This window comes from Parasteatoda tepidariorum, chromosome 6, assembly GCF_982258835.1.
Source record: "Parasteatoda tepidariorum strain Cologne lab strain chromosome 6, Ptep-v5.0, whole genome shotgun sequence".
Classification (NCBI taxonomy): domain Eukaryota; kingdom Metazoa; phylum Arthropoda; class Arachnida; order Araneae; family Theridiidae; genus Parasteatoda; species Parasteatoda tepidariorum.
In genome coordinates, this window is record NC_141760.1 from 25,499,347 (window position 1) to 25,643,525 (window position 144,179).

Sequence of the window (144,179 nt, forward strand, 5' to 3'; positions counted from 1 at the left end):
AGTATCGAATAATATATATGCTATTGCTCGAAAAAGGCAAGCTCCATCACCAAATAATTGATATAAAAGTATGCGGCGCCATAGCACCATTTATTGTTTAAAATTTCTACAGCCTTTTTAGAAAGCATACTAAAAAATTTTTTAATAATTACATGGCACAGTGATGAGATTAGCCAAAAGGCAAAAAAGCTGAATTTCAATGATAGTAAATTTTACGCAAGCGTAACCCTTTAATAATAAATTCCAGACAGTTTAAGGTAATAAATAATGTGTTGACATACAACTGTGCACTAATCTATTATTATATAAATGATTACATTGCTACTTAACATTTAGTGAAAATAAAAATTACCAATTGAAAAAATAAAGCTGGAAATTATATTTTTCCTCAGTTCACATAAGAGACAATTATTACTAGAAAAACTACCTGGTTTAGCAAATTAAAACTACTGAGAATATACATTAATATTTCAATTCTTTTAATAAATACTGTTATGTAATTTATAGCAAATATATCAGTAATATTACTTTTTAAATTATATTGGGGAAAAAAAACTTTAACAATGGACCGAATCATTATGTTCATATTATAGTCTAATCTAACTAGAGCCCTTTGAAACATATCAATAACAGTGAAGTAGAAATATGTAGTAACTCCTTAACATACAAAAATTGCTATTTTAGTTTGAAAAATTACATGACAATCAGCAACTGCTTAGATAATTGTTTTTTATTTGATAAGAATTTTGCCTTTTATAGCATAAATAACAGCAATTATAAATAAAATTTTGATGATGAGTTAATTAACTCTTTTTCCAAAAAAAAAAAATTAAAATTAAATCCCTTTTTAAGTGATTGCTTTTGTTTGCTATATTTAGTCGTTAGTCCATTTTCAAACATCTTGTGACAAATCCTATTTTTTCTTCTTTGCAAGCACAGAATGTTAGTTTTGAATATATTCCCTTCCAGTTTCTCTGACGTTGTAACACTTACATATACTAATAATCGTCGTTAGAAAAACAGTCACCTTTATAGTAACTAATTTTAAAAAAATTTAATTCTCACAAGAATCGCGATAGATGATCTTAAAATTGTGTGAATATGTATAATAATTATGGATTTTCATGAATATGAAACTAGATATACGATTTTGAAAATGAGGAAATACAAACTGGGATATAGAATTTTTAAAACGCGTAAATACAAATCACGATTCATAATTTTTAGATCGCGTAAATACGAATCATGATGCGTAATTTTTAGATTGCATAATTTTTAGAATGCGCAATGCCTTATTTTAAAATTACATATAAATACGAAAATCAATGTTTGATATTATAAACCGCATGAGCAAATCAAGACATTAATTTTAAACTTGCGTGAATACGAATAGCTACATAGGTCTTTAAAAAGGCGTAAATACGAATCACAATATCGGATTTTAAAATCTCGTAAATAAGAATCACAACGTACAATATTCAAATCGCGTGAATAAGAATCGCAACATGCAAATATTAAAAGCTATGTTTGATATTAAAATCGTGTGAATAAGAATCGAGATTTTAGCAGATTCCAGGCTTGGGACCTCTAAAAGGCTTCTCAGAAGCAGCGTCGTTTGAACTACAAAAATCGAATCTATCTGGGTAAAAAATTCGGAAAATCTTATCTGCTGCGAGTAAAAGGGGAGAAAATAGCTATAATAAGTAAAAATGAGAAAGGTAGCTATGTAGTTTGAATTTTCTGAAAAAACGGAATACTTATAAAAAAAAGTGAAATTTTTAAAAAAATCTGAATTTTTGATTAAAAAAACTGAAATTCAAGAGATAAAAGTGAAAAAAACGGAAATCCGCTAAAAAGCGGAAAAATCTCATCCCTGCATCTGCTACATTTTGGATTTCCAAATCCATGACTTTTCATGAATAATTCCAAGAATTTTTCATGACTTACCGAAGTTACTATTTTCTCCACAAAAACAGAACAATAAATTAAAAAAAATTTATTGAAATCATAGGTATAAACAAAAGTGTTATACTCTGCATCTTCATATTTATTGATTTTAAACTTAAAAAACAGAGTAAAGTAAGATTTGAAGCAATAAAATAGCTGAGAAAAATACGAAAGTAAATAACTAAATACTGTCAGATATATGTAGTTAATTAAAGCTGTTTTATTTCTTCCTTAAAGCAAATGTAATATAAAAAGCCTAAACTAGAATTTTAAATTGATACAACAAAAAAATAAATCAAAAAAACTCTGAAATCACATCACAGAAGTTTAAAAGATAATTCCCGCTAGAAATTATGTTCTTTTTTTTATTTTTGGAAAAAACACCATAATCTTTAAGGGACAGGATTAAAACACTTTATATTTTAATAAAATATGACTATGAGTGGGAATTTTGCTACAAATTTAGATATTTGGAACATCCAAACAATATAAAATTGGGTGGGAGGGTAAATTCCATTTTAAAAATTAGACTTTTCGGCGACCTAAATCCATGACTTTCCATGATTTTTTTTTTTAAAATAGTTAAAATCATGACAAATTTTGTTCAATACGGAAATCAATGACTTTCCATGATTTTTCGACTTTCAAGGTGCGCAGATACCCTGTAATTACTGTGTAACTAAGAAATTATTTCTATAAAATTACAAATTTATTATAAATACTGAACAATTAACTATTCTACACAACTTAGATTATTACTTAAGATAACCAAATAAAATTAATCTAAATAAACATTTACATAGAACTAATTTTCGAAACTAATTACATTAGCACTTGAGACAACATAACAAAATGAATAATAACAATAGTGTAGCCAATAGATAAAGAAATACCCAAGTTTCGGGTGCCATATAAGAAAATTATATATAGAAATTACCAAGGCCCTCGTTCTTAGCTTTAATCGATTTAAAATGAGTAGGCGAGAAAGAAAGTGTACAAAATAATAATTACTTTTTCTATTTAAAAAAAAAATTTTAAAAGCATGAAACAAGTCTTAAATTTTATGCATATGTATTTAGCAAATGCAGAATAAATTGATTCAATCTAAAAACAAATCCATTCTGAAATCATGTTGTGGTTTATAAGAAAATGGAATAAATTTTTAAAAAAATTTATTTAACTTTCAAATGGTAGAAAATATGTTATACTAATATTCAAATTGGAATAATCATTTGAAATGTTCATTAATTCTGACATTGGGGTTACTATCTTAATAACTTCAAAGCCTTTAGCAAATTTTATTGTTTCAGAGATGAATCATTCAACATATTCCTCGGACATGTTTCCCAGAAACTCTTTCATTCTGAAACTGAAAAATTTGCTAACTTATAAGAATTTAAAATAAAAAATTTGTTAAAAATGAGAATAAGGAATTGATTTTGATAATTTTAATCCAGGCGGAAAAATTAAACCAAATAATCAATTTTTAAAAGAATTTAATAATATTTAAAATATTTCAGTTATTCATCTGTTCTAAAGCCCAGATCCTTTCCCGACAAAATGGCAGATATAGTATTAAAATTACAACTTTGTTTCAAATGTGTGACTTAAACTGTGACTTTTTATTTTCCTTTGTGAAAGAGCTTTGAATCAAGTTAACTTAGTTTAGAGCTACGCTTTTTAAATGTGTTTCTTAAACCTAAAAAATGGTAAATAGAATTTTTTTGTGCTAATATTGTGCTAATTTATCAAGAAAATTGCTTCATTGGGGTAAAATTTAACTATTATGTGTTAGCTAGAATAAACAGCATAATTTCAGTGCTAAATTAATGATGTAGAGTCACAGGAAAGGGTAACAGCTAATAAAAAAAGTTAAACTACATCATATTTTTTAATTATTATCATATATACCAGTCAGGTTTATGCATAACTGCCTAGCGTAAATCAAAGCTGATGAACTGATAGTTATTTTTTATAACTCTGTACAAAAAGTGAATATCTAGCTAAAATGAAAATAGGAACAGACAATGTAAACTTTGAATGTGAATCAACAGCCCTGGATTAAAATAAAGGAATGTTTAAAAACATTTAAAACAACACATAACAAAATAACTAGATCTGTATCATTGCATTGCTTTTGTTTTATTTAGTAGTAAACAAATTTACAGCTATTGAGACGCCATAAACAGTTCATAGTAAATAAATCTTTAAAAAAAATGCAAAAAGAATGAGCACTATTAGATGGAACGTCGCAGATTAAGCAACTTGTGAATCAAGAATATTATTCCCAGTAGAGTTAATTGTTGTATAACAACAATGTTTCTTCAACTTTAGATTATGAAGAAGTAAATTTCAAAAGGAATAGTTGTAACATTTTAGAATTTTATGCGGATGAAAAGTCATATCACAATCAGTGACTTTCTCCTTTTTTGCCAGCTACCTAAAATTAAAATTGCAAAAATTAGCATACATTTCAAAATACATCATAAGCATAAAAATGCTATTCAGAACATTTTAACAATTCAGAACAAAAAAAGCCTAGATGCACAACAAAACAGATTGCAGAGTCTCAACATCTCTTTATGACCTTAAACTGCTTAAAAGTTGATTTTATGCAGAAAAAATCTTGATATGTAATGAATATTTGGTCACTATTCGGTATTCGGCCCTTCTGCCGAATATTCGGCAAAGTATTATCTGGATCTACATTATTAGAAATAATTTTAACACACACTTGTCTTTTTGTAATAGCTGTTCATTTTTTTTTATCTTAAATATTTTTAATTATCTTAATATCAAATAATTTTTATTATCTTAAATATTTATATTAAAGTTTTTTTTCTTCCTTCAATAACACAGCTACGTTCTGATTATTTTTCAATAATGACTGAACTTATTTCTACATAAAAACAATATTTATAAATGTTTTTCCTTCTTAAGAAAAAAAAACTGTTGCCATTTGGCTACCGCATATTCAGTGTTGGGCCGATTGATATGGTCGAATATTTGATATTCCGCTATTCGGCCAAATAACTATTCGTAACATCCTTAAAAAAAAACGGTTATATTAAATTTGAAAGAAGAAAAAAAAACTCCTATTAGATTGAATATATGCTAAAAGAAATCTTCTATAATCAGTAAGTAAAATACATAGGGAAAAAATCACATTTTAATCTACCAAAAGTGTAAAGGGAAGTCTCATAGAACTGAGTAATGTTGTCCAGTTCTATGAGCCCACGCACAATGGGGCCAACCTCACTTTAATGAGTAAATTTCGTTTTCAAGTGGGCAACAAAGAACTAAAAAATGAAATATCAAGCGAGACATATGTGTTATCAAATTTCTCAATGAAAATTCTTTTCTCACGTGGGCAACGGAAATCTGAACTAAACTGAGCTATAAGTTTGGCAGAAATGAAAGGAACAGATCAAAGAACTTGCATGCTGATGCACTTAAACAGGGATTCTGCTTAAGCACCACAACATGTCAAACAGGGTAAAATTCCTAAAGGGGACATTAAAGACTCTCTTGGGATGCTTAATTCTCCAGAGCAAAAAAAGAAGAGATAACATGCTAAATTTATGCCAGGAAAATTTCAACCAAACTTAAACTAAAAATTCATTTATAAGTAACTGAAGGAAAAAAAATAGATTTACAATTAATTTAGAACGACAATTCGTTTAAAAAGTTCTCAAGATATGGTGAAATATGCAGAAAGTAAAATTAAGATGAAGGGGTCCAAACTTTCGATCGTTCATTTAACCTAACTCTTGGAACCATATTTCCCATATTGCAGATACCTGCATTTTGAGAATCAAAAATCCTGATCCATTGAAAAAAAGGTATGTTTAGTCAGACAAAGCACACTTTTTGCGAACTTATTGAAAGTCAACCCTTTGAACATTGGATTTGAAAATCCGATCGCTAGATCAAAAGTTATTCAGGGTGTTTTGTTATTTTTTCTATACTGTACATGCTGAAAATTTTCGGAAAATCATTTTTTAACAAAGTATCATCATGGACTATCACAAGTCAAATAGAGTAAAAATCATAAAAGAGGAAGTGAAAAAGTTCCTTGAGATGATTAATTCTCTAGCGAAAAAAAAGATGAGATACCACATCAGAGTTATGTGCACTGCACAAAGCTAAATAAAAACAAACAATTCTGCAGAAGTCTCAAGGGCCTACATTCTGAGAAGTTTCCCCTAATTATATTAATTGCAATTGGCTTGAAAATCTACTTTGAGTTATATACATAATTAATGGAACAAATGCTCCATTTTTAAATATAAAAAAAGCAATTTGAAACTTCAGAAAAACAAAAATAACTAAAATGCAAAAGTCAATACAGTAAGACTTACTCTTTTGAAATCGCTCATGTTGGTCATTGAAATGGTACTACCTATTATAGCTAAATGATCTATTCTTGTTGTATCTGCACCACTTTGATTATCTTTAACAAATATCTAAAACAAAAATCAGAATATAATTTTTACCAATTTCTTAAATTACAGATTGATACTACTGTGGGTAACTAAAACATGAAATGAATATCACAACCTTTAACTTCAGTTAAATGACGTCCTTTTTTTTAGTCTTTAGCAAAACACAAAATAAAAAGGGTTCACTTTTATCTGGAAATTTCTGTCTGAATATATAATATCAATAAATCATTCAAGGCTTTTTTAATACAAAATTTAAAAGTAATCACAGCTAACAAAATCTTTTTTTCCCCCTTTTTTTTGGAAAAAAAAAACCTTTTTTTCTTACTTTTATCATTTTTAAAAACAGTTTGGGATTTTTGAAAAAATTCCAGGTTTTTTTTTTGTTTTTGCTTTCGTTTCTTTTTTAGAGAGAAATACACTGTAATAGTTTTTATTTTTATTTTTTGGTTTTAATTAAACTTAGAAGATATGTGACTATTTATAATTTACTATTAATGTTATGATATATATATAAATTTTAGGCCTTTTTTTCTTAAGGAAATAGACATTTTCCCCACTTTCTCATTCAAAATTAGTTATCCACTTAAGAATCATTCAAAATTCTGAATTATTTCAAAATAGAAATCATGATAAATTTTCTTAAAAAAACTAGCACAACTTTATTTTTGCACACCTTTATTTGAAAACAGCATATATTATAAAGAAACAATGAAATTTAATACCAAAATGAAATTAAGACTTTCTAATGAAAACAATCTATGTATGTTCTTAATTACTAAATGTTCTGATGTAAACCCTTTTCTCTAAAGTAACATTTCTGTGAAATCATTAATTCAATCTTTAACTGCTAATACAGTGATATAAGCATTCAAAAAGGTTGACAGCTCAAGATAAATAGTTAACAGCAATGGTTTGGATACAAAGTCTACTTAACAATGAAATAATAGACCTCAATTCAGCAAAATAATTCAACATCAGAAAAAAAAAAATTCTACTCTTTTTTAATGAATAGTAACTTTTATTTGAAAAAATTTCTCTTTGGGCAATTTAATATCTCATGATAAGTTACAAAAATACAAAAAAGGGAAAAAAAAAAAATTTTTTTTTTTGTGGTTTGTTTTATTTTTAACACCTCACTCATCCTCTAATTTGCCTGCATGCTTCACTCACTAGATATCATTCCTTCGGTAAAAATTAGTAACAGAGATGAAAATTATATGAAAAAAATACATAAATATTCAATGTTATATGAGAAAAATTATAGCATCATTGAATAAATATGAGGAGAAAAGATACAAAACCAACCTTTTGGACGCTCTATATTTGGTGAGACTATCTTGGAACCATGTTTATGATTCAATTGAAAAATGCTTTCAAAAGATTGCAAATGGAATTGCAAGCAAAAAGTTTCAAGTGCAATTATCTAGTGCTTTCAAAATTCTTTATATTTATAGTAGCTGAACAATTAGTGTACAATTTTTAGTTATGAATGTTTATTTAAGTAGCATGTTAGGGCTTATTTACAATGTGAAATGTTCACAACTAAGATGAAATAAGCCATTTTGGATTAAACACAGACCATTCCTTTACATAGGTTGCTGGTCCAAGGGACCACAGATGATTCTATAGTGGTCCCAAGCTAACAAATCATCTGTAATATCCATACCTGCCATGCTAATTCAGCCAAAAGTAACTATTAATTGGCATTTGAAAGTTGAATTGTATTATGAACATTGGAAACCAGTTTGAACTAGCTTCATTTGAAGAAGCAATTTTGTATACATATTTTACCATCAGTTATGGTTAATTTAGCTGAATTCTCGATACAGAAAAAATATTTTAAAACAAATAGAATCGAAAACTTCCTGCCACTTTTTATGGCATACTAAATTTCTCCAGTAAAATTTGGAAAAAGATTAATTTCTGATATTAATAAGGGTATAAAGGAGACTTTCAGGAACATCTAAGTGATAAAAAGGACTAGAAATGATCAGTGAACACAGTGATAGAAGGAAATAGAACCAACCAAAAAAATAGAGACCGTTTAGGAAATTAGGAACCTACTAGCAAACCTGATATTTGATTTTTAGTTGGCAGTCATAAGGTATCGATAAAAATTTTAAAAAAATAACCAATATTTCAAATTTAAATTTTTTTAAACAAAATTTATAAAATGTCTATTTAATTTAAATAAATATAAAGAAAAGTATGGTTTCTCTTACAAAATAAATAAATTAGGATAAATATTAAAAAAGAATATTAAATAAAATATGCTTTTCCAGCTATTTAGTATATTATCTGTTGTGTATTAATAAATTTTTATTAAATACAAATTTAATAAAAATTGTATTAAAAAAAGTATGGATAATATTCTCATGGTTTTATATTTAGTTTTTACATTGGTTTAAACTGTTAAATTTTAATACAGTAGAACCCAGCAAAACAGGATTTAAAGAAATAGGAGCTTAGTTTTAAAATATGAAACATTCATTTAAATTCTACGTTGTAGACAAAATATAACATAAATTACAATCACATATACTGTAGACTAAAGCTCTTTAGATGTCCTATTGCACAATTCGTGTGAATTGGACAATTACCTTTCTCAATTTATAACACTGGTATCCACATCAAAATGTAAAATAGCATAGCATACTGTTAGAGTAACTCACCTGAAAGTTTTGAACATTTTGAAATTTCACATATCTCAAAAGCACTGGCTGTTCTCCTTTTAAATCTTCTGGTTTTAACCTAGAATTAAAATTATCACTTATTTAAATCAAAATTTTTGGTTTTGTTATATACAGAAAAATCACAATTTTTATTGCTTTAGCTAATTATTCAAAACGAAAGGGAAAAAAAAAACATAAAGCATTCAAAATATTTTCCTCCTTTAACTTTAGAAGTACAGTTAATTCACAATAAGTCAAATGAGAGGGTAATGAAAAAGAACTTTGACTTACCTTTAGTTTAATTTTTGTTTTGTTTTTCGATGTTTAAAAATTTAGGTATTATAATTACGTAGATCATTATGCATAGTACATTTATCTACAAAAATTATCACTTTTCATTTTTACAATGAAATGTTCTATCATGATTCTATGTTCTATATTAACATAAATGTTTTATAGTAACATGAAATTCCTCATAAAATCTTTAAAAACAAAATTGCTGTTATCAAAGTCTTTTTTTAAAAAAAAATCTGTACCCCAAAGGAAAAGTTTACACATTTTTGAAACAAGATTTTTTTTTTTCAATCACAAGCAAAGGCAACTTTTCAGTACAAGAAGTATTGCCTCTAATTAACACAGTCAGGCGTTTTTTGCTCATTTTGCCTCCTATTCAATTTTCGTCTCCGAACACACTGTTTTATTAGGAAGACATTTCAAAAACAAACTTAGTTCATCAATATTGAAAAAATCTTTTTCACAGTATCTTTGAAGCAAATTGGGTAGGGTTTCCTTAATCCACTGTTCACATACTGACATTTATTACATTTATTATTTTTATTATTACAGACATTTATTATTACAGACATTTTTAGCTTCATCATGGAAAGTCCGAGATACACTGTTTTGTATAGCATTAAAATTTTCGAGCCAAACCAAAGCTGGCGTTAAAATTTCCAATCTTCAACAAAGCTGCTAAATCCTTCATTATATTATGTAGCAAAGTTACACAAATAGAAACTGCATTATTCGAATTCCTTTTGCTCTTTGAAAACATTTAAGAACAGCTGGCTTCAACAATAGCTTCAAAGTTTTGTGACCATTTAAAGTTTTATTGAAAAGGATGCAAAAGATGTTGATTAAATAATAGATAGTTAAGTAATAGCAATAAATTTAATCTTACTCTAATATTTGAACAGGTTCTGAGGAGTCAGCTTGATCAAAATCTAGAGTTCTTGGTTGATTAATAAACAACTTTAAAGTTTTAGGTCCATTATCTAGAATATAAATAGATAAAAGTTTTAATTAATGCTTAAATTCTGAACAATAAAAATTTATTTTAGCATAATAGGTTAAGTGCATACAGGCACTATTAAGCTAAGCTAAATGAAATTAATAAAGTCTCACACAATAATATATCTTAAACTATACTTAAATTGAACATTTTTTTGTGTTATGGAGAAATTAAAAAAATGGATATTCAAATTGACACAGCTTTGAAGTGTTAAAAAAAACAAAGACTTAACAAAAAAGAATAGAGAAAATTGATGGAGCTCATAGTCCATCCATAGTCAATGCTATAAAAATATAACTTTCATCGATCACCAAATGTAAAGCATTAAAACAAATTTTTAATTTTTCAATAGAAAAGTCTTACATGCATTTGTTAAATTCATACAACCTATATATAAAGAAAGAATATCCTGATTGACAGATACATCTTTGAAGAACCTAACTGAATCTAAAGAACTGAAGCAAGAAGCATGAAATTTGGACAATGGGTTCCATTTATGATCTAGATATTCTCTTATGAAGGATTTTTTTGATCATAATAGGTATTAAACAAGCTTTTAAAAAAAAGCTTTGTACTAAAAACCGCAATAATGGAGAAATGGTAACAGTTCATTTAGGAGAAACGTAAGAAATTGCCATACTATTATTTACTCCAATGATGCTTAATTAATTTTGGTAACTACTGATGCTATGGTAATTGAGATAGCAAATAACATAGGTAATGTACAAAAATATCCATGTTAATATACCTATTAAAACCACATCAATACTGAGCAGTTTTACACTAGATATTGTGGAAAGAGATTATTTATGGCCCCTTGAAAGTGATAAGTATCAGATAAAATCTCTTGATTGAGGGAAATTTTGACTACCATAAGTTGGTCTTAAGCAACAGCATCATGACAAATTATACAAAATACAGTTAATCGTTATTGTGATGAAATGAACTACAAAAAAAGTGTTCTACTCAACTTAATTGCATAAAGCCACAAGAAATGGCAAATATCATAATAAATTTTAAAAAATGAAATTATTTTAACCAATGGCAAAATTTTTTTGGGCTTTCTGCGACAAACTTCCCTGGCACTAATATTTTGCTTTAAGATATTTTTAATTATAACAGTTAATAATTTAAAGTAACAGAAACGTGTATACAGAAGAAAGTATAGAATAAAATGTATAAGTAATATTTTTTTAATTCTAATATTATAGGCGATATTCTGGCATTTTGTAGACGGAAAAATGCAATTTCAAATTTTGTAAATTATTACACAAATTAAAATTCGTAAAAAGGTCAAGTGATACATAAATTAAAAATCGAAAAGTCCGTTGAACCCCCAAAATAAAGATCACAAATCACTGGAATAGGACTTTAAAAAAGAGGTAATCAAGCGAATGTAAAATATGGTATTCTTTAACGAAAAAAAAATGAAAGAAAGAACATTTCTAGACCCAACTATCTTTTAAACTTTTGCAATTTCTGAATTTTTTATTTTATATTATTAATTTGAAATTTTTACTGAAGCCAGTTATTACCGATTTTTTTAAAGATCTCAAATGAGAATAGAAAAATCATGATTATTTCTTTCCTCTCTGATGCACAGGGAAGACATCCTTGAAAGAAAAAAAACATGCAGAAAAGAAGAAAAAAAAAAAAAAACATTTTTCAAAAAATTATGTATAAAGGAAAACAAAAATTTTCCTTTTCCAAATTCAAAATCTTTCTGCAAAAACCTTGTAACATTCTGCGACAATGTCGCCGCAATTCTGCCACAGGGATTTTAAGTTTTATTAATTGTGCAGGTATGTCCTTCATTTTTGTGCATGATTTAAGTGTAATTAGTACTAATTTATTGATAATGTACTTTCTATTTTTCCCCATATGAATGGGATTTTAGCTAGTAACAATATAAGCAACTAAGTATAAATCTGTCTGCAAATACACAGTGAAGACTAAATTTTATCTAACTTCTCTCATTTGGAAGTCAACATTATTGAGTTAGATTAAATTTCTTGATTTTTCTTCATAGTTGTAAGCAACAGGTTTATCTGAGAAAAAATTCTCTTCAAACACTATAGAATTACTGTGTAAAAATGTTTTTAAGGAAAGCGACTAACCTTCTGGGGCTGTGATTTTCAGAGAATGAAGTTTTACTGCTTGATTGAAACCATAAGACATAATCAACTGAAAACAAAGAAAAATACAGATACTGTAAGATAATATATTAACATTTTTAAGACTTCTGATAGTGTAAATTTGTTGGAAGTTTTCATCTTACCTTTGCTAAAAAAAATTTTAAACTAAGGAATTTACTTTTTATATAATTAAGACATTGAAAATCAGGAGTTCCAAATTCTATGCCACAACAGCATGTGTAGCCAGGGGTCCATGACTTCAAGTTTAGTATTTATCCTTTAATTGTGATTTGTTGCTATTCAAATGAAAATCCAAGTATCAAGTCAGATTTCATAAACTTTGCTAATGCCAATTAATATCAGTGTAAAGCTGGGTTTTCAATAGTTGTTGTTCAAAAGAACAAATATTGAAATACAATGTAGACAAAGAAAGATGAGATTTAAGTTTTCCCAACAAAAAAAATTAGGTAATGAGCAAAAGCTCAACTATTGTAATATATTCAAATACTGATAATAAATTATTCTGATAAATTTATGAATTTCTCCTCGATATTAATGCTTATAATATTAATAGTAATACCTTCTTATGAATTACAATTACGGTACTTGTCTTCACATAGGTATGATTTATCCTAAGTTTATATTCTCACAATTGGTTCTGTTTCATTATATTCCACATAACAAACTTACTATATCTCTCTGTATAAGTAGTAGATGTCAATAAAAAGTAGCTAAATAAAAAAGAGGAAATCTGCATGTTGTCAGATATTAGACTTAACATTTGTAGTGAAGTTAAAAAATTAAATTTTAATAAATAGCGTTATCTATTTGAATTGTTATTAATCACTTCAATGGGTACAATTACTTCTCATTCATTTATTCTTATTGAGTTTCACAAACTATATTCCTTAGGTTTAATTTTTTTTTCCAGAACAGATAACTATTTTTCAAATCTAGGTAATAGTCTGTTTCATTACAATTAACATATTCACAAATTATTTTAAAGTTACAATAATTGTAAATTCTGGAAACAAAATGTTCTGTGCTTTTGCAGAACATTTTGATGTTTAAGGGGATGACAAAAAAACAATAAGAATAAGAAGCATTTACAAAGGCTGTTGAGCAAAGTGTGCAAGGGTAGTCTCCTAGAGTATGTAAAAATATTAAACAAAATATGTATATATATATATATATATATATATATATATATATATATATATATATAATGTAAATGAGGTACCATGATATAATTTCAAAAATCGAAAAGATGTCAAAATTTGGAAAAGTTCGGGAATTCCTGTTTTCATTTTTTACACCAATTAAAGACCTTCAAATATTCAAGTATTCGGGACTCGACCTTCAATATACTATTAAAAATTTTCTGGCAATAAAGGCTTATTATACAGGTAGTAAGGTTTTACTATAATCAACACAGCATTATAGGGGATTGATTAAAAACTTTATATGGTTTGAAAACTTTTTAATTTCGAAAGAAACTAAATTTGATTCTAATTTATACATAATATAACAGTTTCAAGAATTAGATATTTAAGTACAGTAATTTCAGGTAGATAGGCCGCGACCTATATGTGTTTAAAAGTATTGCTGTCACGATGTGCGGCTTGTGTGCCGATGTGGCCTATATGCTAATTTTTCGATCTCCGTGGATTAATTCAAAAACATATGTTTTTTTAGAGTCCCCTTGCCGTCAGGCTAATCGTGGGAGGTTCTTGTGGTCTTCCTCTCCATGTAACGCAAATGCGGGTTAGCTCCATCAAAAAGTCCTCCACGAAGGCTAATTTCTCTCAATACTCGATCCAGGAGTTCCCTTGTCTTCTGGATTGGGTTCAAAATTACAAGACTACGGAGTTGAACATTAGCGGTTGTAAATCCATAAGATTGGGTCGGCTGTTCAACGACGGTTATAAAAAAATAAATAAAAAACATATGTTTACCGAAAATTTTCCGAAATTGCGAACCTATATCGTAATGTTTGCTCTGAAAACGCTTTTCTTTCTTATCCCCCCCCCATTAAAATATAGTTTGATTAAAGAAGTTTTCGTTTGAGGAAAAACCGCATGACGTCATCGACAAATGGTGTAACAAATTCCCATTTGTAACTTAATAATTAAACTTAGTACGCTTTATTTTTAACTATCTTCTACTCATCTATATTTTCTTTATAAATATTTTATTTTGAAATTGTCACAAAACTAGTACACATTCTTAACTTACGATATTGATTGGTTATACTTGTTTCTTCTGTAAGTAAGTATCATTTTCAATTCTTTATTTTTATAATATGAGTATATATATATATATATATATATATATATTTTTTTATCAATAACTGTTTTCTAAGTACAGAGTTTACGTTTTAAAGATTATTATTTTGTATAACATTTTGTATAACGCTTTAGTTCACGTTTTAAAGATTATTGGTTAGTGTATCCACCGGAAATTACTGTATTAAATACTAATTTTAAAAGTAAATGAAATAAGGAAATTCATACTTGTTCATCACAATCTGATTCTAAGTATCCACCAGTAGATGCCATACTGTTGGCAAAAGGATGATCATCTGAGTCATTCAAACATTCACAGGCAGATTTTTGAATTAAACTTACAAGATCAATCTAAAAATAAGAAGAAAAAAAACATTCATGAAATAATAATGATAATTTTATAATAAAATATGTTTTTAAAATAAGTCATTCCAAATATGAAAATATTATAAATTTCAAAATTCATAGTGACAATGTTAAAGAATATAAGAATTAAAACAAGGTGAATTTGAGAAGACATTTTAAATGAATGACATTGAAAAATTTGGCATCCTCTTTCACAAAATTATCTATTGTTTTGGGGGAATTTCTTTCACAGGCAATTGCAATGGTTTAGCGAAATAAAAAATAATATAACTTTTAAAATCAATCAGCCAAGAAAGATAGCATCGAAAAACAGGAGTAAATTAACCTTTTTTAGAATAAACTTTACATTTCCTGTCTTAAAAATAAAAATGTTAATCAAAAATCACGAAATTTCCTAGGACTTTCTAAGATGACTCATTAGTACTTTTTAAGATTTAAGATCTTCAAAACAATATAAAAAATGCGAAAAAACGAAGAATTTTCAAAGACAAATGAACCTTGACAAAGAAGGTAAAATAATAATTTAAGAATTTAAATTTTAGAAATTTATACAACTTGAATAATTATGATTAGTTCAAAACATTTAATTTATTACATGATAACAAGCTAACCACATCTTACAAACTTTGATTTTCTATTTTTTAGAGTATTTAGCATGGTTTTGGATTAGAATATTCTGAAATTATATAAGTAATTATGAAAATGGTCAAAAATACAGAAATATTTATGAGGTAATCTTCTGAGTTCCATTTGCAAGGTGAATTACTACTTTCTTTTTTTGAAATTTTTATTATGATATTAATACTGGAAATAATAACAATATAATTTTTTTATAAAAAAAAAATCGAAGATTTATGTTTACTTTCTTGCTATTCAAATTCAATTAAAAAATATGGGCACTTATGATATATGCTTAACCATTATATAGAGAATCTAGAAAAAATGTAAAAAGAATAAATACATGTCCCTGGACAGTTGATTCTGATCCTTCTTCTCCATCTCCACTACTCAATTCTTTAATCTTTGCTTCTAATGCTGAAACATCAGCACCTTTAACTTGACTTAGTTTCATTTTATTTCTGTAAAAAATAAAAGTAGGCATTGCAGTAACACCTTGAGAAGAAGCTGTTTCAGGACACTGATCAACATCAACTTTAAGAAATACAATATTAGGATAGCGCCGACTCATATCTTCAAAAGCAGGAGCAATCCGATGACAAGGTCCGCACCTGAAAGAAATACACCATAGGATAATATGTTATATGAATATTGATGTAATATACCATATAAGCTATTGATTTTAGAACAATTCATTATCTAAAATCAAATTTACTTACTAACAGATTTTCTATACAGTGGCTATATTTATATCAATAATTCTATGCTTATAGTGCTGTAAATACAATTGTGGATAATTGCATATTGGCACCTGTTTGCACAAACTACAGTTACCAAGATGCTAAAAAGTTTCATATCATAGAAAAATTTTTAAAAAAAAGTGGTTGCAAGTTGGTCCCCTTGAAAAATGTCTTTTTTTTTTCTTTCTTTTTTTAGCCTCTCACATGTTACTGGGCAGTCATCATATCACTGAAATTTTTAGCAAAGTTACTTCTAAAAAAAAAATTTTTGAGGATTTTTTCGCACTATGATCAGTGGCACTAAACGCAAGATTGATTCTGAAATTGAATTTTCTTTAAAATATTAATATGTTGAAGCTATCTTGGAGAAAATGTTTAGTCTAATTGCAAAAAAATAGCTTAAAAATTTTTTGTCACCTTACAAAATTTTTCTCTATAAAAAAATACAGTGTACAACAAATAAGATATAAAAAATATAGAAAAGTAAATTGTCATATAAATATTAAAATATACATTTTTGAAGTTTAAAAATTTTTTTTTTTCATTTTTAATTTTACTTCTTTGCACTTTTGCTGCCAAGACTTGGTAATCATTTTGGCAAAAACCACAATACGGAAATTTTCCTGCTTTTCAGTTGGCAATAAAGACACTGATATGAAAATAACACTTAGCATTATAACGTTGTTTTCCACAAAGACTGTAATAAAGTTTTAGAATTCAGTTCTATTGAAATTCAAAGGGATGTTTCCATATCATGATCTGTGGGGCCAACTATAATCGCCAAGGTGTCAAATAGATTTTAAACTTGCAAATTGCTTTAAAAAACAAAAAGATGCAGATATTTGCCCAGGGCTGACTACGAGTTATACCTTTAGAGTTGGTCCCTTTCTGAGATGTTTTTCTTTGTTTCTCATGGCTCCTGCCTGGAAGTGGCCAAGACTTGGCGATTATTCTGCCACAGAACACATTACGAAAATCTCCCCTCTGTTCTTGCTAATTATCTAAGTCTTACATATTGATTTGAATGGCACATGATCAAAAGGAGGATCTGATTTTTACATATGTGTGTTTACAAACAAATACTGAAAAAACTAAGCCATTTCTAAAAATTGTACTTTGACAGGTTAAAATGTACTCATATTTGATAATGAAAAAATGAAAGAAGATAAATTAATTACAGTTTGGACACAAATTAAAGCTTTAAATAATTTAAGCTTGATGTTTTCGTCAGGAACAGATATCTCAGTGTAACATATAAAATATATATATATATATACAAAAGAAATTCAAATGATTAAGTTTCAAACTGTTTATATAAGGATTAATTTATCAGCTAGCCATGAAATCAACGACAACTAGTTTAGTACCTGCATTAGTATGTTCGAATTATAAGTAAACCAAAATAATCAATTAGTAAGTAAACCAAAAAGAACATAAATTAATAACAGTCTGGATATAAACAAAAGATTTATTTAGTTAAAGCTTGATGTTTTCGTTAGGAATAGATATCTCAGTATTACATATAAAATATCATGGCATTGATGTCAATATACAAAGAAGAAATTCAAGTGATTAAGTGAAAAACTGTTTAGATTATGATTAATTTACCAGCTAGCCATGAAATCGACGACAACTAGTTTAGTACCAGCATTAGTAAGTTCGACTTGGAACCGTGAATCATCAGGAACTACAGTAGGCATTATGATCACAAAGCTTGATCCAGGTGAATTACAAGATTGCCGATAAGTAATAAGGCGCAATTAATATTTTAATAACAAAACTTTTGTTTGTTGTGTCTGCAATTCATCAGAAATCAAATTTTGCAGTGTAATAGTTGCAGTTACGAGTACGAAAAAAAAATAACCGCATACTCTTTTTTTAACAGTTAACAAAAATTTCAATAATATTAGTAATTTCAAACTAATTTAATTTACTTTATTGATTTAAATTGATCATAAGAATTATTTGGAAGGAAACATGTTTCATTTAACAAAAATACCGAACAAATGTAAAAATAAAGAAAGCGTTAAATACAGTGGTTATTTTAAAGATTAATTTTATTCATTGGCTAATAATATATTCTGCTACGGAAACCAACCAATAAGAAGTTGGCAATTGCATAATTATATAGCTCATTTTAAAGAGAAAATGCTAAAATCAAAACAAACAACTGAATTTTTTTATTCTTTTTATGTTTTATGAAAGAAAATTCTTTCGGGAAAATTATTGCATTATTTAGCTTGAGAGCACTTAAATATTGTATGGGCGTACACTTGCAGTGAATATACACGTGAAGACTTTAAAGTGTTTTATTTCTGAACATTATTTTCTAGTTGTCTCACCGAAAATTATCTTTTAATATAACAATGTGGAATTGTCATAAATGTGGAAAACCTGTGTTTTTCGGTATATATAAATTTGTATAACATTGTAATACATCTGTACAACTTTGCTTTAATTGTAATAAAACTAATTAGATTTATAAATATTACATAAATTTGGATTTTTAATTACATCTGTATGATATCAGGACGTCCGGTAATATTTAGGTTTTCTAGTCATTAATTGATTCCTTGTAGTTTTTATTCAGTGAAAATGAATGTTAATTGGAATGTGCGACTATTTATTTGTTCCCGTTAATTTTCTAATTATGTTCTTACGTTTGTTAAATCAAATAATCTTCTATTGTATTTTTTTAAAGTTATTTAATATAAAAATAAATCAAAGCAGTCGTTAACGACGATATTTCTATATCGTAATCTATTCGTGTGAACAGCAATTGTTAAAGCGTTTTAAGGAATTTTAAATTTCACAAATATTTTTAAGAAAATGTTTAGCCGTAATAATTTACCTTGAGGTGGCTAACTTTATCCATACCTTTTCAGTTAGTGATGTTTTTGGGAAGATTTCCATATTGTGATCTGTGGTAGAATAAACGCCCAAGTCTTGTCAATTTCTAAACAGAGACCTGCACGAAACGTAATTGACAGGACCAACTCATACCCACCGTCAGGCAGACCCCTATATTTAAAAAAAAAGCAATTGCAAGTTTGAAATCAATTCTGGTGACAGCTCACGATCAGGGTTGATGCCGTATTTACCATGTGAGGTTGTAACCTATATTTACCATGGTTTTTTTCTAACCTCCAAAAATTTTCTTATTGTTTCTGTTATTTCTGTGAACATCATAAAGGTATACAGTAAGGCAGTTATAAAAGAAGGAATTTGGAACATTGTTAAAATTGTCTTGTACTAAACATTGATTAACTTTTACTAATATTCAGCCAAATCACTATTCGTTACATCATATCACATGTCTAAAGGCATGTTACTTGCTAATAAATATGTATATAAATATATATTATCAAATAATTCTTAATATTAGCTTTATTATGGAAATAATATGTATATATTCCTATCAGTTTTAAATAACAAGCCACTATATCTGTAAAGAAATAGACGTAGGTTTATAGTTGTTGCCCGGTTTTTTCCATAGTTTTAACCAGTAAAAACCTAGTTTTTACTTTGTCCTTGTAAAAACTGGTTTTTTTCTGAAAAGAGGGCATATTTAAATGTGATGATCAACGTTGTTATCGGGAAAAAATCAGTTTTTACCAGGAAAGAGTAAAAACTAGGTTTTTTCCTGATAAAAACCTCAATCATCGCATGTAAATATGCCCTGTTTTTCATTTGTCACTTCCCAGAAATTGTCAACTTGACTATTATTTTAAGGCAGGTATCACTGTGGAAAAGTTACCAATAACACACAATTTGTAGCCACTCCCTCACAAAATAGTATAACTTGTAGCTACCTCAAGTGTGAAATTTTATTTATTTTTAAACTGTTCATTAATATAGTTATTTTTATAAATAGCTGAAAGGAAAACATCATTGGGATATGAGTGGCACCCTGAGTGTTTACGTTGCGAAGAATGTGGTAAGAGATTAAATCCTGGACAGCATGCAGAGGTAAGATTAAAAACTTTTTACTTTAGACTATTCTTATTGTTCTTCCTAAGCATTTTTAGGAGGATGGTTCGTCTTGCCTGCCCTTTGATCCCTCTAAATGTGCCTTCGTTGCCCTTTTAGTGAAAATAGCAACCATCCCTTAAAAACACTCCCTTTTTATTTTATTTTTTCAGGACTTTGTGATTATAGGGATTATATCCGATTAACAATTCAATAATTAATGAAAATTTAACAGGGAGCATTCACTAAATGACCTGTGTAATATGATTTTATTTAAGCACTTATTATCTGTCTAATCTGAAACACAGCTTTATCAATTTGGCAATCAATTATATTAATTTAGTGAAACAGAAAGCTCTTTATTGTGTAATCTTTGAAGAAGCAAAAATTGTGCAATAAAAGATAGAAATTGAAAACATAAAATTGTGGATACTTTTGAAAAATTGCTTTAAAAATTTTTTTTCTAATAAAAACTTTTTTCTTTTTTTAATAATTATAAAATTATATAAATTCTTTTGCAAGTCTTAAATGCAGCTAATTTTAAATAAGTTTTGAAAACTTATACAAGTATTAGATACATTTGATTTTTATTTAATAAATCTTTTAATTTTATGAAGTGCTAACCAAAAAAGCAGTTTAAAAAATTAGTACCCTTTGGAAATAAATGGTTTTCTGAAGTCCTCTTTTTAAACTTCAAATGGGTCCCCTTTTTAAGGTCCTCTTTTCCCCTTTTCTTTGGCTGAAATATGTTAGGATGTCTGTAATTTACTTGTAATGGTCATTAGCCACTAGATAATTTTCTCAGTTTTTTTTTATGCTATACATCAATTCAATTATAATTTAAATATTGTATTTTAGTTTTTCTTTTTTTTTAACTCAAAAATGTAATTATATTGTAACATATGCATTTGTTTTGCAGCACAAAGGTGTTCCATACTGCCACATTCCTTGCTATAGTGTGCTGTTCGGTCCTACTTTATTTGGCCATGGATCCCAAGTTGAAGCTCATACAAGTTTTGGTAAAATTGAAAATCGTCAAGGAACTCAAGTTCCCAGGTATTATTATCTCCTTAGATATCTGTACAATCATTTTTACTGGGCTTCATAACTATGTTTCTAAATCTTCCGTGATATCTTAAATAAATTTTCTAATCCTGAGTTTAAAAAAAAAGCCTTATGTTCCAGCTTGTGATTAAGTTCTCGAGAATAATTACATACGGCACTCATTAATTTAATAATTATTATTTCATTGGTTTCATTGCAACTAATAATTTCAAATTGCAGAAAAAAATATTGAAAAATCTTATCATAAATACCAGGGCTGTGCAATCAGAGTTAGGCATATTTTTGGATAAAAGGAGTTGGAGCTGGATTCCTAAAGGTGTTGACTCCAACTCTAGTTTTTGTTGGACAGCTTGAATTTAAATTGAGATTAAAGTGAAATGAAAAAAAATTAATGACAAACTGAGTTGTTATCCTTATTTATGGGCTTTATACATTAATAAATCTTTACTTAGTTTAATAATCAATCTTTAGTTTAGTTATTTTTCTATTTTATTGACAGATTAATTAATAAATATAAAGAAGAAAGAGGGAAGTGATATTTGTGATACCATTGAAGAAATATAATATTGCTACACGTACAAGACTCTTCTTTAAGAAATTATGCAAATTTATCCTGAAAAATTAAAAGAAGTAGCTCTAACAGTTACAGCTTTTCCTCCTACTTAAGTTAGTGTAGAGGGACTATTCTCATCTTTGAAGTTTATCATGTTGAATATATGATCCTCTGTCAAAGAAGATCTTGCCTGTTTCTTTGAAATTACTAATGCCAGATAATAATTTTGATTTCATAAATGTAGATTAATATAAATAATCTACTTATAGCATCATTTTTTAGTTCAGTGGCATCTATTATTTTATTTTAAAAAAAAATTAAAAAAACTGTGACACATGTGTATAGGTTTTCATATATATGAGGGAGTCAGTCTTTAAGTTTAAAATTTCAGAAGTCTGTCATCTTCCCTATTGACTCCACGGCCTTATAATACCCCACCTCTTACTTGCTTATAGTAACACGTGGGATTTTAACCATATTTCTTATCAGTTTAATGTTCCATAAATGATGCAAATTAAATCCTATAGAATAGACTCTAAGCTCTTCTTTTTTCTATTTCTAGAAAAAAACTTTTTTTTAAATGCAAAATAAGGCAAATTTCAGCAAAATTTTTCTCAGGAACATATGGCTTGGAGAGTTAAAAGAACACGAAAGACATGTTTCAATTCAAGTAATAAAAATTATGCCAATAAAGCATTGCTTATAAGCAAAATTTTAAAATTAGTACTTTTTATTCAAAAAATTCAATTTTTCCAATATATTTTTAATTTTATTGTAGATCTCATTTGGAAGCAAAGCTACGCTTATACAATAGCTATTTTGAAGGAAAGAGTGGAACAATTCAAAGCAGAGAGGTATTACTTATCTTTTTTTTTTTTTTAATTGCTTTTAATAACCCCTTGAGTAGAAATGCTTTCTTTCATAGAATCAATATTTTCTCACAAATCTGCAGTTATACTGTTCTTAAGAATGTCACATTTTAAAGTTGACAATTTAAAGTTTTATATAGATAATTATAATTGTTTTTCTGTTATTAGTTTTGATTTTACAAGTTATATTTAGGCTAGTTTAGATCAATTAAGAAACACTGTTGATTTTTGATAATATTAATATTATAAAATTTTAAAATAATTCTATCAAACAATCTTTTTTTCTTTTAACATGTTTCATGTATTCATTATGGTAAAGATTTTAATTTTAGCAATTAAAATTTCAATAATTTGCTTAGTATGCTTAAAAATGCTTATAAATTTTCTTGTTCCTTTAATATGTATGTGATTTGTACCATAATTTTGCAGAAATACGCCACACCCATGAAATTTGACTAAAAGGGTAAGGTTTTTCATCAGAAAGGTCGCATGATCAATACGCCACACAAAATTTTATTGTGTGTAATTTTACTCTGTGGGTTTATCGCATCTGTTTTGAAAAACAAGTTATATGCAACATAAATGATTAAATATTTAAAGTTCTTAAAAATAATTATTGAATATGTGATAAATTAATCTATGCAATCTTATTTAAAATCAGTAATTATGTATTTTGATAATTTTCTTCATAACTTTTCAAATGTACGCAAAATTATATTATGTACATTTATGCACAATTCAAATGCAAAAAAATCGATAATGCATTTCATTAATAAATATCAATTTAAAATACTAAATCATGTGGAAACTAAGTGATCAAGAACCTAAATATAATAAAAAAATAAGTGAGTAAGCAATTAGTAACAGAAGTATTGATTTGTCAGTAACTGAGAATAAAAGTTCCTGGTATGCTTATATTAATTTTTGCTAAAATTTATGTTTTTTCATGTCATTCCTTTCTAGTATTTTTTATTAGTAATGATAAAAAGCTGGATTGCTTGAAAATGATTCATTCAATGTACTGTAGGGAACCGATTATCCGAAACGATCGGGACCATTGCTATTCCAGATGATAACTGATTTTTCCGGTTTTCTGAATCGCTACAAAAAGGAGTTTTTTTTATTGTTAAACCCAACTAAAAAAATATATATTTGCAAATAATCTTAAAAAGAAGGAAAAACGATGAAGTAATACACTAATGATTATTTCCAAAATGATGGTAAGGTAAACATCTTTCAAAAAAGAAAGAAAAATCCTAAAATTTTATGAGGGAAAAAAAATTTTTTTTTTCTGAAAGCGGAAAAATTTATCAAATTTTGTTCCGGTTTTTTGGTTTTCCGGTTTTCGGATAACTGGTTCTGTACTGTATTATACATCTCTTTAAAAAATCAATCGAGCCATGGTTAAGTAATGCCGCTGAAAAAATATGCTGCATTGTTAAATTTATTTTGTCACAATTCAGACAGTGAAAGAAATGGTATGGGATTTGAAGACAATTATTTCAAAAAATATAATATATACTATATATATTTTAATTGTAGAGATATATTTGAGTTTTTAAGGACCCAAAGACTCTCAAGAGATAAACACAATCATATGATAAAGAAATACAATCTTACTAAAAAAAATTCACAATAAAGAAATTAATAATTAATTAAAAGCCATAAAGAAATGTTTGTTATGCAGATCCTTTAATCTTTAAAAAAGTTTTTCTACATTGGATTCTTCTTTTTGAAAATAACAAACATTAAAAATTTACAGGAATATGGAATCTCTGTTTTGAAGGTGTAGAATTGTTATTCATAGAAGAAATAAAGTCATTTTTTTAATTGATTATTTTATAAAGTTTTGCATTTACCTTTCAAGTTTCGAAGTGATAATTATATTATGTTTTGGTTATACAGTTTAATTATTAACAGTTGTTTTTGGTTTTTTGTTAGCGCAATGGTCGTTTAATTTTGGAAGGCTCCTTAAGGATATTCTGGGGCGTAAATAATGTCATCCATCTTAAAGAAGATCATGATGATCGAATTCCTGTTAGAAGAAGAAACAGTTGCCAATTCATGTCGGAACAGGCTCCCCGAGTAAGTGTTGTCTAATTATCACATTGTTAATTTATTTTGTTCAATAAAGTATTCGTAACTTTATTGAAGAAGTTGCATAACTATGATTGAATCTATATTACACTTTTTCTATTATTTTTTTTCAATTTTAAACAAAGCTCTTGTTTTTTTTTTATAAATGATTTTATCTCTTTTTTTTGTGTATAAACATAAAACAATTGTTTTAAAATTGCCTGTGAATATTTAGTCTCAAATGTATGTTTATTTCAGAAATAGAGTTCATGTTTCGAAATAATATTAGGGGGTAAAGTAATTTTGTTTTAGTGCATTTGATATTAGTTATCGAGATTTTATTTTCAATCAATAGTGTATTCACCCTCGTTAGCAACAACCTTTCAATGCGGGATAGAATATAAATGGAAATGGATCGAAAAAATGAACTGGTTTTTAAGGCTGAGAAATGTTTAATGCGCCAAAACGACATTACCTTCTAGTCCCCCTAATATATATTTTTTTTCCAGAATCTTTTGTACCATTAATAAATATTATATTAAGTCATGAAATTTATTTTTCACATTGTACAATTGTGCAAATATAAAATAAGAAAGAAAAGTAATATAAAGAGTCTTAAGTTATAAAAAATATTATTAAAGTAAAGATCATTAGTGTAACAAAAATTATATAAACTTGTTTATTCATTAAATATATTTTCTAATGTTATAATGTTAGTGGCTATTTATTCATCAGAAAATAGCTTGTAAATTTTTGAATCTGAATCATATTTCTCATTCTCGGAATTAAGATAAATTTGATGTGAATTGTCTAAAAATTAAAAGAACAAGTTGGATATCTTTTCTCCTGCTAATTATTTCAAATATATATTTAAGAAGAAACTGATTTTTTGCCACCCACAGGAGCAAAAGTATATCAAATGACCAAGGAATTTTTGCCCCTCTGTTTTCTAAGTGAACAGTTTTAAAACCACATATAAAATTATTGCAAAAAATTACTGTCTATCCTAAAGTACTATTAAAAATTCGAGTTTTCATTTTCGATACTAAATGTGAAATTGATTCATTTCTTTTAATATTTTTTATGAATTATAATTTTTCCTAAGTTAAACATGATTTGTTTTCTTTTTGAACTTCAGTCAGCAAAAATATACAAATTTGTATTGGATTTCTACTGTGTACATTTCTAATCGCCAGACCATCGATCACAAGCTAATAGTAGGTCATTTTTAGAAGATTACACTAACAGTCCTATTGACTTTAGTCAAATTACATGAGTTAATGTGAAATACATTGACTCATGTATGCTTCCTGGCAGTAAACCAAATGTAAGATTTTTTTAAAAGTAAGGTTGGTAGTTTTTTGGCTAGTATCTCACAGTAGGATTTAAAAATGGTACAGTAATTCAGAAGCTTCATAAGTTTAGTGATTACTTGCAAAAATTCTTTTGCTATGTTCCTTATAAGTCATGCGAGTAATAGATAGTGTTAATGCAAGTTGTAACAGAAAAGTAAATAAAGTTTCTTAAATATAATTTTCAGATAAAAGTTTAACAAGTGTGCTTTACGCCTATAATGTTTAAAGTTAATTTGTTTTCATTGATTCAAAATTAAGAATGTTGGATTTTGGCTGAGTAATTAGTCAAACTAAAATTAAGTTAAATAAACTCGTTATTTTGTCTCTCTTCTACAACATATTTGATATTTTTCTTTCGTCTAGATTACCAGCAATAATAAATCTCTAACAGATGATGAAAAATCTGCTTTGGTGGAGAAAGATCCAAATCTTCTCAACTCTTTGTTATCATTACCAATGAGTGATTCAGTGCCTTTATCGGAAATAGATCTTGATGTGAAAAATGTGGAAAATGAAGTTGTGGAAGAAGCTCCTGTGTCCCCTACTCATTATAAAACTTTGCCTGCTGGAGGATTGAAAAGTTTAAGATCTGACAACTCTCATATCATCCACGACAGCACCATTAAGGACAAGTGTGGAAATGTTGTTCACCTCCGAAGAAAGCCTCGAGTACAAAAATCGAAGTTACGAAGGAGATGCTCCATAAATGGACACTTTTACAACAGAGAGGTTTTTATGTTTTTTTTAAAAAAAAAATCTTATTTTGTTGCCAAATGTTGTTCATTTTAAATAGACTCGCAATCCAATCCAACAAACCCTCTAATTCGAACTTTAGCAATTTGATTGTTTTAACCTATTATCAAAAGTCAGCCTCGAATTATCAAGATTTTGATGAAATTTGAGTTTAAATTTGTTTTCTCCCCTGTAAATAAACTAAATTTCCCCAACCTTAAAGACCCACTAAACTAAACACACCCTTATGCTTCAACTTAAAGAACGTGAAAAATTTATCCAAAATCAGGATATTAAATTATCTTCCATTGCCTATATAGTCATGGGTTTGAGTTTTCGTCTACTAAAATGATTCCACACTGCTCTTTATCTATCAAACTTGATTTCTGGGAATCACACTCTATTTTGAAAAATTCTAATAATTTAGATAATGATCTTTCATACCAACCCCCCTCACACCTTATCACCCTTTTTATTATCTTCTTCAAACTTGTTTCTCTGTTAGACCACTTTGCACCTGTTTATCTCTTTATTTTTCTAATATCATTTGGTGTTTAGAAGCGGAGGAAGGTTTTTGTTTAATGAACCAAAATTATAATGTCTTTTTCTGTACTTTATTTCTGCTTCAGTCACATTATTTTACACTTTAGTCAAAGTAGCACAAAGTATACCATTTCCTTTATAATAATATACTTGTTATGATGCCACAATAGGCATTACATATTTCCTAGCTTTTAAAATTTATTTAATTTTTATTACATTTTATAAAAAGTGAATATAAAAGATTTTATTCTTGTCTTAACAATCAATGTATTATAACATCTAACTTTTGTAACATATAACTTTTTGTTTCAATACAAATGTAAGACTCACGCAACTAAATAAAAAATAAAAATCTAATTATAACTCTTTATTTCTTAGCACAAAAACTTGTCTGTTACATGGTTGTACTATATCAGTCTTTTTGGCTGTTCGCTTTCGACATATTATTTTCAAATTTAATATTGATTATGGGGGTTGGCTTTAATTTGGACTATGTTATCTTTTGATAAATCGCCAACCATTGATCTCTCCCCATGTTCTTAATTGTCCATTGGGAACATTTCATTCACTTTTAATTCCGAATTATTGGTGATGGGGCTGGAGGCTTTGGCATATATAGCTCTGTTTTATTTGGTTATCAAATTATATAAATATGCTTTTAAAACAATATAAAAGCTTTTAAAAGTTAAACTCATTGAATAGAAATTTAATTCATGCTATCTTTTATTATACATATCATAGAATTATTAAAACAGGGTTATAGTTTCATAGTCTTACTGGTATCCTAGACTTAGCAATATATCTCGATAAATCAGGAGAACATTCATTCTTGAAAAAGAAATAACTATATGATGTTACGAGAGCATTGGATTTAATGGGACCACTAAAATGGAGTGTTTTATGCAGGCGTGTTCTTAACAAGTCAAATACGAAATAACGGTTCAGTTCTTTAAATGTGAACAGAAATGTTTTGTGACAATTTTTAGATATTATTTTTATTCATTCTTATTAACAAAACAATAGTTTTTATTAAATAAGTCCTGGTTTCCTTATTTCGCACGATTCAAGAAAAAAAGCAAAAAAAAAAAAGGCTGCGCAACATGTAATTTCAAAAGTTGGCGATGGTGATATAGGTTCGAGCTTGGAGCAAACAGGCTCTTTCCATAACGATAATTGTTTTTTCTTAACTTGCAAGAGAGTATAGTTACCTGTAGCTGTATTATTTTTAATGTTTTATTGCTATTTTTATGGAAGTGTCGATTTCTATTGAGCCAGCCATAGATAAATATGTGAAATGCCTAAAATGAAGAAGAAACATCATATTCATCTAAACCTGAGGTTTCTATATCAACATTATTTTATATTTTCTAGTTGAAAAAGCTAACTTTTAATATTTTTTACACATTTAGAACCAATTAAAAAATTTTTAAGATTCATTTATAGTGGATTGAACAACTCACCAAAAATATCATTTCAAAATGTATCACACCAAAATTGATAAAATTAAGAGTTACAATTATGCTATTATTTATTTCATTTGTGCTCAAACTGAATAAATTGTGTAACTATGTCAAATATGTTCTAAAATTTTTAATACTTATCTTTCTCATTTATATATTTTAATGTTCTTAAAGATTTTAATATTAAAGTTACCCACTTAGTTTAGCTAAAATGTTTTGATGATATACAAAATTTTTATCTAAGTTATTTTATTTAAAAAATTAAGTTTTAATCAGTATTTAATAGAAATTTCATTGATACATTAATATATCTTTTTCAGACAAGCATATTTACACCAGCTCATGGTAGTGTGACCAGTGTCTGGGTAACAAGTTTGGTTACTGCACCTGAAGTAATAAATATGCTGTTGGACAAGTTCAAAGTTGTTAACAATCCTAGTGATTTTGCCCTATACATTGTTAGAGATACTGGTGGTTAGTCTATGCATTTTAACCTATTTTTTTATTTCAAGTTTCATTTAGATTATTTCTTAGAGCTGAAATGCTTTCTACACTGCAATTATAAATCTAAAACAATATCTTTTATTCCTAGCTCATTTTTTCCCCATTACACTTAATGTCTTGGGAAAATAGTATGCTCTCTGAATAAGTTAACTCTGAAATAAGTTAAAAATATAAAATTTTTCTCTAATAATTTGCCTATACTTTAAAATGCTTTAATTTAAAAGTATTTATTTTGTTGGGTAAGTGCTTGACCAAACGCGTTTCAATGAATCTACTATTCGATTTAATGTGTGGACGTAGACTAAAGCCTGCCCAATACTAAATGGAAATAACAGGATTAAATAAAATTATACCGAAATAAAACCAATATTAAACAAGCTAAAAAAGCAATGTCTTGTTGGAGTAACTTGAAAAATAAAATTTATTCGAATAGTTGGGAGTTTTTTGTGTAAATTTATTTAATAGAAGTTGGGATCAGTTAACGGGACTTTTCACTGGTCAATTTATCGTATAAAAGTCCCTTACCAGTATATTTAACCCTAAAAACAAAGCCTTTGCAGTATTTTTCTTTTTAAAAAGAGATCTTTTATGAAATTATACATTTTAAAACTGGTCTCAATCATATGAATTATCATAATTTTAAAACTACAACTCCTTGAAAAATATTGTTTTTGTGTTTTTTCACTAAAAGAGGGGACAAACCTAGCTGTTTTCAAATATTCACATAATTTTATTAGAATTTTTCATAATTTCGAAAAGTCTTTATCGACCTCTGCTTAGTTACTATAGGATTTTCTGATTTTTAGTGTATATTTGTGTTATGTTTTTTTATTTATATATTTTTTTGTTTAGTTTAATTTTTATGTAATTTTACATTTAAACTTATTTTATGCTACATTTTAAATGTATTGCTAATTTACTATTATAACTAGTGGTTTTAGTTATTGTTGTATTTTAAATTGTAGAAAGAAGATGCATTCAAGAACATGAGTATCCTCTGTTGGTTAGATGTATGCTGGGGCCTAGTGAAGATGTTGCTAAGGTGTTTATAATGAATAAATATCAGGCCAAAGAAGTTACTTGTGAGGTTTGTATTGCTTGTGTGCTTGCTTTTTTATTTATTTGCTTAAAACTAATTACTTTTAAAATATTTTATTTAAAAAATAAAAATAAAATTTTAGTTCCAAAATAAATGCAAACTTTTGCCAATCATTGATTGCTATTCAGATATAGAAAAAAATTATTATTACTCAAATTGTGCTAATTGGTACTTATTATAAGTTAGATGTATATGTCAAATGTTATGATTATGCTAAAATATTATTGAAGTTATTATATCTATTTTAGTGTGTCATTATATTTGGCTTCATGTGTTGTTAATTTAACAGTGTTATGTAAACATAACACTAACAACATAAATGCAATGATTATTTTATGTAATAGAAAAATGGGCTATAAAAAAGAAGTAAAAAGAAACAAGTCCACTAAATCATGTAAATTTTAAAAGGCGGTTCCAAAACATTTTCTATTTAATTATGTTAGCATATTTGATTATTTACATAATGTAACGAAACAAAATATAAATTACTGAAAAGGATGTATCAATGATACATAATGGCACATGTATTATAATATACAGGTATTATTTGTACAGGCTTTATAGAAAAACAGATGTTATCTACTAGGCTAATGTAAATTTCATGGAATTTTTTGGACACATTTGCCGAGGGGACTCATCCTTCTTAACCACTGGAATCTTTAATTTTATCAAATCAGAACTTAAAACATGAACCATATGCAGGATTAGACTAAGTTGGATTAACTGCATTAATGAAGATTTCAAAGTGCTGAGAGAGAACTACTGGAACACCCTAGATAATAAGAATGAAAAAAAAATTCTAAAGAAGACCCTGCCTCACCAAGAGCTATCGAGTCAATAAAAAAGAATATTCATTTAAAATTTATCAAAATCAGCTGAATCATGAATCATAGCAAATTTGTTCAGTTAAGAACAAAATTAGCTATTTAAGAACTTTGCCCTATAGCATAAAGCAACAATAAACTAGCTGAACTTAGTATAAGTCATCTTCCAGTAATAGTCTGTGTTTACTTTTCCATTAAAAACACCATTTTACATGAAAAAAAAACCATGCATTTAAATTTTTTTCTCTCTCTTTAATTTTGTTTTACAGTGTGAAAATCTAAAAAATGATTAGCATTCATGCCAAAATATTGAAATTTTTTGCAACTTTTTTTTAACTATTAAACCGTCATTAATGATCTAGAAAATTTAATTTCGCTAAATATTGCTGCTAAAATATTTATATTTCCTTGTGTTGGTAAGACTTTTATGTATCCTTTCGTAGAATAACAATTATTCAACAATTGTAAGCACAGAATTATTTTTTATTATTATTCTAATTGCTTTTTATATCAAAGCTTGTAAGACCTGTACCGTAAGTAGGGTTTGTTGATTTAAATCAACAGATTTTTTATTTTTTTATATATTGATTTTAAAGTTAAAAAACAGTGTTTTAAATTATTGATACTTTTATTATTTTCTTTTCTTAGTTTTAAAATTTATTTTAAATAAATTGCTTCATTAATTAATTTTAGTTAACGAAATTACTTTCTTTCTTGGTTTGTGTTAAATTCCAACACATTTGAAATTACATTTTTAAAAATCTTTTGATTCTTGAGATTGAAAGTACAGATTAAAGTAAGCATTTAATGTTGTCTTAATGTAAACTTACTTAGCTGTAGAAAGTAATTAATAAACATGAATTTTTTTCAAAAAATAATGTTAATTAAAATTCTACCTTTTGTATGAAAAAGCGTGGAATTAAAATATACATTATATTTTATTGGTGGAAAATGTATATTTCTGAAGCTTGAGGTTATATTAAAAAGAAATTAACCTAATATGCCAAAAATAGAGAAAGAAGAAAAAGGCTGATGAATTCAGATATTTTTTTCCTGATAAAGTGCCATTATTCCCTTTTACATTCTATTTGAAGCAGTAGTGTTATTAACTGGTATTTTTTCTCATAATATGTTTACGGTATCTTTAACATTATCTGATTTTCTATAAGGAAATTTTGTGGGAAAAAAAATTCCAATGAGTACCTAGATTTTAAAAAAAAAATTTTTTTAGCTTAACTTATCTACTTTGATATAGAATTAAAAATGAATATTTTAATATAAAAACATATAGATTAAATATTTATTTATTTTTTGATAAATGACTACATTTATAAACACATTCTGTTGCATTTATTTTATCATTTTAAAAATCAAGAAAGGAAAAAAAAGAAAACATAATTTTAATCTATGGTTTGCTAATTGAAACTTTGTTTTAATAGTTAAAGTGCAGGGGTCTGTCCAAGCCAAATTTAATACCGTAAGCGGTACTTTCACAAATTCAACTTTAGGAAAAACGGTAGAATAATTTCACAAAATACTTTTTTCTTAAAATTTTATTTTTGTGTCTCGTAAGAAACGACAAATTCATATTTTTACCATATTTGTGTTGATTTTTTAATATAATTTTTAATTTTCACAAATTATGTCTAAATTTTCACGAAATAGGTACCTCTCAGAAAAACCTAGACAGACCCCTGGAGTATTCTTTAAATTCTCTATTTCATCTAGTCTTTAAATTTCAATCATGCATTTGTTTCAAAATGGTTGCAATGCATTCAAAGCTATGTATTAGAGTGAAAAATTATTTCAGTAAGTTAGAGCTTCTAAAATATTGTTATAATATAGTTTTAATATTAATTTAATTTTGATTAAACATTTATAAAGTTCTTTTAATCATAAATTAAAGTTCTTGCAGTGTATTTGAATAAAAAATCAAAAAAATCTGATTTAAATAAAAAAAATCTGATTTTATTGATTTTTTTTTCCTTCAAAATCACGAACCCTGACCACAAGCTCTAGTTATTGATGAAAATTTTCCCTATTTTGTTTTCTTTTTTTGTATACATTATAAAATATCATTTACATTGTTATTTTTTTAAAGAATAAAAAAACTAAAGGTTACATTTGTATTAATACATTTGAAAATGTGTATATTTTTAGGTTGCGCAGTATTTAAATTTTACTGAAACTGAGCTGAAGATGTTTTTACATAAATTTAATGAAGAAGAGAAGCGGGAAGCTCAAAAAATAACCATGAAGTAAGTTTAATATTATTAAAAACCTTTTTAAATACTTCCGTTTGAATTGTAATAGTTATCTTTTACAGAGCATCAGTGTTAAATACAAGAGACAAGCTGAAAATAGGTTTTTACAATAAATCTAAGAATACAAATAAAAGGGAAATTTAATTATTAATTTTTTATCAAAATAATGCGAATTTTTTTTAAAATTTATTAAATTATCAGTATTAATCACTTGATATATGTTCAATATTTAATTTGAAACTTGCTTTTCTAATTTTCTAGGTATGAAGAAAAGAAATGTAGACTTCAATGTCGAATTGATGAATTGAAAGAAATTCAAGAAACAGGCCTTTAAACAATGAGCTTATTTATGAATTTTTCTTTAATCTATATTTTTGTGCAATGAAAAGTGCAGCTTGTGTAAATATATATTTATATATTTTAACTGTACAAATTTATATTTTATCGTAAGAAATTTATGTTGTATTTGTTTCCTTTTGCAGTACATATTTTATTTTATTTATGACCACCTATTTTTTATACTTAATACCTGCTTTGCTTTAGCAAAATTCAAGTGCCTTCAGTGCGAAATCTTCAATGTGCTGACATAAAATCTGCATAATCATTAATAACTATTTTTTGCTGATGTAGTAATATATACATTAATTTTAGATATCTATTAAATATGATACTTTAGGTTTGTTGAAAACGCTTTTAAAGTTAATGTTGTTTTGTAACTTTCCTATTTTAATGTGTCTAATTAGATTTTAAGATCACTAAGATCTAATGAAAAATAAAAACTGCTCTTACAAAAGTGTATTTTTCTCCAAATTGGAAAATGTTTTCAAAGAATAATTTAGTTAAGGGAAAATTATTTTTTAATGAGTATTTTAAGTAAGTATCAATTCTTTTGCTATTTCACAAATCCTCAAACATGTTTTTTTCATCAATTATTAAATTCTTTTAATAAAATTATTTTACTGAACATTTTACATCGACCCTTTTATTTACCTCTCCATCATAAACCTAAAACAAAAATAAATAACTTTTAAATGACAATTTAAAAAATACATTTTATTGTACACCTAAAAGTTGTCTGAAATTCACATTTTAGTTAATTAACCACCTGCTATATCTTTTGTTATCTTAAGGTTTCTTTAACGTATAGTTTAAAATTTATAATAACCTTTCATTGTCACATTGCTAATTGTTTTATTTAGAGTTTTGGTGGAAAATATTTTAAGTTATTTTATTAATCCTTAAAAAAAATAAAAAGAAAAGATTCATGCTCACTAAACAAATACTCAAGTATCTACTAAAAAAACTTAACAAAAATTAGTCAAAATTTTATTATTTTAATTGGGCAGTTCTATTTTTCTCTATCCCAGACTATAATAATGTTACATTATTTTTCTCTTCCTTTTAAATTATATAAATTTATTTTACTACTTTCTTTTTAGCGAGGATTGATTTTTGAAATTGTAATTAATTTTATACTGTTAAGAAATATAGAAAATTGGTTTTATCTCATGTAACTTTATAAAATTTAATTTTTTTTTTCTTTTTAAGTACATAACATACATATTTTAAGTTATATTTGAAACATTTATAATAAAATGTTATGCTTTATATGAGTATGTAAGTAGTTAAGATTAAGAATACAATTTTTGCTAAAAATCTTTTCTAGTTTTTAAAGTAGGAACGTTTTGAATAAAAACTATTCAAATGCATTATATTTTTTTTAGTTTTAGAAAATTAAATTATTATAAAAGTTAAAAATTTTTAGTACAATTTGTCTATGAGCATATTTTTATTCAAACATATACTAAAGACAATCCAATTATAAGATCTGTGTTATTGATATGATAAATTATATTATCAGTATGAATTTATTGTACCTAGATATATGCATAATTGTATTAATTTATCATTAGTAAGAAACATATATAATTAGGAATTATATTCTTAGAATTAAAAGTTTATTTAATGTCAACTTTTAATTGAACATGTACTTAAAAAATGTCTGCATTGAAAATTTGCTAAAAGAAATGCACCAGAACTTTTTAATCAATTTAAATAAATTGCATAATTTATGCAAATAAAGCTAGATAATGTAAGTAATGCACGAATAAAACTACAAAAATACATAATTTATTTTACTTTCTACACTTAGACCATATCTTAAACCGTAACGCATATCTTCGCTTATAAAAATTATTATTGATTTTGATTATTGATATATTATTGGTTGATATATTTGATTAAAATGTTTTTCTATTATTGGACAGGAAGAAAATTCAGAAACTTCTTAGTTACTTCTGTTTCAAATAAGTAAACTATGCAACCAAAAAAATACAACTTACTGGTGTTTTGTCCGGATTTTCAAAATTCAGCATTTTTATTTTGTCGGCTTTTTGTGTTATACGGCTTTCGAAAACAGTAAGTTCGCAACATTTTAATTTGTTGAACTAGGAGATGTTCCTCAAAATATACTACAATGAATTAAAGTAACTTATCATAACTTGTGTTTGTATTTTTAAATAAAATTTTAAACTGAAAAAACTGAATTAAATTTTATATGGGTGAATTGGAGTCATAGACTTATTTACTATTTTCAAAAGATTAAATCAAATCTTGTACAAAGATCAGTTGTTTCCAAAATTTGTATATTGTACTCTTGTATTTGTGTTTTGAAAAATTTGTACTCTTTATAGTTTGTATAAAACAATTTAATCTAATTAACAATCATTAATCGTAGAATTTTTGTTTTATTTGTGAACTAAGAAGTTGTCCACCATTAAATATTTTTTTAAAAGGAACAGTTGACAGTTAAGTGCAACTCCTCATTAAAGATGTTGAATTCTGATTAACGATGCTGGGCAAATAGGTTTTACAGACCCTAAGACAAAATTTTTTGTGGTTCCCGTCCCAAAGAACAAAAAGACTTATTTCGAAGTCCTTTCATTTACTAAATTGTAGTTTATATATAGATGTATAGGAATTTTCACCAAATTCCTTTTTTTAAAAATTAATTAGAAAACAATTCTTTTTTGTGGATAATTTGAACTGGGTCCTCGGACAATTACCCCTGTTTTCCACAATCCCTTGAATATGGCGTTGCTGATTAAAACATTATAAATTAAACTGTCATTTTAAATAGAATACTAAACCATCAAACTGGCTCGTAGTAAGAAACTATTCCAATTAAGAGTTCTAAAATTATCATTCTAAAACTAGAGACTGAAGAGTAAAACTAAAGAGTTGTATAAAGAACTTTTGATTTACTGCTCTAATTTTTACGTCTTAGGTCTTAATCTTTAAGGTTTGAGGGCCTGCGTATAAATATTTTAATTAACTACTGCAGATGATATTTAAGGTTTTGAAAGCAGGCACAAAAGCGCATTTTTTTCTAAATAAACTTGTCTCCTGTCATTTCTTCACCTTCAAAATATGGAGGGTAGCTGCAATTTTAAAAATATTGTCCCATTAGTTTAGATAGGTGAACGATCAAAATCCAATCACCATAATGCTAATTTATTAAATTAATTACTATATTGCTTGTGATATTTTCTTTTGTTCTGGTTTAATTTATATAAATCTAAGAACTTGAAAAACTTTGAAGAGAATTGACTTTTAATTCATTTATTTTCTGTATAAATAAAACTGATAAATTTTTTTGGGCATGAAATTAAAATGAGCTATAAAATATTCATCAAACAATTATGCTGTACTCTATTTGTCACTTTTTGTGCTATGTTTTAAAATAAAATTGCATTTATTTAGTTTTGTTTTTTGTAACTTATGCTGAATACTAATTTAGTCAATTCTTAATATTGATATCATTTGTTTTGTTTTGAATTGAAAGTAATTAGAAGAATTATGTTACATATATATATATTTGCCTTTATTAAAAGAAATTAGTTTTTTTATTTCAAAAATTCTGTATTTCACTTTTGTGATTTTTCTTATATACTATTCACTTACGCCATCAAACGTGAATCATAACTAAGCATTTTATTTATGACTCTAATTTGATGCTAGTTTTATTCTGAAATTTTGCATTTTCCTGTTGTGATTTTTTTCTTATTTATTGACCTATTTACTTACGCTATTAATCTAAAATTAGAATGAATTATACACAACTAAGGTTACAAATTCAAGTACTGTGTATACTTTACTGCAAATTTAGTGTCATAAATATGCTAAATATAATGACTTCAAGATACAGAAAAAGTTTATTATGAGGTAAAATGTGTTTTTTTTTTTTTTTTTAATTTTTTTTTTTTAATTGTAAAAAAAATTTTGTGATTTACTTCTCATGCAAAATTAAACTATTTTATTATTATCAATGAAAATATTGAATGGTTCATAAGTGATTCATATTTATTTCAAAAATAATAAATGCAATAATTAATATTTTATGTTGTATAAAAAACACCTTAATCTACTCTAACTGAAATGTCAATGTGAAACATATTTGCCGCAAAGAAAATAAATTTTTCATAAAAAAATGTTATGAAAACAAGGTGAAAAATAATAATTTTTGTTTTCAATTTAAACTGCAACTTCACAGAAACTGATAAAATACCTTCATGGCATCCTTTATTCCATGTTACAATATTTATTATATTTTAAAGCTATGTGATTTTGAATAATCTGAAATTTGGTTCATTCAAACTTTTGCCTTTTCCCCTTTGATTCTGAATTCAGAAGTTTCTTCTGAATTTGCTATTTGATCTGAAAATGATCTTTTTTTTTTAAGGAAAGGAATTATTGACCAATTTCTCTGGAAAAATATTAGACATCTAAGTAACTCAAACTGATTAATCCCCCCCCCCTGAGACTTTATGGGTCTTTTTTAACTGAATTCCATTTTCCAGATTGATAAAATTCCAGGCTTTTCTCTGTTCTGTGGGTACCTGGTATATTATAAAATGTTTATGATAAAAAGAATCAGTTTACTGTCTGTTCTCTGTACATTTATGCTATTTAATAGTGTTGTGGCCAAGTGCACTGTTTGCTGCAAAATGTATTGAACTATTGTGAAAAATTGTGCGAAGATATTCGAAATCAAAAAACCAAGTGATTAGAAATGTTAATTTCTCTCATTTCTTATTTCATTACATTGAATCTCTATATTTGAAATTACTGCTTGATTTAGTTATGTATTATGCTCTTTAAATAAGAAAAATGACCCACAGTGCCACTTTAAATACAATATAGTGAATCATGTAAACTAATGCATTGATTTTTGTTGTTCAAAGGTAATTATAGTTTAAGTATGTGCTTTATTTTTTTGTATTAAGTTGCTTACTAATTGAAATAAAAATGAATAACTTACTGACTGATTACTTATTGTGTGGAATCTTAACTTGCTTTAGATCAGTCCAACTTTAATAAGATTATAATATAAAGTCCTGCACATCAAAACCTACCATTATAGAGAAACACAAAAACCTTGTGTGTATAATAAAATGATTTGACATGCAAAAGGCATTAGTACCAAATAAGTAATAAAGCCTTTAAAAATGATAAAATTAATACAAACAATACACATATTAAGAATAAAAAACTGAAGTGTGATTTTAATCTTAAGCACTTAATTTTTACATCATAAACCCTGTAATGACACGAATTAGATATTTCCCAGCTTTTTTAATGAAGTGTAACTCTTGATAATTTATTCATCTAATCATTTTCACCATAAAACTAATGGTTATATACACGGAAGAGCCATTACATTATGACCACCCTCCATCTTTAACAATGGGCTCGCCCAGGTTTTCATGGGGCACATTGGGAGCCATAATCCTCATAGAACAATCCCTGACATCTGTAAGCTACTTGAACATAGTTGCAGACCAGGTTCACCCATTCATGGCAACAGTTTTTCCTGCGGGAGGGATGGTGTTAACCAACAGGATAATGCACCATGTCATAAGGGTCGAATCGATTTGGATTGGTTCGAGGAACATTTCAGTGACTTTCAAGTCATGTCTTGGGACCCAAATTCACCTGACCTTAATCCAATAGAGCAGTGGTGCGCAAACTTTTTTCGACTGCGACCCCTTTAGTAGAGAGAAAATTTTTGGCGACCCCTAGAGATAAATGTTGAGAAATAAGATGTATATTTCGCGCATTTCTTTCGTTTCATCGAATAAAAACATCATCATATTTGACTCATATTAATTTTATTTATAATTTTAAGAAAATACTTTTTATATTACACAAAAATCAGTAAATTGCTCTTTAATGAGATGTATGTGGCTTCAAGTTTCTAATTATCTCATCGATGTTTGGATGTATGTTGCTAATTGCAAATCGCATATCATTTTCAGGGTTTTAACGCGAGCGGTATTTTGTTTTTATTGAAACTAATTTGCTAAATCCAGTTTCACATTAATACGTTGATGCAAATTGTATTAACACTCTGATGGCATTCTTGCATAAAATGGAATATTGTTTTTCCACGGATAGCCAAAAATTTTTGTCAAGGCTGAGTCTTAAATTGATTTCGACTCAGTAGTTCTCATTAATTTGAAGAGTTGAACTGCATATGTCAAAGGAAAATGTATCACGAATCCAACCAAGATTTTCAGGAAAATCCTCGAATCTTCTCGAAAAATTTTTCTTTAACTTTTCAGTGTGATTGGAAATGATGTTTTTAAATGTAAATATATCTATACTATTTTCCTTGATAAAATCGTTAAAGCAAGGGAACATGGTGTTGTTTTTATTCAGTTCAGTTTGCCAGAGACTAAGCTTATTCTTAAAAGCTTGAATTTTTTCTGGCTGCAGTTATGATAATTGAATTCTCACCCTGCAAGCTCAAATTTAAGTCGTTAAGTTTTTCGAAAATATCAACTAAATAGCTCAGCTTCCCTAGCCAAACTTCATTGATATAATAACTTGCCAATCTATGTTTCTTTTCGATTAAAAACTTGTACACTTCATTTCTTAAATCAAATATCCGTCGTAGTATTTTCCCACGTGAAAGCCATCTGACTTCTCTGTGTAACAGTAAATCTCTCATACGTTGAGCCCATCTCATAACAAAGTATTGAAAAGAGACGGCAGTTGCATTTAATGTAGTTAATTGAACTAACAGCGTCTTGTAATACGTTGTGCAACTCTTCATCCATATCTTTTGCAACAAGAGCTTGCCGATGAATCATACAGTAATTAAATACCATATGAGGCGCCACCTTCTGAATTAAGCCTCTGAGCCCTTTATTCGAACCTGTTAATGCTGCAGCACCATCAGAAAGAGTGGACAGCATGAAATTGCAATTAAACAGGGAGTGACGGCGCTTCACTCTTTATAAGTGCACTGTATGGTATGCAGCATGCAGGGATAATGCATTTCATAAAAATTTGGCGACCCCCAAAAAACTTCTGGCGACCCCTAGTTTGCGCACCACTGCAATAGAGCATTTGTGGTCCTACTTGGAAAACCAAATTCGTGCTGCCACGCTACCCCCTCGCAATGTGAGGGAATTGCAAGACCAGTTGGTGAGCGCTTGGTACCAGATACCTCAGACTACCTATCAGCACCTTGAGGAATCAATGCCACGGCGGGTGCTAGCAGTTTTGAGGGCTAAAGGTGGTCCTACATGTTATTAGCAGGATGGTCATAATGTAATGGCTCTTCGGTGTACATTCTAATGCTGATTTTCTCAAAAACTAAATTATTAGTTAAGATCTACTCAAGTTTTAAGTCAATTTCTCTTCAGTCAATTTTTTTTTAAATACATTGACTAAAAAAAATACATCAGGCTAAGTAAAAATATTTTAATTATGGTTGTGAAATAATTGAAACACATATTACAAGAGTTTAATTTATGACAAAAAAAAAACATGACTACTGTTGAAGCTCAAAAATAATTTAATACATATAATTTGCAGCTACATAGAATAGTAAAAACTGACAAACATGTTACAATACAAGTGACACTACTTAAGACGCACTACATCACATACAAATGTTTAAAATGTAAACAGCTACATGATTCATTCACGATAACTGCATTGTCGAGTATTTCATCTAGATGACTTTAAATAAATCTTTAGCTCATGATGCTGAGGATTTTCGCTGGGATTCTGTTTACAATGTCTCACCTGACATTATGGCGTAATATTTACAATGTCTTTTACAAAAATAGTTAAAAGTCAAATGGTTGAAATGTACAAGTGAAATAAAATGTTTTTATTTTTATATTAAAAACAAATGAAACCATTAAATATATGTCAATGGAGTTATGAGAATGGTATATTCATAAAATTATTGTTGATATTAGGTAAATGGCAGTGCAGTAAAAATAATGACTTGTAAGTAGTTGAATAAAAATAAATGGCATCAAAAGAGGTAGTTTTTCTAATATTTCATTGTTTTGAAAAGCAAGCGCCAATTGTTATTTAATTAGCAAAATAAATAAAATATGTATAGTACAATGCAAATAGATAAAGAGAAGTTAATTTGTTCATAAAATTGTGCTTGAAAGAATATAATTCTTTCATTAAAAATGATAGAAATGAATAACCCTTATTCGAATAAAAAAAAGATTTAAGATTCCTTTTTTTATTTACATAAAAGAAAAAAATTATCACACTCACAAACAATACTTTTTTTATTTATGAGCCAATATTAATCAACCAAAGCCTATAAGTAAATAATATGGAGATTCCAAATTGTAAGAGGATGAAAATAGTTCTCGATCTTAATTAGAAGATATTTTGCTATTTCCTTTAAAAAAAAAAGAGACAAAAAAAATAATCCTTGAAATCATATAGGAAAAAAAATGCATTTCTATTTGAAATGAATGTGTAATACAAATGATCATGCAGCACAAAGTTGAGGTTAGTTTTTTTTTTTTTTAATTTGACTCTTATGCTTTCGAAAAAGTTATATAAGCAACTAAAAAGATTTAAATGGGTAATATGATAAAATAAATTTTCACAAATTAATAATTCAAAAACTCAACTGCTTATTAAGAAAAACTAAATTCAATCCCAATCGAACTATATATATATATAATAAAATATATATACAAAGAGTAAAAAAAAATTCCAGTTAAGTTAAAGTTACATTCCATGAGATTAAATAAAATTTTATACTTGATCATAACAGGATAGTACGAGATTAATTATTTGTATTAGTCTTTATTTTCATAAAATTGTGAAAAAATACATAAAATATGTAAACAAAAAGTGCATTAAAAATTATAAAAAATAATTTTTTTAACAAGGCCACATCTTTTTATTACTAATGACACAAGTTTTTTTTTTTATTGCCTGGTTAAATTATATGCATTTTTAAGTATTAACGAACCATTTAAAATGGTAAGTTAACAGCAAATTTCAGTAATAAAATACAAACTTGCTTTGCAAGCCATAGCATTTCAAAGCTAGTGATTTCATATATATATATAAATGTATTGCAAAATGTTATTTTAAAGTAAAACTGCATAGAAGGTCACCTCTATTGTAAACTATCGCAAATGGAGGTAATACTGAGTTATCAGCTGCATGTAAGGTTTATAGGCAGGAAAACACATTTACAATGATCCTTCAGAGTAAAATACAACCTCCTACTATTTTTCTTTAATAAAAATAGGCTGGATTTTTATTTTTAGATTTTTAACTGTACAATACCTAGTTTAAAAAATATAAAATGTCAGTCCAGTTTCAAATATACAATATAAAATGTTTTTTCATTTTTTTTCTTTACTTTAGGCACTGGAGTTTTACAGTATTTGGGAGTAGAATTCATTTCTACGTTTGTCTATCAAAGACTTTTGCCAGTAAAATACATAAATTCTTGCATAGATAGTTCATAATTGTGTACATGGTTCCATAAGAGTGTATGTGCAAGCATTTATCACCTTTTGTTTCTGTTTATGGAAGCTAGCTTATTGCATCAGATTTCTATTACACAGATTATTAAAAGTAACAATATAAAAAGTTATTGAACTTAGAAAATGAAAAATATTGAGTAACTGATTTCTTTTTATTACTAACTTAAAAAATAAAACACAAAAATTTGAATGGAGTGTATTTTTATTTATTCAAGCACATTTTGTAAAGTAAACTTTTAAAAAGTGGCCCAGTAAAAAGTTAAATTAGAAAAGTAATTACGTTGAATATAAAATTTAAAAGCACAGATGCCAGAATCATTCATGCTGAGCCAAATTTAAACAATATTATATCTCGAAGATAACAAAATTAAACCAAGTAAATAACTAAGTCTGACTAGAAAAATGAAAAAAATCTCTAAAGAACCTTAGCTGGAAGATGTGTTTAACCACTTATAAGGTATAATTATTTATTAAAAAAATAATTAAAAAAACAGCATTCGTGCAACAGCCAATTCTCGAACATGAAGGCTACGGCTGCACAAATTTAAGACAAATTTCATGACGGTGGTAATATTTTCAGCGTTACATACCAGGTCCCTCTTAATTACCCAAACAGTTGAGGTGAGAAAGCCTTTGGAAACACTGATTAAAAGTGTTTAATAAAAGATGGAATTAAAGTTGGGAAAGTATTGCAAATACACTCCAAATCAAATTTTTATAGCATTCCAAAACATTTATGTTAACAAGTTTATCAAATTTCACAAATACAATATTCAAAACATTTCATAATTCATGGTATAAAACTGTTTCACTTAATCACACAAAACATTTATAAATAATTTTTAAATAACTTTTTATTTTCAATTCCTGTAGGGAGCACCAACAGTCAGTGGGGGTAAAGAGAACACTGTTACCCAGCTAGTTGTGGGATTCGTGCATGGCAGCCCAATAGGCGCATTGTCTTTCATTATTTCATCCTCACTTTGTAAACAATGCTTCTTATTCTGGGGCATATCGAATGAAACATTTAAGTTCTTAACACCACCTGTCCTCTTTTCTTTCATCTTCTCGTCCCATTCAGCTTCACCGTGGCTTCCTGCGTTTAATTGCTTATGCTGATAGAAAACCAAACTGATACGAGTGGGGTGTTTACGATTGGGTTTCTTAACGGCAGTTGTGGCATGAAGTTCGTGTTTGGCACATTCAAATAATACAGATCCATGCGTCAAAGCAATTGCAACACCACCCACTTCAGCATCTTTAAAACTTCCCTCGTTGTCGGAATGACCTTCGTAAACCTCGTCACCCTCGATGGTCAGGGTGGTCGAATCCACCAAATTGTCTGCATCGTCAATGTTTGTTGTGCTGTATTTTGAGGTTAGAACTCCTAAATGATTAGTTTCCTGAGTGCTTTGATAAGAATTATTTTGTTGCGAATTAGGAAAACAATGAGGTATTTCTGAAGTATCCGAATAGGGCCTATTCAATTTGGAATCCTTTCCATCACACATGGGTGACATGAAGTTGTCTTTCACATCCCTCTCATACCCTTCTTTCATGGCATTCATCCCATTATTGTTGGATTCTGAAGGATAATTGCAATTAACATCTGAAAGGTTGTTAAACCCTGGTGTAAAATTAACCTGTTGCAGATGATAATTATAATTTTTTGCATTAAAATTGTAGTTATCATATGGTTGGTTTAATCTTTGGCATTGATTATCAACAGGTTTATTGGTTAGTTGCATTCCCTCAGAACATTCTTTTTTGACAGCATTCAAATTTATTGATGGCTTGCAATCAGTAAAACAATTAACAGATTTAGAGTCCATGTCCCTAAGGGCATAGACACCATCAGGTGAGAATGGGGTCAATGTTGAAGAGTTATTAACGTTTAATGGTGAAAAATGTTGATTCTGATGAGCTTCAAAGTTATTATAATTACTTTGGTTTTCTGGAGCTGTAGATTTTTCAGGTACATTATATATTTCTGGCTTAGAATACTCACAATAATCATAATTAAAAGTTCCACATTTTCCAGAATAAGGCATGTTATGATAATTATTGGAATGAGGAAGTCTCATAGTATTGTAAGAGCTTGAAGCATTGTAATTTCCTGGAATTTTTAAAGGTACATTGTGACCTACATATCCACCAACTTGCTGACCATGATACCAGGGTAAGAACTTGTTCTGAAAATAAGGATTGTGATTTGGATCACACGGTTGTGAATTTGAATGGTAAGAATGATATGGATCATGACTGTGAGGAATATAGGTTTGAGGAACATTTGATGGGTAATAAGGCGGATATGGAGTACCATGTGTTAAAGAATGATTTACAGAAGAGCAATTGTTATTAGATGAGTAAGTATTGATACTTTGATTGCAATTTGAAGCATTTACTGATGACGTAACGTATGTGTCTGACGGTAACTTAGAACAAACAGTTGAATGGGGTGCGCTGATTATGTTACCATGCACAGATACCCCAGAGATGTTATTGGAAGCTGACGAGACATTAGAAGGAACTGGGGAAGCATATGAATTGGATATTGGAATGTTGTGGTTATTATCAAAATTACACTTTAGAGTATTCATTTGGTTAGAAGGCTGGGCCTGATTATATACACTATAATTACTATAAAAAGGATCACCACAAGTGTTAGTATGTGAAATGTGCTTTCCAGCGTAAAACTTACATGCAGTTTCCTCTTTTGGTACGTGTTCAAAAGCAATCATTCTATTATTGATATCAGAAAGGTTTTTTATGAAGTTGTTTTTGCTTGTGGCACTACTATCTGGCTGAACAAAACCATCACAATGCATAGATGAGGTCAAATGGTGAGAAGGCATCAATGCCTTCTGGCGATCGTAGGGAGGATCGATTCGACGAAGCTTTCCGCTTGCTATTAGCTGTCGAAATGCAGTTTGAATTGCCTGTTTCCTGGGCGAGTAGCCATCTTTTGGTTTCCTACCTCTTGTTTTGCAAGGTTTTAAGGGGGTTGTTCGAATTCTGAAGTCGACTGGAAATTTTTGAAGGACTTCAAGGGCACCAGAAGCAATCTGGAAAAAGAAAATAAATTTTATTAAAATTTTATTTGAAAGTTAAAATTTCTTATAAAAACATAGGGGATAAAAGAGTGAATAAAACATGCCTTTTTGTCTTGTCCTTCTTTGCTACCAAATTCATCTGTGCTATCTATCACATAAAGAGGAAGGACATGCAGTTGTTCATCTTCTGGCTTTTCCCAGCCCCTATGCTTTGTTAGAGTAACCAACTGAAAAGAAATTACAAGCACATGTTTACTACAATCTCTGTAAGAATTAAATACGCTAAATATTAGAATTAGAAAAATAAATTCATTCTGTTTCACATAATTTTACTTGGCTATGTACTAGAAACTATAGTGTCTTTAATTTCTAGAATTTATGATGGAAATTTATCATTCCAAAATGAAATTTTGCATTAAATGTATTTTCTAATAAGTATTAAATCACAAATCAATACATTTAAATAACATTCATTACAATAACAAACAAAAGAACACTTTTTTTGTTGCTACTTTTTCTCCAGTTCAACTTGTTTGTAATTTTTTCTCTCATTTCACCACTAAGGAAAATCTTTGATTATAGAACTTAAACAGTATGTCTGTTTTTGTGATGCTATTTACGTTGTTTTTATGTTGTTTAGCATTATTCATATATCGCTCTAAGTGTACTGTTTATTTAAATAGTTATTATTGACAACCTTTTTTCTATATTTTAGACATCAGAAAATGTTAAATCATGCTTTTTTAATGTAATTATGAACATATTTAAAACAGAAACTTAGAACAGTACATTATGATATTTCACACCTACAACGACTGAATAAAAAGACTTTTACACATCACCCAAATTAAGTATGGGTTTAGAAAAGTAAAAATTCTAATATGGGATTCGTTGAAAATCCAGGTTAATATAATTTGACTTCACTATGAAATTGAATATAAGAAAAAAAATACAGCTTTTATTGAATACAAACATGAGGAAAGAAGGGGAAAATAGCTACATCTAATTATCTTACATAACATTAGAACATAACATTAGAACAATTTTAACTTTTTGATTTTAGTTGAAATTAAGCATTTAGCTTAAACATATATTTTACGCTACTATGAGAAATAAAACTACATTTAGAATTAAGTTTTAAACTATTCACGTAGAACATTCTTTTTGGATCTTTAACTCTATTTCATTCAGAATTTTTCATCATAAATTGATTGCTTTCAACAAGTAATATGAGATATTAAACAAGTTTTTCCTAATAATTTGTCACGATTATTTTATAATATAACAGAACTACTTTATTTGAGATTATCAGACTACTTAAACCAAGATTATTCAATTACCATACCCTCCAACTGCTACGGAATTTCCGTAGTTTCAGAAATCTTCTTTTCAGACGGTAGCAAAATTAATGTCTTAATATTTTTAAAAAAATTAATTTTAGCGTAACTTGTCCACTATTACTTATAAAAGTGCAGGCCATATAGCTAGATTCTTAAGTTCTGATAAAAGTTTTATGAGAGATCCATTTGCTTTAAAAATTTCTACTTTGGTTCGCTACCACTAGAAAAAGTTATTTTCAAAATCCTCATAAGTTGGAGGGTATGAATTACTACCATACTGAATAAAATCAATAAACTTAATTCAGATGAAAATAAAAATTTTAATTTAAAATGCAATAAAACCTCAATTTCTTGAACTATTAAACCTAGATATATTATTTTAATATGAAGTGATGTCATTTCTTATTCCATTTTAGTCATCTACAAAAAATAAACAAATTAATTAAGGATTAAAAACATTAAATTTAAATCTTTATAAGCACTGGAAACAATAATTAATTAAGTAGATCAAAGAACACTTTTCAAAACAGATCACTACATTTTACTCTTCAGTAACAATCAAAATTTTCATAAAATGAGTTGAAAGATTTAAAAAATAAGCATTTTTAATCACATAATTCATATATTAAAAGCTCTTATTAGGTATTAAAATTATTCAAATTTATACATTATTATTCAAGAAAATGCTTAAATGATAGTATAAATGTAAAATTAGAAAATAAATAAAAAATTTGAAAAGCTTAGTGGAAGGTTATTAATAATATTTTTTCCCATAATAATAAAATAAAATTTATTTTATATAATTTTAATATGCTGTTATTGAAAAAAGGTTTTTTTTCATTGCATATTCTAGAAACACAGAACATTAAATGTTTTTAAAAGTTACACTATTTTTTACCACTAAGCTCATGATTTGTGTTTGCTTAATGTTTAGAAAAACTTTTTTCTTTTTCAATACTTGTGGGGGGAAATGACAGCACACAAAGGAATGTAGCATGAGAAAATAGTATTTTGTTAGAGTAAATGAAACTCTGAATACACATAAAAATATCAACAGACAATGGTAAATTATAAAATGTTTAACTTAAATTTGATAATCAATTACAAATTCATTGTTAAAACTGGTCTAATAGTTTGCTTTATAATCGAAATGGTTTAATAGTTTTCGAAATTAATTCTTTAAAAAAATTAACAATTTGTAACTAATCTCTCTATTCTTAAATATAACACTATTTACCTAAGATTTTATAACATTGTACATTTATAAATGTTACATACAAACCACATATTATAATTACCTTTTACACATTATCCAAAAAGTAAACTTAAAAACTAAAGGTACATGGCTACAAAAGCATATGGCAAATAAATTCAGTGAATCAGCAGTGTTCAGAAATTCTTTAAGCCAAAAACACCTTTAAAAGCATAATGCTGGAATAACGAGACACCCTATGCATAACTTAAACAGCAGCAATTCCCGAAAGAAAGTTAAGAGCAAAAGAAGAAAATCCAAGAAAGGAAGATAGTAAATAGCTTTTGTACATGCACATGCTGCAATAAAAAAGGAAGAGTATTGAGGTGCTGGGTTAGGGATAGTTTAACTCTAATTAGAGTTGGGAAAGAGGTCCTGGGTGCATGCGTTTGAGAATATTTTACTAACCACAGTGCATCCGTTATTCATATTTTGTAAATCTTTATGAGAGTGTGCACAGTAGTCTATACATGCTGTTACTCCTGAGAAAGGACGGCCCTTTTTGATACCTAACCGACAGTCAGAAGCCTGATCTTCAAATTCAGTCTAGAAACAAAACATATTTATTTTACATTCACCAATAGAAAAAAAGAGGCAATTTTATGGAAAGAAAAGAAATGGGCTTTTCTCCCAAGCATTTCAAAAATATTCTCTGATATTGATTCTCTAATGCAAACATCTGTTTTACCTGGTTCATTTAGTTACTTATATTTTAACATAATATTTGAAAGAGTAAGCAAACTGTGTTTATATATGTATACCTAGAGTAATATTAAAGTAGGAACAAATTTAACTTAGTATTTAGAGTATAAATTCTATCTTTTACAAAAAAGATCTTTAACGATCTAGATCATATTGACTTACTTCAAAATCATGTTGAAGAATCTTATGTTTTTATTTCCAGTGAGCTGCACAATCAGTCTTCCCGATGAGCAGACCTAGTGCGTTCTCCAGAAGTGGTATCCACTCTTTCAGGACCACCACAATGGGTGAGATACCGTTGGCCATTTCAATTTGGACGTCTAGTTTCTGCCACACTAGATGGCAGCACCGAGACTCTATTTTGATGCTAAAGTGCACTAGGAATTTAATTTTGCCGGAAATGCCAAGAGCCAATAAGGCACTCCAGGGATCTTTTACATGCCGCATAATCATACGACATGGCCGCTAAGGATTTTCTGCATCCCGAAAATCCGGTGTCTGGGCCGGGGATCAAACCCGCAGACTTGGGCTCAGAAGGCCGACGACAAACCAACTGCGCCACCAAGAATCGTATGTACAAACAGATATAATTTTACACATTAATTTAATCTAACAAAAAGTACCTAAAACCATCACAAGCTAACAAGAGTAGAGGGCAAATAAGAAATGATCTATTTTGCTATTCAGAAATTATATATTTCTAATTTTTCATGGTAATGTATCAATATCTCACATGATTCAAGAATTCAGTTCTTTTATCAATGTAAAAAGTCTTGACTTCATCTAAAAAAGCATCTTGCCCTAAGGCAACCTTATGTACTAAGTTAAGGATCCTTTAAAACTTTGAATCCCCCCTTTTATTTTATTTATGTCTCATCACATTTGGGTTCATTCTATCTCATTACCTTAATCAGCATTATTAGTAAACTTATAATCAGCATGGTAATTTTAATCAGCATTTCTGTTCATTCACAAAACAGAATACATTAAAATTTACCAATAAACTATGATAAAATTATTAATTTAAATATTTACCTGATTTTCAAAAGATTCTGGCGCCATTCTTCTATATAGTTGCGAAACATCAGTTGCTAAATTTTGAAGTTTATCTTCTAGTTCTTTTTCCTACAAGAATTACATAAAAAACAAAACTTTCATTAAAAATCATTTATTTCATTCCAAACATTTGTGTTATTATTATGATAAACACAGTAACTACATATAATTTGAATAGTTTTAATAAACACCTTATGAAAAACGTTAGCTTTCAACACTGCCTGTAACTTCTTTATATTTTATAACTTGCTTTTATAAAGTTTAGGTGCAAAAATGACGTTAGTGAAGAAATTATATTAATTACGAAATGATTACTTGCAAGTTTAAATCACTTGCATTCAAAATAATGATTAAGTAGATCTATAACCTTCCATTCATTTGAAATCATGTAGACTCTCTCTAACATATATATATATAAATATATATATATAAATATATATATATATATATATATATATATATATATATATATATATATATATATATATATATAAAGAGAGAGAGAGAGAGAGAGAGAGATACATCTGTTTTACTAAAGTAATTTAAGGACAAATATTTTAAAGACGACTGGCATATGTTACATAAATAAGAGAGAAATTTAAAAATATTAGCTATATAGTTATACTAAAATTGTTTTGTAAAAAAAAATTCTTTAGAGATTGGAGGAACAAAAAACTTGCTTGTTATTTTCAGATAGCTTGTTGTTTATTTTCAGATAGCATTCATAACACAATTTAATCATACAGCAAAATATAATTAATATATTGAATATACTTTAATATAATTTTTACTATTACAGTTTAATCATATGACTCAATATAATGTTTAATGGTATAAGATAAGATCCAAAATCGATTGTACTACAAAAATTCAAATAACATTCAGTACTTAAAGAGAAAAAATAAAATTTATCATTAATAATTTTGCAGTCACTGGCATTTTTCAGCGTTTTAGTATTATCGAATCTCAAAAATATACATATAAAACAAAAAAAAAGTAGAACAAAAAATAAATACTTTTATTTTTACAACATTTCCCAAAAACTGGAGCTTCGGTAGCGATCAGTAGGGATTAGGTAAAGATAAACAAAATGTTTTCCACCCAAACCCTTGGACTTTACAACTAAGAATCAAAAAAAAATTTTTGGTATTTTCCAACATTAATTATTTTGACCATTTTCAAGTAAATTATAAATTAGGAAAAAAGACCAATTTAGAAAAAAATTAACGTATCAATAAATTTATTATTACTATTTCCGTAATTTAGTTTTCTTTCAAAACCCGTATTTCTTGCGACATACATATACACATTTTTATGTACATTTTTAGGTTTAGCTTATTTAATGCATCATAATTTTTCTTTTTCTTTTTTTACAAAATTTACAATTAAATTAGTTAAAACCTCCCTCTATGCAACAGTTTACAAGCAAACCATTGTTTTGTTTTGGTAAATATCTTGTTTATAATATTCCCACACAGTCTTTTCTATTTGGATCTGATGCACTTTTGAATTCTTTAAGAAGATCATCTACTTTGCGTTCTGGAATTTCAGGTGGATAAAGAAATTGAAAGAATCCCATTGTTTTTAATGTCATTAGATAGAAGATATAAGAGAGTGTTTAGTTAGACTATATTTCATGTCAAAGATACTGTTAAGGGAACATTCAATTTAAAAGGCCATTATCAACTATCTGTACAGGGCCGGATTAGCCATTAGGCCAGGCCATGGTTTGGGGCCCTCAATGATTAAGGGCCCCCTTAAAATGGATTTTTTGAAAATAAATTTTAAAAAATTAAGAAAAACAATGACTTTTTAAAATGCTATGATTATTTTTTAGTTCCAATTTAATAAAATAAAGTAAATTTTAATTTATTATTACTTATTTTAAATATGCTTTCTTAAATGAAAAGATAAATACTTTTATATTTGAATAAAAAGAAAATTTACGAGATAAGAATTTAATCTAAGGGCCCCAAAAATTTGAATGACCTAGGGCCCCGCGTACGCTTAATCCGGCCCCGTATCTGTAATACATTTCTTTATTTATTTTTGACAAGTGTTGCAAGTGAATTTGCTTACAAAGATTTTCTGCAGTGACAGTGAAAATTATTTTTAAAGATTATGCTAAAATACAAGATAAGAAAAAGTTATAAATTTGTCTAATTACAATGATTTTTGCCAGAAATTTGAAAACTTTGTAATAGTTTTCAGTTTTATTAAAATTACTATAAGGTTATCATAGTATATATTTTGTCAGAAATTAACATAATATAAATTTTCTCAGCAAAGCTAATGCAAGGGGGATAGCGCATATGTTCATGAATCGAGAGCTTTGTCTCCTAATCTCCAAATAGGCTAACAAAATACTGACATAAAAATAAAAAATGAAGAAAAAGATAATATCACTTTATTTAGAAGCTTCAAGATCATTGATCTTACATTAAAAGATATATAATTCAGGACATAGATCAATTGTAATTAAGAAAAAATTAAATGAATTGATTTCTTTTTAAGTGATAATCAAAATAAGTCAATAATCAAAATATTTTTAAATAATATGTAACAAAGTAAACACATACTGTTTTTTAATACCTAGACAATATAAATTGAAGAAACAAAATTTGTAAATTACCTCATCTTTCTCAGTAAGTTTGAACTTTCGAGCATTTTTACTTCTAGCAAACTTGCAACCATTATAATACATACTCCAAGAGCAACCAAATGAAAAAGAGGCACCACAGCTTTCTGGATCTAGGCCTTGACAAGCACAAGTTCTCCTGAAAATTAAACATAAATGTTTAAATAATACCTTTGATTTAAAAGCAGTACTTAATTTAGGTTGAAGCTATATTTAGTTATTGGTTTCAAAATATTTTTATAGTTGAATTGAATAAAAAACTATAATCAGTCAAAAAAAAAAAACTTTAAGCATAAAAATAAACTAGTTTGAAGAAACTTATTTGATTGGACATAAATTGAATTCAAAGAATATTTAAATGTTTCTATTTATAAGAAAAAATCTCACTCTTTTAAAATCATGATATTAGTTTGCGTTAATGTAATCAACCCTGTTAAAATGTTATTAAATTTGGAAAAAATGTAAATTTAAAGGAAAGTACCAGTAAATCACATATTAAATTAATATAATTAAAAACTATTTATGCTAAAATCTGCCTATATACAAAAGATTACAACTGGTTTGCGAACTTGTGTATCTTTCTTGTTGGATTTAAAAGAAACAAATTAATAAACTTTTTGTGCGATAAAAACAGATTACAAATCTTTCCAATTCATTCATGTCTAAGGAGTAGTATGTGACAGTTAAATAGGATTATGTAATCAAGCATATAAAATTTTAATAACTGAAAAAGCGGGTGCATCAGTGTTTATGACTGTTTTTTAGCATACTCGTTTAAGTTTGTCAGAAAAAATAGCTCATTATCTTTCAGCCTTTCTATTCTAGTAGTTAAGGCTTATAGTCAGTATTTTCTTTAAAAATAAATAAAAAATGATTATTTCTGAATTAAATAGATTATTTTCTTTTACCATTTACAGATCTTTTAAAATATTTTTATTTTAACAAAAATCTCTAAATCAAAAAGATATGTGATGATCCATAAATTAAGAAGAAAACATTCAAGTCAATAGCTGCTTCAAAAAGAATACAATGTTTGCAATAATTATAGATTAATTAAGCTCTAAAATTAAAAAGTCATACATCTCATTTGTTCCACATTTCCTCTGTGTTGGTATTCCAAAATTCACAGTCTTGTAAACAACTGTTTTGTATAACATATCAGCTACATGTTGTGAAACACCTTCCCAGGCCACCATAGCCACGATAATATAAGCTGTTCGACAGGTATGTCCTGGCCTATGCCGAATGACTGTTAGATATTTTTCTTCAGGACTAGAGCGTCTTATCACCCATTTGGCCAGGGGACATCCTTGAGATGTTTTGCCTTCTTTTCCAGAATACAACAATTTTTCTATTCGGATTGCATTTCCTTTTTCTCCAGATCTGAAAACAGAAATTTTGCTATAATCTATAAATACCTATTAAACATTAATATTAATCATTACTTATTTTTAAGAATGAAATGTTGAATGCTTATAAGTGGTTAAAAAATATTTGACACGAAAAAAGTACGATTGTACAATCGAAAAAGTACAGTATTGTAGAGAAGTACAAAGTACTTTTCCACAATAATGTCATTCTACATGGAGATTGCAGAAAGCTGAATTTCAAAAAGCATGCATAAAATTTTTTTTGAACAATTATGTATTTTTATAAGCACAAACATTTAAAAAAAAAAAAAATCTGAAATGGCTTAAGTAAATAAAAAAAAAGCAATATTTATGGGTTTTTTGAAAAAGTCATTTTTTATCTCATGCAGTTTTAGATTGATTTAAAAATAAAGGATGTAATGAGTTAACATTTTTATAATGAAATATAAAAACATGTTATTAAGAATTAAAGCATAGTTTTTTTTTTTTGCTGTACAAATTATAAGCACATAGATAAAAATAAAAAAAAGGTGAACACGGTAAAAACAGACTAATTTATGCAAAATACATAGCGATTAAAAAAAGCTGCTCATAAAACAGAATTATAAATATATACATGTATAAATATAAATTTTATTGCTGCATGTATGCATATATGTATGAATGTGAATTTTATTGCTGTATTAAATTTTAATGAAAATGTTTTTTTTAATAAAATTTGCCACTTCAAAAAACAGAATGAGCATAAAAATTATACCTGCATTCAATAAGTTCTCTAATAGCAGAAACAGAAGAACCACTTCCTAAGTGTGTATAATATGGAAGTTTTTCAGATGGTAATACTGAAATGAAAATAGTTACTCATTTATATATCTGGTAGTCACATAGCAATAAAAATTATTACTTGGTTTATATTTCTACTAACACATGAGAAAATTTAAAATTATTCATCAAAAAATCAATTAATATTTTTGACACATGTTTTGACATAATTAGAAAAAGTTCTCACTGGATATCATTAATAATTTACATTTATTATAACATTTATTTAACTGCAAAAATTTGAGCTAAATAGATTTATCTTAATTAAGGCTGCTTTTTGAATGCTCTGTAGTCGCATGAATTGATGCATTTTTGCAAATAATAAGCTATTTTCATAACTGAGGTGAGTTTGCAACAGTTACTCAGGACCGTTGGGTCAAGTTTAGCCTGTCTTTAGCTAGCGATCTCTGTGTTTATTTTGAAATTGGCACAAAACATCAATGTGGAGAAAAGTCAGAGTTTTGCGAAGAAAAAAAAGTGTTTATGGTATCATTTTTTAATATACTGAAACTTAATCTAATGCTGCATTATCCTGGTTCATAAAAATTTGAAAAAAAGGGGAATAGGGCATTGATTTTAAAAATGTTCATCTGGGAGAAAAAATGTCGCCAAATAGGCGATTTTGAGAGAAAGTTGAATAAATTTTAAAATATTTTAGTTATTTGCATTTTCTAAAGCCCAGATATTTCTTCGCAGCAAGATGGCATAGACAGTTTAAAATTATAATTTTGCTTCTTGTGTAAGAAACTTAAACTGTGGCTTTTTTACTTTCCTTGGTGGAAGAACTTAAAAAAACCTTTTTAATACACTGATAACATTTTAAGTGTTAAATAATTTTTTTAAATACAGACTTAAACATATTGAATTCTATGAAGGATATTTGCTTAAAACCAAGTAGTTCAAAAAGCAACATTAAATCAAATTTGATTAAATTAATTCAAGGTGCTAGATGTGTAGATTAAAACGAATAATTATTTCAATAAAAATTACATTTATAACATCAGAGCATATCTTTTGTTTACAATAACAACCCTCTGCCTATAAGATTAAAAAAATATATATAATAACATTAGAAAAATATTCTATTAAATCTAAGTATATTCATTGCAAGACAACAAATCAATTTTGTAAACCACAAACTTATAAAAATTATTTCTAGTTATATCATTAAAATATGAAACGAAACAGGCAAAATTATTCTCAAAACAATTATCATAATACTAAAATAAAATTAAAAAAACTAAAAAACAGTATGTTAAAATTTTCAAGTAAAGAGTAAGCAGAAAAAAGTAAAGAGAAGCTACAGTTTGATGTTAAGCACATGATTAATAGCATAATTGAAAATACCATTGCTGATCTAGAAATACTGTAAGGAGTACAAGTGTATTTAATATTATCATTAGTTAAATTCTAAACATATATAAAAATTTTCATATTTTTTATAGAAGATGTAAAGAAAATATAGCAAAGTAGAAACATAAGAAGCCATGTAAAACAACATAGACTAAACATAACCCAACAAACAGTAAAATTTTAACTAAAGACAAATTAAATCTTCCATCATTCTTCAGTAAATCATGGTATTGCTATAAGCAAACCAATAAGTGGTCAATAGTCATTTAATCAAAAATCTAGCATACAAAAACAAACATATTGGTGTACAGTGCGCAAAATAAAAAACAGATTTTCACATTTTAGTACTTAATCTTAAAGGTTTGAGGGGCTGATCTCAATTGCTAATTAATTAATGCAGACGCTATTTTAAGTTACGAAATCAGGCACAAAAACGTATTTTTTCGTAATAAACATACCTTTTTTCGACGGATACAAATTTCTAACTCCAAAAATATGGGGGGTAGTCGCAATCTGCAAAATATGATCCCCATAGTTTGGTCGGGAGAGTGGTCAAAGTTTGGACACCGTAATGATAATTTTATGCTTTGCATATTTCACTATAACCAGAACTTTTTAAGTGAATTGAAAAATTTTTGCACACAACTATAAAATACGTTTACCCAAAGAAATTTAACATTTAGTAAGTATTTATTGCTTTTTATTATTTTATTTAATTAATAACAGTCGAAAAAATTTAAAATTGAAAGGCATAAAAAATTTTATATCATTCTAAAAGATGTAATTTTACGTATCAAAATATAAATTTTGAGCGACATGGGTCAAATAGTTCTGAAAAATCAAACTTAAAAAATATTCTTTCTTTAAAATTAAATTTCTCAGGAACCATTCAACTAATTTTGTTAAAATTTTGTACTTCACCATGCAAAATTTATACTCTTTAAAATTAAGTAAAAAATTGTGTACTGTACAATTCAAAATATTTTCGACCATCAGTGGCCCCCATCCCCCCCCCAAACTATTTGTTTTATTTAGCGTAAAAATCCCCCCCCCCCAAGCTTTAGGTGGGCGCACGATGCGCCCACCTAAAGCCCCTATGGGGCCCCTGTCGACCATTATTAAATAAAATAGTGAAGTAACCCTTTTGAATCATTAATATTGAGACCAAGAACGTGAATATTCGATCATTAGATAAAAAAAATGGTCCATTTTTTATTTTGCAGACTGTACATAAACATTATTTCATTACATATTATAGTACAAGTTAAATGAGACTTGAGGAAACTAATATTTTAATTTAACTAAACATCATTACTAAGATTTGTTTCATCTATGTAAATCTAAAAATTAAAATGAATATGAAATACTCAAAACATAGAATAAAATTGAATAACTTTAAAATGCATCGAGACGTAATTCTATTCTAAAAACACAATACTTAGTACCATCATTCTTCAAAATTAAAAGATTACGAGAAATACTAACTCAAAATTTTAAATTATTTACAACAATATTCACTTTTGTACCAAGCAGCTTACCATCTTTGTTCTTTAAGCAATCACACTGGGGTGGCTCGATTTTTGCATTAGTTCTTAACTTTTCCAATCGATCAATAGAATCTAATTCTTGATTTTCAAACCCAGATGCCACAGGAGTTGAGCAATTACTGCCAGGATGACTTTTTACTGCATAGTTGGAATAGTTATTTAAAAAAGGAGGTACAGAGTTTGGTATATGGGGGAGGTCTTGATGTCCATAATTGTGAGGGGTGTCCAATTGGGTGAACGAGTCCTGGATACGACCACTATCTATGTATGACTTGGAAGTGCCTCCCCCTTTTGGAAGCATAGTGATATTATCAGAATAATTTAAATGTGATTGCTGTAGTTGCTGACTATTGTAGTAAGAGTTAGAGCTGGCATATGTTTGAGCGCTATTGCTCCCACTAGTTAACGCGAAAGTAGGCATACAAGTTGCATTAGAAAAAGATAGTTTAGAATTATATGTACTGGTAATATTTGTATATGTATTCATAGATGTGGTCGTATTCCATAAAAAATGAGGCTGATTGGACTCATCACAGTTCGTTTCATTTGACACAGGATTAGGAATCATAGACATGCCACTGTGTGGCATACCACCATTGATGGAAGAATGTGGCACAATACTTGGCGCAGGAGGTATAGACGGCGGTGGCATGCATCCTTGTGGTAAAGGAACATTGGATGCTAATGTCTGATGTGGTGCAAGGTGCCTGTATGCATATGGAGGAGGCACAAAACTAGAATTGGGTACAGGATACCTTGGAATACTGGTAGGAGACTGTGGAGGAGGTAACATGCCCCTTTCAGCAGGATTATCACAATTTGCAGGGACTTTATTTTCTTGAACAGGTCCAGTGTTAGATGTTTTATCAGTTTCTATATTGATATTATCAGAGCTGTTCTGCCTATCCACTTTCTCACTGCTAGTATCTAAGGCACAATTATTACTGGGAGTGTCATCATCTGGTTTTTTAACTTTAATGTCATTTACTACAGTATTTCCATCATTGGCAGCAACCTCAGAAGACACATCTGCAACTCCATTTTGTGATGGTTTTACAGGGGACTTCTGCACTAATGGTGAGGTGCTTTCAGGTGTTTTAGAAGTGTTCCTGGAGGGAGTTTCGGGCCAAGGAACATTCTGATTATTTGGTATAGCAGGTTTAGATGGTTCAATAGAATTTGGTGACAACTGCTGCAAATGCATTAGAGATGATGAACTATCTGAAGTTCCTGTGTATGGCAAGGAGTTTTGCAATGGCTCCTGATGATTAAGAGGAGGTAGGTATGGTGATGTAAAGGAAGGCTGTTGATTCACAGGAGACAGAGGAACAGGAGAATTAAAAGATGAATCATGTACAGGATTAGATATAGGAATCAACTGGCCTTGATCTCTTTGATTTTGTCGATTATGAATCAAATTTTTTAGACGGTTATTGGTCATACGGTGGGTTGTACTTGTACCATCAATTTCCATTAAGCCATCGATACTACCAGCAACTCGGTTTTCAAACATAGGCTGTTGTGGATGACCCTGCAGTGGCACTTGTGGTGTATAGGATCCATAAGATGCATTTGAATTATAATTATTTAACATGCCTGGAGGTTGATAATTATTACCACCTTGAGGCTGGTATTGATCCATGTAATTGCGGGCCTACAAACAGATAGAATTAATTAGATTTTAATATTCTTACAATATAAAACTGTAATTATATTATTCAAATATCAAATATATATTTAAAATGAAAAACTATGAATCACAATTTTGAAATATAAAAAAATCCTACTTTACTTTATAGTTGCCTTTTAAGATAACTAAGTATAATGTCATTAGGTAAACTTAAGTCTAATTTATACTGGGTAATTGCAAAACTTTGCGCCAATTTCAATTTCATAATAAAAAAAATATAATATAATATATTGATATGTGTGCAGTGAAATTGAAAACAAATGTGATCAAGAATTAGGGATTAACAAATAGAGAATTGGGATTTTGAATATTGGGGGGGGGGGGGGAACGGCCGAATATTCAACAGCTGAATAGTGACAAAAAAATTATTAATAAGTATCATCTTTTTACATATAAATAAGTTTAGTTATTATTGAAAAATAATAAAAACTTAGCTGTATTATAGGTACGGGGTAAAGGGGAAAAAAAACTTGAATAGAAATGTTTAAGATAATAAAGATAATTAGATATTAAAATAATTACAAATATTTGACACTGAAAAAAACTAAAGTTGTTAAGTTGAAGAAAAAAAAGAAATGGAAAAAAATATTCTCTTAAATCTTAAAACACAACTTTAATGCTAAAAATAATATTTTCGGACAAAAAAATTATCCTTAAAACGTTAAAAAGGGTAATATCTATGAGAAATGCTTTTAAAAATGCAGCTCTATCATAGAAACACGTATAAAATACAAAGGTTATATAGAAAAGCAAAACATTTAATTCCATTTAATATAAAAAATTTAATATATCCAGTGACTTAATACAAAACCAAATACTGCTAAATTTTAAAAAATTAAGTGGTATTTAAGATACTATTAAAAACAATCTTTTATTTTCTTCTTCTTTATTTGTTCTCCCGATTAAAAGTGAGGTCATTTTCAACCAATTCCATAATAATTTGGAAAACATGACTTATTTTTGCATTATATTAACATTTTCTTATGAATTAAATGTAAATCAATTCTTGAGAGTCAGTTTCAAAATATTTTATTGATTTAAATTTGCAATATTAATATTTTGTAAAAATTTGTAGTAAAATCAGAAAATTTAATTTTCATTTACTTGTTTCCAATAAAATTTTCAGTTGGTGTAACTACATTAAACAATAAATTAATATAATACAAAAAATTTTTACTAAAAACAAAGACTAGAATATTTGTTTTAAATTAAGAAAAGTTTTCTCCACTCAAAATATGAATTCTTTTCAAACTATCCTTTTTAAAGTTATTTTTTTGAAAAGTAATAATAAAATATAGTACATATCATTCGTTTTTTTGTATCTTAATAAAAATGTTTAGGCATAATGTAAATACATTAATAATTAATGATTTTATAAAATCAAACAAAATGCATACATTTTTTCAATGGCTTAAAGAAAAGATATTGATAAAAAGAACAGCAATAAGAGAACATTTGAAGATTTTTTTTTAATATAGATAAATTTAAAAGAGTAAAAATAAATAGTTAAATAAAAAATGTAATATAAAATTAAATTAGGAAAAAAATTTAAGCAAAGAGCGAAAGTGTGAACTAATAGTATTTAAAAACAAAAATAACGCATGAATGAAGATCATAATATTGTGTAGTGGCAAGTTGCCAAATCACAGAATAAGGGTTAAAGGAAGTATGAAGAGATTACGGATTCAATGAGATCTGCGGATAACATCACCTCGCCATGACTGGTTGAACATACATAAACAAAAGCACATGTTTGTTTCATTTTACTACACGTGTTAAAATGATAACTACACAGGTTTAAATTAAACTTCATTATATTTTTTGAACAGCTTTTTATAATAAAATCAAGAAAAACATTTTACCACCTAAGTAAAAAACTTATTTAAATATGCTTTTTTATTCTCAGCTTATGTATGTTAAATTTTTATGTATAACCAACGTGAACTGATTTTTTTTTCTTTCAACAGATAGAGAAGTTATTGTTTTAAGATTTTAAGTTTGCCTTTATATATGAATAATAGAAAAAATTAAGATTAAATTTACTATTTTCCAATGCATTTTTTTAAACATATTTTGTATTGTATTTACTTATATTTTGTATTAATACTTCTTCATTCACAATTGCAATTTACCTAGTTACTACAATTAAAATTATGATCAAATGAGTATTTCTTACAAGATATAATATGTCAAAAACGCCATAACATAAAATAAACTATTTCAGATGTTTATGCTTTTTTGTTTCAGAATAAATGATTTTAATGATTTTGCCTATACCAAATTTTAAATAAATGGCACCATTAATTTGAAATAAATTTTGGCACATTTATTTGAAATAAATTTAAGTTAAACATATTCAGATAGTTAAAAAGGTAATAAGATTAAAATTATGTCAAACCTTTCACCGAATGAAAATAATTATTCTCTTCAAAATACATTTATGATATTAAGTTAACATAGGTAAAATATAAAAAAATATGAGGCAAATTAGTTATCATAAATTCACTTAATAATTTTAAAAAAAATTTAAATATTAGAATAAAATTTTCAATAAAAACTTACTCCTTGGTTTCCTAAATGCATAGTTGTATTAGAAGGGGATTGACTATCAGATTGACTAAGATAGGTCTGAGGACCACCATTAATTTTCCCACTAATATCTCCAGTTGAGTTTCTTAAGTTTTCACTGCTTTCTTTTAATAATTCTCTGTCTTTATCTCCTCTGCCCCTTCTTCCAGATTTCAAAGCTTCTTCAGCAGCCTGTAAATAAAATCACAAAAAACTTTTAGCACAATTACTTAAAATTCTAAATAACATAGTTAATTACATATATACCTATAATTAATTATATATATATGTAATTAATTATAGGCATATATAAATGATTAATATTATATATATATATATATATACCTATAGTTAATTATAGATGTATAATACCTATAATTCCATATAGTAAATAAATTTCAATATATGTAAATAAAGTTTTAAATTTTTATAAATCTGAAAATTATTGAATTACTTGTGCTACTTGTTGAAAATGCAATCAACTTTGATATTTACTAAACTACCAGCTACAAATTCTTGAAAATACCAAATAAATTTGGAATTTATTAAATTACCAGTAGGTACTAGATGTTAAACATTAACTACAATTTGGAAAATTATTAAATCTCCGAACTTATAATTTTTAAAAAATACCATCAAATTTAAAGCTTATTAAATTTCTAACAAAACTCGAGATATAATAAGCCATTTAAGATAATATATAAATTCGTGCATTAAACAAATTATTGCACCTCATATTTTATGCATAAAGTATGAGATAAAAGTAGAGAAGATTAAAAATTGTGATGATATTTAGTTATTGTATACAGATATGGTCTATATATATAGACTAATATGCTTTAAAATAAAAATAAAACTTAAGCTCATTAAATATTGTGTACTAAAATATTTATGCTTTAATCGGCAAGGAGAATATTTTTTTTTCCATTCATCTAAATAAAAAGACAAGTTTGCCCACTGCACTTCAAATTGTGACACTAGCCTAATTATAATTTAGAATATTGAATTTAAAATGCAATATGTAATTAATGTAAAGTCAACTATTTTTTTTATGTTAGTACTTACTCATTCCACTAGCAATCTTGGAACAAAAATCAAATTCAAAATCATGAAGACTATGCAAAAATTACTTGCAAGAAATAAGTTTAAATAATACTCAATGCCTCAATAAGAGTCTCAAAAAATCTCAAATTCTAAATTTTCTAATCGGAAACAAATTATTAAAAAGTTTTCTTTTTTTTTTCAAATTAAACTAATGAAATAATATAACACAATGCTTATTATAAACAAGGAAGTTTGCAAAACCAATTACACAAATTTTTTATGCTTTAACCCAATAACACAAATAAATGCGAATAAATTTACTTCTTAACATAAAATAAAATAATAAATAGGAAAGAAAAATACATCAATAGCCAAACCCCACCCCCTACCATGAAATTCTGGGACATGTGCGCAGACGCAGTAAGAATGTTTATAAAAACCACACACACACAACAGAAAGAGGAAGTTCTAATCCAAAATATACTCACTATTACTACACATTCACTCCAGAAAAACTGATCAGAAACCACACCAAAAACTTTCACGTAGTATCCTATCATTCACAAACAACAATAAACGAACGATTTCGATAAACCAAGCTACGACGGAACACGAGACTTATTTTTTGTCATCTCCGAAAACCGCTCAAACTTGACAAAGATTCCCGTCCAAAAATAAATAATATTTTTTTCTTTATTTTTGCTTTTTTTTTAGCTTCTTCCTAACGGTGTTGTATGCTGAAGGTGTATAGCTTATTAAGATGAGGCACTTAAGGCCAAGATATGAGCTAATATGTGTTTATCAATTGATGAAGACAGCAATCGAAACAGGAGGGGGTACTCCAAGACTTTATTCCACAAAAGCAATCAATAATTTGGGTGTTGGAGGAGGTGTGTGTGTGTGATGCGTGTTGTACTGGGAAAAGAGAGATTTTTCATTGCAGGTTATGGAGGGAAAATGGTGGCATGCGCTCTCGCGGCAGCCTAGAAAACGGCTCGTTCTCTAATCAGAGAGCTAGGAGGGGGTCGACCTCTCATTTAGTTGAGGAAAGCAAATTTCATCGGCTGTTCCGATTTTCACCACCTGTTGCACCCAATATTGATTTCAGATACGAATAATGCTCTTGGAGATGGTTGACTGACCAATCATATGTTCCGTTTTGAGAAACAATAACTCAAAATGTGTTTTGTTAATTGCGAATGTTTTCCGTGAAATATTCATTTAGCTTTACTGATATTTTTATTTCATTAGTTTATTTAGTTGGGTGATTACAGGGATTTTAGTTATTACAGGGTGATTGGGGAAAAATAGGAAATTTTTTTTTTTAACTTGAGGCAAATAAACGCACGAAATATATAAATATGTTTAAAAAAAAAACTAAAATTCAAGCACGCACTGTGTCATTTCATAAAAAAATGTCACAAACTGTCTCATTATTCTTTAAAAATGACATAGGAAAGATGACCAATGATTCTTAAAGATGACATCTTTCCAATGTCATCTTTGAGGTGCGTCATTTGGTGACATTTCGTAACGTAAATATAAATGGCACACTATACACACACTTTCGTCAATAAAAAATATGTTTATTTGCCTCCATGTAAATGATGAGATTCTTTATAAAATCTTGCCTTGTATTTTAGGTGTACAATACAAAAAAGAATAAATAAATTAAGGATTGCTCTTAAATAATTGAGTATCTAAAACTGTTATTTTGAGTACAATCTAAAAATGTTACTTTTCGTTTATGATGCTACTTATAAAAACGGTAACAAAAGACATTTAAAAGTAAAATTTAAATTTTATTTTAAAAAATTATTTATTTTTCTATTATAATTATTATAAAATTATTGAATTCTCATTTTTTTAAAGTCACAATTCATAGATTTTTTTTTAAAGAATTGAAGTGCAGAAGTTTCTTCGAATATTTTTTATACGTCGTGCGACTGTTAAAGAAATTTAAATTTATTAACTCTAAGTCTAATTAAAGACTTTACTTGTAACTTGCGCACAAATTATGAAATTTTGTATTAATAAAAAGTTCCTTACGAATGGTTTATTTCATATGAGTCTCTCCGACAGAAAGGTCAAATGTATTCTAATAAGAAATCATTATTAAAAATACATGCATGCATTTATAGAGATATACTATTTATTTACTATTATTTTTACTCCTCTTTATCTCTTAAAGTTAAAAAGAAATATTTTGAATGGGAGGGAATAAAATGATAATTTCGATTAACCCATACAGCCTTAATCATCACAATTTTTCAATAATATTTTATGTAAACGAATATTAAATGTCATGAAATTAACTGTATGTAATATTACTAAAAACACGACTAAAATTTTTTTTTATTTTAAAAAGAGGAAAATATTGTGAAAATTGGAAACACTATACAAATCTTAAAAAATATCATAATTAAAATTTACATAAGATCTATTGAAAAACATGATCTTAAAATGGGCTATGAGGTCCTTTGAGTATCACTCCTAAAAAGGGACTGTGAGGACTAACGAGTTGAAAAGGGGCAATATCTCTCTCTTAATTCAACCATAATATCAAAAACGAGCTATGAGGATTTTTATTTATACTTAAGACTTACAAATCCTACCTATAAAAAAAGAATTTTCTACTAAATAGTTCATCCCTCACGTGAGAATGTTTACAATCAAGGTCACTGTAAACGCTGGATGACGATTGCTATTGGCTTCTCCGTAGAATTTAAGACTATCTTCAATCACGTTTTTTTCTTATCAGAAAAATAAAAGACCAAGGTACAAAAATTATAACATAAGAATTGTTTAGCTGGAAAATAAAGATGCAATAAATTCGGTAGTGCTCACTATTTGATCAAAAATTTATAGCGAAATGTTGGTTAAAACTACTGTTATAGATTCCCTAACTTTATTTTCTAATTTTCAATATTTTTTAGGTATCTACACATAAAAAAATATTAAAAATAAAATAAACATTTATTCCATATTAGATTTTCAGATTGCATCATTTAAGTAAAAAATGTTTAAATAATTTGAATAATACTGCTATGATTTAAGGCAGGGGATTTATAAAAAAATATTATAATAATAAAAGTACTTTTTGTATCTAAAAAATAACAATATGAATTAATACCATTAGTGAATATGCAACGCGTGAAACGTCTAAGACTTACTTTTTTCTTTCCAAATTTTTTTCCCGTAGTAATTATTTGTTTATTGCTTTCTAGCATACTATAATAGAACTTTTGATTACTTTTACAATGGAACTATAGCTAAATGCATTCCTATAATTAATTATAATGAAAGTTTTATTTAAATGCATTACTATAAGTTGGAAAAAAGTTAGAAAGTTAGCATTACTATAAGTTGGAAAAAAGTTAGAAAGAAATTGGTGTAAGTGTAAAAGTAGTAAACTTAAAATTTATTAATAAACTATTTGTTCAGGTGTTTTTTTTTTTTTTTTTTTTTTTTTTTTTTTTTTTTTTTTAAAGGAAATAAATAAGGCGTAGAGGATATCAAATTTTGTATGCTTTTTAATTCCAAGATAATTCCAAGATATATTCAATGAATATTTGTAAAATAAGTAAATAATCTAGAAAATTCATTTTCCACAATCAAATCATGCTACAAGTAGAAAAAAATTTCACGAGTTGTGCAAGAATGACAACAAGCACATAAAACACATAGCAAATTTTCTGCGCTTTACGTCCTTCTCACCGAAGTTATCGCCAATTTTCATCGCCTGTCGCCGAGTCGTAAAACAGCCTAAAGCACAAATAGTTGTCATTAGGGTAATTAAGTCTCTCGTAATAACGCATAAAACCTAAATTGTGGATGAAATTTTAACCAAATTTAATATATATGTCCATCCCCCAAACATATTTCAGGAAGCTAAATTTATATCCGCTGTAAGGAAATGGTAATTAAAGGTTCGGAGAAAAATATTTCCTTTTGTCAAAAAACAATTCACATAACAAATACAATGCAAACAAATTTTACATCATGCAATTAAAAAATTCTGGTAGTCGTATACTTAAATAATAACATGGAATGTATGTGTTGCTATTTTTAAACATAAATTATCGTAAATGCAAAGCATATAAACGTCATTAATTATAATTTTTGAAATTAAGCAATTTTTTAAATTAAAGTAAGCACTAAAAAATTGCATTGCTAAAATTAATCTCAAAATTTCTCTAGCAACTTAACTTGAGTTTAAAAATAATTTCCAAGAGAGTGGTAAATTACTTTAGCCACATGTTTTCTTACCTAAAGGAAATAAAACTTTTTGAATAATTCACTTTCAATTAAAAATAATAATAATAAAAACTATTTACAATCAATTTTAAGAATTTAAACCAATAATGATTTATAGAAATAAACAAGCGCTTTAAAAATAAAAAATTAAAAAAAAGATCGTGGTAAGAGAATTAACATTGTAAATCGATTATTTCAGCTAATGTTAATACGCTGCTACGAAGACATTTTTGCGGAGTACACATAGCGTTCCTTTTTCTTCTCCGGAGGCAAGCGAAAGTTTTAAATGACTTCTAAAGCAAAAACAAATAATCTAACCACTACGAAATAATTCTGCAAAAATTAAAACAGTTGAAGAAATAATATCAGTTGCTGAATTTTGCTTCTTTTTGCTTTTCCTCGTATTATTATGATACTAAAACTCGTTTTATTATGAACTTGGTCAACTAGACTTCTTAACATATTCTGTGTTCAAAGATTCCAGATTTGAAATATTTAATGTTCTCAGAAAAAGAAGAAAAAAATATTTATTTATTATTGTTATTTAAGAAAATTCTAATTGTTTTGCAAGCACGCTCGTCAATTACTCGCCAAATTATTTTACTTATTAATTTCTTTCCCAGAAATACAAAGAATAACAAAGAATAACGTTTGAACAACGAAGCAAAAAAAAAAATTTTTAAAGAATCTATTATCTACAGAAACTAGAAAACAACATATCAAGTTGCACTTAAAAATCTATTATTCCATAACGTTACAATAAAAATAAAACTTAGTCTCAAAGACACAAATGCAATTTTCAAAACAATAATTTTTACTGTTTATGCTTTTTTACATTTAAAATAAATAATGAATTTCAATGTTACTTTACTCAATTTCGGCTTCTTTCCGTAGTTAAATGTAATGTAGATAAATGTGTCGTAGATAGATGCAATAATTCGCATTTTTGTCATTATTCTATAATACTTTATTTTAACTTTCTAACAACGTGTTTGCTTAAATAATCGCATCTATAATAAAATATTACTAATTCTTAAAAATAATAATTAATTACATTTAAAACTATTATTTCGTAATTTATAATTCATATTTTCAGCTCGGAAAAATTGAATGGGCAAGGCCGATCGAGATACGATTTATAAAAAGTGGGTCGCAAAATATAAAGATAGTGAATTTTGGGTCGAAAAGAATGAATTGTTATGTACTTGAACTGTGATGAAAAATATAAGAAAAAAAGGAATTAAGCATTAAAATAACGCTAGGTGGATTGGATTACGTTTAAAAAGAAAAACTGTGTGTAAAATTTTATGCATAACGAAAAAATCTAAAAAAAAAATATATATATATAATTTTTTTAATTGAAGGAATTAATCAAATTAACATTTTATGATGCAGAATTATTTGATAAATAAAATATAACTGATGTTAACTATTATTTATTAGTTACACCAGATGGCAGCACCTTTAAAAATCAACAATTTATAATGTCCGGAAAAAGAGCTTGAACAGAGTGAGCTTGAAATTAAACTTCGAAAATTGGACTCTTCGAAACTCATTCGAAACTTAAACTTACATCACTGTGTGAATCAAAAGAAGTTACAGAAACTTTTAATGAATATGAGAAAATCAATATTTTTAATTCGCTAAAATTTCTTTAATCGAAAGAGGAAATTTTTTCTTCATATTTACGTAAAATAATGAGGGTTATAAAACATTTAGTTAGAAAAATGTTAAGAGGTTTATGCAGATTATGCAAGGGGGAAACTGTTTCTAATGATTTAATTCCATACTACCATGTTTACATCTAAGAACTATAAACACTGGCATTGTATGCTATCTCCCAGAAGTATGGGTGCCACTTAAAATAAATTTCGAGACTGAACTTACTTTTTGACTACTTAACTCAGTCCAGCATTGCTCAACAGAATTTTCAAAAATTTGTTACTCAATGACTACAAAAAACACCTTTCCCTGAGAATGGCCATACATTATATCAATGACTTGTTTGTTTTTTCTAAAAATATATTTTTCTTCATTTTTTTAGTTTATTTTATACAGCAAACAAAATAAAAATAAAAGCTACGTCGTATCTTTTTTACACCATTTGCAAAATTACAAGCTACTATTTTTTTCTTGAAGCTATTCACATCTCATTTCTCTCTTCATCAATTTTTAGTCCTTATTCTATAACTTTTTTTTAAAAAAATCCTCAATTTGAGAGTTTTATTTTGATTTTCGTAACATTTCTGAACATCAAGGAAAAATCTCAAGTAGATTCAGATTAAACATGAGAAAATGTTCAAGTTCTATCATTTCAATTTTTTTTTTATCATTATTTCATTATTTTGCAATAATTATGAAAAATAATGATTTCTTTACAACAAGGTTTTTAAACTATTAACCAAAAATGTTTATTTAGGGAATTTTTTTTTTAAAAAATGAAAAGCAATTCAAAAAACAAATTGGAAAGAGATTAATTGTAGCATTGCATTCAGCCAGCTGGTTTTTCCCAAAACTGAGATTTCAGTCTTCAGGACTGAAGAGTGGCACCTACGCCAGAATACTGCTGAATTTAGAGGATTTTTGTAAACAATTTTAAAACTGGAGGAACCGAAAGTTATTTTTATCAATGGATATTTATTTATTATTCAATTTAATAGCTATAAAAACTTCCTAAGTAATGAGACACAATGTGTTGCGAAAATTATTGCATTAATTAGTACATTACAATATTTTTCGTTAATAAATGCAGTTCAACAGAATGTTGAGTTAGAAAAACAACTTTTCCAACTCCAAGCGCAAAGTGACTGTAAGCGGCGTTAGTTTAAAATCTGGAGAAAAAAAATTTATCTCAACTTACGAAAATTGTTTCAATACCTAAGAATATCGTTTATATTTCATAATAAAAAAATTAATTTAATGCTAGAAAAAGAACACATTAAAATAATATTCGAGTAATAAATGATTCGATCAACGAAAATTCTTTGAAACAACTTATTTATTTCAAATGTCCATGCTTTTTCCCCCCAAAAAATGTACCAAGAGTTTTTGGATAACAATTTTCTGCACAGCATTACTTGGTAAAAATTTTGAAAGCTTACCTTAATTTTTAAAAAGTCCTAACGCATTCAAGGAAAGACAGTTACTAAGATATTTTTCGTTTCATTTACTTGATTAAATAATTAATTATTTATAAAATCAGTCAAACTCAGGGGGGGAAAATTCTTTTAAATATTTATAAAAAAAATGGTTTTTTCCCAATACGACCACTCAAAAATTGAATTGCATTAAATGTTTAAAGGCTCAAGATACGAAATCGATTACAGTAATAATCGAATCGATCAAGATCGAATCGATTATTACTTTAAACAATATTACATACTGCAGATAAGAAAATCAGATGCTGTTATAGAGCAGTGTCGAATGGAAAAACGAAGTATGCGAAAAATTGAGAGAAATTCGTTATCATATAGTATACGTTATGGTACACTTGCGTATTGCGAAATCTGTACCTGAAGAAGACTCCCTCCCCCTCAAATGAAATAATTAAAAGAATAGTGTTCGACACCACGTGATTTCGGCATGCCAACGTCGAAGAACTTATACAGCGATCATTATAGCTGAAGGACATACAATAAATTGCCTCTACAGTTCAGCAGCATTATATACTCTAAAGCAGTTAACTAAGATCTTTAAAAAATAAAATTAAAAAGAAAAATAGAAAATAACTGATCATGATGTCACCATAAAATACCTTACAAACACGAACTTCAAGAAATTGGTGGGAAAAAAATATTAAAAATAAATTTAAAAACTACGGCTAAATCAAAGTATTAAGACAAGTTAATTTTGGAAATAAGAATCGCAATACAATTATATTACCGTGATAAAAGAATGGGACAAAAGTTTGCAAAGAGCGAATTCAATTAACTGGGATTTCAAATGCATGATTAAGAAAGCATTTTTAATTTCCTCCGCTGCAGAGAGCAATTGACGGGTAGAAGTACTAACTCTCAGCCTCAACTCAAATCATGAACTGGCATTTTAAGCTCGTCTTTAAACAAAAATCGATACATGTAGTTAAAAATATCCTAACTTTCAGGAAATCAATGAAGAATGGGGGACTGTTCAGAGAAATTCCATTTTAAACAGACGATCAAAATCTTCTGTTTATAAAAACTAATTTAAACGAGAATTTTTATTAAAGAAAAATAACAAAAAAATAACTATAAAAAATATAATATAAATTGAATAAATAAATGGATAAATACAGTTTTAATTCTTTATAATTTAATTATTTCTAAAGTTTAAAATTCTTTCTAATACAACAATGTAAAAACTGTCTTAAATTTCAATTATTGTCGTTAAATTTCAATTACTTTTCCATTAATTCCAATAATAAAATTTTTCATCAGCAAAACAAAGCAAAAATAATCAGCGTATTTAACCTTAACACTAAATCTATAAAAGTAATTCAAGTAAACCTATTCTTTCAAGAGGCTTAACATCAGAAACATAAAATATGATATCAGAGATGCCAACTGCTCCGGACACGCCATTAAAATTAAAAAAATGGTAAGTAACTACGAAGTAAATTTTGAAAATATTTGATCATTTTTGCTTGCTTTTTAAAAGGTATGGCGTGACTTAAATACTATAAAGTGGTGAATTATATAAGCGAATTATTTAGAAATAGTGGTGGATAAAAATCTACTAAATTGAATTTATTAGACCAAGAATCAAAATTGATAAACTACCACTTTAAAATATATACTTGCTGTCCGGAGCAAGTTGGCATCTCTGTGATATGCATGGTACAAAGCAGAGCAGGTTACAGTTAAAATATGTAATCCAAATTCAAACACAAAGAGCGTGCTTAGATCAAAGCTTTCAGTAATTTTCAGTAGAAAAACGAATTTCAAATTTAAAAAATAAATAAATGATAAATTAAAAAAATATATATACATAAACGTTGCAACATAAAGAGATACTTAACAGCAAATACTCCAAATGTTTCCAAAGCAAATGAAATTTTTATGAAGAGTTTTTAAGTTTGTAAGCTTGATTAATTGATACAGCTTAGGGATTTAATTATACCTATTCATTATTTTTAGCATTTGATTTGACTTGATAATCGCCTTACGACTGCCTAGGATATAATAAAAGATACAAAATAAAAGATTAAAAAAAAAAAAATGCACATAGCAATGAAATCTATCATCTCGTTGTCAAGTAAATGACAAAATAAAGTTATCGACTGAACACTAAGCTGTCTCACAGGACATGTTATTTCACCTCTTCTTCCCCTCGACTGTCAAAAAGAGGTTAGAACATAAGCATCGTAGTGAGATCATCCCCCTCAATGACATCATAAACTATGGATTTTGCACAAATCGGTCAATTTAGACAGTTTTTGATTAAATAATTTTTTCTATCGCATCATCCAGAAATATATTTTTGCATTCCAAAATAGCATCAATCAGCTTCAAATATTTTTACAAGACACTCTTTTTCCAGAATATTATTTGTGGATTTAGCGAACATAAATTCGATACTAATATTGTTATTTAATTTTTCGTTGGATTATCACCATTTCCTAATAAGTCATACATGTTGAATCTTTTAACAGCTTAATATCTATGTTTTCTATTATTTTTACTTGCCATATTTCACTGAATAACACACTCCACGTTGACAATTGCGTAAATTAAATAATGCTAAGACCGTAGGGTACAAAATTGCCCTGAATTTTGCAAAATCCAGAAATTTTTACATACTTTTAGCGATATTACGATCATAATAGTAAGATGTGATACGTATACATCTAATGATAAACAAGCAGATGTATGTTATTCAAATCACACAAGCGTGTTATTAAAATCGCAATTCAACCTTAACGAAAAATGTGAATTCCATACTAGTAACATTAACAACATTTTGTAATTTAACTGGTTAATTTCTTTTTACACTCCTCCTTTACATACCTATAACAAGTTTAGTTTATAGCACCCATAAATTTCGATATATTGAAGTAATGTGGCGAATTTAGCGTTGTCTAGCCGCATTCGGTAATTGTACTATTGGGCCAAAAACAGGATACACTATCAATACTTCCCATGAGTCAGTCATCTCATCTCCAATTAGAGAGGTCACGTTAGATTACTATTAAGAAATTTCTCTCCCGCTTGGTGATCCCGCACTTTGGTGATTTACTAATCTAATGGTGAGAAACTAAGTTAGTATTGTTGAAATAAAATATCATAGGTTAAACTGTCAATATGTTTTTCAAATCAAAGATATTGAAAAAGGATAAATAAAAATGATAGATAAAAATTGAGAATCGTGACTTATATGGTACAAAAAAAAGTAACTTTAACGTATCACAATTCAATTAATATTAGAATACGGCGTCTAACTAAAGCTTTTCAAATCATTCATTGCCTCTAAAAAGGAATCTTATTATCGTATTACATATAATGGAACTCGTTTCATATTTTCTGCAAGAAGTCGAAAACTTTTCATAAACATAGAAAAAGTTAAAAGCCTGGGAAAGAAATACACTTAGGAATTCTCTAAGAGAAAAAAAAAACTCTTGAATCCAAGTTAAAAAGATGAACAAAAAAAAAAAAAGTTTTTCTTAGACAGTATCAATAAAAGGGACCATCCCAACGAGAAATCCCACGCACTTCTGAAATAAAATAAGTAAAAATTTGAAAGCTCTCACGCAAATTGTGATGCCCCGCGGCTAATCTGTTAATTTTCATTAGTGGACGCCCCCTTAATCTGTCTACACCGCAGGTTTCGCATGCCAAGCATCTCGGAATGAACGGGGAAAACTGAATTTTCTGGGAGAAAACGGGGAAAAGGGGAGAAATAGAGAGAATGGCAAAGCTTGCTGCATTCTTAATGTATTTGCTTTCAGTTCTGTGAGCGGGGAATGAAGGACCTGGATGGAAAAATCGATCGGTTTCCTAAAAATGCTGAAAGCAGCGTAAGAAATTTTTATTGGTGCAGATTTTTTTTATTTTATTTTTTTTAGTGGCGTTGACCCTATTTTTATGCTTCTTTTCGTCCCTTTTTTTTATCATAAAAATATATGCGCATTATTTACTTATTTATTTTCGTAGCAAAAGAGGATGATAAAAAAAAAAAAAAAAAAAAATTGTATATCGGAAGAAATTGTAGAAGAAAATAATAAATCATGACAAATCCAATCTCAGTGGCTGTCATTTTTCGTCGTGTACGTCCAATAGGAAAATGCATTTAAATTTATACTCCTTTCCATTTGAAAACGACTTTTTTTTATTTTTTTCTATCTGAGTATCTTTTTGAGGAAATATCGCGTTAAAAGATGGAATAATGTTACAATCTGAAAACCCTTTTCAGATTTCTAAAAAGTACACTTAATATTTCTCATTTTTAAATCAAAATTGTTATGTCCACATGAAATCCTTGTTGATAGAAAAAGATAATCAAAAATGTCTTGTAAACTTTTTAATATACAATACTAGAGATGTACCGAATACCCACGCAATTAATTGGTAAGAGAATTTTAGTACCCGGACCCGGCCAATTTCCCGGGTATCTAGTACCGGGTAACGCTCATTTCAGTTTGACACAAGTATTCAAAATTGTAAAACTATTCATAAAAATAATTCCACTTTTTGTCGTGCTTTGTTTTAGCCAATTTCATCATAAATCTGAATGAATTCTAATAATTAAAAATAATTAGTGTTTAAAACACCAATTTTAAGATAAAAATTATCATATTTGCTAAATATGATAAATATGCATGCAGCCCTTCGTTAGTCAATATCCTGCGCAAGTGGCCCTTCATTCAAAAAGGTTGTGCACCCTTAATATAATATAACAGAAATTTTTTAATCTGAGTTAGCTGCTCGGATATTTATACAAAATGTTTAAAAAGAGACTTATCACATGAATCTTCTATCGTTACTATTGCCAAAACGTGTTTAAAATTATAGTTTTAGACAGAATTGAGGGGAGACATCCGCAAATTTTATTAGATTAATGAGCATACCGAAAATTTAAAATAAAAGGGAACTTTACCTATTAAAAAGATTTAATCATAATACAAATAATAACGGTGTCAGTTTAAAGGTTTTAGAATACTTTGTCTTCGATTAAATGCCCCTTTAACTAGATGCCGTTTCCTTCACATCCCCCCCCCCCGTGAACACCACTGTCGGATACTCGAAATCCGGAAGAGGCAGTTCCAATACGCCCGACAAAAGAAGTTCCAATACAAAGAAGGATCATGTCACGTGATATCAAGTAGGCTCAGGCTTCAAATGCCTCCGATTTTCATTTTAATTACTCAAGTGAGTAAAAAAAGATCGGCATTTAAAGAAATGCCGATCTTTTTTTACTATATTATAGTGGGTCTTTTAGGTCTATATTATAGTGGGTAGGTCTTTTATCATATATTATAGTGGGTTTATATTTGACTTCACAAAAAATGACAAAAACGACAACTCATTATCAATAGCGGCAATGTAACAAGAGCATTTGACACGAATATTGCAGAATTTTTTTTTATTTTTTTTTTTTAAAGAAAAACTGCCCACTGAGTCAATCGATTAAGAGTTCTGAACTTTTTCAATAGTTATTCAAGTACTGTTTTATTTGTAATATGTAATGATAATTAAACTAAAAGTAATTATTTATTTACATTGCGAACAAGCTTGTTACAATAAATAATGATTTTAAATAATGATGTTATATAAAATCAATAAAAAAAAAACTATGAACAAAACAGGATTAAAGAAAAAAAAATTTTCCTCTTATCAACATCAGTACTATTATCCCTTTCCCAAAATATTTTTTTCATTTTTTCACCTCACAGCTCCTAAAACTGTAGTTCTTGGGAAGGAAAAACATGCATTTTATTATAAAATAAAAAGAAAAAATATATCACCTTTTATAAGTATTAATCTAATTATCGAATGAGGTATTTTGAGTAGGATTTGAGGTCATTGTACCAACAATAATTTGAAATCTTAACTGTTAAAACATAGAACTAAATAAAGAAGCCACAGATGATAATTTAAGTTATGAAATCAGGTACTTTCTCAAAATGTACTCTTCTTTTTCTGATAGAATAGGATTTTGCCTCTCAATATATGGTGAGGAAAGGAGATGTTACAATCTGAGAAATATGATTCCAATAGTTAATCCAGAGGCAAATTTTGTTGAGTAGCAATCAAGTGTAGTGAATTTTGACCAAAAAATTTGAGCATTTTAAAGTTAGCATAAGAAAAAAAAAATTGAGCATGGAGGTTTTTTGTTTCAATAAAACCAAAGTGGTATTTCATTGAAAATAAGTCTCTAGATTTAGGAGGAAAAATAATTCCTTATGGTTCACAATAGTGCAATATAGTACATATCAAAAAATTTAACAAATAAGCCTTAAGATGCTTACCTTTTCTTTTTTGGTCTTCAACGACTCACATTTACGCATTTTGCAAATCTGATGACTCCTTACACTCCGGCAAGGTCCACACCTCCCGCAATTTTGTTTCTGCAAGCAGCCTGGACACTCGCCACATCGTTTCCGCTTTTTTCTTGGGACTTTTTCGATATCCGCATCTTCTTGGGGTTGATAATACTTTGCATCTTCCCAAGATTCAGAGATGGGTGACGGTGGGATGGGTGGGAAGATCTTAGGGGGAGTAGTTGAAGATATGGAAGGAACTTGGAAGACATTTTCAGAAGGATTGCTCTTTTCTGAGAAATCCATATCAGAGTATTTATCTACATCATTTAAACTACCTCTCGGATGGCCGCGATAGCCAAAATGAATTGGATCACTCATATGATGTGAATTCATACTCATATTTGGATTGTGGTGCAAGTTATTGTGCATTCGCCGTTCACCATCAGGAATCATCCCATACATATTGTCATTGTGTTGGTACGGCACACCGTGAAGTCTCATTTCATATGGTGCATGTGATAGATCTTTTTTGGCTTGATTATTGCTATTTATGGAAGGAAATGTTTGGCTATCATTAGTGTCACTGTTATTATTAGTTTTACACTTTTCCATGTGAGAGTTAGAATCACTGACTGACTTAATAGAACTTTCACTTTTGTCTGCATAAAAATGTTCCTGTTTATCACAACTTGTTGGAGACCTGGTATCATCAGGACACGATTCTGTTGTCGTATGATTAGTTTCAGAATCACTCTTACCATCAGATGGAGAAGACAACACGTCATCCCTTCCATTCTTCTCGTGAGTTTTTACATGATTTTGTTCTTTCACTGACACATTCTGACCAGGACTCTTACTTTGAGGGAACCCATCCAGTGAATTTTTTGGCATCGAATCCTTAGGGGGTTCACTGTAAGGATGCTGAGAATTATAGTGTCTCACAATAGGGTATGCAGATGGAGTGGGTGGACGAACCGGACCTTCGTGAATTTTCCCGAATGGGAAGCTTTGGCACTGTGCATCATATGCAGGATAGCGTTGTATAAATCCAGCATGATGCATTGGTGGTGGATACCCAGGAGCTCGAACAGGAGCATTATTTTTATAATTTGCAGGAAAACCTTGATGAGGCATGTGATAAGGTGATGGATGGACAGGATTAGGCATCCAAGGTTGCTGTCCCACAGCAGGTGCCCCACCTGGTCCTGGGCCAACTGGAGGAACTGGTGGACCATAGCTGGGGGGTAGAGGTTGTGGGACAGACACATGCCTGTTTTTTTCATTCATACTCATGAAATGCGGACCTAATAAAAATAATTAACACTATTGAAATACAGCAAAAATAATTTAAAGCAAAAAATTGTTAAGTTAAATAGTTTTAAAAAATTAAAATAAAATATCAAATTTGATTAAAATAAAAATTGAGGCAAATACATAAGTGTGAGAGTAGTAAATGATAAAAATATGATGTAAATGTTTAAAATCAATCAACTATACCAGTGCTAATAAAGTATTCATTAAAATCAACAATAATACAAAATGCATTGGTATCACTAACTTACTCAAAAATTAGTAAAATAATGAAGAGAGTGACAACAAAAAATAAAGTTGAAAAGAAAAACTTAGTATATTATTACTTTTAACAATATGAAACCCTTTCAAAGTTATAAACTAATGTAAAACATGTTTAAATGCACAGCTGGAGAAAGGCCCATTAGGCCAGGGTCTTTTTCAACATTTCTAATGACTATGCTCATCTAAAAATTGTTGATACTATTTCAAAAAAAATATTCATGACAGAAAGGAAGAAATATTTTCACATCATTAGTTAAAATATTTCCCATAAATCTTTCGTGAAGTCTGAAATGGTTAAAGCTAACTGCAAATACTATTTTAAAGAGAAAAATTTAATGTTCAGGCTCTGATTTCTGCTGTAAGTAGCAAATGGGTAGAATACATGTATCAAAAAGTTTGAAATAACAAGCTTTTTTGGAAATAGTAACTAAAACCAATTTTATTAGTAAAACAGGAAAACCAACTTATTCCTTCAATTTTTCTAATGAGAGTTAATCTAAAAATTGGTTCTTATACAGTATGTGAATTTTACTTGCTTCACAAAATCCTAGAACATATATTTGTTAAACAAGACAATTTTCCATCAGAAAAAAAGAAAGCTCTTTAGCTAATTCAGAACAATTTAAAGCAAGAAACTTTTTTTGAACATCAAATAAATTTAATCATACTTGAGTATAATTTTTAAAAGAAGCTTTTCTAAGTAATGATAAAATTGCATTCACTACTTATTGTTAACATTAATTCAAAAATCAGTCACTATTCAAGTTTATTGCTGAATTTTGCCCAATTTGTATCAAAATAATGATATGCACTCTCACCTGCAAAAAATTCCATAAATTTTCCCTCATTCTAACAATTTTACAGTATATTGTAATTTCATGGAATTAGAACTATTTTAGTAATACAATTAGGTAATAAGAAAAAGGTTCTAGTAAATTTATAACTACAATATTCTCATAATATAATGCACATGTTTAGTTAAATAAGTTCTCGAAAATAAGATTCAACTATAAATTACATACTATATTTCTATTTTTAATATTTAAGCCCATTTTGAAATGAATTCTTAACCTTGCCACTATAACAAAGGGCATTTATGAAATACAAATATTGCTATTTTAAACATTAGAAACATATATAGAACAAAAGGAAGATATAAATTTGTACAATAACAACAAATAAAATTATAAACAGTATCATAAATTGAAATAGGTATAATAACCACTTATTATACAATCGAGCCTCAATCCATCATTCCTGTATTTATCATCTTGTTTAAATGTTCCCATCACAAATACTATTCTCTTAATGTTAATAATACCCATTTTATATTATTTATGAAACTAGTAGATTCCTGTGTTAATCATTCTAAAAATCTACCAAGGTTTAAAAAAAAAATTATTATTTCATTTTTAGAAGAAAAACCGTAACTCCTGATGCTAATAAGGAAGAAGAAAGTAAGGATTTGTTTCCGTTCAGAGGAAAATGCTTCAAATATCATGTCTGAAACAACAATGCCTTAAACAACATATTCAAACTTGTGGTATTGTCAGTTCGAAAAATGGCTGCAAAAGCTAAAGAAGTGCAAAGTGATATCGAGAAAAGTAGCAAAACGAAACTTCGACCATTACCAACATTTGACACAAATTCACAAATAATGAGCATAATTTTGTTACAAATGTCGAAAATTTAACGTTTGGGATAAGAAAGGAAAAGATTATTCAAACCAATATTTCCAAATATTTTAAATAAATGAAAAATTTATTCATCTTTCGTACGCATTGTAAATATTTTTGCTATGAGCACATCATTTTTCAAAAATGTTTCATGCTTATGGTAAATTTATTACCTAATTTTCAAACCTATTATTTTCAAGCCATTATTTAATAGTTTGTGTTGACTCACATTTGTTGTTTTTCAGTATCTATTGTTTGCAATGAATGATCCCATGAGAAATGAAGGATCAAGGTTCTACTGTATTGAATAGTGACAGAGGACCCAACAACAGTAATAAAAGTCCTTATAAATTATTAAAGATGGCAGTTTCAAATGCATAATTTTTTATGCTATATTAAAATGAATTTCCAGAATTGTGTATTAAATAGTTACTTTTTGAAGTCATATCATATAACATTTTAAAGTCACATTTTTGCTACTTATAAATCCCACAAAACAGCTAACAAATCATGTATATTTAAAGCATGATCTAAATATCAAACATTTTTAATAAAACTTTACAAATCCTAAAATTTATTTTAATTAAAATTTACAAATGAAAAAAAAAAAAACTCAGAAATGTTTGGTTGTTAATCTGGAGGGGCAATGAAAAACTTTCGTATAATCAAGTTACATGTGATATAAACACAGCTAATCATGATTCTACTACGCTATTATATGACGTAATATCCTAAAAGTTCCTGTACACATAGTTGGATAATTTTACATAAAAACAACTCAATTTAAAACAATTATTTTTTGCTAATTGTTAAGAGAAAAATTTCTCAAAAAAATATAATTTTTTTAATTGATTTAACATTAATAATAATTATTCATAATATCAAACTTCTTGGGAACTGATCATGCCTTATATTTAATTCTGTTAATAACATACAGTTAATTTTCAGATCCTCAATTATTTAAGGATTAAATTCAGAACATTTATCCTAAAAAATTCCCCATAAAGAAAAATAAGGGATACAATGTTGCCAAAGATTTCTTCGACTTAAGTTAGTCATCAAAAACATTTTAATTTCAGTATTTGTATAGGATCTGACAAGGTTTTATTAGAACTCTGAATCTCGTTCTTTCACAAATGTAACAAATGTTGAGTAAGTTCTTTGTATACGGTGTGATCAGCAACTGACTAAAAGAATAGACGCCTAAAATTTTTTCTGCATTGGAACGCAAAAATGTGTTTCTAAAAACTTTAAGTGTGAATTTGGCTTTTCCAAGAAAAAAGCTGACATTTTGTATAATTATGGCATGAATTAAAAGATTTGTTCCTTCCTTCATTTAACAGCACTTTCAACTTATATATAAAAAAAAAAATCTGTTAAATTTGTTGCTTTACAACAATCGTCGTGTTCACGCTTTTCAAATACTCTGTGTTACCAAGCCAATATTCACAATAACTACAAAGCAGTTTATAAATGGAAGGGGAAAAAAGTCTGCGGTATTAAAAATAATGCATTTCAAGATAGTTATTTTTATACCCACTTTTATAATTTATTTATAAAACTTTATTATTGGCATTACTCATTTTAGTAATGCCACAATACATATCTTATTAGGCATTACATTTATTTTAACATCGCAAAACTTAAAAATTATTATTCTAAGCCTGCGGATTCAAATAAACTTTTTTCTAACTGTAGAAAAAAAGAGGCATTTGGAAACTAATTCAAAACAGATCCAATAAGATATTCAACATTTTAGCCCTTAAATTTAAAAATGCTTCCCGTGACACTTTTGAAATTTTACAAAAAAGCAAAAATCTAATTTTAAAATTGAAAATTATTTACATTCCAGGGGCCGCTATAAGCATTTGCCGACTCACCAAATGCGATAAAATAGTAAATTTGGTGCATAAAATTGTGTTTTCATGAAAGTATTGGCGAATGTTTTTTTCCACAGGAAAAAATATATATATATATTTAACTCAATCCTCAAAAAGAATTTCTTTTTAACAAATCAGTATTTTTTATTCAATTGCAGTAATTTTCAGTAGATGTGCCGCATAACCAATTAGAATTGGGTCAAAATAATATAAGTCTGAAACAAACTACCGTAAAATAGTTTTCTATGGGAAAAAAATTGCGAAGACTTTCAAAAATTGGCAAATGCTTTTGATATTTGGCTAATAAGTTGGAATCCTTAGCGTGGACCCTGCATTCTATAATTGGAAAATACGTATAACAAAAACAGAGTAACAGTTGATGGCCGTGTCTTAATACACTGAGGTCAATTATTCAAATAAATAACATAATATAATAATTTTCTGATTTATACATGAAGAAAATTTCTACTTATAACATCCTTTATAACTGGAAAAAAATAAACTGTTTTAATAAGGTACAGTAAAACATTTCATTGATAAGTTAATTTTATAACTTAAAAAAGATTTCCAATTTAGTTCACAGTAATTAAGTCTAGCCTGGGTAGCTTCTTGTAAAAAAATTTATAGATACTAATTAAAAGCAATTATTTACAAAATCATTAAAAATGTTTTGTTAACAGAAATCCTGATATAGTAAACAATAATAGTTTGAATTGTTTTGTTTTGATTTTAAGGATAATACTTTAATGGATCATGTTAAACAAGATTATCACTTATTTCTATAGTAAAAAGTGTCTTACATTATCCAAAAATAAAATTAAAAAATATATATTTATATTTATTTCAACATAACAATTCCACATACTGTGCTAATTAGAATACTAATATTTTTATTAATTTTTTTTCCTTCCAAATTTGGACATTGCTTCAATTTGTCATATCTATTATCGTGCAGTTATACACATAATTCAAGCTTTTTAGTTATTTTAAAAGTTATAGTTATTCAGTAAAATTTAATTTTGCCAATGTCTAAAGAATCTGCTCATGAAATCTTTAAATTTGATTACAAAACTCCTGATGAATTTAACGGCTAAACATGGACAAAACTTTCAATTCTTGAAAAATACACAATTTGAAAGTTAAAAGTTTTAAACCATACATCAATTATAATTTATAAAGAAATAAAATTTGTAAAAAAATTCTAGATATTATAAAATTGAGTTAGTTAACTTGTATTTTTACAATGCCTTACTATAGTGAATTAAATTAATTTATTTAATTATTTCTCTGATTGTCCGAAAAGACAGATCTTAAAACTGCCATAATTCTTCAAATGTCTTTAAAGTAAAATATTAAATACATGATTCATTTCAATAAAATAGATCTAATTATTTAATTATATCTGTATAAGATCTCTTTTTTAAGGCCACAACTTCAAAAAAGTGTATTAAAACCTTTTAATTATTTTTTATACATTTTAAATTTCTTTCTCTTTTTATATTAAAATAACTATTTATGTAATATGTTAAGCAATTAGAGGTTCTTTAAGTTGAAACATTCTTTAATTCAATAAAATCTTTTCAATGGAATGAAGTTAGAAATTTTTAATATCATCTTTAGTTAAGTCTTTAAACATAAAATTAAAAGGTTCTTCTTACCAATTAATATTTAATACTTCTTTGAAAATAGTTTTAAACATGATTAAAATAGCACTTTTTTTTTAATAATAGCACTTAAAATAGCACTGAACTATATTCTGTATTTTGTTGAATTTTTGTTTTCTCTTTTTTGCTCGATATGTTTTAATTTGTATTTTTTGCTCAATTCATTTTATTTTCATAAAAAATTTTTTAGTGCTCTTCACACTATTATATTGATATATTTTGCGTTGACTATAATAATACAATATTAGAAAGCACTCTTTTTTTGAAGACATAATCATGTGAGCTGATCACAAGATTATATCTTTTCCTTATTTTTTTTCAAACTTTCAAATTTTTTTAAAGATATTTTATTTTAATAATTTTTCTACTTCACCTAAAAAATATCTTCATATTTTTTCCATATTTTCTCTATATCCATTACATATAGAGAGTGAGAGAGAGAGATTATAATTAAAAATATGCAATGCAATAATATTTTTATGAGAAGTTAACATGATTTTCGTAATCTTAGTATATAATCTTCTTCAGTCTTGCTTTTGATCTCTTGCTCATCAGTCTCTCTTGGGGCAGTATGGTTCTGTGTGGTATTTTACCATTGATGGCAGAAACTGCTCTTTCGCTGATAGCATGGTAATGCCCCCCACCCCAATGGCAGTGCTTCCCTTTTCTATTTCTGTTTTCTCTCTCGTTTTTTTCTTTTTGTTATTTTTTTTTTTTTTTGGGGCTAGTTTTCGAATGTGTAAAGTTTAGATGCTAGTAGGATTATTCCAGTTCTCATACTATTAATCAGTTTCGTGCCAGTTAATTTATCTAAATTTACACTTTTCGAATATATATATGACCCTTCTGCTGATTTTAATCATTAAAAATTATGCAAATATTTTTCAATAGAGATAAAATCAACAACCTTTATTGATGGGACACTATGTAACTTTCACTAAAAATTTTCAATCCATTACTTTTTTTATGTAGAAAAATCTAAAAGTGATTTTTGATTTAAGAACTACTAATAAAATAGATACTAAAAATTTATAGAACATATTTTTATATTAAAAATAGCTAATTCCGAACAATGTTGGAATCTAAAAAAAGAAAGTTTTAAGGTATTCTAACAAAAATATCCCATTTAAGAAATGAAAGATTAATAAAAACACTTGAGTGGCATACAAAATGTGCAGTACTCTTAAATCAATACAGAAAATTCAACAACATGTATGAGATAATTTACAATTCAATTGTATTAATCATTCAATTGTATTAATCATTCAATTGTATTAATCATTCAATTGTATTAATCATTCAATATAAAAAAATTGTTAAGAAACATTACAATAAAAGGAGTGTTTAAATAGCAAAATATTATGAAAAGAAAAATCATAATGGATTACATAATGTACATTACATAAAACTGTAACTAATTTGTAATTATTGATATGTAATCATATTAAAAATACACTTTTATTTATACAAGTGTCAATGTTAATTGAATCTTATGATTTTCATGTAATTAATTACAAATATTTACATACCAAAATTAAAGTAATATGAGTGAATGGATATATTTCAGTTCAATAGTTTTACTTAACAAAAATAATATAATGGCATATTATCACTTATCAAGTTATTAAGAGTGCTGTTAACTGAAATAAATTAAAACATACATACCTTAAAATTTCTTTGCTTCAAACAAATATGACGTCCTTTAATATGTTGATGTTCTTCAAAGTTTTCCATTTTCTTTAACTTTTTAAGCTTAAAAGCTATAAAAAAAAAATTTTAATTTAATTTAATAGAAAATAATAACCATGAAATGAAAGCAATAAAAACAATGAAAAAACAATATTTAAAATAATATAGCAAATGTTTATTAAATTATTTACAATGAAATTCCTGCTATCCTATGAGTTAAAAATTTAAATCACCTTAAAAATTTAACTCACTTTGGATGAAATTATCAGGAATTTTTTTTTTTTCTGCTATGAAATTTTCTTTTCATACGGATACTAGTTTTTTTGAGGCAGGATTTTTTATTTTATATTTTCTACATTAGCTTAAAGCATGAAAAAAACTGGGTCTAATGCTATGAGGGTTAATACTACAGATAAAAATTTCTACTTATTGGGTATTTTAAAAATTACCAAAATCCTTGTATTACTTAGCTAGAATATAGCAATTGCAGATTTCTTTATGTGTAAAAAACTAATTTTTTCCTTCTTACCTAATTTTTTTCAGAAATTATTGATTTATTTTGAAAATAATTTAGAAATATACACTTAAAGATGTGATTTTTTTTTAAATATGATTTCATTTTACCTCAAAAAATAGTGAGAGGGCTGGATTAAATTATTTTTCTATGTTAAAAATAGCAGGGGTGATTGTGAGCCCAACTCAAAAATCCTGAAAATTTCTCCAATAAAATCATTAATTACGTATTGCAAAAAATTAACGTCTTTATAAATTTAAATTATTAATATTTTCAAAACATGAAATTCTAAATCAATTTTATGCAACATAATTTAAATGAATAATTATTCATAAGTTTTGTATCACAAGTTGTATCACATTTATTATTCTACTAAAAAAAAATATTTACAAATGAAAGAGATGCCAAGTATAAATTTGAGTTCGAATATTTCTAAATAAAACATAATTTTTTTTTTAATACATAAATGTCATAAATAATTTCTTGAAACTTTTGAACCTGGGATTTTGCGATTACCGAAACATTCGGATTTTTTTTTGGAGCACAATCATTTCTGAAATAGACTAATAAATAATAAAAGGACACTAATTGTGGGTAAAAAGTTTTATATCTATTTGAATACAAGAAAACTTAATAAATATGTCATTTACATGTGATAATGAAGAGAGACTTGATTGGCCAAGAATAATTTAGAATAATATTTTTTAACTAAAACATTTTATTTTTTCATTTATTATTCTTACCAATTGACAGTTAGAGTTTCTGTCTTTACAAATTAATGAGGGTGTTGAGCTTCAACAAACATAACTATGATTTTATTTGCAATAATTATTTTCTTTATGATTTTAACAATTATAGTTAGAAATTCAAAATATTTTATTTGCAATACAGTTTGATAGGAACAGGAGAAAAAAATAAAAAATAATCAAAGTTGGAAAAAAAATTAAAAAGAAAATCATGACTTTTGCTAACCCTGCAAAGATAATTTATTTCAATGGAATTTTTTTTTTTTTACTAAATCAACATATTTTAACTGAACATTTTTTGTGAGCAAAACCAATCAGCCTCACTAAATATTCAACAAGAAATCAATATATTTGTATCAGATATGACATGAATTATTTCTGTAACTGCTATGCTATTCAGGCAATATGTATTAATATTTCTCAGCTAATCACAATTCCACCATGGAATTACAACATTAAAAAAAATTTTTTTTTTTTCTTGGGACACAAAATGATGACTAGAATTTTTTCATACAAAATATGAAAGAATTTCATAATGAGTAGGAAAAGAGAGAGCCTTTACAATTCTTTGTAATAAATTAACAATTAAACACATTTGAAAATATTTAAATTTTGAATGAATAATACAATTAAAAAAGTAGACTAAAATTAAGGTATAGGTATATTATATAATAAAAATAACATTAAATAATTTCATGCAATAAAATTATCTTAAAATTAATACTTTCTTCTTTCTTTTCTTTTACTTTTGTCAATAAAAACAGTAGAAATTCATAAAGGAAAACAAATCATTTTTACTTGACACAAAAGAGTTACAATTTTTAATTAATATTACTATAAGTAGACAAAAGTTAAACTCTAGGCATCAATAAAATCAGTATTTCAGAAATTAGTACTCTATAGAGTTGACTAAAATTTTAACAAAAATAGCTATAAACATAGGTGCAGACCATAAAAGTTCAGGTCATCTTGAAGTCAATCAAATGTAAGTCTTTAATAAATCAAAATGAAGAGACTTAAATTTTGTCTACCCTTAACTATAACTTTATTTAACAAATTGCATAAAAATAAAATTTAAATAAGCAGCATACTTTTACTAAACCAAAAATATAATCCAATGCTCTTTCACAAATTAGTATTTCCAATCTAAAAATAAACAAAAAAACCATCATTATCAGCATCAAATAGATAGAATATACATTCATAAATAAAATATGGATGAAAAATTTAAATTTTCTAGATTAAAATTTGCAATTTTCTCTACCAGTAAACAGAAGTTTGAGAGCAGCTAAGGAATTAGGAATGTTTTATTAATTCTTACTGAATTATTCATGGTGTTGAGAGCAAGTCTAAAGTTTGAAGCAGTATTCAACTCTATTTAAAAACGGTATGAATTTATTCTTTTATACTAGAACCACAGCAAATGGACCTTTTACCTTAAAACAATGTGGCTTTCAGGACATTTTTCTGAACAGACTTTAAAAAATGTCTATCATCATTGTCAATTTTGTCAAAATGTCATAGATATTAAAAATGCTTAAGATATTAAATTAATATATTATTAATTTAATATCTAAGATATTAAATGCTCATTAAATATTATTACAGTATCGATTGCTGATATTAGTAAATAAATGTTTCGAGGTTCATTTTGCTAATATAAAAAGAAAAAATAATAAACAATAAAAAAACTGTTTGTCTGTGATAATTTGAAACAGACATTCATTCATATATTCATTTTCATATATTAAGACTGTTGTCTCCTTAATGACAATAAAAAAAAATTAAAAATTTTTTTCTCAAAGTATTGAAAGGTTTTGCAGTCTCATTTTTATATGTATTATATTGTTACTAACTACAAGGGTAGAGAAAGTTGTAACCATGAAATTACACTAACATGCTTTATTTGATTCAAAACTTGTTTATGCAGATGCTGACTGTTTACAAGATGAAAAGAAAAGTAAAAAGTTCAACAACTAGATCTTTTTATTTAAATTTGATTCCTCGATTGATTTAGGAAAAAAATTTTAACTGTTAACAATGAGGACACATCAATTTGATTAGAAATTTTCTGAAAAGGAAAAAAAAAAAAGATATGAACCAAAACTTCCAATGAGCATTGCCTTGCACAATTTTTTGCACTTCAACATACTTTTAAGAAGAAAGAAATAGAACTGAATATTAAGGTAAAGAAAATTTTCTATATTCAGAATTTTCTTAGGATCATACAAATTTAGAACAGTAGTACAAAAATAATTTTCTACCTGAGTCCTAAATTGAAGTTTTTTTGACATAAACTTTTTAAAAAATTGTTTGATATTTTTTCAAAGAATAAACTTAGACTGACAACTATTCAAGAAACTATTCAAAAAATTTTTTTTATGATGTTCAGAAATTTTTGACATGAAATGAAACAAAGAATCTAGAAATTTAATAAAAGATTTGATAAAGATAAAAATAAATATCTGATTTAATTCAGGGCCAACAATAATTTTAATACTTATGTTTCAATTTATGATTAGCTTATGACATGTGGCTTAGTTATTTATGGAAAAAATCACCACAGAAAGTGGTTAAAATATCAAGTCTGGTCGAATCCATATAATCTTTCATATCAAAATAATCCTTCATATTCAATATGAAATCCATGGATTTTACCAGGTTAACACAAATAACTTAGGCTAACCACATAGGTTATCCATATGGATTATTTATAAAAAAAAAAACATGGATTATTTATAAAAAAAAATCTTTAAATAAAAAAATAAATAAAAGAATTTATTAATATGCAAACTATGATTTTTTGATATTTTAAGGGAATTAGCAGATATTTAAGTTAAATAAAGTTGTAAGCTTTTGTATAACGGTAAATGATTATGCACTTAATTTATGGCAGCATGAATGTAAATATATTATCATGCATGCATCTTCCACAGCATAAGTGGCTTAATATTTTACTGACTTATATACCATTTTAAATAAATATTCCAGTGAAACGGAATTAATTCAGATTCAATTGTAAGAAATATATTTAAAAATTCAAATGCAACTACTGTATTTCGTAAACTGATCCGCCAAAATATTTTAAAATCTATTTCACACATAGGCAATTGCATTTAAATGAACTTCTATACTCAATTTACAGTGATAACCATAGGCTTACAATACTTAATTATGCCAAGTTACATTAAGAAATATGTAGTGTCAACAAGTATTTATCATAATAACATATTTTTATAAAAATTATCATTTAGTTAAAAGTAAAATTTAGTGAGAAATTATTTATTGAAAATTAAATGCAACAGCCTAATATCTGGTTGCAGTCTATAATTTTTAAAATTTATGGCTATATAATAATTATATTTATTAATAATTGTTACATTGTTATGCTAAATTTAATTATTTTTTTAATTATAAAAAATAAATAATATTGATAAAAGGAATACCTATGAAATTACAATAAAACAATTACACTAGCTGATGAAGTTGATGACTATCATGAAGTTTACTTTGCAAAATATTATTTAAAAAAAAAAAAAAAATTAAGAGATGAATGATATAAGTTTTCTAAAAATATTGGTGGTGGTGCTAACAGATTCTGTAAATATTAGACATTATTTAGTTTTAATAAAATACAGAAGAAATCAAAATGAAACATAACACTCTGAGCTATTACATTTAGAATAAATTATGGTAGCTTAAAGCAGTTTATTAAAAAAAATATTCAAAACTTTTTGAAAATATAAGAATTTAGAAAAATAACATTTTACTTCATGTGAATGACAAATAAATTTTTAAAATATTAGTTGATATTTGACACAACATTTAAACATTATGTGGTAGGAATTATGTTTTTTACTATTTGTAAAATTATTATAAAAAATCTTGAATGTCCAAAAGTACACAGTGTAAATATTGAATGTCCATAACACAATGTAAATATTGACATACGGAATGACAACAAAACAAATACAAAAGACAATTTTATACAATTATAATTTTACGAACGTAATGTTGTTATGAAATAATAATAATAAAGCTTTTACAAAGTTTATAAACAAACATTTTCTGACAAATGTATCTTTTTATATCAATCAACCCGAATTATTTATTACACCGATAATTCATAGAAACGCAGTATCAAAACAATGTTATTCACAATCAAAATATATTTTAATAAAATTAATTGGGAGAAAAAATCTTTTTTAACTATGTAAATAATAAAACAAAACATGCAGCATGCAATATTTATAAACTAAAAATTTTAAAAAAGTTATCTATAATATTTGAAAACATAAATAAAAACAATATTTACTGAGTAAATATATTATTGGTTTTAAATTATTATTAAATTAATATTATTGTATTAAAATTATTATTAAATTAATATTATTGTATTAAAATTATTATTAAATTCAGTTATTATTATGAAAATTTCACTCATAATACAAAAACATCATTATACATGCACAACATCCGTCAAATTACGACTATGTAAATAATAAAACAAAACATGCAGCATGCAATATTTATAAACTAAAAATTTTAAAAAAGTTAACTATAATATTTGAAAACGTAAATAAAAACAATATTTACTGAGTATATATATTATTGGATTAAAATTATTATTAAATTAATATAATTGTATTAAAATTATAATTAAATTAATATTATTGTATTAAAATTATTATTAAATTAAGTTATTATTATGAAAATGTCACTCATAATACAAAAACATCATTATATATGCACAACATACCGTCAAATTACGATATCCCGTTGAGAACAATAATCACAATTCATTCACCCAATAGTAATCCATTTGTTTTTCTTTTAAACAGGAGCGAAAAGTTTCCCGCGATTCATGGGAAAACGCGCCAATCTAAACAATCGAAGAGAAAAGAAAACTCGCACGAATAACAACGAATAAAAAAGCACTCAAGAACCAAGAAAGAAAAGAAAAGAGAGAGCAGACCATTTTTACAACCTAACATTCACACAGCGAGAACAAAAATTTCCTCCATGGATGCTTTCGAACACCGCTGGGAGCATGAAGAGCGACTCCAGCGGCAGTCCCTGTGGCTGTTCATGAATCGGAAATTAATGTCGCCACTTCTCCAACAATATCTCTCTTTGAAGAGAAAAACAATGAAGAAAAAAAATATCCCACCTTGTTGGTCACCGGAACACTGTTATCTCCGAGATTTAACCCTCAAGATGGATAGAGGAGTAAAGTTGAGAAACTCTTTTTCTTTTTTTTGTCTCTACTTGAGCAGACGAACTTTTTGAGATCCGCTGAAATAACTCCCCCCTCCACATTTTCCCAGCCAACAGCGTGTGAGTGGTGACTCACGGAACAAAGCAAAATGTTTGTAATCCGACATTTTTCGTCAACAAATTTTTTTTATTTACATTCCAGTTTTTAGATGGAGGTGATGCGGTTCACGAATTAGAGATGGGACTTTCGATTGTCTCATTAATGTCGAACCAAAACAAAAAAAAGCACTTATATAACTTACCTTAGATCGGAGGCCGCAGCGAGCATTTTTAGAGAGCTGTTATTCGCTCTCCGTAAGGGTTGCCAGAACTGAAAAAGGCTGTCATCGCCAGATTTCGCCGCTATGTGAGGCCATAGATTGCAGTTTATCAATTTTGGTCGCCAGTTAAAACTGTTCTATCGACCAATTTTCCTCGCTTAGTCGGCTCCTAGTTAGCCGGAGGATTTATAGATAGAAACTAGTAGTGACTTGTGCAAATCTTCAAGGATTGCTTTGATCTTGATGAAATAAGGCGTTTATTTTCACTAAAAAATTTTTAGTTTTAGATGATAAAATAGAATATTATTTATTTATCCGGTAGGCGTAAGACTTTAAACTAAGCTATGTGAATTTCACAAAAGATGAATAAAATAAACTTTTGGAAAACAATTGTTGAAGAAAATATGCTCGGTCAACATTAGCCAAAAAAATATTACATCCATATTATGATTTCTGAATAAATTCTAAGAACAATGAATTGATAATGAGAAAAGAGATTTAGGTTTTATATCATCGAAATAAATATCATGAATAAATATATTGTGAATTTCAATGTCACATCACATTTGTGATTGAAAAAATGGAAGATGGAAAAATTTGTAATGTTGATCCAAATTAGTTGGTAGCCTTAAAATTTAAATAGAAATTCGCATTTTGAAATCATTGCCATTTTTTTAATGCCGAATTTTTCTGGAAGGAGATTCAAATAAGCAAGCACTTAAGGAAAAGAGAATACTGAATTTTCGCTGCAATAAATGTAATTAAATTTTAAAAAAGAATTTTTTTTTTTTTTTTTTTTTCGTAAACGTTACTGTTGCAGACACAATTCTTTTTATCAGTCAACTAGTAATATATTTGCAAGAAATTTAATTCTCTTAAATATTTATAATTCTTTTTTTCATATTTTAATTTTTTGTTAATTAATTCTTTTTTTTTTTTTGTCTTTAATCTACTTAGTCATGCACATAACACAAAAGTGCATTTTAAAATGAATTATCGGAAATGTCTTTTAGTTCAAATAAAAAAATTAATATTCTATTGAGCAACATAAATGCAAAATTGAATATCTTAATTAAAGAAATTGTATATTCCCTAATAGGATTTAAAATAAAAACAAACGTATTATAGTTCAAAATAAGATTTAACATTCATTTGGGATTCAGTTTAGAATATTATTTTTAATTTCAGGTCATTTATATTTAGTGAATTATAAAAGATTTTATTAATATTAAGTCTCAAAATCGTTTTTTAAAGGACAAAAAATTAAAAACAAAGCTCAAAAACAGTAAGCAGTTTAAAAAGCCACTTTCAAATTTCACGCTTAATAATAAATTGTATTATAAATATCAAGATAAAAAAAAAATTGAAAAATGACATGGATAGATGACAAAAATTTCGGAATTTTTAAAACTATGGAAGTTCGTAGTGATGACCACCGAAAAAAAGCGATCAAAAAACTACATTGATTTAAATTTGGCGGGTTCAAAACTTTTTTTCAAAAAAAGCGGGTTGCGCATTTTTTTTCCTTCATATATATATGTATATAACCATCGTTGAACAACCGACCCAACTTTGGTTTTGCGACTACTGATGGTCATAACTACCACTAATGTACTAATTCCGTAGCCTTGTAATTTTGAACCTAATCCACTAGACAAGGGAACTCCTGGATCAAGTATTGGGAGAGCATTTGTCTTCGTGGAGGACTTTTTGATAGAACTAACCTGCATTTCCGTTACATGTAGAGGAAAACCTCCCATGGTTAGCCTGACGGTAAGGGGATTCTAACCCATGATCCGTCGACAACTGAGGCACTATGGTCAGTGCGAGCCAGTTGCGGAGTTCGTATTGACCATCCATCGCAGGGATTTGAGCCCGGTGCACTTCATTGAAAGGCGAACACACTATTCCCTGAGCCACCTCGGCTCTAGATGCGCAATTAAACATTAACGATTTTTCTTATTTTCCAAAATAAATTATAATATATTATTATTATTATGTTCCGGTGCTACTGTTAGCCGAACTTCAAGAGCTGGCGAACTACATTTTGCTCACCCGTATTTCGTAGTATCATATACTCGTATCATTATAACTAGATAATGAGCCCTAAAACCTCGTGCGCCCTTCCTGTACCGCGTGGGTTGCGGGAGTGTTATTTACGCAACTGCTCTAAAGAGTGAACTATTCTTTCTCTGTTGGCAAACAAGACAATGGAATGAACTATACTTTGTGACCACCAACAAAACTGGACAATACTTAAAATATCATAAAATATCTGCTAATCATAAATCAGTATGTCCAAAAAAAGCAGTTATATACTCCTTCAAACAGTAACATATTCCTTCTTTGTTGAAACGCAAAACAAACAATGGAATGAACTACATTTTGTGCCCACCAACATAACTGAGCAGTACTTAAAGTATCATAAAATATTAGCTGATCATAAATCAGTTAAATGTCCAAACAAAACAGTGAAATATTCCTTCAAACAGTAAAATATTCCTTCAAACAGTAAAATATTCCTTCAAACAGTATCATATTCCTTTAAACAGTATCATATTCCTTCTTTATTGGCAAGCAAAACAAACAACAGAATGAACTACATTTTGTGGCCACCAACATAACTGAGCAGTACTTAAAATATCAACTGATCATAAATCAGATATATACCTAAACAAAGCAGTGAAATATTCCTTCTCTGGTGGCAAGCAAAACAAACAATGGAACGAACTACATTTTGTGACCACCATCATATAAGTGAGCACAGTTCTTGATCATTCATTCTTTGCAAATTGAAGATAAATATAGAGCGCAACTTCACTTATAAATCAAGTCCTTCTAACTAAAAAGGATGATTAATTGAAAAAGTACATAGAAATTTACACCTGCAAAGTCAAGGAAGAGAAGTGCATTGTACAAATTTCCATTTCCATTCCTCGAAGATAGAAAGGTGTGTCAGGCTCATTGATCAGGTCTCCACTAGCTTGACACATTCCAATGTATAATCTGTATTCATCTGAAGCGAAAAGGTATAACATTACGGTCAGGTAGCTCTATTGTAGGGGATTTTTCTTGAAAAAGTTTCTTTCAAACGTGTTACTTCTTCATTATTTTGTTGGAAAAGCTATTGTCATTCCATATTCAGAAAAATTGGCAGATTCAGAAAGATTCTTATTTTTTCTCCAGATTCTTTTTTTCTTTCCTTTCGTTTTTTTTTTTTCCGTATTTTTTCGTTTGTTTTTATTTATTTATTTTTGAATTTTGAACAAGGTTTTTATGATTGAATAGGATATAACTTACTTATTTCCAATTTATGATGAGCACAATATTGACTTTGTTCGGTTGAGTATAAATGTTACATTTCAATTGAATTTAAATGAAATGCCAAAAACATCGATGAAGAAATAGGTGAAATAACATACTTTTTTAAAAAAATATATTTCTTTTTAAAAAATATAAAAATTTGTATCCATATACCATATTTGATACAAATCACTATCCATATATTTTATATAAATTCAAATGAACTCATATCAAGTTTCAAAGTTCATAATTTAGAATTTTCGTAAATGAATAAATAAATTATGGTAAGGTGTATAATGTTTCATTTAAAAGAGAAAGTATGGTATGATTTGAGTGGAACTATAGAAAAAAATTCTGTTAATTGATTAAGAAAAGATAATAGATTAGTAAGATAATAGATTAATGCGTAGACAGATACTGAAGGAATGGAATAATGTATTTCGATTTTAAATATAATTCCTGTTGGAGATTTCTTTTTTGTATAAATAGTAACAACAGACTTTTTTAATGTTTCATTTTATTCAAGAAAAATCTGATCTGAAATTTTTTTAGATCTTAAGCATACATGGAATATGGAATAAAATTTAATCAGTTAATTTAAATAAACGTTGTATAAATTAACATAATTTATGCATAAGCAAAAAAATTATATTAAGTCACTACGAAGGGGGGAAAAAACTACATAAGCTCTTATAAAAAATTCTACCTATGGAATTTTAAGAGAGGAATTTACGAAATTTACGCTTAAATTTTTAAGTATGTACCTGTAAAAGTAAGATAATTTTTTTTATGAATTTCATATTATATTTAATTGCGTATTTATTCGTAAGTAGGAAAAAAGAGTGTAAATAAAATTGTAATAGAAGTTCATTAATATTCCCCATTAAAAGCGTGGTAACTATTACTAGTATAAAACTAAAATATAATCAATAAACTTGCTATTTTAAGCTTAATTTACTCAAGTCTCAATGAATAGTCAATTGATTTACTATTCGGTAACAGATTCTAATTTTTGATTACTAACAAAAAGCAAAATAATTTTTTCTTTTAAATTATTTAATTTCTTATCTATTTATTTATTAACAAACCTTTCAAATTAAGAGATCTAGTTTTATAAATTCTTGATGATGATTTAAAAATATATAAATTAAAAAAATTTTGTATACTGGAAATGCGATGCATTTGCTCCTATTTCACGAGAGAAGAAACTTCATAAACTTCGAAACTAGTCGCCAAAGTGATGCAGAAAAATCGCCAGTCGGTCAATCTCAAAATAAGTTTCCCAGAGGCAATATCTAGCCAAATGTGTACTCCCTTTCTCCCTCAACATCACCGGCGTTTCTGTGTATAACTTTGTTGGAAGGAAAGAACGATAGAAGGACTTTTTTTTTCCCTCTCTTTTCTACTATGTAAATAAGTCACGTGATTCGAACGGGAGGCAATTTCTCCATCCATCCGTCTGATCTGGGGAAAAGGGAGAAAAAAACTGGAGAGAGCGAAAGAGTCAGAAAAAATACAGAGGGAGGGAGGTAAACCTGGAGAGAACAAGGTCAAATGGTTGTTAAGAAGCAAAGAAGGGTCGTGCTGATGAGCGTTAGTTACAGCTGTTGTTCAGTGCCTCCGTGATGTTTTTCTTTAATTATTTATTCATTTTTTATTTCATTTCATTAGCAGCTCAAAACGGATGCTGCTTATAAAATGGAGATCTAAGTAGATTTACACACCGATAGCTCTGCCAAAAAAAAAAAGAAACCAATTTATTCCTTTTCTGTTCTGGAATAAATTTTTCCGCGAATAGATCGTTGACTAAACATAATTTCGTCTTAATTGTAAGTTGTATCGAGAATCAATCTTTTGACTTATAAATAGCGCTGCTTAGCCGATTAGAATAAATTCAATAAAGAAGACAAAAATTTGAAAAGAATTTAACTGAATTGAAAGAACATTAAATATGTCAAGCGAAAAGCGAGAAGAGTCAGTTTTTCCCTCATGAATTCGAAAGCAACAGCATTTTGCTTCAGTTTATTCCATTATTTTATAAATATAAAGGATGCTTAAGAGTCAACACTATTCGGATTTTGAAGTCAATATTTTAAATTAATTAAATATTCATAACTATTGCGGATAAATTCTAAAAGCGAGTTGCAATTTATTATAAATTTTTTTTCAAATAAAAAAAAATTGCGATTCAAAAGAAAAAATATAATTTCAAAACCAATTTTTTTATCAGATTTAAGACACAATATATAATTAATGTATCACAATATATAATTTTTTGAAGTTTATTTTTAGAAGTGTTATTTTTTAACTTTAAATTTTTAAACACATCCATAAAGCTACAAAGAAAACATTAGATATTCGAAATATGAGTAAAAACTAATTATTTTGAAATGTTTTGTTCATGCGATTAGAATTCATTTATGTAAGTTCAACGAGTTTCATTGAACTAAGGCGATTATAATGATTAAATTTTTTATATGCACTAACAATTATTTCAACAATTGAGGAAGGAGTTTTAATATTATTTATTTACATTTGACAAAACGATTAAAAATTTTTAAGACACAATATATAAAATAAATAACGCAGTCTGTCGACAAAACAAATTTATGTGTTGTTTTACGATTATTATACATGAAGTTTAAATCTTATATAACACTTTAACGTTAAGGTTAGTTTTGTGGTTTGGATACGAATATATCTCGTATTTTTTAGATTTAAAGGATTAATCGAACTAAACATTTAATATTAATAGTTTTGATATCTAAATTTTACTTAGCAAACTCTTCTCTTATTTTTACATGGTAACTTATTTGTTTCAGTTAGTACAGATATAAAAAATATCTTTATTTTATTACATTCTCTCTCCCCTCAAAGGAGAGTGAGTCGAAATTGCGTCAGGAGCGGGAATTTCCCATTTGTACGGTCAGATTGCATTAAATAGTGAGCCATACTGCACAGAAGATCGATATATGACGTAAGGATCATTTGGGTCTTCTTCCTGATTCTCTTTCCTAAAGTTCGCCTCAAAGCTTTATTGTATTTTATATGTTATTATTTTGTATCTTATTATACTTAGTGTTGTTTATGTTTTTGTATTTAAATTTTGAAAAAACTTTTAATTTTGTTAGCATTTCAATACAAAATAAAGTTCAAGCTTTAAGTTAACTTGTAAACTTGTCCAATAATATAAAAAAAAATTTCTAACGACAGAAGATCTACAAAAATTTTTAGTTACAGTTATCATCGTAAAATTCATTCCAGTGCGATATTGTTTGCATTTGATGCGTTGTTATTTTGTGACGTATTATATTTTTGTTTCAAAACAGAGTTGAATATCTTGTTATATATAACATCATCATCATTTCTCAGAAAAATAAGGCTGAAGCTTTAATTGTTTTGAAAACTTATCAAAACGTACAAGTATAGTGAATGTATACAGGTATAAATTTTATTAAAAAATAATTTTGGTCAGGAATACAAAATTAATTTTACGGAAAATAATGAATATTGTTCAACTCATCATTATGATTAATAACGATTATTGCAATGTATGTTCACGCAATAATTTTAATTTGTTAGATTACTCTTCCCTTTACCCATAATCAATGCAATTTTCTAATTTAAATTGTAAAATTTTGATACAATTTTGATATAAAAAAACATTTGATATTTGTCATAAACACATATTATAGCAAGAAACATTTTGCAATACATACTATTACAAATATCTACAATTTTAATCACTTAAAAAAGCAACATATAAAACCAGTCTATACGTAATTCCCTATTTAAGAAAACTTATTTAATACTTAAAATACTATAATTTTTATTACTTTTTTGCGTTATGAAGTTTGATTACATGATAACATGTTTGCGCAAATTTCCTATTCTCAATTAGAAATATCAAGAACTATTTTCTTAAATACAAAGAAAATGATCATAAGAATAAAATAAAAATTAGCGTATTATAATAAAAATTCATAAAAAAAAAATTGCACCGTCATCTCGTTATTTCTTTCTCATTATTGCAAAACTTTTAAATGCTTTTAATATTGACTTTTCATATAAAGCGATTCGTTATTAATAATTAAATTTTGTTACCGACTTGTTATTACAAATACATTAAATGACAAAATTACTTATAATTAATACCACATTAAATAACATAATTACTTCTAATTAATACTACATTTAATAACATAATTATAACTTGTGGTACCACATTAATAAAACATGTATATTTTAGTAGTATAAGACTACCAAATTTCTTTATCATGTTGTATAGTATTGAAATATAAATTTTACTTTTTCAAACTTTTCAAGTGGCATGTTTGTGTACTTTGTCCTCTTGAATGTAAGTTTTATACTATTAAATAACGCGTATTTTATATTTATAAAATAAATGTGATTTGAACTTGTTTTAAAAATTTAGAAAATAATAAATATATTGTGATAAATGATTTCTGTAAATGTTTAAAAATATTGAATATTTGTCTTTTTTAAGGTTTTAATCTCATACATAATTTCCATTTATTTGACAAATATTTGATGTTCAAAAATATATATAAAAGAAAAAATTAAAAAAAGATGTTTATATAAATCCAATAAATTTTAAGATCCATTTATTCGACAAATATTTAATGTTCCAATAATATTAAAAAAAGTTTTCGAGCATATATAAGTGCAATAACTTTTATACTTAGAAGACTTGTTAAATTTATCAATACCAGGGTATTCTTTTCATGATATTTGTTTCTTAAAAAAGGTTTCTATTTCATCATTAAAAATGCTAGGGTGAATAAAATAACGAAAAGAATTTAAAAGAAACAACATCTTAAAGCTGTATGACAATGACAAAAAAGAAAAGCACATGTTTTTCTGCATCCTACAAAAAGATGCTGTTAGTACGGATCGGAGATCATTCTCTTTCATCCTCTTATTCTCCTCCGTTTACTCCAACATCATCCTCGAGTCGGAAAAGGGGAAAATAAAAAGGCATACAAGCAAAAGTTAAAACACTTCAAGACGGAGAAAGATTCAGGAAAATCCCGCGAAGGGATAAAATACCGGACAGGATAGATCGCAACACCCTCTCAGCATCCCAGTGACAGAGAGGAGCTAAATAAGGTTTCCTTTTCAACGATTCTCTTCGAATAAAAAAGTAAAAGAGAACCCACAATTCGCTTTTGGATGGGGATGGGGAAAAAATGGAATCGTGTGAAAAACGAAAAATGGCAAAGCCCAGGGGCCCTCTCACAATTTTCTCCCCTCCGCCCCCGCCTGATGCCCCTCGGGTCACTCATCTTTTCTCACCTGAGTATCTATTCTTTCTTTCTTCCTCAACAAACTGTTGAGAGCGAAAGTGAAAAATCTTTTCTTTCACTTCTTTCTTCAAGAGGAGACATTTCTGGGTGATAGATCGTGGGGGGTAGAGAAGGTCTTCTTGTGAGTCGTCTTTTTTACCTACCCCCCTTTTTTTCATTTTATTAGCTTCCTAGAGAATGATCCATTAGGGCGATGAAATAGCAGCTACTGAAGAAAGTAAACGATATTAGACTGCGGTTTGAGATTTGGACACTATCTTTTTTCTGTCTAAATAATCCTAGGGTTTGTAAGTATCTTAGACAGTTATGAGCCAATTTAATATTGTTTATCAAATTCTCTGAAATAATTAATTGTTAATTATATCTAATTAACAGGAGTTAATAATGAATTGGTAGACTATTACTAAGAGAATGATGGAATTAAAATCCGCTGAAAATTTTTTTAAAAATCCGCACCTATCATCCGATATTTATACAAAATCTACATCGAAATTTTTCTCAAAATACATTCCTATTATTTTCAATAGTATATATTACAATAAAAAATATTTGCATCAAAGATTCTTTAACATTTTTTAATAATCTGAATATGATGAGCTATAACTGTCTAGTCAGTAGTAAATGTTAAAATAAAAAGAGAAAAAAAAACCAGCTCAATTCAAACTATAACAGCTATTTTTATTCCATCTATCTAATTGATGTACTTAACTACTTTTAATCCAGATAATAAAAGATTATTCACATTAAAATTATTAATTTACATTTCTGACTAATCACATCCAGATTACTAAAAGTATAAAACAATCTTCGTTCGATGAATGCAAAGTTTAATTACCCTATATCCGGAAAATATCATAGTAGTATACAAAATACAAACGTAATTACATGCTTAATGTAACAAAATAAAACGGTAATATACATTAAGGATAGCGCAAAATTAAAAGTTTAAGTTTAATTCTAAATAAACAGTATATTTTCTTTTATTTTAGATAATTTTGGTAGATATTATATTCTACTTTATTCATATCACTTTTCATCAAGTATCGTTTACCACTTTTAACAACTTCTAAATTATAACTAATTTTTATGATTTTAACATTTTCTAAAGAAAAATTTCTATTATTCAATATACAACATAGGAAAATTTTAAAAAAAAAATATTATATTTATCCATTAGGTATTGCTTGAAACATGCTTCCAGCTTTAAAAATTCTACAGAGGGAAATATTTTGAAAATAAAATCAGAAAATGCCCGCTGATACTTTATTTTAATAAGCATCATGAAAACAACTGCTAATCTCGTTTTATAAATAAATATAAATTAAGTATTTTGAGTAAATAAAATAAAAATCTATTTAACTAGAGTTATTTTTTTAAAACCAGTGATATTTTATAAAATTGTTATTTGCGAGTAATAAATTAATAACTGTTATACTTTCTAGAAAGCATGCTAATGCAATGTTCAGTTCCTCAAATCGATAATAATGAGCAACTTAAACAAACTGTTTGCAATATTGCTGAATTCATTATTTTTATATTATTCCCTTATTTGTAGTTCTTACAATAATAATTTATACTTTAAACATATTATTCTCATTGCTTCCCATAAAAAAATTGGGATTTATTTTTGTTTTAATTTTAAAATTTCTTTGGTAAATGTGTTCACATATCCTCTAAATTTGTGATGAGCTGTTACAATGTTTAACAAAATTTATCATAAAATTTTTTACAAGGTAAACTAAAATGTATTATGTTGAGCAAATTTTTATTTATATGATAAATTTTTATTTATTTATATTTATATTGTTATTATATAATGAATAGTTCCTTAAATTAATTTTTTATTTATCTTTGCATCATTTGTAGCAACAAAAAAAAAAACTGTTCAATTACATGTTTTTAATGTTACGCATGAGATTAGAAATAGAAAGTTTGTAGAAAAACAATCTATTTTGTGTTATCATGTTAAAAGAATACAATATAAATTTAAATTAAATTTTTTTACTTAGTTAACGACAAAACTTTTCCCAGTGAGAAAATTACAATTATAATATTCCCCATTTGGTATCTGAGAAATAAATTTTGACTTTTATATGAAAATGACGTTTACACAACATTTTAATCTAATAGTATTTAAAATAACTTAATTTCTTAAACTATAATGAAGGCAGAAACCGTGACGTAGCAAGTGACGTAAGTGGATAATTTTGATCACGTGATAAATTCACGGTCAGTTCACTGACTAACTAATGTAGGATTATCGTGAAGGTCAAATAGCTCCGCCCTTAAATTGTATAATAATTAAGTAGAACCCGAAACATGCGTATATCATCGTTCGCAAACAAGAGCGGAATTTCTTGATTTAATAATACATTAAGCTAGGTTATTCCAAAGAACACAAATCTCGCTTGAATAATGAAGAATAATTATTACTTCCATCTTATTATATTCCAGAAAATATTAAGTAGGTACCTATTAACCGTTTTAATTTATGAGACTTGTAAAGAGACGTAATAAATTCATTTGTAAAAATTTAAGTTCCTAACTAAGTCAAGATTATTTATTAAAATTCAATGTAATTATTTCAACGCAGATACCAAAAGGGAAGAGTTTTTCATAATAGTGGCGAAATACACAATTATAAATTGAAATAAGACGGCTTGCTTTAAACATTTTAAATGGAAATATGTTTAATGGCTCTTAGTGAATTGATGAATATAATGATGTTTTCATTTGAATAAAAAACAAACAAGCTATAAGTTATTAATAGCTTCAAATATAATTGCATCTATCTTGATAAATTAATGGTGCTTAGCATCTTGCAATGTAGAAAAATTTTGATGAAACTTCAGCTAATGAAAACCATAAAAAGTGTATTTATTGTATAAATTGAACATATCTATACATAATAATAATCGCGGCTGTGTGTGTGTGTGTCTGTAATCACAATATATCGCCCCAGAAGCCTCGCCTGGGCACGAAACTCGGCCCATAATTGTGTTTTGACATAATGAAGAAGTATTTTTTTTCTTTTTCAAAAATTTGGATTAGTTATTTAGTTATCAGTCATTTTGTAAGTCTATGCTTTTCGTCTGCTTTTTCGTCTTCAAAGAGCCATATTCAAAAAACTATTAAAAAATGCATATACTTTTCCCCACTCTTATAAATGTATGCTAATGCGAACCTCACAATTGAAATATTAATTTTCGACAACTTAAACCAATAATATACGAAGGAATTAATAATTTAATTGTAAAGTTCGCATTAGTTTACATTTATTAAAGTGGAGAAAAGTTTAACTTTTGTATTAAAAATGTGGCAACATATTTGATACGTAAATAGAACGCTTCGCTTTGATATATTTGTCGCTGTTCATAACTGTTATAATAAGTTTTTCTTCTTCTTTCCACGCTCTATTTTTTTTTCTTAAGCGAAGACGATAATTTTTATAGCGATATTTTAGTACTTTGTACAACTAAAAATTCTTTTCACAACACTTTAAAAATATTTACTTTATTTTCTTTATGTATACAGAGAACAGTCGGCAAAGAATTCGATTAGGTTGAAAAACATTTCTCTAAAACGGAACGAATTCCAAAAGAAAAAATAAACAACTTAAAGAATAAAAATGCTGATGCCAGCCAATTTTTTGAAAGTTAACTTAGAAATAACAAACCAAACGATGTAAACAAAATGACGTAGAAAGCGCAACTAGATCAAAATTATACAAGCACAACTAGATCAAATTATAATACCTGAGTGCTTGACGTAACAGATATAGAAATAGAATTTGATACCATAAAAAATGATATAGAAATAGAAATTGATACCATAAAAAATTTATTCGTTTTCGTGTTCTTTTCATGTATTTAGCATTTTAGTTTTTTTTTCTTAAGCGTTGTAGCTATATAATTTCAAACATCCTCAAGAGCTATAACACATCTGCAGCAGAACTGGATATGAAGACAAAATTGCTGGACAGGAACACTTTAATTGTCCACTAATCTTCAGATTTTCTGCTATGTTTTAAAAAACTTTATTTGTGAAAACCTTCAGCGTGGCGGACAGCTGGCCGCCTTAGGCGGCTAGTAACTAATATAATAACATTCAAAATAAGGTTTTTTTTCTAGTATACAATAAATACACTTTTTTATGGTTTTCATTGGTTGAAGTTTCATCAAAATCGGGAGTTTTAGTTCATTCTACATTTCGGATATAAAAATAGTTGATAGTAAACTATGAACTAATTTAAAAGATTAGACAACGTTACAATATTTAAATATTTGCAAAAATAAGTCTTTTTTCTGTAAAATCATTTTTTTAACGGAATAAATGCGCGCCATAAATAATGTTTTTTTTTTTCTATAAAAGTTACATAAAAATTACAAAGGCTCTTAGAATCTTTATTGTAACATTTAGTTTGAAAAATATCTAACACTATCCAGATATGCTGAAAAGTTCAAGTTGGACCCCGTTTAATAGCATGTTTAAATAATATATGAAAGATCATTAATATACGAAATATACGATCAATAATATAACAAAAATCATTTTGAAGTTCATTAACTTTACATATTGCGCTAACTCTTTTTCCTTCGTATAAAGAATGGAAAGTTGAGCATATAAAATTAAAATAAAAAAACAAGTTGACGTTCTGATAAAATATTCGGAGTTTCTATTTTTTAGGAAGGGGGAGGAATTCATGATTCCAATAATTCCAATGTTATTTAAGATTAAGATATTATGTATATATTAGTCCATAATCGATTAGAAATTTAAAATAATAACTAAGATAAAAGTTGTTTAATCCCACTTCAATTTAATTAAAACTACAAGTAAATTAATTTATTTCTTTAATACTGAACACAAACAACTGTTGACACTTGTACATTTTATTTCATGGAGTTCCAAAGTAAAAAAGCAATATGTCTGAATGCTTATCCAACAACTTGAAAAAAAAAATTGTTTTTCAACTTATTAGTCGTCATTTTTTCCTTCTTTTTTTTCAATAGAATTGTATTTTCATTTTTTGTATCATGTATTTTCAATATTTTAATTTTTTTATTAACTTTACAATAATAAACAAAGATTAATCAATTAATTTGGCACAAATACGTAGAATTTTAAGAACCTAGGAAACTTTCCCCTTTGAAAAGCAACATCAAACACGGAAAGGAATATATCGCTGGAGCTAATCAATGTGACAAAATGGGCTATTAAAAAAATAAAAAAAGAGCGACCAAAAACCGAAACTCCATTGTTCCACTCGCTTTGGTTTCATGTTCGTGATTTATCTTAAACAGAGGGTGCTCGCGCAGGGGGGCTCTTCGGCTCTTTCCAGTTTAACACTCCCCAAACACAAGAGGACGTGCAACACCTGGAAGAGATAATACCGTTTTCTTTACCTTTTTTTATTTCCCCTTTGACTTTCCAATGAGTTTCGTACGTTCACCAAAGGAAAAGGGAATAAAAAAAAAATTGTCTCGCGTGACAGCTGTGCGGGAAAACAGTGTGGTAGGGGGAAAAGGTAGAGGAACAGACGGACGGACGAGACAGTTGGATTCTTAATAGAATGAAGGCTACGTTGATGAACTGTTCTGGGTCTGAAAGAGATTCTTTGGGTCACCTGGTTGAAAAGGTTAAACAATGTTAGATGAAGTCAACTTGAGATAAGGAGTGTGAGTCATGAAACTCTTTGTAAGGGAACAATTAAGCGAAGTTTCCCATTAATCTAACTTGAGCAATTGTTATTTTGTAAATTCTAAAATCATAACAAATTGTAAGCAGTGTTTGGAGCAAAACAATACTGTCACACAATCAAAATTATGTTATTATAACCAAAATGATTATTAACACCAAAATTATATTATTATTAAAAGTAAAATTATCATATTATAACCAAAATTATATTATTATCAAAACCAAAAATTATCATATTATAAGTAAAATTATATTTTTTATAAAAACCATAATATTACAACCCTAATTATGATATTGCTATAACCGAAATTATAATGCCACTGAAATTAAAATTATAAAATTGCAACAAAAATTGAAATATTACTACTGAAACTAAAATATAGTAAAAAAATTTTTTGTTCAAATACAGTAAATATTTTTTAAACTAAAATATTGTATAGGTAACTAAAAATATAGTATTAGCCTTCCTTTTGAAGAAATCCATATGTTCCCCTTTTTTTTCCAATTATGCGCTGTAAAAAATGGATACTCGAACTAAAAGTAAAGTATAGTGTAACTAAAAGTATAGTATTAGCCTTCCTTTTGAAGAAATCCAATAGTCCCCTTTTCTATATTTCAATTATGCACTGTAAAAAATGGATACTCGATTATCGCGAAAATTTTCACTGTTGACGTAACCGTTTCCTGGTATATGCCCCGAGCAAAAATTTTGTCAAAAAGACGAAATAACTATCGGCACTCCCACGAGGAAACGAATTTCGTCAAAATTAAAGAGATATTTCATCATTCTATTTTTTTTTCTTCCAAAAATAAACTTGTAGTGCCTACTGTTTCTTACTATTCTATTTTATTAGTCCCTTTAACGTGGGTACAGAACGACACAACAAGGACGGATAGATAAATTACACCCATGCCCCAAGAGGGATTCGAACACCGGATCTTCCTGGTACCATGCTAACATTTCGAATACAATACAAACTGATCAGCGTAATTCGTCAGTTTATTTTCGATTGTGTAGTCTTTATTCTAGTTAACAATCTCACACGTTGCACTATGAAGAGCCTTAGAATTGAGGAAACATTTTCGTCATACATTTGAGAGTTCACGATTCGTCTCAAATCACGTGATTTCGTTACGAAGTAATTCTCAAAATTAACGAAATACTGCTCAAGGATTGCTGAATCGTCAAAAGGGAGAGTTTTATTACAGACAGTGTGTTAATACAAATATCGAAATTACAGTTTTTATAACTGAATGGTAATTAGAGCCTTCTGTCCAATAAAGTGAAAGACATAACATGATTTAAGGCCTCTTAACTTCCTTACACTATAAATATCCTTAAACATAAATTTACAAACATAAATTGTCATTTTTTTTCCGGATAAAAATGCTTATTTTTTAAAAGCTCTTTCAAAATAAAGATTTAATTTCAAGTAAAATATTTGAACTGATTCATAAAATGTATTTAATAAGCGTTGACTGAAATTTAAAAATTTGTTCACAGATTGAAATTTCATGGAATTTTAAAAAGAAATGGTTTGGGACACTTTTGCCTCGTGTGCTTGAATTGAAACCTTAAAATTGATGCCGAACTAATTTAACTTAATTATATGTGTAATTAACAGAATTTCGCATCAACGACATTTATCACAATAAAGATTTTTAAAAAAAAACTGTCTTGGTTACGTTGCCTGCATAATATTAGTAATGATTTACCGTACTTTCATTTACCTGACGTTTATTATGTAGTAAAACATGTTCCTATTTTCTTAACACAATGATATAATAGTTTTTCTTTGATACTAGGGTACATTTTTTTTACAGAAAACGTTTTATTTATTTATTACTGAAGCACAATTACATGGGCAATTTGTCAAAATTAGAGTATGAAAGAAAAATAAAATAATAAATATTAATATCCGGTACTATCGGAAATATTAGTATATATAATCAAATTGGATGCAATGATTGAAATTGAATAATATCATTTCCTGGATTTATCATCATTTCCTGGATTTATTATCATACCGTATGAAAATTAGCTAATTGTTTAATTTAAATTAAGAATCTATTTGCCACAAATGAATCTTACTTTCGTTAAATATTAAATAATGAACATATTTATTAGAATTAAACAATCACGTTTGTTGGTTTAAAAATCCCACATGGCACTTTCCTCTTACATTACTAGAACAAGGCAAAAGAATCTTTTTAAGTAATATTTCAAAATAAATCAATACTCGTATGATATGCATTATAATGGATATAGAATGTTTAATTTTAAGTGTACGTCATACCTTTATTTAACTAAATAAGGTATTGGTAAATAAATTAATTTCTATAAAATTTGATTAATGTTCTCTAAGTATATAATCTCCTTAAAGAAATAAATTATCTTAAAATTAATAAATTTATTAAAAATATGTGAGTATAACAAATTGACCATATTGTGAGACTTTTATTTAATGCATACCATATTTTTATCAAATAAAAATAAAGGAAGTAATGGTAGTGTCTCCAGCAGTAAAATTCAACTTACATTCTTCCCTTGGGAAATTCTCTTAAAATTAATAATTTAATTAGAAATGTATGAGTTTAGCAATAAACGATAAATATTTCTTATATAATTATCTCTATATGTATTTATGTCTTCGTTGTGTTAAGAATGTACAAGGAATATATCTTTGGGCGTGCTGTATAATTTAAAGTATCACAATTACTAATCGAATGATAATATGATTCAACAATGCAATAATATTATCTATTAATCAGTACCTTATTGTTGTCATTGATTATTTATTTAATATTTCATTGATATTTATCAAAAATTTAAAAAAAAATCATATTTTATTAAAAATTTAACTAAGTATCGTTCCTTTGCTAAATAATTTTGCAATTTAAAAAGGTCGTAAAACTTTTAATTGGTGAAAATAGAATTTATATTCAAAATGTATACATATGTGTTTGTCACAAATGCACTCGTATAAAATATTTTATATATTATAACCAAAATGCTATGTAGTTAAATTGAATGCCTTTTTAAAAAGGTAACAATAGTAAGTAATATATTTGTGAGTTACTAGACTTTTACCAATAAGCTATTTACGTATAAATAAAATAACACATCAGTCGTAAAAATGCTTAAATAAAATATTGCTTACTATTATAACAAACAAATCGGAACTTTCAAACAATAAAGAGAATTTTGAAATAATAAGCATTCAGTCTTTTATCTAATAATAATGTGAATTCAATTGGCATGAAAACTAATAGAAAAAATGAAGGAAAACAGAATAACTTTTAATAGCTGTCGATAGTAATTTATTTAACTAATTTTATTTAATATTTTATTAACTAAATGGTTTATTTATTTTAATTTATTTAACTAAATCAATTTAATTTGCTAGAATTAAAGGAATTATTACGCTCAGTAGGCGAATTTAAGTGTACTGAACTATATCATTATTTTGTTACTTTTTACAAAAAAATAAAATTATGCTTTCCCCCTATCCGACAAAAAAAAAGTAAATTAAATCAGCTACATTTTTCATGTCTATTTACAATAGACGAGTCCATCTGGTACGAAGCTTTCATTCTTCAAAGCTAATACATATTTCAAATCTAGAGCAATAGCAACGCTTGTAAAAAAAAAATCGTCTGTTATTTTTTTCTCATTATTTCAATGATCGTCTGCAGATAGTGAAAAATCTGTTTTCTTCCTCTCTCTCACACACAGAATTTTAATTCTGAAAATGTATTGCTCAGTGCGATGTTGTTACAAGGCAAACGTGACAGAGAGTAGCCTGTTTTTGTTCCGCTTGGATTGTAGAAATCTTTGAGGGGTAACTTTAGCTCATATGAAACTCAACGGTGGGAGCAGATGTTCCATACGGAAGACCCCCAGAAGTACAAATTTACCTTGTTTTAGTAAAGGTCGGATAATGTGCATTCGCAGATTCTATTATATATATTGAAAACAAAAATTTCATAAAAAATTGAAAGTATTTGTTTTGTGGGGGGAGGGAATTTAAAAACAACCCAAAAATAAAATTAAACTTTTAAAATAGAAAATATAAAGCAGATTAGAATAAAAATGTATATTTTTATGGGAAGCTTCAACTAAAAATTATGAATAAAAGTCTTAAATTTATTTTGATTTTTTTCAGTTAAAAATTTCCATACATCATGAAGTATTTTGTGATTGACTTCTTATTAAAATTAACAATGCAATATGGTTTTTATTACTATGCTGTTTGGTAGTAAATTTGGTAATTTTAATCAAAAATCGATATTCTTAACAGTACTAGTATATTTTTATGGGAACCTTCAACTAAAAATTATGAATAAAAGCTTTGCATTTATTTTGATATATTTCTAATTAAAAAGTTCCATACATCATGAAGTATTTTGTGATTGACTTTTTATTAACATTAACAATGTAATATCGTTTTTATTACTATGCTGCTTGTTAGTAAATTTGGTAATTTTAATCAAAAGTCTGTATTTTTAACAGTACTAGTATATTTTTATGGGAAGCTTCAAGTAAAAATTATAAATAAAAGTTTTGCATTTATTTTGATATATTTTTAATGAAAAAGTTCCATACGTCATGAAAAATTTTGTGATTGACTTTTTATTAACATTAACAATGCAATATGGTTTTTGTTACTATGTTGTTTGGCAGTAAATTATGAGATTTTAACCAAAAGTCCATACTTTTAACAGTACTAGTATAGTTTGAGATGACGCAAAATGGATCAGTTTCATAACTTCTATTTAATTTAGTAAACACTTGTCAACTTTGTTTCTCGTTGGTTAATTTTTTTCTTCTTCCGATCTGAGCCAACATTTATATCTACCAGAATTTAAAAATATGAAAATTTGTATTTGTAAATGTAGAAATGTCTAGATAAGGCTAAATTAAATCCGTAGCTTAACTGTTACGCATCCGGTTTGTCTCAGCTCAAAATGGAAGCTTACTTTTATATGCCCTTATAAAGTTAAAATACAGACATTACAAGAAAGAGAAAGCATCACAAGAATATATCCAGAGATACGGCGGGATTCGAAACACTACCTAATGTTCTTCTCTACAATGTGCTATGTGTTCCTCAACTTGACAAGGGCTTATGACAAATCATACATTGTAATGAGCGCATAGGCCTGCATTATGTGTGTGTAACAATAAATATATAAACCAGTTCAGTTGGAAAAAGTCAAATTAAATAAATAGTTCAATAAAGAAATCCAGTCCGAAACGTCAAGAACTTGTGGCTTGAAACAAAAGAAAATAAGTAAAATTAACGTAGAACAAAACAACGTTGCCAATTTTTTCCCCCCTATCTTCAGAATTTCATTTTCAAAATACATAATACATTTTTAAAGTAGAGTCCATCTTCTATGTAAAAAAAAAAAAAAAAAAAAAATTATTTTACCAAAACAAGAAATATTTATATGTTTTGGATTTCTGGAGAGATTATTTGAAGTAGCGCGTATTATTTGATAATAAATGATAATAAGATAATAATAAAGATAATAATAAGATAATAATAAAGATAATAAGATAATAATAAAGATAATAATAATAATAATAATAATAATAAAAAAGAAGATAATAATAATGAATTATTTGAATAATAAAGATAATAATAATAATAAAAAAGAAGATAATAATAATGAATTATTTGAATAATAAATCTAAAAAACTCTGAAAACGAAATACGTTCTAGTTACATCTCTTTTTTTTGTTGTTCAAATAGTGAGGATTTTTAGAAAAAAAGATGTAAAATTATTTTCAAATATTTTTACCTAATTTTTCAAAAATTGAACGTAGAATGAGGCAAAGCTTCAATAATTGCGAAATTATATGAACACATACTAACCTATTCAAATCATAGGTTTGAAAAAGATCACATTAAATATAATTTTTTTTAAGTACAATAACTATGCTTTGAAGAATTTCATCATAATAGTGAGTCTAATATAAGTCTGGAAATTATGAATGTTTACTATGCTTTTGGATGGTTGTGTTTCGAGGGTCTTATTGCAATTATTATATATTTTCGATTATTATTTTGTTATTTTTTGTCCCTTTCGTGGCGAACGTCATGATGCACAGCATTCGCACAATAACGTCTTTACTTTCCAGACAAGTTGGTATGATACCATAGATTTGATTTGAAAATGGGTGGGCTTCCTTGGTGGTGGTTTGCCACCAGTGAAGCCCACCTAGCTTGGAAGTCTTGACTCGCCATCGAGGATGCTCAATGGCAAGCCGCCACAACTTCCGACCCTTGTAATGACAGCTCAGTGCCTTTAACCACTGTGCCATTGTGGATCAAAAATCATATCAACGATATTATGCTGAAAATACTGAAAAAGTCGTTAGTAAAGTTGCTAAAATAGTTTACCAATGAAAAAGAGTTTCTTGTATTGGCTTAAAATTTATTGGCTTATTTTATAAAATAACGTAAATATTCCTCCCAATTTCAGCATTTCAATTTTCATAAATGGTGAACTAATTTAAAATTTTAGTTTCTGCCTATTTGTGCTTTTTGAGTTTTAACATTAATTAATTTATTAAAATAAAGTATTTCATTATGTTATTATTTAACTACATAGCTGTTCGCGTAATGTTTTATCTCGATCTTGGCTTTTATTGAGTAAGAGACTTTTTGAAGTATTGCGACTGAGTTACACATAAATTAAACCAGAGAATTTTAACTTAACTAAAATTTTATGGATATTATTTTCTTTTAGATAAAGGATCGATTTAAAATCATGGAGAGATTTAACGAATGTATTCATACCTTTGAATTCATAAATGCCCATAAAAATTTCTGCAAAAGAGTGATAATTCAAAAAAACAAAACCAAACTTTCTCAAAGATTTATTATCGAATTATCTATTTTAAAAAAATAAAAAATATTAAATAACTTGCTGAAATTAACTTCAAAATACAAATTTATTAGACTCACATTTTTACTTGTACCCTAATAATATAAAGTCATTTATCCATAAAAAAAAATTTGTGATGTGAATTAATATATATTTAAAATGAAAAGAAATGCTGTGTGTATTATCATCCAACGATATTTATGCATGCTGTATTTCAAGAATCAATGTCTAATTTTTAATTAGGTATTCTAAAAATTCTTAAAAGGTTAAATTGGTCTATGTCATTATTCTGTAAGTTGTATAAAATCAACTTATCACCAATAGGGTATTTCAGCGTATGGTGCTATTAATAGCGTATTATACTGCAAATGATAAAAATTATACATTTTTATTAACGGAAAAAGAAGTATTCCGAATTGGAATAATTTAAAGGGAAAGAAATCATTCATAAATTCCTCCCTCAAATTCCATTTCCCCATATCATATAGGCGGAAGTAAAGTGAAAGTGCGTGGTAGCAGGACAGGAGCAGGCGTGAGGTCTTCCCCCAGGTAAATGATAGGGACACCCCGTCGCTAAATGTTTCTACCTGTTTCTACGTGATTTGATTCACAATCAGTGGACTCCCTCTCAAGTAAATCTCTCCTCCTCCCCATCCTGAGGTTTGTCACCGTTTCTTGTCTCTTCCCCATCCCACTTGAACAGGGAGTACGCCATCCCACCATGACTGTCAATCATTATCTTAGCTCTAGTGCATGAAACAAAAGCAGTTATCTTCTTCCTTTTATGTTTCCTGTCTGCTGATAACTCTTCTTGGAGATAACTCTTATTTAAACGTTGTGGTGACAGCTTGTTAGTTTTTCGCAGTGCTTTCTTTTTGTTTAGTTTGTTGGCATGTACTTTGTTCCTGTATAGAACTCTTTCATTTTCACTCTTTTCCTTCTCGTCCATTGTTTCGGCGTATTATTCTGTGAATATTGATGTGTTAACTCAATTTAATATTTAATAACATGATTTAAGTCAGTAAAATGCGAGCAGCTTACTGGAAAAGTATGATAGCTGATATTTTGAAAACACTCAAATAACTAGGATTAAAAATGCGATATAGTCGATCATTTGTGTAGCATTTTAATATATTTTACCAATTCGTCCCTAAAAAAATTTTCTTTCTCTTTTCTTTCACTATTTTTTTTTTCTTCTCCCGTCCATTGTTTTAATGTATTATTCTATGAACATTGATATGTTAACTCAATTTAATACTTAACAGCATAGTTTAAGTCAGTTAATAACGAACAGTTTAGGGGAAAAGTAGGTTAGTCAACACTTGCAAAACACTCTTACACCCTGGATTAAAAACGTGATGAAGTCGATCATTTGCATGGCACATTAGTGTATTTTACCAATTCTATATTTCCGATTTTTTATTTCAAAATAATTGACGCATAAATTGAATTTACTAAGTATTAAAATAAAGTTACTAAGTATGCTATGTATTTTAAAAACACTCAAATGCCCTGGGTACTTTTTAAGTTATAGTTAGATATGTAAACTTGTGATAATCAGATATGAAGAGCTTATCAGTTCATTCTGCTACGTCTTCATATAAGGTAGTTGTTCAAAGGCAAACAATGTTTTTTTTTTGGTGTTTCTATACAATTTAAACGGATTCAGTTAAATATAAAATATTTTTACCTAAACTCTTGATACACAATGTTAACATGCAGAAAAGCAAGACGTTTTTGTAAAGCGCATCGCTATGTAAATTTAGCTCTTAATTTAGCAATATTTTGTCAAACGTGTCAATTTATTTTCCAAAATATTTTGTCCTCAGAATATTTTGATCCGCCACTAATCGTAAAAATTCATCAATCTCCAATATAATAAGTATTCAATAGTATAGCAATCAAATGAATTTATCAATCAAACGAATTAGTTATCTGGACCGGTCAAGCTAAAAATTGCTTATTTGATTGCGTCATAGTATAGAATATAAGTTTTAAAAAAACAACAACATAATAATTAAAAGTTGAGTTCAACTTCATAATGGTATATCTTGAACAGAATGGAATTAAACTGAAGAAAAAAATAAGTAAATAATAGAATTTTTGAAAGGCTCGTTCGGTTCTCCATTGTAACTTGCATCTTCGTTTTATAAACAGCATTAAACTCAATTAGCTATTAATTATATATTTATATAATCAAACATTTGCAAGAAGAATTTTCAAAGAAAAAATTTGTTAATTATAATTTAATTTAAAAAAAAGAATCTAAAAATTGGCACTATAATATTTATCTATTAAGTACCGATTCAAAATTATGAGAAAAAAGAATTTTTTCTCCTTTATTTAGGTTAACTTAAGGTACGCTCACAGATATTGAACCTTTGAATATTCCTTTGGATCTTTGTATGTTAACAAAACAAATTAATAAATAAATAGTTCAGATGTAACAAATTATCATATCATACTACAGATATATTGTGATTTGAAATAATTCACAAAGCTAAATGTAAATTATCTTACCCGAAATCATCTTAAAATTCATAAAAAGACGAGTACCCTTCACTTAACATTTTTAATACTGTTTTTTCTACAACTTAAAAGTATAATAAATGTTTTATAATTTGACTATTTTTTACCCCTGATCAATTTTCTAAGAAGCAAACCACTGTTTCACAATTGGCCACCCGTCTGTGAATTTTCTGATTTATGTGAACGTAAATTTTAATCAGCCCGAATTATTTATTTCGATTATATTTTCCTTTTTTTTCTACATTAGGCTTATTATTTAATGCAATTTATTATTTTTATTTTGAATGTGTAGTGTCATGCAAATTTAGAGAATACAATTAAGCCGATTCGGACAACTGCACCATTAAACTTTACGAACATCCTCTACAGTATTTATAAATTGTTCTTTTAAGTTTACTAAAAGTAATTTAAGTACACTAAAGTTGATATTTTTATTTTATATAAAAAAAATTTATTCGTGTATTTTTTTATTGTTGTGATTAATAGGAAAGTCCTAATTTTTTTTCGATAACTTTACAAACTTATTATTTTTAAGATGTACTTTTGATCACATTTGTGTTATCTCATTAGAGACAGGATTTCCTGCCTTGTAAACAAACTAAAAAAATTCGAGTGACGAAACAGTATATTTTTAAAGACCATTATCAAAACTTTTAAAATTTCTATTTGTATCGATACACATTGTTACCAGCAATAATAAATCAATCATATACAAACTGGCTTTTTGAGTAACAAGTTCTTGTTCGTATAATAGTGATTTTAAAGACATCCTTTTCTCGAAAGCTAACTATGTAATCAAAAAAAATTTTTTTAAACGAATCAATTGACAGAACTCTAAGAATTAGATCTGTGTGCATATACTGGCTTACAATTTGCGTAAACAGAAACAGCATCATTTCCGAAAGCATTTAGCATAGTTTTTGGAAGTTTCTTAATCAGTTTCACTGAGTAGTAACAGTAATATTCCATGGCAATTGTAGCAAAGTGATGAATTGATTTTATACAGTATCCAGTCCAAACATTTCTTTGGAGATGGAAGAATTAAAATAATACATCGTCATTTCAAAGATTAGGAATTTAAAATTAGACTATTTATGAATTGGTTTTGAAAATACCTATTAGTAGACAGTCGAGGCACTAAGGCATTCTGATGAAAATGTTATAACGAGATGTCGATGTACCATTTTTAATTTTCTTCAATTATGACAAATATTTCTTTGATGTTTAGTGGGGAAAATTTTTTTTAAAAGAAAAATAAATTACGATATAATTCAATCTAGGAAAAATTGTAAATTTTTTACAAGGAAAAACAATTAAAAAAGGAATTTTCTATATAAGAACAGAGTTTTTTTTTTCATATTGAACTTCATCGATATTTGGTTCTTATAAAATATATTTAAAAAAAAAACACAACAACTTGATTTTAGTACTGTCATTGATAAAACGTTAAAAAAAATCAGAAAAGTAATATCATTGTCAGAAATTAATATGAACTCTTAATTACATTGAAAGTACTTAATCTTAATTAATATGAACTCTTAATTACATTGAAAGTTTATATCAGTGAAAGAACTATCAATGAAAGGTCTAAAATTAAAAAGAAATTAAAAAACAAAAATACAAAACTAGTACAAAATTAATTTAAGCAAGTACAAAAATTATCTATTTAAAATAAAGCTCTAATAATTTAATTCATGAAAAAGTTAGCATAATACTTTAACTGAACCTGAATAGATAGAGGTGAGAAATAGTAATAGTAGAACTCGATAAAAATCGAAGAGTTTTCTCAAAATGTAACAAGATACAGTAAAATTTTAATTACGGCTACTGTATTATATAGTATTTCATTAATTTTTATTTAACATGTTAATAACTTTGTAATTATTTCAAAATTTTGAATATAAAAGTAGTCTAAACGAAATTAATTGCTTCCACTAGTTTGCAATAGAATGAACACTTATAATGATAAAAATCATAAAATATAAAAAGCCGGATGAAATACTAAAAAAAATGTAACTGAAATAGTATAGAGAAAAATCGCTTGTGAGGTGGTATATTTGTTTACATGCACGGTATCTGCCATGTAAAATCTCAAAAATATATTTTTTTATTTATAAAAATTTTTTTAACATTAATATAAAGCAATTCAATCTTAACATTGCGTTTTTTTTTATAGTAAGTCAATTTTTCTTATGAATATTATGAAATAACAAATGAACTAAGCACAGTTAGGATTAAAGTAGGATTAAAATTCTAACAGTAAACTAACAATTAATACAATGTTTCTATATCTCGTATTAATTAATTAATTACATAAGGAATTTTATGTGATTAGAATAATTATCAATATCAATTACCTTTGTCAAGTACAGTCCGTTTCTAGTAGTTTTATGTAAAGTCCATAGGCTTGTTGAACACACAACACGCAGAATCAAACATATATGACTAGGCAAATTGTTAGGCCAAACTAGGCAAATGTTCGATCCCAGTTTAGTTTGTAGGAGTCCCCTCGGGTCGCCCTTTAGGAGGTAAACTAAACAATAGCGAGAGTGCACCGGGCCTGTCCCTTTTCAATACTACTTTGCCCTCTTTGAAAGAACCTTCAGAAAAAGTTGATGGGGGTTTTAAGGGGGACGGGGGCCAACATCGGCCCATTTGTGAAGGGACTGAACTGAACCAAGTTTCGTCCTTTAAAAATGCCAGCTGGTTCCATCTATTCATCAAGGCAAGCTGTAAAAAGCTGCTTTTTACATGAGAGATTTAAAATCTTTATGCGGTGTTTTAATGCCATTTTTTGCTTATATTTTAAAATCCGAAAAAGAGAAAGAAGGTATTAAAAAAAAAGAATTGGTTGTTCGATTTGCTCAAAATTGCCTTCGTCCTTTCACTGCGGAAAAATTCATAACTATTTTTCGGGAGGATGATAAAATTGATTGAAAAATTTTTTTTTTTTCACTAATGGATAGATTTGCTTCATAACGAATATCTGGTCGTTAAAAAAAAATTATAACGCTACAATGCAATGGATATCGATACAGATAACTTTAAAAGAAATTCTAAAACCCTTACAAATTCTATTTTTAAAGCAATTTACTTCCAGCAGCAGTGGTCTAAATACTTTTATTCACTGAGAAAAAAAAGTATGATCATAACTACCAGAATATGGTGAAATTTATCGCGCTTCTGGCTCTTTGATAAAGCCAAAAAGTTCGGTAATTTTTACCAAAGTGCTTGACAATGAATATCGAGGCACAAATTTTGCAATAAAATATCTCATGTGTGTGTGGGGGTGGGGGGTGGGGGTGATATATACATTAGTATTTATCGGGTCCGAATTGTGTCTGAACCTTACAAATTGGAAATTAAAAAGTCGAATTTGCAATTTCAACTTCATAGTTTGAATTGTTTTAAAATTAAAATAAAATTCAAAAAGATAAATTGTTTACCTTATTTTAAATTATTCCTTGCTCATTTCACGATATTTTTTTCTACTCTGTTTCACTGTTATTTTCATTTTTTAAATTTAATATTCTGTTCTCTGTGATATATAAAACCAAGAATCTTCCCATCGGTGAGTAATAGTGACGTATAATTAATCTACACTGGAAGGGGGGATAGGGGATGATTTAGTAGCAGTCTTCACCAAAGAAATGTTAAAGCTCCCTCGAAAAAACGACGTTTATTTATTTATTTTTTAAATTTAGACACAATTAAATTATCTACTTTTTTTTTAAATTGTAAATGTTCATTACATAAATATTAGGTGAAACTTGTAATCTTAGAAGGGGCTTTATCCCCCTTGCGGGATAAAATTTAGTAATTTTATCATGATAAATTAGAGCATGGCATAAAAACCATTTATTAAGTGAAATTTACTCTTCAGTTTTGTATTTTTTACTAAAAGTATGGTAATAAGAACTATAATTTTGAAAACCAGAATTACCGGTAAAGTATTACTGTATGAACAGAATGAATGTTTAAATTCGGTATATATTTGTTTCATTAACCAAAATTATTATTATTATTATTTTACCAAGAGTGCCATTACCATACAGTACGGTAATTTACCAGAATTTTTTTTCTCCAAATTGAGTAATAGATCATAATGCGCTACGAATTTCTTCTTTACTTATCTAAACAGTTTAGACAAAAGGAGTGCATTTTTTGTTTTGTGAGGCTCTATGCATATTTATTTGATTTCCTTTTACAATAGGTATTTCCAACGGAAAAAAATTAAAACTAATATTTTTCGTACTTTGAAATGAAATATTATTTTATTGACCTTATTTTGAGACTTAATCTGTTTTGTTTAAACATCATACGAGTTGAGGAAATAGGCACCACGTGTTCGATTTTCCTAGGTTGCGAACAGGGACTAATACAGGGACTTTATATCTATGGTTGTGAACAAATGATTCAACAGTTGGTTTTTCAATCAACTCGCCTAACACTGATATTATTTTACTTTTTTCATCAAAAACATTTCACTATCTTTTTAAAAAGTTGTGTAAAAAGATCACATATTTCACGTAAAGGGATAGTTGGTAACGTATCTAAAGCTTGCGGAAACACATTCATAAAGTACACTTCAAAAAAACAAAATACCCTTTTTTACCTAAATGGCATTTTCGATTGAAATTTTACTTTAAGTTACGGATTCAATATTCCATTTTAAAAGAAGAAGAAAAAGAAAAACACGATTTTTGAGCCAATTCGAATAATTTGTACTTCTGATTTACCTGCGTAACCATCATTTATATACTTTACTCAACACAAATAAATAAATAATTAAAAAATAAAATATGTCTATGTTTTATTTATAACTTTTTGTGAGACAAATCTAATTTATATCTCATTAAATTAATATAAAGATCGAAATAATACGAGGTGTCACTATATCAAATAGTTACGAACTGACAATAAAACAGTTTTCTAAAATTAAATATAACTTGCAGCTGTTAATATTATTGTATTTGTGTGTCGTTAATTTAATTGCTATTTATAGAAAAAAGGTTTTTAAGAACTCCTGCAAAATTTAAAGCAAATGCAAATATTAAAATTCTTCTGTATAAATTCTTTCGTTGTATCAACACTTTACCTTAATAGATAGTTAAATTATAATCATAGTAAGGAAAACATTTTTGAAACATGTAATGAAGTATAATATTAGTTATAAAAAAGTATTTTGTAAAAAATTACAAAATTTGATATTTCATGATACAAATAATCCGATTTTATGAGAAAATATTTTTATTGTATTAAATATTTAAAATTCAATTAAAAGTGCTACTTTCAAAATGATTATTTTTGTAAAAGAATTACAATACTAGAAAATTAAAATGTTTCATTAAGGTGTAAATTGTGTTTTAAAAATATTCTAAGATATTCGAGAATAAAATTGCTTTTTTAAGTTTACGTTCATTTTTTACTTGAAAATAAATTTACTCTCCCATTTGCTTCTGGCAATTTAGTTTCCCTATTAAATGAAGTACCAAACATACTTAAGTTTAAAGAAAAATTTAATCCCTTAGTGAATTAGTTTTAATCAAAACTCTTGTTCTTCAAACTAGTCTGGAAAATACTTTTAAGAATGACATTTTAATTTGTTTAATTCCGAAAATTGCATGAGTATATAAATTAATTTGTTACTAACTTTTGATCGATTTATACATCAAACATTTTTCTAAAAATTTTTACAATAAAGTGAAATGAATAATTAAATTACTATAAAATATTATTTTACAATGCTAATATTCTTTTGGTTTACATCTCAAATTCAGTCGATCAGAGTTCTTTCTTGTTTCTGTTTTCGTTGATTGTAGCTAAGTATGAAAATTTTCAATAGTACTAAATGAGTTTAGGAAGAAATCCAAATTGTGGCCTGTTTTGTAAGGTATAAAATAATCGTAAGTATTCTGGATCAGATTATGGTTAAATATACTGGCACCCTATGTGCAGCATCCGTAAATTCCATTTTATCATAAAATTCATTTTTACCGTAGAATATTATTACATATTTTTTTAAAGATTTATAAAAACTTCTATTTTTTTGTTATTAACATAATAAAAATAATAAGAAGAAATTTTCATTCATAACATCAAAATCCATCCCAATTGTTGCCAGTTTTGTAAGGTGTAAAATAATCGCAAGTGCACAGTAAAAAGTTATGGATCAGATTATGGTTAAATGTATTGGTACCCTAAGTGCAGCGTCCATTTTACTGTATTCCATTTTTACTGTAAAATATTATTCCGTATTTTTTTTAAGGCTTTATAAAAAAAAACTTTTCTTTTTTTGTAATTAACATAATAAAAATAATTATAATAATTTTTTTTTTCATAACATCCAAACACTTAAAATAACGAGGAAGCAAATAAAAACAATAAAAAAATCTAGATTTGCACAGACAAGGAGTATGCTCATACAGGAAGCTAGAAATTTATCCTTTAGCATTAAACCCAAGGGGAAAAAGCTAAATTATGAAGATATTATATGGTAATGGCATGGTAAATTATACAGTAGTATTTATTAAATGACAATGATTTTACAGTAAATAGTACTTTATAAAAATTATGGTACATCAGATATTTTGTTCCGTAAAATTTTACGGTAAAAGTGAATTTTATGGTAAAAAGTTGAGGTACCCTGAGTGCTGGTAATTCTTTACCGTATTTTGAAATTTTTACAGAAAATAAGATTTTCGCTATTGCGTATATGCTTAAAACGAGCGTTATTTCTTCTAAAACAGGAAATTAATGCAATCGACGTGATTTTAAGCAAAATTACTTGATTTGTACAAACTCCTTCTCTTTTTTCTAATTACAAAAGCATTTAATTTAATTGGTTATTTTTTTCTGGTATTTATTTAACATAGATATTCTGATTCACCATAAAATCACTTTATATCAATAATAAAAAAAGACTATGGATATTTAAACAAATAGACGTGATTTCAAGCAAAATTACTTGGTTTGTGCAAACTCCTTCTCGTTTTTTGAATTACAAAAGCATTTAATTTCATTGTTGGGTTATTTTTTTCTGTTCTTTATTCAACATAGCCATTCTGATTCATCAAAAAATCACTTTATGTCAATAATAAAAAAAGACTATGGATATTCAAACAAATAGTTTGTAAAAAATACAATTCGGATAGAATTATGCATTTAGAGATTGACTAGCTCTTAGATTTATAATAAATTACCATTTATTAGAATTTTTCACTTATACGCCAGTTGCCGCCCAATCAATGTATTATTTAATTCTTTAATGCGACGGGAAAAGGAAGCAAAATACGAGTTATTTGTTTATCCTTATTTGCAATTGTATTTTTAATGATTTAATTTATAAACGATTTGAATAACAAACATTTCGTAACACGGTACACTCAAACAAATTCAAAAAATATTATTGTTTACCAATGTGTCTAGATATATTTATAAACCCTTTTCCTGTTTTTAAATGTATCACACAAAGAGAAACAGAAATTGCATAAAAGAGAAAGAAAATGTTTATTCAAGACATTTTGTGCTTGACAGAGTTGTTGAAATTTGAATTCTCCGATTTACGCTCTCAAATAGCTTCAACATTTACCCAAAGGAGAGAGGTTTTCGTACTTGTGTAACTATGCGTTAAGAACGGCTCGAAACAAAGCTCACCGAGTTCCTCTTTCCTGCAAGGGGTCCAATTAGCGGTCTGTTTGATGCAAATACCCTCCTAAGGAGGGTCAATTAGACAGAATAGGACCCCTTCCCCTATAAACGATCATTGCACAACAAGTGTGCTTGAGGGAAATTGTCGTGGCGCCCCACGAAGGGGGGATTATGAAATGTTTGCTGGTATGAAAATAAAAATATTTCGCTTGGAGAGAAATTGGATTCATTCAAAAGAAATTTTTCATGTCTCTGAAGAGCTTCCTTTTCAAGGTATTATTTTAATAGAAAGGTTGTGATACAGAAAATGCCACCTATATTTAAATAATAGAGCATCACTGTTTAAGATAAAGAGGGATTATGTTCCTTTTGGGATATTTTATATTAATTTATACCTACCAAATTGAATTTGAATATATAATTTCTAAATCCACTTTTAATCGTAGCAAATGTATTTTACTTTAATTATCATCTATGATGAGTAAAATTTAAAATTGTTATGAAAAGCAGATAGAAACTATTATAAAGAATGCAAATCAAAAGTATAAATATCCTGCTGCATTATGATGCGCGGAAAAAAATTTGAAAGGAAAATGATTTTTTATGTTATCGTGTTTCTGAGTGGCATTTTCACGCAAATATTAAAACCATTGTTTTAAAAAATTAAAGTCGGGAAAATTTTACATATTCTCTATTAAAAAAAATTTAATAAGCTTTCAAGTATTACGCAATTTATAAACTTATCTGAAACATTTTTTTTAATTGGAAAACGATTTTATTAATCTTAATCATGTAAAAAGCGCTGTTTTAAAATGATAAAGCAGTTTAGAAAGTATAAATTAATAAACTATAATCATATTCTTCAGAAGGGATATAATAAGTTAACTTTCAAATATTACGAAAATTCTCGTTAATAATTTTTGTATTATTACTATCATTATTTTATTTTATAACCGTCGTTGAACAGTCGACCCACTCTTGACTAAACCAAATTTGCTTTAGATGGCAAGAAAAATCACGAAAACCTCCCACGGTTTGCTTGGCAGCAAGGGCACTCAAACCCATTTTCCATCTATGCCTGAGAATATTTTGCTTCAGCACTGTTGTCGGTATCACAGAGTTGCAGAATTCTGCACTCTATGATCGGTATCAGCTGGGTGTAGAATTCATGTCGACCAGCCATCGCTGGGATTCGAATCCGTCTCATCTCATTGGGCGGCGATCGCTCTATCCCTTGAACCACCACGGCTCTAATATTATTATTATCATTATCAAAAGAGTGACTTAATATGCCATATTTTTAACATTGCATATCATTTGAAAAAATCGGAAAACTATTTGAACAACTCTCCATTAAGAGAATCTTTAGCTCAAAATGTCACATGTTCTTTTAAATACATTAAAATATTTTTTGATAAAAGCCATCGCATACATTTTATAGATTGCTTATATTTTATTGTGATATAATTCACATATTTTGTTACTTTAATTAAATCTTTTTATTTATTTGCTCCGCATAATAGTATTTCTGGTAATTTTATTATGAGTTGTATTATATTCCTTCAAGTATTTGTATTTGTGTACTGAGTAAGACTTGTGTTGCATTCGAACATTTGCCTTTGATAAACTTGATGACGATAAGTTAAAAGGCATTTTATTTTTTGATTCATATTTAAAGCATATCTCATTGTTAAAATGATAATTATTTTTCTATTAGTTTCGAAAGGAGTTCGTTCAGCACGAACCCAAATAATATTTTAAAAATATGCTCATGTTAAAGAAATTTTTCTGAAATTCTAATAAAGCAACGTTTTAAAATGTTTGACTATATATATATACACTCATTGCCCTTAAAATTAGCGCACCTAGAAAAATTTGTCAGAATAAAACGAAATTTTACATACATAAGTATAACATTGATATAAGTAAGTAATAAAAAAATCAAATCAAAATTATCATTTATAGCAGGAAATAATGCAAATGAACTGAGATTTTAGTACCCTCTTGGGCCACCTCTAGCCCGAATGCAGGATGTGACTCTTTTGGGCATAAAGTCTAGTCCCTTATGATATCGAACAGCATCTCGTTCCACAGTTACAGTAAAAACATTGCATAAAGTAAACTCGGAGGCCGACCAACTTGCCGTCCCAAGATATGCCCATTCGGTGACAAAGCTGGAGGTCGAGCAGGCCAGGAAAGGGTGATAATGTAACAGAGGCATTCATGGGCCAACTTTGCTGCGTGTGGTCGAGTAGTGCCTTGTTTAAAAATGGTTCCTGATAGCCCTGCCATGTGTGGAACACATATGGATGCAAGATGTCACGAATGAACCGCTCTCCCGAAATGACACTATGGACCTATACGAGGGTTGCTATTTATATTTCTGGCCTAATAATGAAAAAACAAATTTGTAGGATCGAAATTGGTTTTATTTTTTTTTCAAAATATTCTCCATGATGATCAATACACTTTTGCATGCGTTTGAACCAATTTTCAAAGCACTTTTTGCAGTCCGATTGAGGTAACTCCAAAACATGAGTTTTGAATGCATCAACCGCTTTTTCGGATGTCGAAAATCATTGTCCACGTAATTTATTTTTGATGTGTGGGAATAAGAAGAAGTCATTGGGTGCCAAATCAGGGCTGTACGGCGGATGACCCATCAGTTTGATCTTTCGCTCCGCCAGAGATGCCTTTGTTTCAGTCGATGTTTGAGAGCTCGCATTGTCATGATAAAGAAAGATTCGCCTGTTCTTCTGCTTTCTTCGAATTTCTCCGGTGACTTCTGGCAAACAAATGGTCGTGTACCGTTCAGAAATGACCGTCCTGCGTTGCTCTAACGCCACTGTTGCCACATGACCGTTAATGCCGAAGACACAGGTAATCATTTGTTTCGATGTGCTTCTTCCTCGAACAACTTTTGTTGGTTTTGCCTCGTCTTGGAAGACCCATACAGTTGATTGCTGTTTTGTTTCCGGCTCATATGCATAGATCCATGATTCGTCACCTGTGTAGATGTTATACACAGCCTTTGATGTACCTTGAACGTATTTTTCCAAGATTTCCTTGCACCAATCGACACGAGCCTTTTTTTGAGCGTTTGTCAGATTATGCGGGATCCAACGCGAACAAATTTTTTTTACCCTCAAATGTTCATGCAATATTTTATTGATGCTAGTCATACTAATGTCCAAAGACGCCTCTATCTCACGGTATGTCACATGATGATCTTGCTTTATCAGTTCACGCAAAGCATCGATCTTTTCTGGCACAACAACGGGTTTTGGACGCCCTGCACGGGATTCGTCCTGGATCGAACATCGACCACGATTAAATTCGTTATACCAATTTTTTACAGTGCTGTAGGATGGCGCTTTATCGCTGAATAAAGAATTAAGTTCATCGAAGCACTCTTGTCTTGACAATCCACGTCGAAAGTTATGAAATATAATGGCACGAAAATGTTCACGATTCAATTCCATTTTTTGAAAGAGAAGAACTTTTCAATTTACTGTCAACAACACAAATGAAGCTATAATGGTAAATCGTCTACTGAATTTACGTTTAAAAATATCAAACTTTCGATTAAAATCGTCTGCAGTCGCCTAGCAACACTTACTGTTGCCAACGCCAGAAATATAAATAGCAACCCTCGTATTATGGGTGATCATGTGCCGTATGTGTTGGCATCTCATACCATCATACGAGCTGTAGAAGTACCATGGTGCTGTGCAGCATAGGCAGGATTGACACCCATCCAACGTTGCTTCCGTTTGGGCTCGGGTCACTCTCGATGGGATTAAACTGAATACCTCGGAATGGAATCAGTTCGTCTTCATTGAGGAATCCAAATCTAATTTGAGCAGAGTTGAAAATCGTGTGCGAGTGTGGACGTCTTAGCTAAAGATTCAATCCTGCTTAAGCTGCACAGTAGCATACTATTTCGACATCTGGTGTGGTGGTATGGAGTACCATTGCGCACGACACAAACTCACTCCTAATATTGATGCATGTCACTGTGAAAGTTTAGTGGTCCGTTCGTAACATCCTTTAGCTATATGTGTTGCCTCTCATGGCATTGCCGCCAGCAACAAATTTTCAACAAGGCAATGCTCGATCACATATAGCAAGAGTGTCACATGAATAACTCAAACACATTACCACCCTTCCCTGGCCTGCTCGAATTGTCACCGAACGAGCATATCTGAGACCACTTGGTACAGCAAGTTGAACAGCCTCCGAGTTAAGTCTATTTAGTGGTGTCTTAACAGCAACGTTGGGACGAGATGCCGAAGTACATCATAAGTAGCTTGTATGCCCCAATGACTGACCGTATTGCATCCTGCTGTATTTTTCTGGCAATTAATTATAATTTGGCTTTGATTTTTTACTTATTAACTTATTTCAAAGTTGTACTAGTGCATGCAGTTTCTTTTTATTATATATACTATATATATTGCTTAATGCATGAGCTACAGCTGCAGTTGTTTCCACCAGTCCTATTACCACCATGCTAAAAACTAAAACCCATTGAAACTTTCGTAGTTTACCACTTTTACATTGCAATTAAAATGCGTAGTTTCAATTATGTAACGTTTCGTTTTTATTTCCTTAACATTTATAACGTTTTAAAATTAAGTAAGTTTATTTCATAAACAGGAGTACTTTGCTTATCTACGGTGATAAACAAAATACATTTTTGCAATGAGTCTGAATAAATTATGCTCTTCTATCTAACAAAGTGCGACATATAAATAAAATATCCATATTGGCCATTAAATCCTAATATTTTTGCTTGCAAAAAGTAAAATGTAAAATCCCATTGTATGCATAAATATTTTGTTTATAGAAATCACAATGTGAAATCTAAGTCAGGAAACATATTAACCCAGTAATACGCATTCTTAATTCTTTCTTAAATGCAAATGACACTTAAAAACGAATATTAAAAAAATGGAAGCCATTCTTTAGTGATTCTAAAGAAAAGTCTTTCCCAAGAAAAAATGTTTCCGAAATGAGGGCATTTTCTTTCTAATTTATTTAATAGTCCCGACCGGAGAGATATCAAGCTGTGAGACGTTACGAAAGCTTATTGTTGGGCGACAGCCCCCTTTCAACAAAACGATGTTTTAGTCCTAGAATATCCTTAATTACTGCTCCAAGAGAAAAGGGTATCCATTCCACCCTTTGTCCCTCCCTTCCCCTCATCTTCTCTCTACTAACACTTCCGTCACCACCTTAATTGACCTGTGACAACTAGTTCCCTGCCCGGGGCGGAGATAGTTCACTCGTCTTTGACGCCCTTTCCCGCTGCGCCCCGGCATTTATCGCCGTAACCGCGGAAGGATCGTGGGATACGTTAAGTGAGACTTGACGATTTAGAAGGAAACTTTCGGAGAGAAATGGAGTATTCCAAAGATTTTTCTTTCTTTCTTTTTTTTCTTCTTTCTATTTTTACTCAGTGTGATCAATTTTGTTTTGATGTTTGAGTCAAGAATATTTCTAAAATAATTTTACTTGTGTTTTCTCGTACATAGAATTTTCGGATGTGTTAAACTGTGTCACAAGAGCAGATGCAATGTATATTATTTAAAGAAACTATGAAATTGTATATTTTGTAAATGTTAAAATTTTTGATGAATAAATTTCAAGCACATTTTCTCCATTAAAAATTGATCTCTATAATATGGGGAAGTGACGAATTTCCTATGCAAGAAAGTACTAAGGGGTTGTAACAAAATTTATATTGTATTTATACAATTCGCCGTACAAATGCACACTTTCTACAAATGAAAGACATTTGGAGGATCAAAATATAAGCAGAGTTTCTTCAATAAATAACATGGAGGAAGCTGATTTTCTGCGTGAAAAAGCAAACTGGTTATACCATTGAGTTGTACTCTGTAAGGTTCAAATTATGTTCAGTTCTGGTCGAAGAGTTAAGAATTAAAATCTGCTTAATTACTTTGTTTAGTTTTCGAGAAAAAGAAGAATTCCCTCGAAACACGTAATCTCATCTTTTAAATGTAAGGATCCCTTTGAAAAATACAGAAATGTAATATTAAGGGACTATTTACTAAAATAATCATATGATGGAAATGCATTGTTTTAAATAGAATTTTATGTAAATTTAAACTTGGGAAAAATTTGCAATAAAGGAATTTGTATTAAATTTTTAATTATGCATTATTCTTAGAATAACTGAGCACTACAAGCTTCTAAATATCCCTTTACTGCTGGATGATTTATTTGATTTATTAATGACAATATTTTATAACTGCTGTTGAACAGTCGACCCAATTTTGGGTTTACGGCTACTAACGTGCAACTCCGTATCGTTGTAATTTTGACCCCAATCCAGTAAACAAGGGAACTCCTGGATCAAGTAGTGGTTGAAATTCGCCTTTGTGCAGGACATTTTGATGGAACTAACCCGCATTTGCGTTGCATAGAGATGAAAATCACGAAAACCTCCCATGTTTAGTTTGACGGCAAGGGGACTCTAACCCATGATCTGTCTACCATTGACGATATTTTTACGTCAGCACTGTGGTCGAGTGTGGAATTCGTATCGACCAGCCATCTCTGGGATTTGAACCCGGTTCACATCATTAAAGGTGAATGAACTATCCCCTGAGCCATCATGGCTCATTTAATGACAATATATCACCAATATTGAATTGTTTAAAAACTGTATTCATATAACGATGAGTTGTGTTTAATTAGGGGACAGAGCGCTCACCTTCCAATGAGGGGACTCAGGTTCGAATCCCAGCTTGGGCTAACAAATATGCTCCTGTCACGGCACAGTGGTAGGCTGATTAGAATCTTCTCTTCTCTCTACAAATGGACAGCTAACTTGTGACAATTTCTTGAAATATATTGAATAATTAAAGAACTTTATTAAAATAACCTCAGTAATTAATGTCATGTTTGAAATTTTCAAAGAGCAATATATATTTTTTTCTTTAAAAAAATACATAAATACCATATTTTTTTCTTATTTTTAAAAAAAAAAAAATTTGGGCTTAAACTGCCAAATTGAATAATCATCTATTAGATTTAGAATAGTATTTTATCGATACACAATTTGTTTAAAAACTTGACCTTGCTTCAAGCAATGCCACTTCAATTTTTAGATTCTATTACTTATTATATTACCTGGATTTCAAAATCATTCTATCTTCTTTTTCTTCTTCTTCTTTTTATATGGTGGCTTTTAAAATTATTTATCCTCAACATTAAATTGCTTGTATACCTTATTAAGATGATATACGTATTGTATTTTTTCTCCACGTCTGAAATCATGAATATTTAAGCTTTTATATCAAAAGTATTAGATTTATCAGAATAACTTTTATCACTAGTTTCGTACATCTTACAGAAAAAAAACGATAAATCATAAAATATCTTTTAAAAATTTCCTTTTAGGTAATCTATTGGTTTTTTTTCAATATGATTCGGGTTTAGTGAGTAATAAGTTAAGAAAATAAATTCTATACTTGAATGACAGATATAATTTATGCATATATACTCATATTCTATTAAAAAAAGAGGCACAAAGAATGTCAAAATGAATCTTAAAAAAATTTTTTTTGAATGTTTGTACGGTAAAACTTGAGATTCGTATTCCTTTATTCAGATTAGTGATTTGGTCATTTAAATGATTTTCGTATCTCAACTTTAAAAATTTTCGCATAATTTAATAGCGTTTTTATAACATATGTTTTATTAACATTTGCTCTAAGTAATCCACTTTTTTTTGTTCTTCTAATTTTAAAATACATTTCTACACATTTTTCCCTTCCATTTCTCTTTTATCTTTAAAAGTTTTTATTGTTGCATTTTTTGTTACTGTTTTTTTTTAAAAAGTCAACTTTTGAGAACTTTTCTTAAATTCGATGTTTAAAAAATTCGAACTTTTCCAAATTTGGAAAAGAAATCAAATGTAAAGCATTTTAAAAGAGCAATGTACTTGAACAAACTAGCAGACAAAAATTTTTTTTTTGAAAATCTCTTCAGTATAATCCTAAAGGACTAAAAATTAATCCTTTTAACTTGGACTTAATAGGACTTCCTCTAAATACGACTTAATAGGACTTCTTCTAAATACGAAATACAGCCAACTTCTAAAATATTACGAGAGATTTTAATTTGAACCTGAATTAATTTCCACATGAAAAATACTTGGGAATAAAGGAAAAATTTATAATTGTTGTATATTATGTAAGTATGTCTTTTAGTATGTCGTGAACTTTTAGATCAAAAATCAGACGATGCGATTATTATTGCTGTTAAAAGTTTCTAATTGTTTTTTAAAAATAATTTTTTTACATATTATATGCTTATTTTTGGAAAGTTCAAAAATTTGGTTCGAATATCTGAACTTATTATTTACATGCGTTATTTTGTAGTCGAAATATTATTCGATGAAAGATACTGTTTTAAATTTCTTATACTTATCTTTAAGCTAAAAACTCTTTTAATATATTTTAAGAATAGGTCTTGCTATTAAAACTGGAAAAACTGTATACCTAGTCAGTCTGAAGGGGGCCTGTTGACTTAGTAAAAAACGCATCCGAATCTTGATCATCAAAATTTTATGGTATTTTATTCGATTTAGTAAGCAATAATCTTTGATTACACTGAGCGCTAACTTTTTAAACATATGTTAGTTTCTGGATAATTGAGTTTCCTTTTCTCGATAAATATAGATATGATGAAATACTCCTGTTTTTTTTTTTAAGGAAAGTGGGGTAACTTATACTTTCCAAAGGGATTTTATAACCAAATTATTATGGGATGGATATTTAAATTATTACCCAATTATTAGGAGAATATGGGATGCATACCAAAGTGTTTGATGGGACACTCTGGCCTCACCTGTCATTCTAGGTTTAAAATTCTAGATATATTCCAGATATGAGTTCCTAATAGGATAACATATGAATGATTAGTTTAGGCACTTAAGCGGAGCACTTAAATTGAATACAATCATAAAAAGTTAGAAATGTTCATCATCTTCAGTCAGCTATTTTTTTTAAATTATAATGTAGCAATAAAAAAAAAGAAAAGAAGAAGAGGTGTTAAAATAAAATAAACAAGTAACTAAATAAATAAATTAATAAATAAAAAAACTAGAATGCACGAATGTGTTAAAATCATTGTTCTCTTAAGTTTTACTTCCCATTCTAAATTGCCTTTTTTTTTTCATTGGTAATCATTTGATTAAAGAGAATAAATGCTTTAACTTACAGCGGATAATAGTTTAAAAAATAATTTTGCCCGAGATAAATTTTTACTTTCTGGCATAATAAACTTTTCTTACTTTCTCTTACATTTTTAAAATTTTAAATTTCGCTGTAAAAAGTTCAAATAAGTAAGAGTTTTTAAGCAAAGTCTTGAGACTTTAAGTTTGAGACCGTATATTTTAGAAAATATTGCATCAACAGGAATCTTTTTGCGAAGTACATTTTCCCATTTAAACCAGCTTTTTTAATGAGCTAAGAGTAAAAAGTTTCTATTCTGTACATGCAAATGACCATAATATGTTTTCGTACCAAAATCTTCATCTCTTTTCATGAAAATATTTTTTTAATATCTTTTCCTACTAAGCTTTTTAAATAAATGATAGAATGGTCTCTTTCGCAGAAGACAGGTAGTATTCTTGTCAGGTAGACAGTATTCTTGTTTAGTTGCTCTCTTGGAAAATCTGCCCAATAGTTATTTTATGAAGAAAAAAAATTTTATACAGTTTTTCTTTAAAATACCTTGTAACGAAAGGTACTTCTTTTGACTAATATCATAAAAATTAAAAAATATTCAATTATGGTGAAAAAAATTTATTTCTTATTATTCTCAAACTTAGAAACTGAAAAGCTTGTACAAAAATAAGGAAACTATCGATATTATTCAAAGAGTCTTTAAATAATAGAATTGTACTTAGTATTATTTGAAAAAATTTCGATTTAATTTGCTCGTTTAGTTAGAGAATTTTTATAATTCTTAAATACATTAAAAATTTCATATTAATAAATTATCAATATGACCATCAATATAAATAAAAATTACTAAACGCTTATTTGTACACACTTTTAATATTAATATTTTTATACAGTATAAGAGTTTAAATGTAAGAAAGAAATTATATTTCTCTATTTTTTTAGTTACCTTAAATTCCAAAAATTATTTTTTTTTTAACTATTTACATGTATAAAAAAAGCAAGTGTATGAAAGTTATAATTCAATTTATAGTTTTTACTTTATGACTTATTAATTGTACGTAAAATTCTGTACAAAAACTTTTAAACGAAAATAACCAATTACGTTTAAAATAATTATTTCTTTTGCTAACTTTTCTTATTATAATATAAATAATGATTTCACTCTTTATTTTAATTGCGAACGAACTTTTTAAAAAGTCTCAATTAATTCCTCACTTTGCTGAATGCATGGATACATTCCCTTTCATAAAGCTTAATTCACAATGCAACTCAACAAAAAAAAAAATTTTGCTCGAAGCACCGAAAATCTTTTTGTTTGAAAACGCAAAGCAACTTGATCGCTTTCAAACAGCTTTCACTTTTCTTTTAAACGTTCTACATTTTCTCTCAAGTTCAAGAACAATTCCGAAATCCCTTTCTCCTAAAAGAAGGCTTCTCCTCTAGAGTTCGATGCACCGCGGGCAAATCGATATGCATATTAGACAAACGCCACCTAGGGAGTGAACGCCGAATTTCCTGGGGAGGAATTTCCATTCCGATTAGATCCTCATCTTGCTTAAATGATTTATCTCTCAAGTTCACCCTGCATTCGGTAATGATCATCAATCTAATTTTTCTCCTCTGGGTGAGCCAAAAAGAGAGCCAAATTCATGAATTTTCCTTGAGATTCATAAACGTCACAATCGAACCATCGACGACATTGTTACAAAGAGAATAAAACCATCCTTCAGTGAATGGAGAAGTATACAGAACTCGCTACCTTGTATCTAGACTACGGGAGGCGCGGGATAAATTGTTTCAATCCAGTAGTTCTCCGCGAGATATGTTGGCGAAATGCCAAGAGGCATCACACGTGCTCAGAGTTGGCGGGATAGCTTGTTTATAGAAGTTTCAGGACTTCAATAAAGAGTATCACAGCATAGCTACTTTTTAACAGTTTAAGATAGGACGAGTTTTATTAGATAGCGTATTTGCTCGATGCTTTTCAACTAATGTAATTTTAAGAATGATTTCCTTTAAGGTTAAAACAGTAAAATTCTAAATATTTTATGATAAAAAAAATTAAATCAATATTTTAATTTCACATATTTAAGAAAAAAACTCCTTTTCAGTAATAAATACTGTTGAAATTTTACGGTGCTAAGTTGTACTATATACTTCTTAACTTTGCAACACAAGGGATTCCAACTTTACAGAAGGAGCGGTTCGTTTAACACTTTATTATGGTAGAAGGAAACTTGCACCGCATTTTGGTGTAAGGTACCAATTTATTTGTGTAACATTGAACTAATTTTTCTCTGGGTGTAATTTAAATAAAATTGCTTTCAAATTATTGTGACAGAAATTAAGTATTAAAAGATATAGACCACATTTAGACAAAATTATGAAGATTAGTTTTAAAAATTAATCGCTTTGTTTAGAAATTTTAAAAAAAAATGCATGAATTCTTCCATGAAACTACTCATTTCAGAAATATTGATCCTTTTCAAGATTTAACAGCCATTTTAAAAGATTAAGCTATAATTATTTTTGTCCTTACTTAAGGAAACGTAATTATAAATTTAATACTTTGAAACTATCTAAAAACATAAAGCCATAAATTTTTTTTTCAGTTAAAACTTATTCTTTACTTTCAAGGGAGGTTGAATGCATTTTCCAATTGTATTTGGAATGAAGAAATAAACAAAGAAACTGCTGTGTAAGAATATTTTTGGTGATTTTAGACTCCTTTCCTTTTTTTAATCAGAATAAGCAAATTATAAAAAGCGTAATAGCGTGCGTACGTTAGATTTACTATTTCTCAAAATATAAATTTCTCCTACTTAATAATTCATTCAATTTACAAAAGTTTTTATGCCTCATATGAAAATAGTGATCATACTCCTCCCTAAATAATAATATTTAACTTTTTCTAATCCAATGGTAACCCATATGTGCTTACGTAATATTTAAATGATCCACATTATTTTGCTCTAAGACCTACAAATGTGTATCAAATCACAATCACTTTCAGCATTGTGGTGAAACACAATTATAATTAATATTGTTATTGTTTTAACAAAGCAATTTTGAAATGAATATTACTGTTTTATTTAAAAAGAAACAGTAGGGCATAAAGTTAAAAAATAAATGAAATTATTATTCTTAAATTAATCAATCACGTTATAAACAATTTCTAGGCTGTTTAAAATAACTCCAAATTAAAATTTACTATACTATTAAAACTTTGTAAATAGTAAAATATTACTGTTTTTAGCAAAATAAAGGGAGAATTTAAAATTAGAAAATTTCGACGTGTTTGAAGAGGTTAAATTTAATAAGCTATAATTAGTTTCCGTCATCAAGTTTTAATAAACTCATTCATTAGTTAATATTAGCTTTAAAGTTTTGTTTGTTCTTTCCCTTATGCAAAATAATTCCTGTAAAATAGTTTAGCACAAAATTAATCAATAAAACTAGAGGTGGAAAAAAATTTGCGATAAAAAGATAATGCTTTTAAAATTGTTTTAATTAATGCGGCGTTGTTAAATAATTTTAATTTTCTATTCTTGAACATTTTTCTGCATGCAAATTAGAGAAAGCGAACAAAAGTTGTTTCGCCAGCTAAATCATTAATTTTAGGGCTCTGTAATTTTTCTGCTTACTCCTTCCACCCAGAAAAATTTAATTTCTTTACATTTTTCGAAAACTGTTTCGGAAAACGCATTATCAGAATAACCTTAAGAGAAAGAATGAACAAATCACAATATGCGCAAGCGCGAGGACCTCGGCAATCGACGAAATGAACGAATAGCAAAAACCGATTCCGCTGTTCTTTCTCTCCACAAGCGCATGAGCTAGACGACCGAGCGGTGACGTCATCCGCTTACGTATGCAGATTGGCATCCACCGCATCTGACACATCGCTCGCCTGCGCTTTTAGCGAAATTCAAACAACGACGAATCTCTATCGATTTTTTTTTGAGGCCGCTTGCTACTACATTCGTATAATTTCACTTGTGCAAGGTCGTTTTGCGGTCGTCTTTTCGTTCGAGCAAAATCATTACGAATCATTCGCCATTTTTAAAAGAGGGATGTAGAAAATTGGAATTTTTCTCTTTGCATCATTTCAGCTTCCATTCAATTTCAATTTCTTTCCTCTTGATTGAAAATTTTCAAATCGATTAAAGTTCGGGGAAATATGAATGTTAAAAAGAAAAGAAAATATGAATGTAAAAAATAAAATGTTAAATTTTGATTTGTTATTTTGTGTTATAGTTTTTCCTGCCTCATGCGATTTTATTTTACGTCCAATCGGTTTCTACTGTTTTAATTTGTTTGCATCCAAAAAAATAAATAAAATTCTTAAATTTTATTCTAAAATATATTCTTAAAAATTTATCAACTTTAATTTAAAAAAAAAATAATGTATTTTATTTGGCAATTTTTTTTTAAATTCTCTTGTTCTTAAATATAAAAAATTATACTTTTTAATTAATTGCATCATTTAGCTTCGGTGAACATTTTTATTGTCATAATAATTAAAAAGCAAAATTTTTTTCCATTAGTTTAATATGAAATAAATTTTTTTTAGTTTTAGTTATGGTTTTTCGATTACATAGTAATATCTATTCAGTTAGATTCCGTAATGACATAGAAAATAAATTAATTGTTTAAGATTATGTTGCAGTTTGATTTGAAGAGATGAGTTGGAGAATAATGTTACGATAAACTAAAAGTTTTGAATTTTTTCAAATTCCTTAAATGTAAATAAAAATCAAAATTTTATATAATATTTTAATGTTTCCTGGAATATTAAAATTGAACTTAATATGAGTATAAAAGTTAGCTATTAATTTTTTAATTTTTTGTTGTTAAATCTCTAAAAGCCCGAATTCCGGACCAAAATGTATGTGAACTTAGTACGCATACATAGGGCATAATAAAGAAGATAGAAAAACTATGGCATTGTACAGCAATGCAGAAAATACAAAACATTTTCTGCACGTGGATTTGAAAGTAGTTTAAAATTTATTCCAAACCGACGCTTTTTGCGAAAAACAAGCCTTTAATACCATAAAATATATCCAGATAATAACTTTTGTTATCAAGTTTTGCACTAGGTAAACCAGTAAGACCATTGTCCATATTGTATATAGCTGTTGTTGATAAGTTTATTGGGAAAATCTGATATTCTGGAGCAATTGTTTAGTAATTTGTGGATATGTTTTAAGAAATTTTTTTCCTATTCGATGAAAGGCTAATGTGTGGTTTTGGTTTGTCTATTTTATTTTGTTTAATTTCTTATTAATTTATGCATGCCAAAATTACTATAAAATTATTCTTTATTCATTTTTTAGATTGGAAATTGCATTTATTTTTCTTAATCTAATACAAAAAAAAAAAAAAACTGATTCGTAATTTTAAGAGAGGTAATTGTGCCAAAATGTCAAATTTTCCTCTTTTAAAACTCAACTTCCCCTTTCGTAACTCCCTTTGTGTATGCCAGACTCGATTTACGAGGTGTTGTTTAGGGTGAGTCATGTGATTTCTTTTGGAGGAAGAGGAGAAACATCTATTCTGTGTTCTGGACGCATCTTTTACGTATTGAATGAATTTACTATGTTCTTCTGTTGCTGTCGTACTCCACAATTGAGTAGAAACATGATTCCTCCTTAAATACATTTATAAAACATATGTATAAAACATATATATAATGCATTATTAATAATTTATATGCATTAATATTTAAGATTTCATAAAACGTAAGATAGTATCGTAAGATGGTACGTACCTAGATAGATTTCATTCATTGATCTAAATTTCACATTTGAAAATGTAAATTGTTTTTTCATATAATTCATACCTCATTAAGTTATGGTTATAATTAATAAATTATGTAGGTTTTAAGGAAAAGCTTTTTCAGAAAATAGTTTATTATATATATATATGTATATATATATATATATGTAATGTTAAAACAATTATATATTAAATATAATCCTTAAATAGAGCATTTATCCAACGCGCAAACGTTTAAAAACCTTTCCCACAAGAAAGTAATAATATTGATCTAATTATCTCAAAAAATGTGATGATGTGGCTTTAGCAGCTTGGGAAATTGATCAGTCCCACGCTACTGAGACCTATTAACATTTAAATATATTGTCCAGAAAGATATAAAAACCCTCTTTCCAAGGTCAAATGTGCTATTCTATACCTATCCACCAGCATGTAAGGTTGTCATTCTGGGGCTCTGGCCCTTACTTTAATAAAATTATATTATGTATGATTCCTGCATTTTCCTGTATCTTTTCCAAGAAGCACCGGCCACACTACAAACTTACAATGTTTAGGCTTTCAAAGCGTAACAGATATATATATATATATATATATATATATATATATATATATATATATATATATATATATATATATATATATATATATATATATATATATATATATATATATATATATATATATATATATATATATATATATATATATATATATATATATATATATATATATATATATATATATATATATAAATTAAAGTATTGGCCGTTCTCGTACTGAAGGGTAAAAGGAGTAACATTTTGTAACCCCCCTCCTTAATAAAATAAAAATTTTGGAATCCTTGCTAAAAATAAGATTTAAAAAAATATATGCATTAAGGGTCATCTCAACAAATCCTGTTTAAGACAGAGAGAAGTATCCTACTTTCCTAAATACTAATTCATCATGGTGGGACGAATTTTTTTTTTTTTAATCGCCAATGTTTGCATTTCCTATTATTTTTTACAAGGTTATCCAGAATATTTCATTGGGGTGTTTATTTCAGAATACCTTGTATATAAAACTCGGATTACGATTTGAAAAAATAAAAAGATAACCGCGTATCTCTTAACAGCGTTAAATTTTCAAAATAGATCTAGAAACTTCAAAATGTGTAAAAATATGCACATACAGTTAAATATAATCGAAGTACAAATATAAATATTAATTTGATGTTAATTTTTCTAAGCTGATATTCATTCAAAATTCCATTCATACTGTAAAGTTCATTCATCTGGTTTACTACCATTAGTCTAAATTAACAAATATATTGCAGCTCAGCATAATGTCACGTTTCGTTTTTCTTTTAAAAATAAATTATAATGTTTTATATTAGATTTTATATACTTTATACTATATTTTATATACTTTATATTATATTTTATGGGCCATGAGGACCCAGTGGTCAAGGCACTTAACTCTCATCGTAAAGAACTTGGGTTCGATCTTTGATGGCTGCATGAAGCCAATGCAGCTTCAGATCGATGGGTATCAGCTTGTCTGAGAGGTAAAGGTGGCCTGTGTGCAATACCGACCACATTGACACAAACATGCAGTTTTTTACGAATTGTAGAACTTTAACCCCCATGACGAATAGGCTTCCAATGGGCTGTGGTGGAAATGCTTTACTTTACTTTATTATTTTATGTTTCAGTTATTACACATTTATTATATATTTATTATATTTTATATTATAATATTTATAATTATTATATTATAATTATTATATTTTATATTTTAATATTAATTTCAAAAAATATTATTTTCCGGATGTTTTTTTCAGTGAGATATTAAATAAAACGACATACAAAGTTTTCTGAATAACATTCTCGCTTGCAATAACCATATTGATTAATCAAAAATAAATCGATACTAAACTTTATAAATTTTCTTTTTTTTCCTTTGATAATGAAACTTAATATAAAGAATTTTATTTTTATTAAATTAAGGCAATACACTCTATATTCAAAGAATCCCAACCATCAACAAAACGCTGCTGAAAGTTCACTAGCAATAAGATATTGTTGATTATATTGTGAATTGCTTCAAAATGCCCACATGTCTGAATTCAGCTCCTTAAAACTAAAATAAAGAAAAATTAAAAAAAACGCTGTAATTATATTAATATTTTAAAAACCTTCCAAAATTCAAAAAAGAAAAAAAAATGTATTTCAATCAATAGTATCTATTTATACAAATTAATAATATGATTTTTTTTTCTTTCTCAATACTACTTTTGTTAAAAATTAAACGACTTTGATTTTAGAAGAATCTTTATTCTACCCTCACTTAATCGCTGGCAAAACGGTTTCACCTTCCGAAGTAGATGTGTACAGGTGAAGCCCGATTTAAGCTGCACTTGAGGAGAGGTTTCTAAGAATGAAACGACCTGCCATCGATTAATACTTGAGACTTCCTTTTTTACTAAAGATTCATGGAATATATTTAATAATTTATTATTCTTGTAATTAAAAACATTATAAATTTTTCTTATTCTTCTTTATAATCATATATGTTTTTGCAAAATCTTTGAATGAAAAAAATAATGATTTTGCGAACGATTATATCTGTTTATCCAAAGTAATAATACATACTTTATTAATTTACTTCTTATTTTATAAACGGCGTTGAACAACCGATCCAATTCTGAGTTAGCTACTGCCATGTTCAGCTTCGTAGCCTTGTATTTTTGAACCCAATCCAAAAGACAATGGAATTCCTGGGTCAAGTATAGGGAGACATTTGCCTTCGTAGAGGACTTTTTGATGGAACTAATCCACATTTGCGTTACATGGAGTTGAAGACCACGAGAACCTCCCACGGTTAGCTTGATGGCGAGGGGACTCTAACCCATGATCCGTCTACCACTGAGGATATTTCACGGTAGCACTGTGGTCGTTCGACCAGCTATCTCTGGGATTCGAACCCAGTTCACCTCATAGGAAGGCGAACGCTCTATCTTCTGGTCTACCGCGGCTCACGTCTACCACTTATGATTCATCTACCACTGAGGATATTTACTGTAGTTGGCGCGCGATCCGGGAACAAAATTCGTCAGGATCCGCCAAGACTACGATTCGAACCTGGAACCTTACCTCATTGGAAGGTGAGAGCTCTAAACCTTGAGTCATCAGAGTTCCGAAATAATAATATGTTTTATTTATTTATTTCTTTTTAAATAAATTTTATTCTATTTATGTTGATAATGACTATAGCATATTTGCTTTTATAAGAATCTCCATTTTGCATTAATCGCAGGCAAAAAGTTTTCATCTCATGGAGGAGATGTGTACAGGTGAAGTTTGATTTTAGTTGCACTTCAGGATAGATTTGGAAGAATAAAATTATCTAACAACTATCAATACTTAAAACCTTCTTTTTACTAATGATTCCCTGTGAGGCTGTTAATCATGAGAGCGTCATCTGTCTATTACTACTAATGATATTTATTTAATGAAGTTTTAATACTCAATCACAATATAATATGGGATAGATATTCTGAATTATCTTTTTCTCTAATGACTGCATTTCTATTCAAAGATTTGACTTGCACAATTTAACACAAATTATGCAAGTCAAATCTAATCCGCAAATAATTTTTTTTTGAATTAAAATTTTAAAAATCGGATGGTATATCTCATTTGGAAAATATTGCAGTTTTAATTTCGCTAGTAAATAAAGTCGAATGCTTGAACACTGCATTGATCATTTAATTTTTAGGTTTTTAGTTCCTTTTGCACTAACTATTGTGTGAAAAGGGACCGATTAAACAAGTCATGATTTCTTTCTGAATTCTAAAACTAATCTATCGATTGATAATTCAGCGCAAAATAATTTTAATCCCAACTTGCTACTTCTGTTTTGAAATTTAATTTAATGATCATTAAAACATTTTGAATGTATATGCATCTTTATAAAATGAACGTTAAAATTCAAAACTTAAAAATGCTAGTATCATAATAAGTTTAAAAAAAATTATAATGTTTAAGAAAATGGAAATCAATAAAGTTATAAATAATGAAAAATAGTAAAAGATATTTTCTTAGGATTCTTCGCCTGGAATCATTTTGAAATAAGAGCTTAATTAATTATATTTGTTTTATTATTAAAATTATTGTGATTACTGCTCTCTATTGCGTCATATTTCAATTTTTTAGCAGGAATTTAATTACTTTTCAAATAAAAAATTAAAAAAGAAACAATAGTTTATTTTTAAGCAGACCAGTTAGAAGCAGGTGAAAACTAATTACTCACTTGTGAAATTTTATCGTTCAATTTTATCTTGATCTGTATTTGATTTTTACTAAAAACTTAAATCAAACACAAGGAATATATTGAAATTTTAATATCGCTCCTACTTTGTATAAATACAATCTAAAGAACTAGGGTTTTTAAATTAGCTATTATGATTTTTTTTCTTCTTTCGAAATGAAAATGCTTGAATTATTGCTTACATTTTTCCTGTTTCTTATGTTTACATTTGATTTTCTGAGCCTAAATATGTAATTTGAATTTCTTACGTTTGCGCTTATTAGATATAAAGTTTTTTAATTGCATGTTTCATATTTTTGCTCTCTAACGTTGTGATTTAAAGTAATCTTGGACGAAAAATTATGGAGCCTTAATTTTCAAGATCTCTGCCACACAACTGGCT

At 27.8% G+C, this 144,179-nt stretch overlaps 3 protein-coding genes across 10 annotated transcripts; 1 reads left to right on the forward strand and 2 right to left on the reverse strand.

Moving 5' to 3' along the window:
- Nucleotides 1-4,072: 4,072 nt before the first annotated feature.
- On the reverse strand, nucleotides 4,073-18,545 carry Txl (Thioredoxin-like). The gene is made up of 8 exons (XM_016061625.4): nucleotides 18,108-18,545; nucleotides 16,103-16,370; nucleotides 15,004-15,126; nucleotides 12,473-12,539; nucleotides 10,245-10,338; nucleotides 9,065-9,143; nucleotides 6,309-6,413; nucleotides 4,073-4,387 (listed from the first exon to the last, which is right to left on the reverse strand). The coding sequence occupies exons 1-8, from the start codon at nucleotides 18,197-18,199 to the stop codon at nucleotides 4,358-4,360; spliced, it is 858 nt and encodes a 285-aa protein (XP_015917111.1). The 5' UTR covers nucleotides 18,200-18,545; the 3' UTR covers nucleotides 4,073-4,357.
- A 7-nt stretch (nucleotides 18,546-18,552) lies between these two features.
- On the forward strand, nucleotides 18,553-35,092 carry Rassf (Ras association family member). Its single transcript, XM_016061624.5, has 10 exons — nucleotides 18,553-18,905; nucleotides 20,374-20,468; nucleotides 21,388-21,524; nucleotides 22,865-22,940; nucleotides 24,897-25,040; nucleotides 26,750-27,115; nucleotides 29,442-29,595; nucleotides 30,591-30,712; nucleotides 33,709-33,806; nucleotides 34,074-35,092. The coding sequence occupies exons 1-10, from the start codon at nucleotides 18,866-18,868 to the stop codon at nucleotides 34,144-34,146; spliced, it is 1,305 nt and encodes a 434-aa protein (XP_015917110.1). The 5' UTR covers nucleotides 18,553-18,865; the 3' UTR covers nucleotides 34,147-35,092.
- Nucleotides 35,093-41,658: 6,566 nt separating this feature from the next.
- LOC107446842 (methylcytosine dioxygenase tet3-A) lies at nucleotides 41,659-119,918 on the reverse strand. 8 transcript variants are annotated; one of them, XM_087165568.1, is made up of 14 exons: nucleotides 119,189-119,409; nucleotides 88,630-88,684; nucleotides 86,255-86,349; nucleotides 85,497-85,567; nucleotides 77,780-79,098; nucleotides 63,031-63,228; nucleotides 58,770-60,432; nucleotides 55,814-55,898; nucleotides 54,767-55,069; nucleotides 53,681-53,825; nucleotides 51,028-51,117; nucleotides 49,699-49,836; nucleotides 46,803-46,925; nucleotides 41,659-46,710 (listed from the first exon to the last, which is right to left on the reverse strand). In XM_087165568.1, the coding sequence occupies exons 5-14, from the start codon at nucleotides 79,085-79,087 to the stop codon at nucleotides 44,506-44,508; spliced, it is 6,258 nt and encodes a 2,085-aa protein (XP_087021694.1). In that variant the 5' UTR covers nucleotides 79,088-79,098; nucleotides 85,497-85,567; nucleotides 86,255-86,349; nucleotides 88,630-88,684; nucleotides 119,189-119,409; the 3' UTR covers nucleotides 41,659-44,505. The 8 variants fall into 8 exon arrangements, with proteins under 8 accessions (XP_087021694.1, XP_042897917.2, XP_042897919.2 ...); XM_043041983.3 differs by lacking the exon at nucleotides 85,497-85,567 and having other exon boundaries at nucleotides 119,189-119,918; XM_043041985.3 differs by lacking the exons at nucleotides 85,497-85,567; nucleotides 119,189-119,409 and adding an exon at nucleotides 93,058-93,173.
- Between the last annotated feature and the right edge of the window lie 24,261 nt (nucleotides 119,919-144,179).

Coding starts and splice junctions, on each gene's coding strand:
- LOC107446842 (XM_043041983.3), bottom strand. CDS start 79,087: ATGAGTATGAATGAAAAAAACAGGCATGTGTCTGTCCCACAACCTCTA. Junction 53,826..54,766: donor AAATGTGGAACAAATGAGAT/GTATGACTTTTT, acceptor TTTAATTTTCAG/GAGAACTTGTGCTTGTCAAG. Junction 46,711..46,802: donor AAGAAGGACAAGACAAAAAG/GCATGTTTTATT, acceptor TTCTTTTTCCAG/ATTGCTTCTGGTGCCCTTGA.
- Txl (XM_016061625.4), bottom strand. CDS start 18,199: ATGCCTACTGTAGTTCCTGATGATTCACGGTTCCAAGTCGAACTTACT. Junction 15,127..16,102: donor AATCAACTGTCCAGGGACAT/GTATTTATTCTT, acceptor TCTTATTTTTAG/ATTGATCTTGTAAGTTTAAT. Junction 12,540..15,003: donor AATCAGATTGTGATGAACAA/GTATGAATTTCC, acceptor CTTTGTTTTCAG/TTGATTATGTCTTATGGTTT.
- Rassf (XM_016061624.5), top strand. CDS start 18,866: ATGTGGAATTGTCATAAATGTGGAAAACCTGTGTTTTTCG. Junction 27,116..29,441: donor GACACTTTTACAACAGAGAG/GTTTTTATGTTT, acceptor TATCTTTTTCAG/ACAAGCATATTTACACCAGC. Junction 33,807..34,073: donor GCTCAAAAAATAACCATGAA/GTAAGTTTAATA, acceptor CTAATTTTCTAG/GTATGAAGAAAAGAAATGTA.